Source organism: Choloepus didactylus, chromosome 11 (genome assembly GCF_015220235.1).
Source record: "Choloepus didactylus isolate mChoDid1 chromosome 11, mChoDid1.pri, whole genome shotgun sequence".
In the NCBI taxonomy this organism is placed as follows: domain Eukaryota; kingdom Metazoa; phylum Chordata; class Mammalia; order Pilosa; family Megalonychidae; genus Choloepus; species Choloepus didactylus.
Genome location: NC_051317.1, coordinates 12,256,790 through 12,372,127, shown reverse-complemented (window position 1 = coordinate 12,372,127; position 115,338 = coordinate 12,256,790). Strand labels below are relative to the sequence as shown.

The 115,338-nt window shown below is 39.6% G+C and overlaps 5 protein-coding genes across 9 annotated transcripts; 1 reads left to right on the top strand and 4 right to left on the bottom strand.

The window, feature by feature from the left end:
- Window positions 1–24,697: 24,697 nt before the first annotated feature.
- LOC119506201 (cell division cycle-associated protein 7) lies at window positions 24,698–27,343 on the bottom strand. The gene has a single exon (XM_037799180.1). It carries the CDS (start codon window positions 27,050–27,052, stop codon window positions 25,931–25,933), a length of 1,122 nt encoding a protein of 373 aa, XP_037655108.1. The 5' UTR covers window positions 27,053–27,343; the 3' UTR covers window positions 24,698–25,930.
- Window positions 27,344–42,970: 15,627 nt separating this feature from the next.
- C1QTNF2 (C1q and TNF related 2) lies at window positions 42,971–94,420 on the bottom strand. Of its 3 annotated transcripts, XM_037799477.1 has the most exons (4): window positions 94,408–94,420; window positions 93,516–93,593; window positions 48,404–48,656; window positions 43,141–43,754 (listed from the first exon to the last, which is right to left on the bottom strand). In XM_037799477.1, the coding sequence occupies exons 3-4, from the start codon at window positions 48,645–48,647 to the stop codon at window positions 43,141–43,143; spliced, it is 858 nt and encodes a 285-aa protein (XP_037655405.1). In that variant the 5' UTR covers window positions 48,648–48,656; window positions 93,516–93,593; window positions 94,408–94,420. The 3 variants fall into 3 exon arrangements, with proteins under 3 accessions (XP_037655407.1, XP_037655405.1, XP_037655406.1); XM_037799479.1 differs by lacking the exons at window positions 93,516–93,593; window positions 94,408–94,420 and adding an exon at window positions 63,087–63,316 and having other exon boundaries at window positions 42,971–43,754; XM_037799478.1 differs by lacking the exons at window positions 93,516–93,593; window positions 94,408–94,420 and adding an exon at window positions 62,640–62,776.
- ZBED8 (zinc finger BED-type containing 8) lies at window positions 89,085–94,524 on the bottom strand. 2 transcript variants are annotated; one of them, XM_037799475.1, is made up of 3 exons: window positions 94,408–94,469; window positions 93,516–93,593; window positions 89,085–91,499 (listed from the first exon to the last, which is right to left on the bottom strand). In XM_037799475.1, the coding sequence occupies exon 3, from the start codon at window positions 91,447–91,449 to the stop codon at window positions 89,665–89,667; it is 1,785 nt and encodes a 594-aa protein (XP_037655403.1). In that variant the 5' UTR covers window positions 91,450–91,499; window positions 93,516–93,593; window positions 94,408–94,469; the 3' UTR covers window positions 89,085–89,664. The 2 variants fall into 2 exon arrangements, with proteins under 2 accessions (XP_037655403.1, XP_037655404.1); XM_037799476.1 differs by lacking the exon at window positions 93,516–93,593 and having other exon boundaries at window positions 94,408–94,524.
- A 1,557-nt stretch (window positions 94,525–96,081) lies between these two features.
- SLU7 (SLU7 homolog, splicing factor) lies at window positions 96,082–111,737 on the bottom strand. 2 transcript variants are annotated; one of them, XM_037799329.1, is made up of 16 exons: window positions 111,649–111,737; window positions 108,786–108,971; window positions 107,966–108,119; window positions 107,541–107,621; window positions 107,111–107,275; window positions 106,170–106,238; window positions 103,412–103,459; window positions 103,094–103,225; window positions 102,742–102,839; window positions 102,510–102,577; window positions 102,240–102,379; window positions 101,220–101,381; window positions 98,917–99,021; window positions 98,676–98,747; window positions 98,468–98,578; window positions 96,082–97,801 (listed from the first exon to the last, which is right to left on the bottom strand). In XM_037799329.1, the coding sequence occupies exons 2-16, from the start codon at window positions 108,953–108,955 to the stop codon at window positions 97,622–97,624; spliced, it is 1,755 nt and encodes a 584-aa protein (XP_037655257.1). In that variant the 5' UTR covers window positions 108,956–108,971; window positions 111,649–111,737; the 3' UTR covers window positions 96,082–97,621. The 2 variants fall into 2 exon arrangements, with proteins under 2 accessions (XP_037655257.1, XP_037655256.1); XM_037799328.1 differs by lacking the exon at window positions 111,649–111,737 and adding an exon at window positions 109,580–110,251.
- A 1,271-nt stretch (window positions 111,738–113,008) lies between these two features.
- Window positions 113,009–114,982, top strand: LOC119506386 (cell cycle control protein 50A-like). The gene has a single exon (XM_037799419.1). The coding sequence runs from the start codon at window positions 113,242–113,244 to the stop codon at window positions 114,325–114,327; it is 1,086 nt and encodes a 361-aa protein (XP_037655347.1). The 5' UTR covers window positions 113,009–113,241; the 3' UTR covers window positions 114,328–114,982.
- The last annotated feature ends 356 nt before the right edge of the window (window positions 114,983–115,338 follow it).

The following is a 115,338-nucleotide window of genomic DNA, read 5'->3' as shown; positions in this document are numbered from 1 at the left end:
TGTGTTTACTGTGGGGCTTAAAATTAACCTCTTAAATACATATTAATCTTGTTTTTCTTTGATACCACCTTCACTTCAATAGGACACATAAACTATGTTCCTATACTCCTTCATTCCCCCACCTTTATATAGTTGTCTAAAATTACATATTTTACATTGAGTTCAAAACCACTGATTTGTCCTTAGACTTTGTGTATTTTACATCATGTAGGAAGTAAATAGTGGAATTACAGTTCAAAAATTATTGACTTCTATTTGTATTCCATTGTGGTTGGAGAATGTGCTTTGACTATATTCAATTTTTTTCTTTTTTTTCATTTCTTGAGGCTTGTTTTATGTCCCAGCTTATGGTCCCTTCTGGAGAAAGATCTGTGATCACTAGAGAAAAATGAGTGTCCTGGTGATTTGGGATATAAGGTACTATATATGTCTGTTAAAATTCTCTATATCTCTTTCTTCTTTCTTTGTTTCTCTGTTGTTAGGGCTCCCTTTAGAATCTGAAGTAGGGCAGGTCTTTTATTGGCAAACTCTCTCAGCATTTGTTTGTCTGTGAAAAATTTAAGCCCTCCCTCGAATTTGAAGGAGAGTTTTGCTGGATAAAGTATTCTTGGTTGGAAGTTTTTCTCTCTCAGAATTTTAAATATGTCATGCCACTGCCTTCTCGCCTCCATGGTGGCCGCTGAGTAGTCACAACTTAGTCTTATGTTGTTTCCTTTGTATGTGGTGAATTGCTTTTCTCTTCCTGCTTTCAGAACTTGCCCCTTCTCTTCAGTATTTGAGAGTCTGATCAGAATATGTCTTGGAGTGGGTTTATTTGGATTTATTCTATTTGGAGTTCGCTGGGCATTTATGCTTTGTGTATTTATATTGCGTAGAAGGTTGGGGAAGTTTTCCCCAACAATTCCTTTGAATACTCTTTCTAGACCTTTACCCTTCTCTTCCCCTTCTGGGACATCAATGAGTCTTAAGTTTGGATGTTTTATTTTATCTATCATATCCCTGAGATCCATTTTGATTTTTTTGATTTTTTTCTCCATTCTTTCTTTTGTTCTTTCATTTTCTGTTCTCTGGGCTTCTAGGACACTGAGATGTTGTTCAGCTTCCTCTAGTCTTGTACTGTGAATATCCAGAATCTTTTTAATTTGGCCAACAGTTTCTTTTATTTCCATAAGATCTTCTATTTTTTATTTACTCTTGCAATGTCTCTTTATGCTCTTCTAGGGTCTTCTTTATATCACTTTTATCCTGGGCCATGGTCTTCTTGATGTCCTTTAAATCCTTTGCCATGTTTTCATTCCTCAATTGTAGTTCTTTGATTAATTTTGCAAGGTTCAGTGTATCTTCTGATATTTTGATTTGTGTGTTTGGAGTTGGATTCTCCATATCTTCTAGTTTTATCTTATGCATTAAGATTTTCTGTTGTTTTTGGCCTCTTGGCATTTTTTTTTGCTTGATAGGGTTCTTTCAAGTTGTAAAGAAAAAGGGATATTGATCTAATTTTTCAGGAACACAGTCTGATGACGTACACTTTCTCTAACTAAACAGCAGATAGCGTCTGTGAGTCACTTATATCCCTCAAGTCAGTTTTCAACCTTGTTCCCATGGTGTGTGGGGAAATGATTCTTGTGGGTTCAGTTGGAGAACTCAGTTTGGGTGTGTTGCTGGAGCCATCCGCCCTGAATGTGGGGTGTGTGTATGGGTGGTCAGGGAGGAAGGGCAGTTTTAATGTTCAAATCCCCCAGGATCCCAGAGATTCAAGGCCACCACAAGAGTCTAAGCCTTCATTTCAGTTCAGCCCCAGACCCTCTCTCTTGCTGATCCACAAACCACCGGACTTGGTGTAGCATCCCTGGGTTCTCCGAGCGGATCCCCCCTCCCAGCCACGCTCCTCCAGGAGCTCAGCTGAGGGAATGCTGTGCTACATCACCAGTGCGCACCGTCCTTCAAGGGAAGCCCCAGGCTCCCAGGCCATGCAGGGGCGCTCTCAGCCTGAGGCAAAAACGGCCAAACGGGGCATCTCAGCACCCCCCTCCTCGCAACATTCCTCCTTCCCAGCTCCAGGACAACTGGCAGGGCTCTGGGCTGTGGGCACGGCCCCGGACAGGAATTTATCCAGCCCTCCAGGGGGCCAGCTGCTAGCTGCAGGGTTTCTTTCTGCTTCCAGCTCTCCCCTCCGTTCCCCTGGCCCCGAGGGTATCTGCAGTGGGCTATCTTCCCGGCCAGACACCGAGAGGCCGGCCCAGACCCCTCTTGCTGTGTTTTACTGCGTGGTTTCCACAATCACAGCTGGAGCCGCTCCTGGGTTTTTCCCTTTTTTTTTTTTTTAAAAGAGCCTGCCAGTCTCCAAACGCTGAACCCTGGCTTCCCCAGCCCACCGCGCGGCTGCGGGTCTTCCAGCCAGCTTACTCACTCATTTCAGAATGCCGATTCCCAGTTTCACCAAGTATACGGCCCCTCTGGAGCTAGGAGCCCTCGTCCAGCTGGCACATCGCTGTAACTGGTATTCTAGGTCACTTTCTGGTTTTTAGCTAGTGTTTTTCATGGAGGCATTTTTTTCGCCCTGTCTCAGCTAGCCGCCATCTTAGTTTCCTCTATTATTATTACTATTATTTTTATTCTTAAATATTTTTTTTCATTTTTATTGAGATTGTTCAGATACCATACAATTATCCAAAGATCCAAAGTGTACAATCACTTGCCCCTGGGTACCCTCATACAATTGTGCATCCATCACCACACTTAATTTTTGTTCCATTTTTAGAAACTTTTCATTACTCCAGACAAGAAATACAGTGAAAGATGAAAAAAGAAAAAAAGAAAAGGAAACTCTAATCCTCCCCTATCCCTAACCAACCCCCCTCAATTGTTGACTCGTAGTGTTGGTATAGTACATTTGTTACCGTTTATGAAAAACTGTTGAAATACTACTAACTGTAGTATATAGTTTGCAATAGGTATATATTTCTTCCCTATATGCCCCTCTATTATTAACTTCTAATTGTATTGCATACATTTGTTCTGGTTTGTGGAAGCGATTTCTAGTATTTGTACAGTTGATCATGGACATTGCCCACCATAGGATTCAGTTTTATACATTCCCATCTTTTGACCTCCAACTTTCCTTCTGGTGACATATATGACTCTGAGCTTCCCCTTTCCACCTCATTCACACACCATTCAGTGCTGTTAATTATTCTCACATCTTGCTACTGACACCCCTGTTCATTTCCAAACATTTAAGTTCATCCTTATTGAACATTCTGCTCATACTAAGCAACCACTCCCCATTCTTAAGCCTTGTCCTATATCTTGGTACCTTATATTTCATGTCTATGAGTTTACATATTATAATTAGTTCCTATCAGTGAGACCCTGCAATAATTGTCCTTATGTGTCTGGCTTATTTCACTCCATATATTGCCCTCGAGGTTTTGTCATCAACCCATTTTTTTTTTTTTTTAATATGGTTTTGTTCACTCACCATACATTCCATCCCAAGTAAATAATCGATGGTTCTCTGCATGGTCATACATTTATGTGTTCACCACCTTCACCACTATCTATATAAGGGCATCTACATTTCTTCCACAAGGCAGGAGGGAGAGTCAAAGAAGGTAGAGAGGCAAAAGAAAGAGGAAAAAAAAAGGAAAAATAACCCCAAATCAAAGTAGAATAAAGAATCACACAATACCACCAATGTCAAGTGTCCAACATGCCTCCCCTATCCCCCCCCTTATCTGCATTTACCTTGGTATATCACCTTTGTTACATTAAAGGAAGCATAATACAATGATTCTATTAGTTACAGTCTCTAGTTTATGCTGATTGCATCCCTCCCCCAATGCCTCCCCATTTTTAACACCTTGCAAGGTTGACATTTGCTTGTTCTCCCTCGTAAAAGAACATATTTGTACATTTTATCACAATTGTTGAATACTCTAGATTTCACCAAGTTACACAGTCCCAGTCTTTATCTTTCCTCCTTCCTTGTGGTGTCTCACATGCTCCCCACCTTCCTCTCTCAACCATATTCATAGTTATCTTTGTTCAGTGTACTTACATTGTTGTGCTACCATCTCCCAAAATTGCATTCCAAACCACTCACTCCTGTCTTCTATCACCCTGTAGTGCTCCCTTTAGTATTTCCTGTAGGGTGGGTGTCTTGTTCACAAAGTCTCTCATTGTCTGTTTGTCAGAAAATATTTTGAGCTCTCCCTCATATTTGAAGGACAGCTTTGCTGGATATAGGATTCTTGGTTGGTGGTTTTTCTCTTTCAGTATCTTAAATATATCACACCACTTCCTTCTTGCCTCCATGGTTTCTGCTGAGAGATCTGCACATAGTCTTATTAAGCTTCCTTTGTATGTAGTGGATTGCTTTTCTCTTGCTGCTTTCAGGATTCTCTCTTTGTCTTTGACATTTGATAATCTGATTATTAAGTGTCTTGGCGTAGGCCTATTCAGAGCTCTTCTGTTTGGAGTACGCTGTGCTTCTTGGATCTGTAATTTTATGTCTTTCATAAGGGATGGGAAATTTTCATTAATTATTTCCTCTGTTATTGCTTCTGTCCCTTTTCCCTTCTCTTCTCTTTCTGGGACACCAATGATACGTACATTATTGTACTTTGTTTCATCCTTGAGTTCCCAGAGACGTTGCTCATATTTTTTCATTCTTTTCTCCATCTGCTCCTTTGCATGTAGGCTTTCAGGTGTTTTGTTCTCCAGTTCCTGAGTGTTTTCTTCTGCCTCTTGAGATCTGCTGTTGTATGTTTCCATTGTGTCTTTCATCTCTTGTGTTGTGCCTTTCATTTCCATAGATTCTACTAGTTGTTTTTTTGAACTTTTGATTTCTGTCTTATACATGCCCAGTGATTCCTTTACAGCCTCTATCTCTTTTGCAATATCTTCTCTAAACTTTTTGAATTGATTTAGCATTAGTTGTTTAAATTCCTGTATCTCGGTTGAAGTGTATGTTTGTTCCTTTGGGCCATAACTTTGTTTTTCTTAGTGTAGGTTGTAATTTTCTGTTGTCTAGGCATGGTTTCCTTGGTTATCCAAATCAGGTTTTCCCAGACCAGAACAGGCTCAGGTCCCAGAGGGAAGAAATATTCAGTATCTGGTTTCCCTGTGGGGGTGTCTTAGAAAATTGCTCCACCCTGTGATGCCTCAGGTCACTGTGCTTTTCTTCCCAGCAGGTGATGCCTGTTAGCCTATAATTCTTGACTGGTGTGAGGAGGTATGGCCGTGTTCCCCCAGGCTCTGGGGTCTCTTTCTGAATGGAAAGGGCCCCACCCCTTTCCTCCTAGAGAAGACAGAGCCCCCAGGTGGAGGTCATTAGCATTTCAGTGGTCTCTCTCTCTGCTTGTGCTGTCTCCACCCTTCCCCGAGTCAAAGCCCTAGAAACTGAAAATGATTGGGGCTTTCTCCACTGAGCCAAAAAAGAAACAGATAGTCCCCTTCAGACCTGGTCCAAGGCAACCGTCCGGCTCTCCAAGGTCAGTCATCACCCAAAGCCTCTGTCAGTTTTTTGGGGATTCGTACCTGTAGTGAGCAGTTCACACTCGCTACTTAAAACCCCAGTTGGAGCTCAGCTGAGCTATATTCGCTTGCTGGGAGAAGGCTTCTCTCTGGCACCACGAGTCTTTGCAGCTCGGGCTATGGGGGAGGGGGTCTCACGACTTGGATCCTCAGGTTTTACTTACAGATTTTATGCTGTGTTCTCGGGCATTCCTCCCAATTCAGGTTGGTGTATGATGAGTGGATGGTCTCATTTGTCCCCCTGCAGTTATTCTGGATTATTTACTAGTTGTTTCTGGTTTTTTGTAGTTGTACCAGGGGGACTACTTAGCTTCCACTCCTCTCTATGCTGCCATCTTGCCCCTCCTCCTTCTCTATTATTTTTTAAATGTAGATTCATGAAGTTGCTCTGACATAGATCTAACAAGTGACCTTAAATTAATGGAGTAAGCAGAACATTTGTGAGAATCAAGTTGGTATCCAAAATAGTCCCTCCTCATGATCTTGTACATATTTATTACTCTCATATATACATGGCAAACAATAAAGTAAAATTTTGCAGATTGCCTTATATAGAGAAAGGGCTTATGATTATATTGATATTTTCTAAGGGGGCCTTAAAAAGCAGAGTTACTCAAATGAAATGGGTCAACTAGTTTCCAGACTCACTGGTTCTGCTTAGTTTACTAATCCCTCTTGCTCCTCTGCACAGAGGCTTTATGTATTTAACATGCCCCCAAAATAACACCTTGAATTTCATTTTTTTCTTAAAATATTTTACAATTTTCTTCTTTATCTTTATCATATTTTATTATGAGATGTATTTAATAAAGTTTCACTTTATGTCTTGATGAACAAAACTCCAGTATTAATGATGAACATTTTTGGCTGTAGGCAAAAGAAATTGCAACCCAAAGTGTCCTAAATTGCTAAGGACTTAGTTTTCTCAAGGAACAAGAGGTTTAGGGGTACAGTGGTCCAGGGCTGGAGAAGTGCCTCAGTGAAGCCAGAAGGAATATAGGCTTCAATTATCTTTTTTCTTTCTAATCCTTAGCTGTGGCTCTCAACCTCATGGACATTGTGATGGTTAGTATGAACTGTCAATTTGGCTAAGCTCTAATTTCCAGTTATTCAATCAAACACTAATCTAGGTGTTCTGGTGAAGGTATTTTGTAGGTGTGGCTAACATCTACCATCAGTTGGCTTTATGCAAATTACCTTCCATAATGTGGGTGGGCCCTGTCCAATAAGTTGAAACCCTAAAGAGCAAAAGCTAAAGTTTCCTGGAAAAGAAGAAATTCCACCTCAAGATTACAACATCAACAACTCCTACTGAGTCTCCAGGATTCACAGTCACACAAAGCAACACCTTAAAATGAATCACATATATGACAAATATATATATATATGTAATCTCCTATCGGTTCTTTTTCTCTGGAGAACCATGACTGATACAGGCATTATATCTTTCATATCTGGGTTCCAGTCAAGAAGGCAACAATTGGTCCAGAAGCCAAAAAGAGCATGCCACTTGAAAATGTCCTTTCTGCAAATATTTCCAAGTAGCCCTACTAGGTGACTTTTAGTCGAATTGGCCAGAATTGTGTGCCATGGCCACTCCTAGCTGCAGGAGAGTTAGGACAATGAACAGTTTTAGCTGGGCACATTTGCCTCCCCCACAACAAAACTGAGGTCAATAAGAAAGAAGATGAGAATGGGTAGTGGGTAGGCAATTAGAAACATCTACCACAGCACCTACTGCCAGTGCCAAGGAAGTTAGAGTATCTTACCCTCAAGGAAGGATTCCAGATATGGATTGGCTTGCCATGAATTACTGAAAGGGCAGATTCCCTCAAATTGGTGATTGTTTTCATTTGTGGTTTAATATTTCTTAATGCATGTGATAAGATTCTCCTCCACTGCCTTTTTTTTTTTTTTTTTTTTTTTTTTTTTTTTTTTTTTTTTTTTTTTTGTAAAGGAGGCTGAGAACTGTGATCTTTATTACATGACCATGTGCACAAGGAAAATTTGGATTGCTATTCCTGTGGAAGAAGAGGGGAATAGACGTTGAGAAACACATAGCAGTCTGCCATATCTCATGATTTGACTCATCAACTTTCTTGCCTCTTACTCCTCTTGCACACTCACTGACAAAACCCCAGCTCTGGATTAGTACATCTACCCACAATCTCAACTCTTTCATTTGTTCCTCTGGGAAAAGCCACAGAGTTAAGTGGCTTTTAGTGCCTACATTAGTTTCCTAGGGCTGTTGTAACAAAAGACTACAAACTGGGTGGCGTAAAGCAACAGAAACTTATCCCCTCATAGTTCTGGAGGTCAAAAGACTGAAATCCAGGTGTCAGTAGGGCCATGCTTCCTCTGAAACCTGTAGGGGAGAATCCTTCCTTGCCTATCCTAGCTTCTGGAGGTTTCCAGCAGTCCTTGGCATTCCTCGGCTTGTAGATGCAGCACTCCAATCTCTGCCTCCATCTTCACATGGCCTTCTCCTCTCTGCGGGTTAAGTCTTTGTGTCTTCATATGGCCGCCTTATAAGGACACCAGTCACTGAATGTAGGGCCCATTCTATTCCAGCATGACGTCCTTTGAACTTGATTTAATTTGCAAAGATCTTATTTCCAAATAAGGTCAGATTCACTGCTATCACGGGTTAGGACTTGAACATATCTTTTTTGGGGACACAGTTCAACCCAGAACAGTTCCCCTAAAAATTCATGATTTTTAACTCCAGCTGGGCTCTTGACTCAGCTGGGTGACAAAAATTTATTCAAAACAAACATTATATTCTTTGACCCATAGTATTTTTTTTTTTTTTTGGATATGAATGTTATTTTATTTCCATATGGAATTTAAAAAAATAAATTTAAGACTTTAGTTTTTGCATATAGACAATAAAATTAGAAAATACACATAAGCAAACATTATTAATAGATAATCAAGATCAGCCATTATCCTGCTATTCATCAATAACAATTGTTAACAATTCAGTGTGTATCAGGAGACAATGTGATTTAGTAGAATGAACTTGACTTAGACCCAGGCTGACTGCTTCCTGGAATTTGCTTCACCTCTGGGTACCTCAGCTTCCTCATCTGTAACATGGAGACAACAGTGATTCTCTCTTCATAGGTTTTTTTTTTTTTTTTTTAATCATCATTTTATTGAGATATATTCACATACCATGCAGTCATACAAAACAAATTGTACTTTCGATTGTTTACAGTACCATTACATAGTTGTACATTCATCACCTAAATCAATCCCTGACACCTTCATTAGCACACACACAAAAATAACAAGAATAATAATTAGAGTGAAAAAGAGCAATTGAAGTAAAAAAGAACACTAGGTACCTTTGTCTGTTTGTTTGCTTCCCCTACTTTTCTACACATCCATCCATAAACTAGACAAAGTGGAGTTTGGTCCTTATGGCATTCCCAATCCCACTGTCACCCCTCATAAGCTACATTTTTTTTTTTTAATCATCATTTTATTGAGATATATTCACATACCACGCAGTCATACAAAACAAATTGTACTTTCGATTGTTTACAGTACCATTACATAGTTGTACATTCATCACCTAAATCAATCCCTGACACCTTCATTAGCACACACACAAAAATAACAAGAATAATAATTAGAGTGAAAAAGAGCAATTGAAGTAAAAAAGAACACTGGGTACCTTTGTCTGTTTGTTTGCTTCCCCTACTTTTCTACACATCCATCCATAAACTAGACAAAGTGGAGTTTGGTCCTTATGGCATTCCCAATCCCACTGTCACCCCTCATAAGCTACATTTTTATACAACTGTCTTCGAGATTCATGGGTTCTGGGTTGTAGTTTAATAGTTTCAGGTATCCACCACCAGCTACCCCAATTCTTTAGAACCTAAAAAAGGTTGTCTAAAGTGTGCGTAAGAGTGCCCACCAGAGTGATCTCTCGGCTCGTTTTGGAATCTCTCTGCCACTGAAGCTTATTTCATTTCCTTTCACATCCCCCTTTTGGTCAAGAAGATGTTCTCCATCCCACGATGCCGGGTCTACATTCCTCCCCGGGAGTCATATTCCACGTTGCCAGGGAGATTCACTTCCCTGGGTGTCTGATCCCACGTAGGGGGGAGGGCAGTGATTTCACCTTTCAAGTTGGCTTAGCCAGAGAGAGAGGGCCACATCTGAGCAACAAAGAGGCATTCAGGAGGAGACTCTTAGGCACAAATACAGGGAGGCCTAGCCTCTCCTTTGCAGCAACCGTCTTCCCAAGGGTAAAACTTATGGTAGAGGGCTCAACCCATCAAACTACCAGTCCCCTATGTCTGTGGTCATGTTAGCAACCATGGAGGTGGGGTAGGCGAATACCCCTGCATTCTCCACAGGCTCCTCAAGGGGGCACTACATCTTTTTTTTTTTTCCTTGTTTGTCTTTTTTCTTTTTTTCTTTTTTTTTTAACTTTCCCTTCTTTTTTAAATCAACTGTATGAAAAAAAAAGTTAAAAAGAAAACAAACATACAATAAAAGAACATTTCAAAGAGACCATAACAAGGGAGTAAGAAAAAGACAACTAACCTAAGATAACTGCTTAACTTCCAACATGTTCCTACTTTACCCCAAGAGAGTTACATAATATAGCAACATTTCAGTGAACTTGTTCCTACTACATCCATCAGAAATTAACAGACCATAGTCATTTCTGGGCATCCCCAGAACGTTAAATAGCTTATCTGTTCTTCTTGGATTATTGTTCCCCCTTCCTTAATTGCTCTCTACTGCTAGTTCCCCTACATTCTACATTATAAACCATTTGTTTTACATCCACTGCCTTTTATGAGATGTGGGTTTTATGGTGAACAGAGAGGGATTAACTTAGAGGAATGGTGTGAGATATATATATAGAGAGAGAATGGAAATGGGCTTAATTATATAGACTTTTTGAGAAAGCTTATCACTCTGAACTGGATTTTCTTGCTTTCACGATGTGGCTAACGTCATAGACTTTGTAAAATTTTCCAGGATTTTGCCTAATTAGTTTTTGTCCACATGATGACTTGGCAACATATTCTGAGGCAAGTGTTATTAACCCTACTTTCCAGATGAGGAAACTGATGCTCAGAGAGGGTTGCCCAAGTAGATGGTCTTTTATTTATTGGTTATAAACAGTTGTATAATTTTGTATAAAATCATGTCAGAATTCCTTAAGGATTTAAAAATCTGCTTGTAAAATTAGGACTCTGTATTATAATCAGTTAGAGTAGATATGAAAACTATTATCAGACAGATGACCAATGGAGAAAGAATTAGTGACATGAGGGTTGAGAACTATGTCATTTCAGAACATAAACAACCATTACATAGGTCTGTTGTCTTTTAATATCTCATGTGTTATTAGAAAAAGAAAATTGCTATGTGGATAAATGATAATTGAATGACAAATTTAATAAAATACTGGGGTAAAATATTTATTTAAAGCTTGCTGGTTCAAACTAGAACTTCATTCCTTTTTTTAATTCATTAATAGCCCTGGTGATTTGGAAGTAATAATTAAAATAATTATAAGAAGAAAAAAATTTGTTGAACCTTTATATGAATCAGGGAACTCAGATCTTTTTGATGACAAATTCCTTATTCTTAATCTATGACAACCCTGCATGGTAACCATCGCTATTCCAATTTTAGGGTGAGAAGCCTGAGTAAGGGAGTGAATTCATTTTTCCTATGCCACACAAACATTAAGTTGCAGATTTGGGATTCTATCTCAAATCTATTAAAGGTCAGTCTCTGAGCTCTATCTATTATATTTTGTAGTTTCACTAAAATGTTACTGCTGCATTAATATTCAGCTATCATCATCATCATCATCATCATCTCTTCTACCTAGGCTTCTTTTCTTCCAGTTCCCACAATAAACTGCTATCATCTTGTCAGCCTCTCCTTCAACATGCCCTTATAGGAATTTAGCTGTTTTGGTTTGTCTCCTTCTAAATGCTTCTCTTTTTATTTGCAAACATCTGTCTCTTTTTGTTTCAGTCTTTTCTTTATGGACTTCTTTCTGAATACCTGTTACTGATATAAGGGAAACAAATTCTTCTAAGTTCATTCTCAGCACAGAGATGCTTGGCATTGTCTGGTACAGTCACCCCCTTTTCCCAAAGTATGCTTATACGTATCATTTAATGCATGCTTATAGTTTTGCCATATAAGAACACCTGTTTGAGGCAGAGATCATTTAGTTGGAAGAAATAGGAATCACTCATCCAAGTTTAAGTGAAAAGGGGACATTTTTGGTGAGCATATCTTTGTTCGAATTCACTGGTGAAGACAGATTCTAGCCAGGCTAACTACAAACTTTAATGGAAGTAGACTGGGAAAGTCAGGAAGCTGAGACACACACCTCAAGGTCTACACGACCTCTTTTTGCTCCACATTTCTTTTCCTCTTCCTCTTTTTGGTTGATTCTCTCTGCTAATGCATGGCTGGGTAAGTTTGCCTGCCCCAAATCTATAAGACCTCCTTGAGAATGTTTTCTGAATCTCTTCTTTCAAATTCCTAGAAGATGGAATGCCACAAATAAGACGATGTTCCATTTTCCCATAACATAATCAGCTGTCAACACCTGGCAGGTGGGGCAAATAGAGTCCTTTTAGTAGGGGCTGTTAATGAGGAGTAATTTCAGAGGAGTGTGAGTCTGGCAGGCATCCCAAAATTTAACTACTTTGACAAATCAGAATAGCAATAAAAGATAAAATTTCTACCAAGGGAAGTTGCCCTATTTATTCTAAACATGTTCTTTGTAGTAGTTAGAATTAACTTATATATTGCTTATTATTTACTAGTGCTTTACATTTAATGGTCCACACAATCTTGTGAGGTTGTTATTATTATTCCCATTTTACAGGGAAGGGAACTGAAGGAATTTTATTACTATCCCCATTTTACACAGAAGGACATTTACATAGAAGGAAACTGAAGAAAATGTACTGCTCAGAGAGATTAAATTATTTGCCCTGGGTTAAAAAGCTGGCAAGCAGAAGAAAGGGTTTAATCCTAAGCAGTTTGGCTCCATTGTCCACACACATAACCTTCCCATTGCATTGCCTTCTATAACTGTTTTTAAGGAAAGTAAGTCTTACTAAAGCTGCTACTCCAGACAAGTGAATCTTAACCTCTCTTACCTTCTGCTGACTTGCCTGTAAAATGGAAGCAAGAAATTCTGTTTGCCAGATGATAGAGCTTGGAGTAGATATCTGTTGACCTTACTCAATTTCAAAATATCTGGTAATTTATTTTAGCATTTTAGCATTTGTTCTTTGTATGCAGACATTAAAATGTGAAACAGTAAAATTCAGGCAGAAAGACAGAAATGCTTGTTAATACCAAGAAAAATATGTGAAAATAAATTTTCAGGGAGGTGAGGTTGATTGGGACTGAAAGCCACTTGAGTCTGATGTCTGTTTGGTTGTCTACATGATACATGATGGTGGTTTCTATCTTGTTACTTTGGACAAATGTTCAAACCACTAAAACCACTTACAAAATTGGCACTTGTAATAGGAAGAGTCAGTTCCTTATCATGGTAATCCTCTAACCTGGATAAGAATGATCTCAGAAAAGAGTTTGTGCCCACTGAAAAACCTAGGAGGGGGAAATCTGACCCACAAACATTCCCTCCTGTGGCATCACATCTCTTCTAATGAGATTTCCATTTTAGCTAGAAAATGGTCTAAAGTAAGATGATAGAGACTTACTACAAGGACAAACTAGCCGCTCCTTACCCTCCCTCCTTCCTCTCTTTCTCAAACTCTGAAAATTAACTCTGATTTTCAAGTTAACTTGCACATCTTTAGAACACTAATGCAGAATATCTTAGCTTATCATGGCTTATAAAATTTAAAATTAGAAGAAATTAAATTTACAATTGCTTGGGAAAAATTTGATAGGGGCCTATTTGTTTTAGAACACAATTGACTGAAGATTATTAGAATTAAAATTGAAAGCAAGTTGTCATCAAATTGATATAAGGGAAAATTGTAACTATTATACACTCAGTATTATACTATGGGCTATATGATTCTATGCTTGAAAAATCATAGGTTTTATCTGAGGAAGTGCAGAGTGATTCATATATGTTATTTCTTTATATATAATCTCCATAAGTTGAAAATCGATAGGGTACAGGTATTTCCCTCTATAATGACATTTAAGAATGTTAAATATTAAAACATTAAAAGAAAAACAAAAATTTAAAAAATGTTCCCCCATATCTGTACTCATAGTATATGCTCTTCCTCTTCTACTTTATAATCTTTATTTTTTATTGTTAAAACCTACAATATTAGTGGACCACTCCATTTGAGACAAATGGACCTTTTAATTTTTTGAAGGTTTTTCCTGGAGCACAATTCTGAAGCATTGAAGTGAACTTAAAGAAGTTATGAGTTTGTGCAAAACATTCAAAGACCACATATTTGGACTTTCTTGAACTATTTTATTTCTGACACTATTCAATTACAATTTTGTCCCTTTTAAGAATGGAAACAATTTTTCTTTTTCTAAAGAGACATAATGTACAAAGTGAATCATTACAAATATTAAAACAGCAGGAAAATCTGGAATTATTTAGAATACTCTCAAAGACTTTCTTCAGAATTTATACAAGGTGAAACATGGGTTTTATCATGCTTGTATTGTATTTAACATATACAAGAGGAAATAAGTTAAAATTAAAAATAGGGAAGGTATTATGTAAGTCCTCTTAGAATACTGTAAAGATCTGCATATAATAATTACTTTGATTTAACTTCTTTTATAAATTCTGCATGGATGCTGTTGGAAGCAATGTGAACATTTAAAAAATTGCACTTACATTTTCTCAGAACATACTTTAAAGAAACTTTACAAAAGAAATTATTTCTGGTAATTAAAAGAAATAATTTTATTTTAGACAACATAGAAACATAAAAAAGTAAAAAAATTAAAATAGCTCTAGGTTTTACAGAAAATATTCTTTCTTTTTTTTTCTTTGTGTGTGTGTATATATATATAACAAGAAAGGGAGATATAAATAAATAATATAGATGTATGTGTGTGTGTATTTGTTGCACTGTAATTAACATTATAAGGGGAACATGTTTCTGTCTTTAAATATTCTTTCAAAGTATAAATCTCAACTACTTAAATAGAAACCTTGGTATTGAAACCTTGGTTATCTGTAGTTTGAATTCTGCTATTGCTGGTGTATTTTGCTTTCTAATTCTGATAATAATTCTTGTCTTAGTTTGCTATGCTGCTGTGACAGATATCACACAATAGGTTGGCTTAAACAACAAGCATTTGTTAGCTCACAGTTTCAGAGGCTAGAAGTACAAATCAAGTGTCAGCAAAGCCATGCGTAAACCACTTTGTAGCATTCTCATGCTGGTTTGGCAATCCACGGGGTTCTTTCGCTTGCATCTTTGCCTCCATCACGTGACAATCTGTCTCTTCTTGTGTCTGCTCTTCTAGCTTTCCCTAACTTCCAGATCCTCCCTTCAGGAATGCAGATTGAGACCAAGAACATGTCTTTTGAAGGGGTACATAATCAAATCTACTACCGTTGGGTCATACCTTAATAATACATCTTCAAAGGGTCTTCTTTAAAAATAGATTCACACCCAAAGGAATGCAGATTAAAATTAGGAACATGTCTTTGTAGGGGACATAATTCAATCTATCACAATTCTGTTGACTTGTTTTTAGCTTTTTACAATTTTAATGGTTACCTATTTACCTTTCTATCTCTGCCTCCTCTTTATTTTTTTTATCTTCATTTTATTGAGATATATTCACATACCACACAGTCATACAAAACAAATCGTACATTCGATTGTTCACAGTACCATTACATAGTTGTACATTCATCACCTAAATCAATCCCTGACACCTTCATTACCACACACACAAAAATAACAAGAATAATAATTAAAGTGAAAAAGAGCAATTAAAGTAAAAAAGAACACTGGGTACCTTTGTCGGTTTGTTTGTTTCCTTCCCCTATTTTTCTACTCATCCATCCATAAACTAGACAAAGTGGAGTGTGGTCCTTATGGCTTTCCCAATCCCATTGTCACCCCTCATAAGCTACATTTTTATACAATTGTCTTTGAGATTCATGGGTTCTGGGTTGTAGTTTGATAGTTTCAGGTATCCACCACCAGCTACCCCAATTCTTTAGAACCTAAAAAGGGTTGTCTAAATTGTGCGTAAGAGTGCCCACCAGAGTGACCTCTAGGTTCCTTTTGGAATCTCTCTGCCACTGAAGCTTATTTCATTTCCTTTCACATCCCCCTTTTGGTCAAGAAGATGTTCTTCATCCCACGATGCCGGGTCTACATTCCTCCCCGGGAGTCATATTCCACGTTGCCAGGGAGATTCACTCCCCTGGGTGTCTGATCCCACGTAGGGGGGAGGGCAGTGATTTCACCTTTCAAGTTGGCTTAGCTAGAGAGAGAGGGCCACATCTGAGCAACAAAGATCTGCCTCCTCTTTAGAAAGCTAACTTTTAAATTTTATTCTACAGTCTATTATCTGCTTTCACTTTTCTGTTATTATTAGTTTCAAAGAAATCATATACTCTTTATTTTATGGTGCATAAATGCAGATGTTTCTAAAATTTGTTTCTATTTCCTTTTAATTGTTAAACATTGTTTAAACAATAATTTCCTCTGCATTTGTGGAAGCTGTTTTTTTCCCATTGTTAATGCAATTTCATGTTTACTCGTCCTTAAAAGATGAGTGTTTAGGAGATACCTGATGGGAGCATATTTTATTTTAGAATGCTATTGATTATAGTTTATTAAAATTAAACTTGAAAGCAAATTGTCATCAAATTAATGTAAAGAAAAATATTTAATTTTTTATACTCGGCATTGTACTATCGGTTATATGATTCTTGATATCTAGGTCCACAGTGCGTCTTATGCTTTTCTTACTCTCTAACCCTTGTTGCCACCTTCTGCAGAGGAGGAAACCTTTTTCCTGATTTTGAGATCCAACAATGGTGCTTATTCATGGTACTTTACAATTTGTGGTATTTTCCAATTTCTTTGATTGCCTCATGGCCCATCTTTGTTCCAAGAACTCTGACAATGTTAGAGTTTCTGCCAAAATATTTCCTACTTATTTGCCTAGACACTGCTGTATTTTCAGGGTTCAGAGCTGAAATTTACCATATATGCCTTCCTTGACTACAATCCATTCAACATAATTGATAGACTATGAATTCCTTTACATTTCTGGTTGCTGAGTAACAACCTTACTACAATAAAATCATATAAATTAGAAATGATCAGGGCCCTTCATAGCATTATTAAGAGACCTTGAATCTACAAAACAATGTTTTCTCTTCTTTCCAAGTTTTCCACATCTTGTGGCTTCTTGGGAGATTCCTACTTCATAACCATCTTGTATCTCATCTTCCCACTCTGTATTCCCCCAAATCTCTGGTCAAGGTCTCTTAATTACCATTCATAATTCCTCTCATCTCTCCAGGTTAGTATACTTGCTCTCCTGATTCTACTTAGCAAAAACCTGAGAACCAGAGGGACAGGATGAGAACAGGTCTGAGCAAGAAAGTACAGCTTCATTTGTTCTGAGTCTGTGTGCACAGGGGATGCATGGACATGTGTATATGAGAAAGGGAGGGCTGGTGGCAAGAAGAGCTTTGGATGGGGAACACATTAGCAGCAATAAATCCTTTCCCATCACATTGATATTCTTAATCTACATCCTTATTATATTTGTATTTTTATTGCTTAGTTGAATCTATGATAAGAATTCTGATTAACACCAGGGATAGTGAAAGGAATTTACAGATGACTTAGCATAGGCATATCATTTTAACTTCCTCTCTAGAATCCTCTGAGAAGTCTTTCTTGCTGCTTCCTCTTCTGCATATAGCAGTATTTTTCAATGCTTCATTTCAATTTGATGCTTAATACATAATGTGGTAGAACTTTTTTCATAAAATTTAATGCAAATATACACATTGTAATTTAAATATCACATAAATCTAAATTTACATAAGACATACATATACTTATATACATATACATGTTTTTAGATGATGAGGAGAAGGAAGGGTTCCTGGAAGTAGCAAGACCATGTCCATCACCTCTGTCATTCATGAGCCATATAAAAAATAAACATGTCACACACTGTGTTTAGTAGCTACGTTTGTAAAACGGGCTTGAAGGTCAGGTACTAGGTCAAATAGTCTCTCATACTATGATAATTTTGATACTTACATAGAAAAATCAATTTTAAAAGCTATATGGACTTGTTATTTTGATTTACTATAGCTATCCTTCTAAAAGGGAGATCAATTTTCTAACTTGCTTCTCATTTATAAAATGTAAAATCCTAACAAGCAGTCCCATTAAATGTTTTTCATATTTCTCCCTTTTCCTTATAGCAATAACTTCTACAATTTTACATGTTCAAAATATACAATAAACTTTGATAATAATAAATGCTACTATAATTTTTTTCTGACACAATATCATTGCACAAGAACAAAAGGTCAGGAATAAGTACCTGGAAAACATATTGTCCTTCACTAAAACAGAGGGAAATCTTACAAAGGTTCCAGAAAAGTTGACCCCTTATTATAAAAAAGAGGCAATATGTAGGTAGGATTGCCTTCCAATTTATGGCTTTGTATTATTTTTGTTTTCCTGATTGAAGGTAAGTGTGAGAAATAAATCAATGTGACTAGATAGGATCAATTATACAAAGGGAAAATTAGAAAATGTAATTAATTGTGGTAATAAAACAGTCTTTTAAATAATTTAGCTAGAAGAAAGTCATACATTTATTTTATCCTCTATAATTTTCTACTGTCATTATATATTGTGAAACACATAAAATGACTTACTATATGAAAAATAAACATGGAAAACAGTTCAAGGAAGTAAAATAAAAGGACTCTTATGAAATAGAATACTGCTTAGTCACAGAGACTCAGGAGCCAGACTGCTTGGGTATAAGTCTCCCATGTTCAATAGCTCCATGACCCTCCAATCAACCACTCCCGACCTCGGTTTTCTTAGGTTTTAAATGTAGGTGGCATTTTGTTTATACACTGCTGTACCTTGCACATAGTGGTACACATATGTGTGAGTGTGTGTGGTTGCTAATATCCTCATGCCTAATTTATAAAATGAAGTGAAAAATTACTCAGGCCTCAAAACAGCAAAATTTACAATGTCTTAAACAGTGATCTATAAGTAAAACCTTGCATTCAATCCCTTTTTATTAATATTTAAGGTCAAAAATAGATGCAAAACTCTTAGGAATTACTTTAGGAATCCCTTACCTTAGGAATTATCGGGTTCTTTCTCCAAAATTGTTTTTTTGTTTTTCTTAAAGAACTGGCCCTCACCATTGCCAATTTATATGATGTTATTTTTAAAATGCTAATTTAAAAGAACTTGGTGGATTGTGATCTTATTCATACCCAGTTGCATATATGGGTCAATTATTTTGCGGTTATCATTGGTGAAGTAGGTGGACTTTCCATATTCTCATTATTGTTTTCTTTTTTTCTATAATTAGAAGAACAGAGCCATACAGGAGACCTTGCTCATTTAGTTTTCTAAAATTCATGAAAATTACAGTGTCTTATAAAAACTGCTGTGCTTCATCAAATAATAAACACTGACCTTCAAAATGTGCCCATATTTTTATTATTATTGTCATTATTTTGCAGTCGGAACCATAAAATATCAAGATAAGCATTTAAGAAAAATGGAGATAGGTTTACAGGCTTGTTGATTCAAGCTTATTTAATACATAGAGTCATGGCACTTCTGTGGAAAATATTAATACATTGTTATTGTTTAACTACATAGATCAGCTGTACCATCAGATGTTTTGTTCTAGTATGTTACATTTATTATCATTTTGAATAATGTTTAAGTTTTGGCTATCCTTTATACATTAGACAACAGGTTTATTAAACCAAAGTAATTGAATAAGATGCTTCTTTACGTCTTTGAATATTCTGAATTTAAAGAACAAATTTACCAGTCAGGGTGCCAGAAAGAAGTACAAGACACAATCAGGAATGATTCTGAAAATCATTTTGATAAGAAATACTGTCCAGGGTGGCTGGTTTAGGGAAACTGATGGGGAATATTGTATGTCCTGAGATCTATCCATAGTGGAAAGCTGAAGTGGCAAGGAGTGAAATGGTGTATTAAAGGCAAATGAGAGTCAGTGTTATGGATAAGTTGTGGCAAGAATGAAATATATTCATGAAGAAATGCATTTACTGCCACAGAGAACCACAGTGCCAAGTTATAGGGCAAAAGGGGCATGAGCTACCCCCACCTTTCTCTTCCCCATTGACAAAACCTAACCAGAAGGCAGGGGGGAAGGAAATCAGGTTGACGCTTTTCAACCCTCAGTGCATGGAGAAAGGTAGAAGAAGGGTGGATATGGGGTTTGTTAGGGGTGGGAGTGGTGGGAATGGAAAATAATCAGCACAATAAATGAAAAAGAAAGACATTATAATCAAAATCCATCTTTCCATAGCATTTAAATTTTGGGTAACTTAGCATTAACCACATGATGATTTTGGTGGAATAAAATCTGAGCCTTGAAACCACAATCATCACAAATAGGACTCCATTTATTAAGACACCTTAATCTGGATGATTATACAGCCTAGTCATTTTTTCCAAAGTGCTGTAAGATTCCCTGAGCAGCCTTCTTGGTAGCAAATCATCTATAACATATTAGATAAATTAGACCCATTTAGTCAATTAGAACTCTGCCTTCATTGACCAAAATAAAAGCTGGAGAGTAGACGATTATCTTTGTCCCATATGAAGTAAGTACAAGCAGTGTGACCCATTAATTTCATAATTTTCTTATTTATTTTCAGTGACAAATTGTTCCTACTTGTAGTTTCTGCCAGTTGGATAACTGGAGAAGGAAAGGTGGAAAAAAGGGAGAATAAATTACATGTACACCATTACTGCAGACTGGAAAAACAAAAGATGATGAAGAGTGAGAGACTACTACTTACAAATCAAATCAGTCCATGGAGTTAGTGCAAAACACCTCCTAAAATCATTTTCTCCCTTAAACCGGTTGCTTGCTCTTCCTAGCCACCTTATTCTTCTGTTATCTATTTCTTTTCTCCCTTATTTTCAGGTCTACCACATGAAGTATTGTAGACTTAGGAATATTTCCCACAATGTTCTTAATAGGTCATTTAAAGGACATGGTAGAACAAGAAAGGATTGCTGTGGAGCTGCTATTGATGCACTTGTTCAGCCTAATTAGAATATGGAGTTGAAGTACTCATTACCCTAAAAAATCAAACATGCAAGTGGAAACTGGAGATTTCTTCTACATATATGGACTTTTAGAATCAAGTGTAAGCCTAAATATAGTAAGGTTAAAATAAGTTTCAGCTAAAACAGTAACTTGTAAAATAATGGGAACCTCCAAAGAGACTAATTTAGATGACCAATATTCAGAACATGCTTTTTTTTCCCCCTAGCCTACATTCCCTTTTTAAAATTTATTTCTAATTTCACATTTGCTGTGTTTTTTTTAAACACATGGTTCAATGACAGAAATAATTTAAAGAGATTACTGACTGTTACAAGAAAATACACAGCAATAATTAAATAAGACATTTCATGCTGTTTTGTTGTTGTTGTTTAAGAAGGAAAAAGAAGCGTCATATTACAGGAGATCCAGATGGGTAGATGAAATTTCTCTTAAATGTTCAGGCTTGGTGCAATCATCTTCAGGAAAGATATCTCAGTCCAATTCTAATGATGTAAATCAGCAATGAATTCTCTAACAATAAGCTAATCACAATTACCACCTGTGGAAGTATTAAGTGGGGAGGGTTGCTTGAGTGCAACTCTCATTCTTCTATTTTCTACAGTGTCCTGTATTCTTCCAGAGGGCACCTAAAGAGAGTTGTGTAGAAGCAAGAGTAAGTCAGCCCTAGGGAGCATTGTCTCTGAGATGCCAGCATCGGGCTGAAGTAGAGTTTCAAGCAGCTGAACACCCCCATACAGCAGTAAAAAGATGTAAGATATCAACATGCTCAGTTGCATCTTGTTAAAAGCTTCCTGCAGGTTGGCAGAATGAAATCTTTATTTAAAATACACAAACAATTGTCAAGGGAAAGATGGAAAAGAGAACACAGTAAGAGCACCAAATGCTTTGCTTAACCCATCAGAAGCAGCAGAAAGGGAGAAGTGGTCACGCTGTCTTTACAGCAACAACAGAAAAGGTGACTAACATGACCACATCAGCATCTATCTGCTCTTCCCATGGTGTCAGGATGCATTACTTCTTTTATTATTAATTATATGTGTTTCCGGGGGAGGGCAAATGTATTATTATGAATAGCAGGAGAGGAAATCGTTCTGCTGCCACTTGGAATTAAGTACAGTAGTGGATGTAATGAGTAAGTGATGATGGGAAACAGCAGCAGCATCGAGCCCCAGTATCCCCCCTACCATTCTGCTCCAACCTGCTCTCTGTAGTCAGAGGTTGCCTAACAGAAAGTTCATGTAAAACCCTTATTGAACACTGACAGGAAGGAACGGAGACAGGAGAGTGTGTGTGGGGAGAGGGAAACAGATTGAGGGAGAGGGAAAGGGAGAGAGAGGGTGAGGGCGAGAGCGAGAGCCAAGGAGAATGAATTAGTCATCGTCTTGGGCAGACACCACCATAAGAGTGGCAGGTGCTTTGTATAAATATAATTACAAAGAGAGACACTCACGTGCACACACACACACTAACACTAATAGTAAAAGCCTTTTTGGTTTATATCCGATCATTTCCAAGAACAGCTTTAAGTGATAATGACTGTTTGCAGATGAACCTTCTTTGGGTGGGTGAGCTCAGTGGGTCGAAGGAGGCTGAGTAAGGAGCCTGGCAGGGAATGGGTTCAGAAGAAGGGTCACTCCTGAAGAGCAAAAAGGGACATGGCAAGCAATGAAGCAGGCATAAAAAGAAAAAGGTGAAAGGACCCTGGGGAAAATGCCACCTATATTGATTAAGCTTTATTTCTCTTTAGGAGAAAGTGACATTTCTTCTATTAGATTATAGACACATAAGGAAAGTAGATGGTTCACTGCTTTTTGTTTTCCTCTACAGTGTTTACAGTATCCTTGACCAGACGGTACTTAGAATGCACTCAGTTGCATTATTCCAAACAGAATAATTATTTTGATTAAAACAAGATTTTTGTTTTTGTTTTTTCCTTTCCTTTTTAGCGCCAACATATAGTGGCATTGCTCTGTGTTTAGAATAGATAGCATTTGGCATATATAGCTCTGATCAGACATAAATGGTGGTAAAGCTATAAAAGCTCTCCGCTGGATTTCTCTCATTTTGCCCATCCCTATGGCCCCAGATCCAGTCCCCATTTTATCTTTGTTCAGGGGGTCGAAGTTCCATCTGTCTTTTCTCCAGAGTTTGTGCTTCACCACCTGCGATGCACTGACCACTCTACTCCACCCCCACCCTCTTCTGCTTAGTAGCAAGGCTGTTTTCCAGCCACTCTTCTACAGGTATTTTTCCCTTCTCGATTATCACCTTGTCAGATCCCTAGCTCTCCCTCAAGTCCAGCCCGGCTGCCATGCTCCCCAGCCGCAAACTATATCCAGTACCTGAGATGAAGTACGTCCCCTGCCCCAAACAGCCTCTATGCTCCCAGCCTCTGTGCTCCCTCTGCGTACAGCTCGCTAACGTCCACTCTTCATACGCAACGACTGTACTGCAAATTAAATCTGTGCTTTACGTTTTAAAGTCTGGCATCTCTAACCCTCACCGCCAGCCTCCCTTCAGAAAAAACCACAACATAACCGAAAGGACGCGAACACTTGAAGAAGCGCAACCGGAATCCACACATGCAGAAGTCCTCTGTGGTTTAGTGCTCTGGAAGAGCTGGTGTCTGACGAGTTCTGTCCCCGCGCGGGCCGCTTTACTCTGGAGACCTGGGATCATGGCGAGGCGCCCGGGTCGCGCGATCAGCCCTGTCCGCTCCCGGACTGTTCCCAGTCAGCGCCCGGTCCTCCCTCCTCCAGCTCGGGCTCGCGCGTCCGCAGCGCCGCCGCCTCCTCCCGGACTGTTTCCAGTCAGCATCCCGCGCCGCGTCCTCCCCGCCCCGGCCCCCGCCCGCCCGCCGGAGCCGGCCCAGCGCCGCTGGCAGCCACCAAGTGGCTCGTTAAGGAAATGCAGGTGAGTGCGTGCGGTGGAGCGGCTGCTGCTGGAGACGTGGGGCGTGTGCCTGTGTGTGCGAGCGGGAGGACACGAGAGCGCGAGCGCGCGAGTGCAGGAGCGGCCGGGAGACGCGCGGCGCCTCTGTTCCCCGCCCCGCCGCGCCCGCACCCAGCGGCCAGAGCGCGTGGGGCAGCGCCGAGTCCTGACTGCGGCCTTTCGTTCCTCCACAGTCTTACCGGCTGCTCCATGGAGCGGCTGACTGTCCTCCCGCACCCTGCGCTCCCCCGCCAGCCGGAGTCCTCCTGCTCCTCCCCCTCCTCCTCCACCTTCACCTCCTCCCCTCGCGCGCGGTGCTGAGAGCCAGCCTCAGCGTGTAGAGTGCAGGTACTTTGCCTTCAGAATAACTGAAGGACCCGAGCAAGCCTTCGGAGCACCTTTTTTTTTCCTCTGTTCTTTCTCCCCTGCCTCTCCCCGGAAAGAAGATCCCACTTCTGAAACAAACAGGACCCGAAGCATCCCACCAAAGCAAACCCCAACTGGCTGACGTGCATGTGCTGTCCTTCTTGCAGTTTATTCTGGGCTTGTGTGGACCTCTATCCCAGTCCATCACAATTCCTACCCTCTCTGGTTTAGACTGGTTGGTTGTTTTATTTTTAGCTCTGAAGAGATCTACAAAATACTTGGATCAAGGGAAAGTTAATAAAGATGGTTTGAAAGACTGGATGAAAATCTTGTTGAAGTTTCTTAATGCCTATAAGTAAATAAGATGTGGAGGAAAATCCTGGAACAAGCCTAGATGGAGAATTTTGATGAACTTAATCTGGAGAGGGAATGTGAAAAATGCCTTGAGAGAAGGAGCTAAGGCTGTGGTTTTTTTTTTTTTTTTTTTCAGAGCAAAACATTTTATTATTAAAATAAAAACTTTAGTATAAAAGTATTACAGATCAAAAGCTCTATTTACATGTATTGATTAAAGGTCCAATTATGCATCAAACACTGAACAGGCACAGCAACAAGTTGGATACACAAAGTAAAATGGACATACAAGCAGTTCGATTCCACCCCTACCAAATGATTTGATTAATGAAGGAAAAAAGAGGGGGTTGGGGGTTGGAGAACATGAGTCCTGCCCACAAAGTAAACTGGCAGAGTTAAGTTACGAACTTCTGAAAGTCACCCATCTCCAAAAAGGCATTTCTCGTTGTAAAAAGCACTTAAAAAACTGAACATGAACCCTGTGCCTACCTTATAATTTCTTCAAGAAAGCTAAATCTGCAAAGCATGGTAGATTAGTATTAGTATCAATTTTCTACATACAACGGTCCAAGAATTAACTTGAATTGCCTCCCATAAGAACTGAAATAAACTTGGCAAGAATTACAATGATATTTAAGTTTTAAACCAGGAATTTCCAATTAGCCTACTCCTGAAGTATCAACATCCTTATTTCCCAGGATGTGTTTCCTACAATGATTTTAAGTATAACATTGCCCACAAACCTCTGGATCATGGCTGTGTAAGCCAAATGCACAAATTAACCTCATGATGGAAGAAATTTGCAGCAACTAAGTTTCAACAAGCACAATCCGTGGAATGTTATCATGCTGCATCATAAATTCCACTTTGTGACAATTGCCTACTTTTTCCAAATGGTTTTAAGACTTTTGTATCTTGATCCTATTAAAAATGTCAATACATATGATTGCTAAATCACAAAAGTTTGTTTTCCCGTAACAAGTCGGAGGGCTGTTCTCTGGAATTCAACAGACCTAGTTAGTGAATGCTACTACTGGCTTCTAATTGCTTGGTTTTATCAGGGGAGTTGAGAGCGATTTCAGCACCAACGAAACAAAACACACTTTCATAAAACTGTCATCTGAAAAGAATTCAGGAAATAAGTAGTGGAGAGGACCGCTGGAAAGAGAGGAGGGTAAGCTGGGGGAGAAGCAGAGGAGAAACTGCAGGAGGGCAAAGTATAACTAGCAATACATCTCCATCATGCCCCAGAATGTATGTCTAATGAGATTAACTTGATTTGGGTCTCCTGTAAAACAGACTGATCATCAAAAGTGTTAACTGGGGTTTCAATCAACTGACAAAAGTGAAAAGTTTAACAAGAAAGATCTGAGAAGTGGAAGCCAAGTAGTGAATCTTCCAGGTATTATGCTTGCATTTCAAATTCCTGTTTCAGACTTTTCAAGTAGGCATGCACATTCCCAAAGCCATGGTATTTGGCTAAATACACAAGGACCCCAGTTGCACACCGTCCATCACACTGCCTACAGAAACTGCAGTTACAGATTCCACGACAAGGAGGACAATGCCAGCTTGGATCCAGAAGGGCGTCCTTGACTTCTTCACCGTAACGGTTTCGGAGGCAGGGGCCACAGAACTGGCCTCGAACACCCCAACAGTCTGGGTTTCTGCAGTTTGTTTTAGTATCGATAGTTTTCTGGCGACATTGATGACAGGTAGATCCCAATGAACGACTATATATCTTCTCTCGAGAGTTGCTGCAGATGTTCTCCAACTCTTCCTCTGTAATTTTGTCCACTGGGCGAATTGTATGCGGAAGGGACATGGATCCTGGGCGACGACTTCTGGGCGAGTCATCTTCATTCATGTAGCCATCCATGGTCTTCCTCTTTCTCACCAACATGTACTTATCTTCTTCTTCCTCCTCCTCCTCTTCCTCTGTGGGAAGAGCACTGAGGGACCCAAGAACCCGTGACCTTGACCTGGTAAGAGGGCGAGCTCTCCGCTCAGGGTTTCTCCTAGATGCAGTACCTGGGAACGTACGCCTTCGGGGTGTCTTGGATTGTGAACGGGGGCCTGGTAGAGAACGTCTTCCAGGGAATGAGCCAGGGAAGCTTTCTAATTCTGAAATGAGTTTTGCAAGCATTGCTTTGTTTTGCTTTATATTTAAAGCCCTTTTCTCCAAAAAATTCATGCCATTTTCTTCATCTGAATCAGAACTGGCATCAGTCACAGAGGTCCCTGAGGACTGAGGGGGGGTTGCTTTTTTGTTGGCTGACCCCTTGCTATTCCGTGCTGGAAACGTCATTGCCACCCGTAGAGTTCCAGAACGTCGGTGCTGACTGCGTGTTCTGCAGCCTTCGCTGGCTGACTGCAGTCTCGTGTTTGCAAAATTATCAGAAGCAAAGCTGTCACAACTGTCATCAGAGGATGACGAGGTTTCCATGGAAATCAACTTCATATATCTGAATTTCTTGAAGTTCTTCTTCACTCTGAGATCCTTTTGCGACACGCGGCAAATGTCCATGCTGGCAGCGGGCGCCCAGGCCGGCGCTCAGAACGTGGAGAGCCGAGCAGCCCCGCGCGCCGCGGTCCCACGCAGCCGGAGAAGCAGGAGTCCCACAGCGGGCCTAAGGCTGTGGTTTTGACACTGCAGGTTAGGAGTTGTGACAGGGGCTCAGCAATCAGTGACAGGTTTAAGGTGTCTCCTAAGGCTGAAAATCTCTGCATCAAAAACTTTTGCAAGCAGTATTCCTCTTGGGGCTAACCTAACCATGTCAGCAGCTGCAGCATTTCTTTTAAAACAAGTAGAACACTCTCCTTCTGTGAAGGGGTTAATGGTATCCTTAAATACAAAAAGATATACAGTCTAACATTTGCCAATATTTTGTAATATCTAAATAAAACCTTTGTGTTATGTCAGGAAAAATATAGTTGAGTCAGTTTGTTTTGCACAAGAGGAAGAGAATCAATAACATTTCAGCATTTTTTTTATCACTGCCAAATGGAATCTGAATCTAACTCTTCTTGCATTGTTACATATACAGTAGGTACAGTACGAATTGCAATTTAGAAAAAACAGCTAATTTTTAAAAGTCAAAGTTCTCTGATGCAATAGCACTCTCATTAACTAATGAAGAACAGTGATTAGAAAAAGTTTATCTGCTTTAACTTTCAATTTTTTTCTCAATATAAAACACATTTTTCTAATAAAAACCTTTTGAGAGTTATAAACCAGCTTAAAAATTAAAATGACTTACCTCACAAGAATTCCTTTTGAATGAAACAACTTATTATCAAATAATACTTAAGGGCTTTTGTACAGTTAATTGTTATTATGTAAAGTGAAAACATGTTACCTCTATATTTTCTCAAATAAGTATATAAAAGTACCTGTATTTATTGACTAAAAAAAACAAAACAAAACTGGAAGTGTAAACTTATGTATAGTCATTTTTTAAAAAAAAGCAAAGATCTTTGAGTTGTTATGGTTATTCAATGTCCAAATACCTGAATATTTTGGAACATAAGTTTTTAGGGTAATGAAAAAATAATAGGACAGTTGATGAATTTGTGGAAATGAAGTTATCATAGAAGGAAATCATTTGGGAAAAATGTGTCATTTTTTTCTTGAGTATTATTTTATTTCCTGTGCAAATGGGTGTTCTTTTTGGTATTAACTGCTTTCTGCTACCATTTCTATTATTAGTTTAAAAATGAGATTAAGTAATTTAAAATGAAGCCCTTGGTTGATTAGATTGTAATTATAGCATGAAACCTCTACTCCTTTGTGCCATCAAATATTTGAGAAGACAGGTGATATAGGAGAAATAAAATTTTTGAAAAGTATAAGGTAAAATTACCTAAGTAACCAAATTCAGCAGGCTCAAATATCATTACAAAAATTACTGTAGGACTTATTTTCCACAGTAGAAAAGACATGACAGAAATTTTCATCCTTTCTCTAAGCAAAGATTTACAATGAGCATGAAAATTAACCTGACACACATTCTGTCCCTGTTATACTTATGTCATAGTGCTGAGGCAACAGCTTAAATTAAAGACATTTCTGAAAACACTTGCACATATTGTGTTTGATCATTGTCCATATATAATAATAAACAAAAAAGTCAAAGCTGGATGGAGTGATTAAATTAGTTTTTTTGCCACTAGCTTTCTGTGCTGTACAGAGGTGGTTGCAACTTTCAAGTTGAAAGAAGAAAGTTGCTAGTGTCAGCAGTAATGTGTTTTATTATGCAGTTGTTCTTGCTATTCAGATCAGATAATGGCCAGATGAAATACATAAGCAGTCTGCAGGGAATGAATGATTAATTCCTCTAACGTGTGCTTACTAAAGGAGTTCTACTAATAAAGTACTATATACCTGCATTTGCTTACAGTTGCAGTTAGTGAAGGCAAACATACTTTTCCTTTAATATTAACATATAATTTGCAAGTCTTCTGTAAGTATAACAATGTAAAAATGATTTTGTAGGACACATAGTCTCATATTTTCTGCAAAGTTTTAGATGTGATTATTATTTACTTAAAACGTATTTAATTTAGAAAGTAAAGCAATGCTAATTTGATGTGATATTGGAATACTGAACTGTTAAAAATTATTTTACCCTCTATGGAGGGACACAGTTTCTTTTCTGTGTGTAACTAGTAGGATGCACTAATCTAAGTGTATGCAGATGCAGAGTTCTGAAAGTGCAAATGACATTTTATTTTAGTAATGTCAAGTGTAAGCGAAAAACTAAGATATTGCTGGTTATATCAAAGAATTAGTTACCTAGGATATTAAAATTTTAGAAATGGTTGATAGGGCACATGACAATTGCTGTTATTACCACTGGTGTAAATTGTTTTGAAGTTAAAGAAGTATCACTAATATAAGTTTAATATCTCTATATTTCTAAACTTGATCATGGGAGAAGGTGAGGTGTGGACAGATTTTGTGGGGTAATTTGAGAATAGGTGACCTAAAATGCAGACCACACATTTGTAATTTAACTAGCTGATTTCTTATTTATCCACATGTCTATATAACTGTTTATATCTCAAATTTATTACAAGTAACATTTACATGATTCTTTTGTTGTGCAGAGAAAATACCTTAATTTCAGCAACATCTATTTGCACTTACCTCTTTACTGAATTTAATAAACTTTAACAATGCAAATGATATGACAAATACATTTGGTGATGCTAATTTAAAAGTTATGCTGAACATTGAATGAATAGAAGGTTATAACAAGTTGAGTGCCATTTGAATTTGTTTACCTCCTTGTATATTTATATGTAAATTCTTTAGAACTACTGTCAGTTCATTGGATATTTATTAATCAGGTTGCTCAAAAGCTATTTGGCATCTATGAAGAATTATTGAATTCCCACCACTACAATTAAACTGTGTAGATACTAGCTGTACTTGCAACAATGATTATACTTTATCAACCTCTTTAAAATATATTTCTTAATGAGGAATCAAACAATAAACCTTACCCACCATGTTGGTGTGATTTTGTGTGGGTTTTCTGCCCATCATTGTTACTGGTTGTGTGACCCCAGGGAAGTAACTTACATCTGGGTTTTCTCCTCTGTCAAATAAATAAATTGACCTAGCAGTTTGAGAGTCTTCTAATTCGAGAATCTTATGAAACAAGCTAATTTAATTCTAGTAGTCTTACGCTAAAGCAGCTGCAGAATCCATATAGGCGTTAGGGGCAGCCATCTTGTTTGAAGGAGTCTGAGGAAATTGTCCTGAAGTTATGTTGGCAGTGCCTGCATACTGTTGTTATGTAGACTGAAAGTTTATTTGGGGTGGCTTTGGTGGAGGATGATGGAGATTATAGAAGGAAAGAAGTGGACTGAAGCTCTTCTAAACCACCTTTTACTCTTGCCATTGAGAGAATATTATATGGATAATTATTTTGGGATTTTTTTTTTTTTTTTTTTTTACTCTCTTCAAGACTAGAGTATATGAGAAGATAAAGAAAAATAAAAAGAAATAGTCTCTTTGGCCTTCCTTTTTTCCCACCCAATCACTAACTATATGCTCTTTTATAATATCACATTAAATAAATATGCACTATTTTAATAAATTCATATTTTTTCCCCAAGATACAAGTTATAGATGGTCAGAGGTAGAAGGAACCATAGGAAAATTTGTCAACCCCTGAATTTTAAAGAGAAAACTGAGGACTTCAAAGATTGGAAGGTGAGATGAATTTCTGGATTTCACAGTTAGGGAGGGAGGTTTTACATCACAGAACCATACTTTCAAAGATACAACATTGGCAAGTAAACACATAAAGAATAATACATACACCTCTTAGCACATTATCAATGAAATAATTCCATTGATGATGTGGGATACACTGCATTTTTTCTAAAAGGATTTTGCAATGACAAAAGTTGTAACCCTGGAAAATGAATGCAGAGAATGAGCATATACCATATCAATTTTAAATATTTGTTTTTCTTAAAGAAAACCAATAATTTATTCCAAGATATAATTGACATGATAGATTTGATAGGTTTGGAAACTTTTTAGCCCTCTAAGAAAATCAGTGTGGCATATCCTTTTCATTTTGTGTTATAAATATTTAGATCACAACAAGTGGACCTATTTCTCTATAAAATTCTTTATATTTTAAATAATTGGCAGCTGGGACATCATGCTATATTTAAAATTTATTTATCTCTGAATGCAAGATATAGCTGATTAATTATGTGGCTTTGTGTTTCATTTTGTGTGTGTTAGCACGTGAACATGTGTGTGTGCGTATATGTGTTTACACATATCTGTTCAAAACATAACTGAAAATAGCATGGTCCAAATTTTTAGGAATGTGTGTACTGTAATCAAAGAGACTATCAAACAGACATGACATAGATTAGTGTAAAATACCAAATTTCTCTTAGAAATGAAGTTCAAAAATATACCACATTACCAAGGCCTTGCTTTGATAAGTTCATATATTTTCTAGATTTCTTAAAATTCAGATATATAGAATTTCAGAGAACATTATAGCTGTTCTTTTGCACTGTTACCATGGACTTTGCTATCTTTGCTTAGTATGTCTACATATAGATGCTATAAAATGGAAGGAATAAATTAATAATTGATTTTGACATAGTTATTTGGAAGCAACCATCTTTAATCTCAATTTAACTTAAGTGTAATTAATTTCAACTGGGACACTTTCTTGTATGATCCATTGCATGTGTGATGCTGTCTGATTTACTTTGTAAGGAAAATAAAATATTACATTTAAACACAGGATTATATACTTGTAAAGAATTCATCTATACATGTGTATTGATACATTAGTTGTATTGAAACTACCGTGAATTATACTTTTTCAAAATTACCCAATGTAATATTCCCCCATTATAGTTTGTATTTAAAAGGAGACCCCTGAAACAGTTACATGGATGGAGAACAAAGACAGGAAAGCATTGCATGTATCTGCTCCTTTTTATTATTTGGGGCTTTGCCCTCTAAATGCATGGAACTTGGCTCATGAGATTTACTCTCATTCCCTTGGCCACATGGTTTTGGGAAGCTAAGAACAAAATTCTGGAACACAGCTTCCTTCCACCTCGGAGAAAATAACCTAAATCTCATCTTCCATCTCCAGTTCCAGTAAATGTTAACTTAGAGTAAAGAAGCAAGTACAATAAGCAAGGGTGATAGAGTGTTCCCTGTTTCTAAAACTGAACTGTTCTAGGCTACTTGTACAAGAGCTTTTTTTAGGTAGAGGGAAAATCCTCACATAAACGTGTATGTTTGCCCATTACAATGACCTGGAATCTTTATAAACAAGTTCAGAAACTCTACTCAGATGTTAAAGTAAAGGATGGAGAGAGGAGGAGATAAGGTGAGGACAGAATTGTTAACCTCCCACCAGAGACAGCAGGCTTCCACTCTTTATTTTTCTCACAGTGGGTTTCAAAATCAAATACATATCTTTTTACCTTCAGGCAAGTGATCGGCAGATTAACGCTGAAGTTCTACTCAACCTTCATTGCACTGAATTCTAGGTTTATAGAACCATTGAGAAGGATAGTTGATCACTTCATGATCTGCATTAATTCCTCTTTGATTTTGCCACTGTAATCAAGGACAGGACATCAGTTCAGGCACTGTAGCCACATGGTGCATTAGGCCTGGAGTTGTACCCTTCTCTACTTTTCAATTTGTCTATGTTGTCAAGTCAGAATTGCTAGCCAGGATTATGGAGTATGCACCACATAACACAAACAATATAGTACAATTTGGTTGGCAAATATTTGTTGAATTTCCTATGTACCAAGAGGTGCTTAGTAAGACACTCATATGCCAACAATTTAAAACTGTCCCCAAATTGAGATGGTTTTCTGTTGTTATGAAATGTTTCCCCATTATCAAGAAATTCTTTCATTTCAAAGAGAAAACATAACTCTCTCAAGGGAATCTCTCCCTTTTTCACAGAAAAATTTCAAGTTACATGCCCTTGTTTGCCTTATTTCCCCTTCTTGTTCACTGTCAGCCTGGGTCAGAGCCATCTCTTCTAGAGGGTGGTAGGAATCTGTGTTGCTTACTTAGCAGCTGCAGCTGCACTGTCTTCCACTGGAATTTGTTGATCTCCTTCAGCATCTTCCAAGCTTGATTACTCCAAAGCCTAATTCCTTGTGTGTCCCACTTCTCCAGAGTTCTAGAGAGGCATTAAAGCATAATGAGCATTATCACTTTACTGTTCTCGTATCTACAAGATTTAGAAAACACAAATAAAGCTTCGGGCCCCTTACAGTTTATAGTCTGTGTACTGGTCCCTTATAAAAGTGTGTTTCCTGGTTCATAGTCTTCCAAAAATGCTGCAGTCAAGAATCATGTTATTTTCAGTAATAACAAAAGCAGCAGAAAGGCAATGGTTTTCTCAGGAAAGAGGAAAGAGAAAAGAAAGGGGATTCTGCCTGTACATTTTGATGTGTGAGTTATTTTTATAAGAGGCCTTATAATATCTATTATGGATCAAATAATCAAAAAGGAAGATAAAGGTGTATTTTAGAAATATACTTGGGGATTGTCATATATCTCTAATATTAATAAATTATACTAATTTATAATTAGTATAATTTGAAGACATTATGGAATTTGAAGACATTATGGACACCTCCCTCATTTAGTTTTAAAATATTTGCCTTTTTATACTCTATAAATATTTTATCACAAATACATTGATGATACTACCCATCAGGTACCCATCAGGAACATGTGAAAAAAAGTGCCATAATTATATATTATTTCACCCTCAAAATATATACATATATTTAATGCTGGATTATGTATATCACAAAGAGGAAAAATATTTTCCCATCATTTGTAGCTTCCCATTGTTTTATATAGTATACTCAATTAGTTCTCAATTAATATTAATTTATGATATTTATTTCAGTGCACTGCTTCTTGCAATTTTAGTGTGTAAGGATGCCTAGTGGCTTCTCCTCTCAATGGATGTGTTCATTCTGTGTTATATATGCGATCCATTTGTTTCCTCCTAGGACACATGTGGTTAGCTCTGCAAGACACAGCCTATCTTCATCATTGATACCTGTGTGGTTGAATACAAAGGGGCTTTCTTGTGGTAGAATTGTGTGCTCTCAAGGATTGAATTTAGCACTTCAGTCTGCCATTCCACCACCCCTCAGGAGTAATACTTCCTTTTATTTTATTAGATGCTGGATCCTTTCCTACCTTCCCATGTCCCCCTCCCCTTTTGGGAACATGCCAGCATATAATAACATAAATTGCACATTTGCTAAGACACATTGCTACTTACTGATTTGTGGAAGCAGTGCATTGTAGACATGCTTTAATTGTTTAATTTTAAAAAGCTGTTTCCAAAAAAAAGGAATTTCAGGCAAAATCCAGGAATATTTTGGTGTGAAATTTTATGTATGCTGGTCCTGGAGATGAGCCAGTTTAGGGAGATAGGTTAGAAGAGATCTTTTCTCCCTTATCCAATAGGCCTACCTCTTCCTACTTCTCTTTTTACTGCCAAGTTTTCTCTTCTGGCTATTTCCTGTGATCTTTACGTTGACTTTATGTTACAGGCATACAGGGACAACTCTGTTGGCTGCACAATGGGAATAGCCTTTATAAAGGGGCACTTTATAATCTGTTGTTCAGATTAAAAAATAGATTATACACTTGTTTGTATTGTGATTTTCCCTTCCAGCTCAGTCAAACCCTCATAGATATAACAATCTATACTTTATAAATAGCCCATCATTTTTTTTTTGTGATGGCATTTAAAGAAGAAAACAATTGTACCACTCTTTCAAATGAGAGATGGTCTCAGGGTCACACATGTTTGTATTTTCTTCTTGGGGTTTTGGAAATTTGTGTCCCTCAATGCCTTCCCAAGAACTCTGTAGAAATTTTCCAACAGATAATGATAATAATAGCTAAAGTTTATTGACACCTAAATAAATGGCAGACACTAGCTTAGGTGCTTTACATACACTCATTTATTCTTACAGAAACACTGTGAAGTTGGTAAAATCATTATTTCCAATTTACAGGTGAGGAAACTGAAGTACAGAGAGGCTAAGTAATTTGCTGAAGGTAATGTAGCAGGTTAAGTACCTATGCATTCTGCCCGCAGATCCCACCTTTTAAACCACTTTGCTATATTGACATTTTGGCACAAAGTAGTTGTTTAGATTTATGTTGTTTTCCCAGGTGTACAACATTAGTATGTAAGAAAAACACCACAATTGCATAGGTTCCACATATCAAATAGGGAAAAAAATGAGGGGTCCTGGTTCTGCTTTTAAAAAAACATTCCTTTCAAATGAAGAGAAAATAAGTGATCATAAGCAAATGATAATGGTGTAAATGCAGAGTGCCAGAACGCTGGGAAAGAGCTGCTCGGGAACAACGAAGCAGGAGGCACATATCACATCCAGGCAGCCTGATTCCGGAGCTCTCCTCCCAAGGTTGGGTGATGTGTGTCCCAACTTCTTTTGAGTGTATTCGTTTTCTGCCTCAGAAAATTTTGATCCTGCAGAAAAAGTAGCTGATGTGCCTTCTGTTTCTCTCTGTGTTGCCCCTACCAGGCTCAGGTCCCTCACCTGATTGGTCAGGGTGGTTCCCGCCACTCAGACCTCCATAGCCTCTTGGCCTCCACTTGCTTTGCTGCATCAACACTTGGCACATAACTTGCTGTACTCAGTGACTAGTGACCAAGAGCCATAGCAATGTTTGAAAACTAATCGCAGGTTCTGAGTGAATTTTCTCTGTGTAACAGTCACGGTGGAATATAAAGGCAGAGGCAGGGAAGATGGGCTCATGAAGCAGTACGGAGTGAAGTTTAGGGTAAAGTGAATCCTAATTGCCAGGAAATGTAACTCAGACCAACTTAATGCACATGTAAAATGATAATGAAATGAGACTGACATAATTAACTGATGCAAAGTCTAATATAAGGGATGTTGTTCATAAGCAGTAAATAAATAAGAAAAGGAAGACCAAAAATGGTTTGGTTGCATGAGAGTCATTTTAATTACCGTTATTTCTGTGTACTCTTTACTATTTGTCTAATTACTATACAGTCTGACTGTTACACCATTGCATCACATTGGATTACATTTGTTGTGAGTTTTCTTTGAATTGCAATAGTACACTAGTTTTATTTGCTACTTTTTTTCTGGTATGTTTGAACACTGTTAACAAACTGTAGTATGACTGCTTAATTAAAATTTTAAAATAAATCGAAGGAATGTGTTACAAACTAATTCATGGCTTAATCTTTAGATTATACAGATGGAAAAGTTAAACTATTTTCCAAATTAACCAAAAAAATTGTTTTAAAGATTGGTGATTAAAGTAACTCTCAGTAAAGATTTTTTGGGTTTCTAAGATATGAGAAATACTCGATGCATATTGATGGAAATTTCATGCTCTAATTTTAAAGTGATATAAAAAATATCTTGTATACTTTGTAAAAATATCAGAAATGCTTGGTAACTTTTTAAAATTGAAAGGAAAAAAAAAGCTAGCTTTGCTCTTTCTCAACTTTTTGAATCAACACTTCTTATGTCTTAGGTATTTGTTTCTCAAGTTATAATTTAAATTATTACCACATGATGGTAAAAACATACAGAAAATTGCTTTTCCCTACATTTGCAGGGACATATAATATCAAAAATAGAAACTTAAAGTTGTTTTATGGCATATATTTTAATTGCTTCAAACCTCTTCCTTTCAGGTGTGAAAGATATGTAAACACTTAGTGAAAAGGGTAAATGTATTATCTTTTCCCACATGAGACATCTCCCTTATTCCCCAAGGTATTCTGCTTACTTGCTAAGAAAATCTGATGCATTTTCAGTTGTAAATTAGAATTGAAAAGTTGAAAAAGTGCCAGACAGGACAATCTTATGATGCAAACTTGCCCACTAGAGACCTTCAGAGAACTGCTAAACTGCTTATTACAAGCTAGAGTTTGGTCGTTTGTCGCTAAAGAGCTCCTAGGACGAGCAGTGGTCAGGAATAGAAAAGAAAGAAGCCATGGAATTTCTAACACATGGGAAATAATATCTTTTCATTTCTTTTTGATTTCCAAAGAAAGAAGAAATATCTTAAGTTGACAATGTAAAAAAAATTAGGCAGTCTTAATCATTCTTAAAATGTAACGTGATCATTATAAACAATAATTTGGTCACATAGAATATATATTACAAGATGTCTTAAATTAGGTGGCCACATGCAGACAGAGATAAAACATCCAGGCAATTAGCTGACGTCAGAAAAATTTGTAATTTTAAAATAGCATGCTTTTTTATAAGTCTGCATTGTCTTATAAAATTTGTGGCAGATCCACATTTAAGCTTTTATCATCAAATGATAAAATGATAAAAGTGATCCCTGATAGTGATACCTGTCAGGCTAATTTCTTATTTATTTATTTATTTATTTATTTATTTATTTATTTATTTATTTATATCAATTCCTTTCCCACTGCCATTACTTTAATTCTGTTCTTACCAAATCCTACCTGGGGATAGCTACCTCCTGTTCCCCTGCCTTTACCTTAACTCTTCTACTCTTTTCTCTGACACCAAAGGGATTTTTTCAAAATGCAAATCTCATCTGCTTCCAACTTTTGAATGACTCCTTATTGCTTAGAGAATAATTTTTAAAAATCTTGGTGTGACATAAAGGGAAATTTGTTAGTCACTTGCAAACTTTATTTTACCTCCTGCCATTTTTTTTCATGTGAATCCTTTAAAAATGCTGTATAAAATCAAGTTAAAATTGAATAATTTAGGTAGATTATGATGAAAATGACGATAATGACAATGAAGGTTTATAATTGCATTCTCCCTGTTGGAGTGGTTGTCTCAACATTTGAAATATTATTTATGTGTGTCCTTCAGACAATAATTTTGAATCTGATTTCAAAGTATCATTATGGATATTCTTTCCACCCATGACATATGTGTATCATCAACTGCCTAGGGTTGTTCTCAAGGCCAAATGATTTTAATTCATAAAAAGCACGTGGCACAAACATTGGGACTGGCGGTTTGATGTGCTGAGCCCTCGAGCATGGGACTTGCCCTTGTGAAGCTCATTACCACAAAGGAGAGTCTAAAGTTGTATGTAATGGTGCCTAAGAGTCTCCCCCTGAGTACCTCTTTGTTGCTCAGATGTGGCCCTCTGTCTCTAACTGAGCCATCTCGACAGGTGAACTCGCTGCCCTCCCCCCTACGTGGGACCCAACTCCCAGGGGTGTAAATCTTCCTGGCAACACAGAGTATGACTCCCGGGGATGAATGTGGACCCGGCATCGTGGGACTGAGAGTATCTTCTTGACCAAAAGGGGGATGCAAAATGAGACGAAATAGTTTCAGTGGCTGAGAGATTCCAAATGGAGTCGAGAGGTCACTCTGGTGGACATTCTTATGCACTATATAGATAACACCTCTTAGGCTTTAATGTATTGGAATAGCTAGAAGTAAATACCTGAAACTACCAAACTCCAACCCAGCAGTCTGGACTCCTGAAGACAATTATATAATAATGTAGATTACAAGGGGTGACAGTGTGATTGTGAAGACCTTGTGGATCACACCCCCTTTATCTAGTGTATGGATGAGTAGAAAAATGGGGATAAAAACTAAAGGACAAATGGGGTGTGATGGGGGATAATTTGGGTGTTTTTTTTCACTTGTATTTTTTATTCTTGTTCTGGTTCTTTCTGATGTAAGGAAAATGTTCAGAGATAGATTGTGGTGATGAACGCATAACTGTTATCATACTGTGGACGGTGGATTGTATATCATGGATGATCGTATGGTGTGTGAATGTATTTCAATAAAACTGAATTTAATAAAAAAAAAAAAGATTAAAAAAAAAAAAAAAGCACGTGGCACAGTGCCTCATTTCTAGTAAGTGCCCAATAAATGTTAGCTTTTATTGTCACTACTTTCCCAGGGTCGAGCATTCCATTAAAAGGGCATTTCCATTAGAACGTTGATATGTTCTTCCTTTGGCAGCCAAAGTGATTGCAAAACCCAAGTCTGTTCAGGTCACTCTCCCATTTAAAACCATTCCATGGTTTTCCATTTTTCTTGGGTCTGGAAGTCCTTAGTCTGACCTACCTGGTCTTCGAGATCTGGGCTCTGCCTCCTCATCTTCTCACCTTGCACCCTTTTCCTGTGATCAGGGGAGGGGACCTCCATTAACTCCTCCCATCTGCTATACTTTGTCCCACCACAGGGACTTTGTACATGATGCTCCGTCCCCTGGAATGCCTTCCCCACCCAGCTTCCCCTGGCTAACTCCGGCTCATCCTTTGGCTCTCAGCTCCATCATCACCTCACAAGGAAAGTTCTCCCTGACACTTCCCACCAGGACAAATCGTCACCTTGGGATTCTCACATGTTAAGCTGACATTGGACATTTATTTGTGTGGTCTGCCGAGGGTTCCAGACTTCAGGCTCCATGATGTCAGAGACCATGTCTGTGTTTTGCTCATCCCAATAGCCCCAATGCCTAACTCAGCACTTGGCATATCGCTAGGGTTCAGTAAATATTTGTTGAGTAAGTAAACAGGCCCAAATTAGCCTTTTGATAAAAATCCACCAATTGTTCAAGTTTTGCCCTCTGGAGTGCCTCAAAGCCATCTGCTCCCTTTCCCCCAGGACAAACCCTGTTTGCAGGTACCTGTGGCACCCCCTTTCTCTCATCAAGGCTGAACAGCCACTGCTCCTTATGGAGGGAGCTCTTCTGGCTCCTCTATGTCCCCCTCTGGACATGCTCCAGCTGTTTGGTGCCTGGAAAGAGACTCAACTCTAGGGGATGAGGAGCTTTTCAAAAAGGATTTGCCCAGAGCCATCTTTGGGCTTCTTCAGAGAAATTCCCTTTAGGCCTCTGTTTCTGGGGCAGGGAGAGGGCAGTGCCGGGATATTCACAGAGGTCATCGGGAGGAGTAAGCAGCCACCCTCCCTTCTCCTGCCCACCGAGTGGTGGACCTGCAAGGTGACCTTCAAATCACCCTCAGGGCCCCATTTACAAGGCCCCACCCCACCCCACTGCCCTGGGCCTGAGGGCAGCTGTGGAAGCCACACCCGGAAAGGGGAAGATGGAGAAAAAGGAGCAGAGTCGCCTCACCCCACATTCTAGAGCAGATGAGTCTTTCCATTTTAGTTTTCCCCTCATCCTGGCCCAGGGGCTGGCAAAGTTGGCTGTGCAGTTAGACAGGCCTGTTCAGGGGCCGGGCTCCCAAGTCCCACTGGGAAACTGAGGGACCAGAATCTGAATGAGCTCGGAATCTGAATGCCTGGCTAGGGTTGTGGAGAAGGACAGAATTCTGATTCCTCTGGTCCATTCCTGGTTGTTTCACAGCCATCTTATTCCTTTTCTTTTCCCCAGGGCAGGGCAATGGTCGCATAATACCATGGCTAGAATCAGTCTCTCTCACTCCCTTTTGTCTTTGGCTGGGAATCTAGAAAACAGCCTGGAGGAGAGAGCAGGGTGGGATCTCCCAGCCTGGAAGCCTCAGGGCAGGAGGTTTGTATGATAGATGTTCGCCCCCTAGTGGGATAAGTGAGGACGACAGGCCGAAAGTGAAGAGAAAGGGCTTCCACCCACAGGACTTGGCTTCCCCGGGATGGGACGCTGCTGAGCGACCACCATGTTCCCATCTGCACTGGCCCGACACGGCCTCACTCGACTCACACTAATTCTAGCCCAGTCAGGCCAGGCCATCTTTACTTAAAAGGCTGGTATTTTATTCATCATAGATTCGATTTGGCATTAATTTGATTTTTTAAAAAATATTACTTAAAATATTATTTCTATTGGTTAGAGTTTTTTTTTGGGCTCCCCTTAAAGTCTGCACCCAAGGCAAGTGCCTCATTCTTCTCCTCCCAGGGCCAGTCCTGATCCAGAGTCAGCACTGGAAGACCCCTTAGGAATAAGGAGGGCAACCCCCTCAATTCTCAGGTGAGTCATCTGAGGCCCAGCTAGAGGCCGTGGCTGGGCTGTTGCGGCAGTTGTCCAATGTTTGCACAGTAATAATGAGAACTGCAGGTGCTCCAGGCCTTCTCCAGAAGGGGATGGCTGCATCCTATAAGTGCATCAATGTGAAAAATGTCCCTGGTGTCGAGTGATTTCATTGCACAAAGATATCCTGGGTCCTTGGTCTTTGTCAATGCTTATAAATGTGAGCATTTAAAGATGGGCCCTGTTTGCTGAGGCCCAAATGCGTCTGGGAAAGCCACTTCCTGGGGACACTTTCCTGTCTGGGACTTTGCCCTGCCTCCAGGCATTATTTGCGCAAGGACCTCCAAGTATCCAACAAGGAGGCAGCCACTCTTGGAAGTGTTAGGAGAGAAACTAGCCCTCATCCTTGCTGTCAGCTGACTAGCTGAGACTCTTTTCAACTCTGTTGGCCACTTCTGTCCCACCAGCCACAAATCCAGACCTCCCACTCCCATTTCCAGCTAATCTGGACGACATCTGAGGAACACAAGACCCCAGCTCTTTTCTCCATTTCTTGCTTCGCGCTTCAAGTCTCAGTTTAAGAATTATCCTCTTTGGACAGCTACTTGTACCCCTATGTTCATAGTAGTGTATTCACAATAGCTAAAAGGTGGAAATAACCCAAGTGTCCATCAGCAGATAAGTGGATAAACAAAATGTGGTATACATATATACATATATATATATATGTTAGAATATTAGTCAGCCTTAAAAAGGAATGAAACTTGAAGACTTCATGTTGAATGAAATACGCTAGACCAAAATGACAGGGTATGATTCTACTTACACGAAATAGCTAGAATATGCACATTCACAGAGACAGAAACTAGAGTACAGGTTACAGGCAGGAGGTGGAGAATGGGAAGTTAATGCATAATGGGTATTGGGTTTCTGTTTGGGGTGATGGGAAAGTTCTGGTAATGGATAGTGGTGAGGGTACCGCAACATTGTGAATGTGATTATGCTTGGGAGTGGTTGAGATGGGAAATTTTATGTTATATGTATGTTTCCTCAATTAAAAAAAGAAAAAAACCTCAACAACTAAGGAGACAATGACTGTTAAATGTAATACATGATCTGGGACTGAATCTAAAAATAGGAAAGAATGCCCAAAAGGATATTACTAGAACATATGAAAAAACTGGAATATGGACAGTAAGCTTATTTCAATGAAAAATTTCTTTAACTTGATAACTGTACTTAAGGTGGTTACATTACATGAATATTCTTTTTCTTAGGAAATGTACATGAAAATATTGTGTTCAAGGAGCATGATTTATACAACCTACTCTCAAATGTTTAGAAAATAGACAGAATGATCGGCAAATGTGGCAAAACATTAGAAGTTGAGCATCTGGGTGGGGGGTATATTGGAGTTCTCTGTATGGGTTTGTATTATTTTTGCAACTGTCCTGTAAGTTTGAAACTATTTCAAACTAAAAAGTTTAATAAAAATTATTTTCTTTCTGGTTCTGACTGGGAGGGGCCTAAGAGACCCTTGGGGTCAGGGGAGGGCTGGAAATCTGAATCTTCATCTGTGTGGAGGTTGCACAGGCGTATACATATGTAAAATTTTATTGAGCTGTCCACTTAAGATTTGTAGACTTTACTGTACATAAGTAAACCTAAAAAGGTAAAAATTAAAAAAAAAAAAAGGCCTCTTCCCTGGCTTCTGAGATTCCTACCACTCTCGACCATGATAATATGTTTATTTCCATCCTGGCACTCCTCACAATCTGTAATAATAGAATTTGTTTGTTTACTTGTAAACTGCCTCTCCCCTAGCATGTGAGCCCAGTAAGGGCAGGAACTCTCTGTCTTGGTCACTGCCGTATCTCCCAGAGTGGAGCACAGTGTCTGTCACAGTAGGTGCTTAAATACCAAATGGATAGGTGAATGGACGAATAAAAAAGCTTGGATTTAATGATGGAAGGAAAAAGAGGCAGAGGAGGTTGGCCTGAAGCCAGAAGGTCCCCACCCCTGGCCCCCAGCAGCCAGTTTAGGGGTCTTGTTCCATAACCACAAGTCCAGAAGCTGTTCTCTCCCTGGGGTCCCAACCCCGTCCCTGTCTACACCTCGTTGGGGTCATCCTGGTCAGCGTAGATGAGAAAGCCCGTGAAGAGGCTGTCGGTCCAGTAAGGATCATAGAAGAGTCCATTCTGCTCTGAGTAGAAGATCTGCAGCCAGACCTCGTCACCCTGCTTGAGGGCCAGGATGGTGGAGCCCGAGGCCACGTCGTGGTTGCCCGTGTTGGCGTCGAAGGTCCGGATGCGGTACTGACCGTTGTGCACCAGCCCGATGGCCAGGTGCTTGTTGGCCAGCGTGATGTCGTAGGTGAAGTAGTAGATCCCTGGCACGCCGCAGACAAACTTGCCACTGGTTGTGTTGTAGTGGCCGCCCTCGTTCATCAGGATCTTGTCGAACTTGATGGGCAGCCGCTCCCGTGGGTAGCTCTTGGTCACCGCCACCGAGAAGGCCGACTTGGCGTGGCCACTGCCGCAGCTGCAGGGGCCTGGGAGGCCTGGCTCCCCCTTCTTGCCCTTGGGCCCTTTCTTGCCTGGTGTGCCGTGCTTCCCTGGGGCACCACTGACCCCTTTGGGGCCACGAGGACCGGCCCGCCCAATGGCCCCGGCTTTGCCCTTTGGTCCTGGCTTTCCCCGGTTACCTGTCCGGCCAGGGGCACCTAGAAGACAGAGCAGTCGGTGTTATGGAGGGGACCTCAGAGGCCTAGGCAGAGGCTGCAGGCCATGGATTTCCATCCTTGGAGCATGAGCCCTTGGAGAATGGAAAGAACAAGCATGCTTTGGAGTCATACAGATGGGTTCAGATCCTGATGGTGTAACCTAGGGCACTTGCTTCAGTCTTGTCTAGAAAGCGGGAATGGTGATACTTACCTCCCAGAATCACTGTGGACCAGGGCAAAAATAATAGCTTAGAACAATTCTTGGCCTTTACTTTTCCGGCCTTCTAAGGAAGAGTCTGGTTTTTCTGCCATCTTTCATTGGGTTGTGCTGGTAATGGGCGGAGAAGAGAACTGGAAGGAGCTTCTTGACTTCAAAACATTGATTTCAGTGAAATCCCTGCCTACGTGTATAAGGGTTTATTGCAGTACTGCTTTTAACAGCAAAAACTAGGAATTAAATGCTTACCCAACAGGAAACAACAAAAAACTTATGGTCCATCTATACTGAGGAATTCTATGCAACAGTTAAAAAAAATGAGGTAGACCTAAATGTGCTACATGAAACCATCTCTAAAATATACTATGGCAAGGAAAAAGCAGCAGCAGAACTCTTTACATTAAAAGGAAACCACAAAGTTAACATAATTCTAAACCTATTTAAGGACAGAGAAGAGTGCCTGTCCCATAATAAGCATTCCCCAAAACACTGGTTGGCTTATCTTGCAGGACGTTCCCCCCAGTGTTTTCCCACAGAACATTTCTTGGTTTTTAATACCCCGATTTAAAAAAAAAGTACATTTTTCTCAATAAAACATTTGTTTTGGCCAATTGGGAAACAGATTGGAAATTAGCACTTCTTCACTGTATATCTATTTTCCAGGAGCAGATTACTTATGTTAAGTGGCAATGCCTGGCATTATTATGGCACTTGGAAATATGTAGTAAAAGTTTAGGAAGGAGACACATCTAAGCATAATAGCGGTTACCTCGGGAAGATGAGGGGAGGACGAAAGAGGCAGCAATTAAGGAGGACTTCTGCTTTATTTGTATTGTTTGATTATGTTACAATGAGAATTCATTTGTGTATTACTTGTATAATTAAAAATAAATAGTATGTGATATATCTCAATAAAATGAATATTAAAAAAAAAAAAAAAAAGGAGATCAAGAAATGTTCCATCCATGTCCCTGGATGGAAAGTCCATCAATGTGATTCCCATCAAAGTCAAAATATGACTTCACGGGTAAATTTGATTGATTATAAAGATCATTTTCTGGAAGCCTAAGAAAATTTTGAAAATAAGTATAATAAAGACAGGTTTACCTTACCAGGTATTTAAGCATATTGCAAAGCTACGATATTTAAAACCAGGTGATAAGCGTACAAGACTCCGTGGTGAAGGAGCCCAGTAACAAATGCTGGTAAACTAGAGAATGTAATGTTATGTAGAACAAGAAACAGTGAAACCATGAGGGAAACTAGTTGTTCAGTGTGCAAAAAATCTATTAATATTTCGTACAGATTCTCATCCCCTATCAGATGCCAAAATAAAACCCAGATGCATTATAAAGAAAATGTAAGAGTAAAAACATTAAAAATTTGAAAATAAATAAATAAATAAATAAACAAAAACCTCAGAACACCACAGTCTTCAGGGAGAAAGCATCACCTTGATGATGCCTTGACTTGAACTTTCTTTTAGCCTCAAAACTGTAATCAAATAAATTCTCATTGTTTAACCTGAAAAATAAATAAATAAACAAACAAATAAATAAATAAAAAAGGGGGAGAAAAAAGAATAAGACTAAGAAAGGCCACAAAGCTGTTCCTTAATAAAACGAAAATAAAAGATGGAAGGGGCCAAGAGGGGAGGAGGAGGAAAGCATTATGTTGGATTGGAGTTTTGGAGGGTAGTTTTTTTTGGGGGGGGAGACAAACAGATAAGGAGGCTTATCAGGAAGTTCTACCATGTGCTATGTGATGTGTTTCCTTTTTGATTACTGTTTTGAGAGAATTCAGGAAAAGCTGGCTTTACTTTTCAGAACGTTTCTGGAGACGGATTTGTGGGGGGATATTTGGATGTTATGCTCTACTCTGACTGGTCCTGAGGTGACCCAGCTTCATCTGGGTTACACAAGTTAGGATTCTCTCCATCTCTCAGCAAGGCCTTCCCTGCGGTGTTGGCTTCTCAACAGAGACTCAATGCATGGCAGGAGAGACGGCAGATAGCTGCCTGAAGCCTACATCTTCATGGCTCTTGATCAAGGGGTAAAAAGTCAACAACAGAGATAGTCTCTTTCCCCCAAGATCCATCTAAGGGAGAGCTCTAGCTGGCCCTGCCTGGAAAACATGCCCACACCTGAACCTACCTCTGTGGTCAGGGGAATGGGCCACCAGGACATCCAATGCCTGGCACCCTGTAAGACTTCCTCCAGTCAGAGCCATTATTGTTATTTTTACAGTTATTCTTATGCAAGGAGATGCTTTTGGGGGAGTTAATTTGGTGTGTTGAAAACAGCCCTGGATTTGGGGTCTGCTACTAGCCTGTCCTGTGACTTCAGCAGGTCAGTTAAGGGCAGACTCACATTTATTGCATGGCTGTTCTGTGACTGGTGCTTTGCATGCTATTTCATTTCATCTTCACCACAGCCCTGTGAGGTAGCTGCTATTATTATCCCTATTTTAGAAATGAGGACACTGAGGTTGGGAGAGCAGTTCACTAATTTGCCAGAATTTGTATCCAGTTTTGTTCCCAAAGTTCAAGTTCTTGCAGCCATGGCATGCCATGCCCAACTGAATCACTCTGGCTCCCAGTTTCCTCCTCTGTAGCATGGGATATTAAGAATGCTTCTTTCACAGGATGGCATTGACGGCCAGATGAACAATGTACTCAGAAGTGCTATGTCAATATTCAAATGCCATATGAAACATTAAACTTCCCCACCTGGGGAATTCCTGATATTCTGGCAAGCACTGGGGACTACCACTGTAGTAGGTCAAGCCCTCTATCTTGGAGCTTGCGCTTATGAAGCTTGTTACTGCAAAGAGAGGCTAAGCTTACTTATTATGGTGCCTAAGAGTCTCCCCCAGAGAACCTCTTTTGTTGCTCAGATGTGGCCTCTCTCTCTCCAAGCCCACTCAGCAGGTGGACTCACTGCCCTCCCCACTACATGGGACATGACTCCCAGGAGTGTAAATCTCCTGGCAATGTGGGACATGACTCCCAGGCATGAGCCTGGACCTGGCATTGTGGGATTGAGAAAGCCTTCCTGACCAAAAAGGGAGGAGAAATGAAACAAAATAAAGTTTCAGTGTCTGAGAGATCTCAAATGGAGCCGAGAGGTCATTGTGGAGGTTATTCTTATGCATTATATAGATATGCCTTTTTAGGTTTTAGTATATTAGAATAGCTAGAAGGAAGCACCTGAAACTGTTGAACTGCAATCCAGTATCCCTGATTCTTGAAGATGATTGTATAACTATATAGCTTATATGGTGTGATTGTGTGATTGTGAAAACTTTGTGGCTCATACTCCCTTTATCCAGTGTATGGACAGACGAAGAGAAAAAAAGGGGAACAAAAATTAAATGAATAATAGGGGGGAAAAATGAGTGTGAGATGTTCTGGGTGTTCTTTTTTACCTGTATTTTTATTTTTATTCTTATTTTTAGTTTTATTTTTTGGAGTAATGAAAATATTCAAAAATTGTAGTGATGAATGCAGAACTATATGATGATACTGTGAACAACTGATTGTACACTTTGAATAATTACATGGTGTGTGAATCTATCTCAATAAAATTGCTTTTAAAAAAAAAGAAAAAATGCAAGGACAGAAATCATTAAAAAAAATGCCATACAAGTAAAAGTTGTTAGACGTTTCCTATTGCTTAAAAATAGACACCTAAAGAAAGTCAAAGCTGAAAGGGCCTGTAAAGAGCATCCAATCTGTTTGCTGCCTGCCTGGAATCACTTCCTTTGCGAAAATACCCTTCACTGCTTCACGTGGTCCTAGTGAGGCTGTCAATCACGGTGACTGACTGCCCTCACCACCCACTCACACACACCCAGGGGCGGGCACATAAGCCAGCCTTGGCAAATTGTGGAACCTCACTCTATTTTGTCAAAAGGATTGGTCCAGGGAGGATCAACCTACCCAAGATTTGCTGTATGGACCAAACAATGAGGATGTAGGCTTGAGCCCACTAGGAACCATTTCAGTACTTCCAGCCTTTGTGAGAATGAAACCAATGACAGACAGAAGAGCTCTGACAACAACAGTTGATCTCCTGGATCCTGCCATTCCTAAAGCTCAACTCTTAGATTTCCTAGTTACATGAGCCAATAAGTTCCATTTGGGGCTACAGATTGGGTTTCTGTCACTTGCAACCAAAAGAATTCCGAATAATATATAAGGAGACTTTCCTGAAGGCATCCATCAAATCAGTGGTGCAGCTGGGCAAGAACACAGGATTTGATACCCACTGTTCCTTTCAGTAGAATGTACTCCTCTGTTTATAAAGAGCCATTAATTTGATTTATAATTAAATGGGATAAATATTAGCTTTCAGAACCTCATACACCTTCTCTGTGCTGGATTCTGTCAAGCCCAGGTGGGCACAGGAGCAGCAGGTGCTGGGCCTCTTACCTTCCTCTCCGCTGTCCCCCCGGTCCCCGTCCGGGCCGTCCTGGCCATCTTTCCCAGGAAAGCCCATTCTGCCCACCATTCCAGAAGGCCCTGGGGCTCCTGGGGGGCCGGGTGGGCCCTGGGGGCCAGGCAGGCTGCAGATGAGTTGAGGGGAGCCCTTCTTAAAGTCCCTGCGGGCGAAGGCACCAAGCAGCGGGTCGGCAGCACAGGGGAGGGCACAGGCCAAGAGCACCCAGGGGATCATGGCGGTCACCTGTGGGAGGCAAGAGAGCGGTGAGCACCTGAGTGCAGCCACTGAGCTGATGTGGTGGTCAGTCAGAGGGGTCTGGAGGAGGAGGAGGGGCAGCCAGGATTATATTTCTGTCTCTTGCTCTCTCCTGCATCTCATTAGATGGACAGACTGTCATGCCATGCTGGGGACATATTTGGATGAACTGAGTCATGTTATAGGCTCAAAAGGTCCCCAGAATTCACTTTGGATGGTCTTGGGGTGGGACACTCAGCATCAGACAGTGTCCTCTGGAATGGCTGAAACAGACACAGGACTTACAGCCAAGAGACGGCCAAATGCGAGGAGCTGTGGATGGTTAATAAAACTATATTTCAGTGTAAATATGCAGCATAAATAGAAGGTACTTCAAACTGCAGGTGATGATTTGCAACAAGGCTGCTTCTAAATGAGGGGTAGCATAGTGGAGGGTGAGGAGAGGTGAGGGTTCAGTTACTTAGCAAAGGTGAATCACTATGTCTTTCGAGTGCTTTCTGTGAGACAGGCAAGAGCTTTCCATACATTACCTAGTCCTCATAACAACACCCTTATGAAATAGATGCAGATGAGAAAAGGAGGCTCAGAGGAGTTGACAGCCTGCCCAAGTGGTGTGATTAGCAGGTATCAGGGCTGGGATCTGAACCAGGCAGCGCAGACCCAGGCTACAGTGTATCCACAAGGCTGGTGGCAGCAATGTCACCATCATACCAGAGACCGGAGTGTTATGCTCTCAGAGATTGCCGACTCCCAGCAACTCTCCGTGCAGAGGCAGAAACCAAGGGCCAGAGCAGGAATAAGCGATTTGCCCAAGATCTCTCAACAAACTGGCTCATCCTTTGCTCCCCACACTCTCTCTCCCAACAGTGGAACCAGGAGGGGGAATATTCCAGGAATGACTTCTTGCTGTGAGAATGAGCTCAGAAGTGGTATCTTGCTATGTCACCTTAGGCAAGTCCCTTTCCCCCTCTGGGCCTCAGTTTCCCCACCTGAACAACGATAGGTTAGACTAGACCAGTCCCAAACTTGAATGTGCACTGGACTTGCCTGGAGGGCTTGTTACAACAACCCCACTCCCAGGATTTCTAACTCAATAGGTCAAGGGTGAGGCTAGAGAGCTTGCATTTCTCACAAGTTTCCAGGGGATGCTGCTGATGGTGGTCAGAGACCCATTTGGAGAACCACTAGGCTAGATGGTCTCTGAGGCTGAGACTTTCAGCCTCCAATCTGCCCTCTCTTTCTGACATGAAGTCTTACCCTCTTCACTGTTCCCACCCAGCCTCTGACTACCTAATCAGAGCCTTCAAGCCCTAATGCTGGCAGAGGGGCAGGGCCACTGCTCAGACCTCAGCCCTTGGAGCTGAATTTCCCTCCTGAGCCCTCTATCTCTCTTCAGACCATGCTTTGCCCCACTGGCCCTGGGATCCTGTACAGGCCTCTGCTGCCTCTGGCTGCTGCCTGGGGAATAGCTGACTCTACCTCTCCTCTCTTCCAAAATCTTTAACTCCAGAAATAGACGAAGGGGACAGGACACAGGCGTCTCCTGCAGGGAGAGGAAATGAGTACATAGCATTGCACTGTCCTGGGTTTCGGGGGGCCTAGTTTAAAGTCACACAGGAGACAGTTCAAGTCTCCTGTGTGACTTTGGGCAAGCCACCTTCCTTCTCTGGGCTGAGAGGGTTTCTCTAAACAAGTAACAAAGAGGTGCCACTGGCCAGGTGGAGATGAGTTAAGTGGTCCTAGACACTGCTGGATATAACATTACATCATCGAGTAACAAACTTTATTTTCAATTCCTTCAATCCTGATTAAGAAAAAAAGTCTCGGCATGGTGAAGGTGTATCTGTAACACCTCTCTGGCCCTTTCTAATATTCCTTTTTAACAAAAAGCAGTCTCATCTGTAGCAGTGTGTACCTGTTCTTAAAGAATCTTGGGCAGGCCCCATAAAATCCCCAGACAGAAATGTGGAGGGAGCCAGGAGCTCTGAGATGCAGCCTCTACTAGGATGCAGGGTGGCCTGTAGCCCTATTTAAAGAAACAGATTTGGACAGAGGTACATGTTAGTTTTGGGTTTGGGTCCTTTGGTGAGGGTGCAAAAGAATTACTTAGTGGGTGAGGAAAGAGGATAGAAAAATTGAAATTTCCACCTGGGCACCAAGACATATGGGATGCTACATGCCAAACTGAGAGTCAAGCCGAAGTATAGGTTCTATCAAGGAAAAGTTCGAGAGCCCATTCCATGGCTCTTGGCCCTTGTGTCAGATCAAGGTTTAAAAATGTGACCCATGTTGTTGGGAGGGGGGAGACCTGCTCAAAAGCCTGGTTCCCGCTGGGAAAGAGGAAGAGGAGGAGTGTACTGCTGCTGCTATGCAGGAAGGGGCCCGATGACTGTCCCGCCTTCCCGTCGAAGAATGAAGGAACAAGATATCCTGCAGGAGGCGTCAGCCTGGGCCAAAGAGGAGGAGCCCTAAGGGTGAGAGACAGGTTGGGTGGACACCATGAGACCAGAAGCTGGGGGTTGGGGGTGGGTGGTGGGTGAGGAGAAAGGTCTGGCCTTGCTAGCTGAAGGAAAACGGGCAGTGTCCACTGTGGTGGTTTGGAGCTGTATGTACCCCAGACAAACATGTTCTTAAACTTAATCCATTCCTGTGGGTGTGAACCCATTGTAAATAGGACCTTTTGATGACATTACTTCATTAAGGTGTGACCTACCTCATTCTGGATGGGTCTTAATCCTATTATTGGAGTCCTTTATAAGCAGAATGAAATTCAGGCAGAGAGAGAGAGAGAAAGTTACCAAGATGCTGAGATGCAACTGAATGTGGAAGAGAATGGAGAGGCCAGGAGAAGCAGCCATGTGCTTTGCCACGTGACAGAGGAGCCCAGGACCAAGGATCCCTGGCAGCCAACCCCAGAATGCCAGTCTTTGGGGAGAAAGCATTGCCTTGATGACACCTTGATTTGGACTTTTTCTTAGCCTTAAAGCCATGAGCTTTTTAAACTCCCATTATTTAAGGCAGCCCATTACATGGCATTTGCTTGAGCAGCCAAGGAAACTAAAATACCCACATCACGGGTGTTACAGTCAGACTGCTCAATGGGGGAACCCGCTGGAAGTTTATAAAAGGCCCCAGGGAAGAGGCGGTTTTAAAGGACTGCCAGGCCCAGAGATGCAGAGCAGTTTGTTTCCTGTCCGTAAATACATTTGCACCCTCCTACTGCCCGCTGACGCCTCCTTCCTCTCTTCCTCAGACCCTGGAAGGAGGTGAGGCTAGTAAGGAGGGAATGTCCTAAGTTCCTTCCCCAAGACTCTGCCAGCTTCAGGCCTTCACTGAGGGAGCAGGAGGATGTCTCCCCAGTGAATGAAGATGGAAACAGGGACTACCTTGGAGTGGACACTTCTCCCAGGGAAGTGGCTTCCCTTACTGACTAAATTATAAAGAGGCAAGAGGAGGCAAAAATAAAGCTGCCTTTGATTGTATCTCTGGATCACACTGGCTCAAAATGGATTAAATAAACAGCTGTAGAATTTGGAAGAAGAGATGGCAAACATCATGGAAGGGTGACAGTAAAACAGGTACATTTGGAAAACTGTGACCTAGATACTCCCTAGGCCCTGTGGTCTCCATCTCCTCCCCTTGTCGACCTGACGAGAGTCCTGAGAACTGGCTGGTGCTACTTGTGAGCTGCTGCAACGCACCTGGGCCTCCAGAAGAGAAACTAAACTCTCAAAGCAGGTTTGGGAAATGGTTTGGAAAATTGCAATCTGCAAACCTTTTTCAACTAGGGAGTGAGGGAGGAAGAAAACACTGCAAGTGAGTCTCTAGGCAAAAGAGAATCCTGAGAACAGCTAGATGGCAGGCTTGGCCAGGAGAGAGGGGAACCATCTGTTTCCGTTTACCTCTCCTCCTCTCTTCCGACCTCCATGCCCAGCCACACAGGTCTCCAAAGAGGGAAGGGGTTTGCTCCCCAGCCCACATCTGCCCTTCATCAGCCTCTCTGCATAAAGAGGGGTGCCCTCTCGGTGGCAGCTGCCTCAGGGCAGGCCCCGGTGCCTGGGGCGAATGAGGGGGGCTCTGGAACATGCTAGGAGGAAGGTTTTCTCACAGCTGGAGCCTGGAGGTTCCCTCAGCCCCAGAGGAGCCAGGGCCAGGAACTGTTTTGGAAATAAAGGCGGGGAAACTAGATTCTGGTTCCAAACCTAGAGGGAGGGAGAGGAGAATATCCTTGCCTCCAGGGCATCTCCAAGAAAAACAAGACTCTAAATAGCCCTGCTCCCTGCCTGTGCCCCCATCTTCCAGAGTCTGGCTCCCTTCCCACCTCTCCACTCCAGGTTTACTTTCCACACTGTGGTGGGGGTGGGGTGAGGGGTAGGGGGCCGTACTGGGAGGTGAGTCAAAGCCTCAAGGACCCCAGATGGGTTAACTCCTCTAGGGTCTTGGTTAACTCCTCTAGGGCCTTTTTAAAAAATTAAGAATCACAAACCTGGGAGGGCCCCAAGGGACCACCTAGTCCAACACCTTCTGTTACAGATGGGGAAACTGAGGCAGGGGCAAACTGACTTTCACACTTACAATGTGCCAGGTACTGTCCGAAGCACTTTACCCACATTATCTTATCTGACGTTTACTATAAACCCTATGAAGATGATACACTTGATGTCCCTTTTTTTCCAGGGGAAGAAATAGAGGCTTCTCCAAGAAGTGAAATGATTTACCCAAATTCACACAAGCAGTGAGCAATGGAGACAACATTCAAACCCATGTCCAAGCATCTCCCAAGCCTTCGCTTAATCCACAACTGCTCTCTACACAGCATTTTCTTCTTGTTTTATAGAAGGGGAAACTGAAGCTCAGAGAGGTTAAGTAATTTGTCCATGTTACACAACAAGTTAGTGACAGAAGTTATCTTTGAACTTGGTTTGGCTAACTTCAGTGTCCAAATGCTTTCCATTATGTCAGCGTTTCTTAGATTTTTCCTCCTAAATATCCTAAATTACAGAAAAGACCTTGGAGCATAAGCCAAAACCACACATAGCAACAGAGAAATTCCTTTGCTGTCTTGTACTTTATTTTACCATTTTATACGCCACACATGCACAGAGAGAGAGAGAGAGAGAGAGAGAGAGAGAGAGAGAGAGAGAGAGAGAGAGAACATGGGCTTTGGAAGTGTAAAAGTGATTGATGCTTTTTCTCTTTCCGGATACTTGAGTAAACTTCCTGCTGTTTGAGGCGCCAAGGCCCCAGAGGGAATAAAGTAGGGCCCAAACTCCTGGCCCGGACTCCCCACCTCAAGCCCTTTGGAGTGTTAATGGGGGGCTATCCCCGGAGCTAACTCAAAAGACCAGGGTGTGGCTTGGACCCTGCAACAGCCCCCTCCCTCATCTCTCGCTTCCCACCCAGCCCCCCTCCCCTGGGCACGCTCCACAAAGAAGCCAGAGGGATCATTTATAAACATAAACCAGCCAGATCCCTTCCGAAGATCCTCGTTGGCTGCAATTAGAAAACAGGGGGATCGCTGACATGGCCCACAGGGCCCAGCTGCCCAACCCCAGTTCCTCCACTCTCTCCCCGCTCACATCCTGGCCTCCTCCAAGCTCCTCTCGCCTGGGGCTCCATCCCCTCTGCCGGCAGTCCTCAGCATCCCGCCCGCTAGGCATGCTGGCTCTCTCTCCTTTATGTTTCAAAGATTAAATGTCACTTCCTTCAAGGCCTTCCCTGACTTCCCCTTGCAGGCAGGTCTCCAGTGTTACCCCGGCTCCTTGTTTGTTTCTTTCCCACTCCTGAGAACATCAGGCAGGTTTCATTCAATTTGCCTGCTTACCCGTTTAATGTCCCACAGTCTTTCCCGTGTCTCTCCCACTAAAATGGAAGCCCCATGAGGACAGGGGCTCCGGCTGGCCACCTGCTATATCCCCAGGGCTTCAAATATCCTCACACACAGCAGGTGTTCAAGAAATATTGCTAACTAGGGAGTGTTTGGGACCCAGACTCTGCCCTCAAGAAAATTCACAGCAAAGAGAAAACAAAGCAGCAGACTCAATCAAAAAGGGCACCCATACACCTACACTCAAATATGTTCTTTTTCCACCAGTTTTTCTAATCCAAGCTGGAATAATCACTCCTCCCTTTTGGACCTCCTGGAATACAGGGGCTGGATCTTTCATCTTGCAGAATACCTTGCCTATGGAGGGTGCTCAGTAAATATTTATTCAATTGATCAGGAAAAAAGTAAGCATCGCCCACCCCACCACCATTTTTTTTTTAACTGTCTTATTCGCTAAACTGTCCTTTTCGGGAACGGGAAGTAGAAAGTAATGAACATAATAGGGAAGGCTTCATTATATTCTTCCTGCTGAGGGGAAAAAATGTTACTTTGGTTAAACCCTGGAAATGGAATCATGAGATGCTAAACTTGGCATTCTTAAGTCTGGTTTTAATTTGCCCCGTCCTTGCACCTCATCTCTCAGTTAAGAAGCTAATGACCCATAAATACACATGTTCTAGGAAAAGCCCAGGAGCTAAAGTGGCCTGCCTGAAGTCCACTTCAGGGGAAAAATCCTTCCCTCTTCTCCCACAATCCCTAGCCCACTGGGCACGGGCCCTGTGGTTCAGTCCCCAGGTGCTCCACCCAGACTGGGATATGAGAAGGGCCAGAAGTGGGGACACTGGCTCTCCCTGCATGTTGTCTGGAAGCAGAAACTCTGGGGACACTTGCCTGGGCCTTGACTGAAACTGCTAAACCCCTTGGAGACTGGAAGATACAAATTATGTTCAAATAACTTTGAACTGCTGGTTATGACACACTGACAGGTAGGAGTGGTGTTTAACTCGGAGGTTAAGTGCCATGGACAACTCAGCCACTTAGTTTCCTTAACTACCCAGTGGAAATAATAGTATACCTAACTCATGGAGTTTGTGTGAGAAATCATGGGATAACGCACTTAAAGCTTCTCACTGAGTGCTTGACACCACGAATGTGCAACAGTTCGAGGCAACTCTGCCTAAAATGTTCCCTAGTTCTAACCCCTTCCTTGAAGCCCTGAGATGGCCTTCAAGTTTCAGGTCTAAGATCTTCTCAGAGAGGCTGTTCTGAACACATAATCCCAAGTAGCCCACCCACCCTGCTTGTTCACTCATATCACCCCGTTCTTCCCTTTCAAAGCACGAGCCTAATTTGTGATATTCTAATTTATTTGTTTCTTGACTTGCTGACTGTCTTTTCCCCCTGGAATGGAAGCTCCTGGAAAGCAGGGCCCCATCTATACTGCTGTTATTGTATTGCCCGAGTCACACGCAGTGATTGCACATAGTAGGAGCTCAATGCAGAGCTGCTGAACAGGCTTGAATGAAATGGTCACTCTTATAATTAACAAAATATCAACAGGATCAAAATGGTTTCAATAAATCTGCAGATGATAAAGCCACACTTGGCTACAAAAGGACACTCAGTGAGACGACTGGGACATCAGGATTCAGATGACAGAGGTCCCAGTCCTGGTTCTGGACCTGCTGGTCATGTGACTCTGGACAAGTCCTTTCATCTTACCTGGTTTTCCATTTCCTCACTTGTACAATGGTGATAAAAACACTCTGTCTGCCTTAGGTTTGTTCAGAGAATCAGACAAGAAAATGGACGTGAAAACAAAACACAATAAAGGAAAACAGTTCTGACCTCCCATTAGGAGCCCCCCGGAGCTCTTCAGGCGGAGGCCTAATCTTGGGTGGAAGGAGGATGCCTGCATCCGAGCCAGCAGGGCAATCCTCCCGGTGTTTGGAGTTAAAGCGATGGGGCCAGTGGATAGAATGGGTCGGGGCTTGCTTGCAGATGAAGCCCGCTAAAAATTTGCTTTGATGGAAGTGAGAATTCTGTAATGAAAAACACCCCAGGAAGCAAACTGGAAGCAGCCTTTTCTTGCTTCTCTAATAAACTGAGAGACACCTCCTGGAGGACAGAGGGGCTGGTTGAGGCTCCTCACACTGAGCTCATGAAATGGTCCTTCTCCTGGGATCTTAAGTTTATGCCCGTTTGGACACTCTCCAGAGTCCAAATACAGAGCATTAAGTCATGGGACCCACTTGCCAGGAGGCTCCAGAAAATACAAGATCTGCTGTTTCCTCTTTTTCTTTTTTTCCCCCTGATATTTCTGGCTCAGCCTAGAAAAAGAGATCCAAGGACAAACTGTAACCTAACAAGGTCTCAGAAGCCAGGATCTCATGGGGTTTGTCTCAGCAAGCAGGCACTCCTGAATATACACAGGAAGCCAGCCTGTTGATCACTTTATTAAAACGGAGAAATTATATCTTCTATGTAGCCCAAATCACCATGGAGGGCCATGGAGCCTGAAACTCTGGACCTAGCACCTGGCAGAGTGACCTCAGGTGAGCTGCTGTCTCCCCTGAACAGTGAGGACAAGAGCCAGGCTCTGCGGGGCCTGAGTGATAGACTGTAGGCCCAGCCTGTGGCTGTTTTTGCCGGTGTGGAGAACAAGGACTGCAATGAAAGAGAAGAAGGCAGTTGATGTGTGAGACGTGAAGGGGGTGAGGGAGAGGAGGCCTGATGGTGTTCAGATTTCTGGATCTAGAATATGACATGAGGCATATATTAAAATAGTCTAGTTGCCACATTAAAAAAAGGAAAAAAGAAGCAGGTGAAATTAATTTGAATAACATGCATTATTTAGCCCAATATAACCAAAATATTGATAATATTGATACAAATGTTTCAGCGTGTAATCAATGTAAAAATAATTAATGAGGTATTTTATGTTTTTGTATTTGTACTGTATTCCAAACCCAGTGTGTATTTTACATTAGCAGCACTTCTCAATTCAGACTAGCCACATTCTAAGTGTTCAGTAGCCAAATGTAGCCAGAAGTTACCACAGTAGACAGCATAGCTCTACAAACTAGTGGTGGGACATTTTACAAGTCGCTTATTCTCTCTCCTTCAGCCTCCTCCTCTCCAAACTGGAGAAGATAATAACAGTGCCTATCAGAGAAGGTTGTGGTGAACTAATAAAACTTAGAACAAGGCATGGCATATGGTAAGAAATACAAAAGCATTCTCTATTATTATTTTATTATTCCTTGTCCTTTTGAAAATCAAACAAGATGATGTTGATAGTAAAACATGATTAAAAAAAAAGTTACGATCTTGTTTAAAATTTTAAGTGTCACCAACCATAACTGCACTAATGGAAAACAGTCCTGAGTTCCCCTTGTGAGCCCTGTGGCATTTCAGGAGGAGGTCCCTGTGTCTTTCCAATAAATTTCCCTTTTTTACTTAAGCTGGTTTGAGTGGTATTTCCATCAGTTGCTACTGAAAGAGAGCCCTGACATCCCAATGTGGAAATATGTTTGACAAGAACACTAAATGAAAATGGTGGACATGAAAGTGAAATTTTTACCTGTGCATGGCAGAGGGAGGCTTTGCTCCTGCCCTGCAGTGCCCATTCTGGACGAAGCATGGGGGTGTCTGCCTTGGCCCTGTACCTCTGAGCCACCTAGCATGTTCGTGCTCCATGATACGAAAGTCAATGAATCGACGGGTTGGCGTCTATCTCGTCAAGTGACAGAGTTTGGGGAAGGTCAAATGGGCTAGCCTGTGTGCAAGTACTTGGTAAGTGGATGCCCAAAAAATGGCATTGCTTATTATTATTGCCTTTGAGACCAGGCCTTGGGGATCTGGAGGTGAATGAATGTGGTTCTTGCTGTGAGGTTGAGGGTCTGGAACACCTGTATGACTGAAGAGAAAGCAAGCCTTGCTGCTTCCTTCTCTCTATGAAAAGGGTCTCCTGAGGGGCCTCCACGACCACCCAGGAAGCCAGGAAAGAAAGGTTTGGGGATACATGACCCCTTGGAATGGTACAGAAGTGACCCTGCTTGAAGACCCAAGAGCTGAGTTAGAGGAACAGATTCTACGCTTTGAAGGGGTCAGGGAGAAGATAAGTTTTCCTTAACTTTTCTGGCCCAGTCCAAGTACTTGCCAGTGTCTGTGGAGTCTCTCCTGGACAGGCCCCTGTGGCAGTCAGGGTAACTCCAAAGACCTGACGCAGACCTGGCCTTCAAGAAGCACAGGGCCAGACAAGTCCTAAAACCCAGAGGCAACAGCCTCTTTAAGAACAACAGTCAGATGAAGTTCCCCTCCCCACACTGTCAACACCCCCTTTGAATGTGAACAACTTAGGGTGCTCACTGCCCAGACACCCCTGAAGATAAAGAGATTAAGTGAGAGGAAAGGGAAGCAACAAACAAGATAAGATTTAACAAAGGTTTATGAATACTGAAACTTTATATAAATATATACATATATATATTTTAGATGCTGGGGTGTTGGAATAGCTGGAAGGAGGTAAATGACATGGTGGAACTGTAACCTATAACATTCTTTGAAATTTGTTCCATAGCTACTCTGAATTCTGCTTTGAAAGTCTTCACTTTTCTGTATATATACCCTATATTGCATAATAAGGAAAGAACTGAAACTGTGGAACTGTAACCCATAATAATTTTTGAAATTACCTACATAACTGCTTGTTGAGCTCTACATCAAAAGTTAACACCTTTCTGTATGTATGTTATATTTTACAATAATGGAACTAGCTGAAGTTGTGGAACTGTGACCCATGACATTCTTTGAAAATTTGCTCTCTACTTGTTAAAGTGTACTTTGAAAGTTATCACTGTTATGTATATATGTTAAAGTTCACAATAAAAAAATGTGTTAAAAAATAGAAGCAGAGGGCTGGTCTGGTGGTTAAGAGTCATTGTCTAGCTGTTTGACCTTGGGCAAGTTTTTTAACCTTTCTGGACCTCAGTTTCCTTATCTATAAAACAGGACAAATAATAATACTTTATGATCTCATTTGAATTATTTGAATCTGAATATTCAAAACATAAAACCTATATTAAAATATATATAAATGTAAAATATTTATTAAGTTTACTTTATGTGTGAAATCTGAGATAACCCCAAATCTCCAAATTAAAAGTTGGTCAAGAATCTTGGCAAATGATGTGAACTGTAAATTGTAAACTGTGTTTATGTTAGAGCCACACAACTCTAACAGGTAAACTGACATATCTGGTATCCTTCAGCAGGTGAGTTTTGAATGACGCCAGTTTTGAATTACATGAGGTCTTCAGGAATGTCTCCTTTGAGCAAACTGGATTGCCCACACCTTCCTTATAGAGTGCAAGTATTAAGTGAGGTAATACAGTCACCGGCCCACAGTAAAGCACTCAGAATTAGTAGGTGTTATTTTGATATAATAAAAAATGTGAGAGAATAGAGAGAGAGATGATATCACAGGAGAAGGCTGCCACACACAGGTGGATGAACAAGCAGATCTGAGTCTGCTGTCTCTTCCTCTGGAAGATGGTGAGAATGGCAAGCCTGTGAGCTTTGACAAAAACAGAGCTGAAAGCAGTTCATGATGCTATCTTACAGCATGCCATGAATGCAAAGGGGCAGCATTTTTCTAGGAGTGTCCCACTTTACACAAGGTTGTAAAATTCTAATTCAGTAATTTGATGATCTGCTGTCTGCTCAGGTTGCAATGGGGAAGGATCTCTGGCTGAAGAGGGATTAGAAAAGCTGTGGAACACCGTCCTACCCCTGAGGAAATCACAATCTGGACAAAGGTGACAACTGGCCGATCAATGGCCTTATACAGAATGACCGACTGCATTATGTTTTGGAGATTGTTTTTTTAATTTGAAATTGTTGCCAATGAAACACTTGGGAGATTTTATATTAAAATCAAGATTTCCTGTTTTTCTTGAAAACCTGGAGGGTCTGATGACACTGGGCCTGCATTCTGCATCCACAGTCCTCACCGCTCTTAAATGTCATGCTTCCCCTTCCCTGTGTCAGCATCTGAGTTCGGAATCCCTGATCTAGAGGAAAAGAGTAACGATTCTTCAAGTATGTTGAGAGTTCTTATTTAGAAGCTTTAATGTTCATCATCTTTAATTCTCTCCACGATTCAGAGGCTGTTCCTATCATTTCCACTTGGCAGAAGGGAAAACAGAGCTCAGAAAAGTAGAATTATTTTTCCCCCATCAAAGCTGGAATGGAACCCAGGCCTCCTGATTCAGGGCCCAGGGCTCAGTCCCTCCACCACAGCCCCCCCTGGATGGGTGCAGGACATAGGCACATAAAGCCTGAACAAGCATGGTAGCTCTGGCTGTGAGCAGATAAATGTATGTGTCAGGAGTAAGACATTTATAGCAGTGCACAAATGCAGGGGAGGATGCCTTGAAAAAAAGATTTGGCATAGAATTCCTTTAAAAAGTAAACCTAGAATAGAAATTGATTAACAGAAATGTGATTTATGTAAGAGTTTATCTCATGGAGGCAAAGCAAGGTCTGCAAGCGTTTGATCTGGAGGAAGAGTGGGGGAAGCTGGGGCTGTGGAGAGGCACTCTGCTACCCAAGCTGAACCTTCTGGAGTAAGAAGTGAAAGAGACAGCAACTGTAGAAAAGAAGGTTCAATCATCTTTGTCCAAGCAGCAGGGTCAGATGAGCGAAGCAGTCCAAGAAAAGGAAGAATGTAGGGATTTTCAGAGAAAGAAGTAATATGTTGGGACCTTGACTGAGGATTTAATAGAGACAGAGTGGTTTCAAAGATGACCTCAGTCTTGTGAAATAAATTGCAATTCATCCATACTAGGACACCATATAGAGAACAGGGTAGATTCTTATATGTGGATATGGAAAGATGGCCACAACAGTGCTGAGTGGAAAAAATCAAGTTACCACATGAAACACAGAGTATGATTCTTGCTGAGTTAGAACAAAGATACACACATAAATATACAGATATGTGTACGTAGGTGTGGAAAATTTCTGAAAGGACACAAAATTTCGTTAAGGGGATTACCCCTCAGAATTGGAAAGGGATGTTTGGGCTGTCACTTTTCACTTTCTACTTGTTTTCTGCTGTCTGAAATTCAGCAACACATGAGCACGTGTTGTTTTTGTAACGTTTAAAACTGAAGGTTAAGTTGTGAAGTGAATGGACATTGAGGACAGTATGTTGAGTGAAATAAACCATAAATGAAAAGAAAAAAAAAAAACATGAAGGTAAAGCTGAGGTTTAAGGGTTGGAAGACAATCAAGGATGGTATCACTGTTGGTGGATGAGGAGAGGTCAGTCATTTGGGAAGAAACAAACTCTGTGGCAAGTCTGACGTATCAGAATAAGGGGTGACAGTGAGGTTCTGAAAAGTGTGGAGGGCCTGAGGAGTTGGCAGTTGAAAGTAGGAGTAATGGGCATGATAACCAGAGAACAGGATAAATGAGGGAGGATAGTGCGGATGGGAGAACAGAAATGGGGGATATGAAAGGACAGGTTTTTAACAATTTTAAAGGAGCATTAGCCTTGGATTGACATATAAAGGTTATTGGCATTGCTCTTGTGGGTGGTTCAGCATGGCAGGGAGCTGAGGTCTTGGGGAGACAGCCAGTGTAGACAGGGGTCCTCCTAAAGCAAGAAGAACCCTTGAGGGGCTCCAGGCAGGAGAGTTGTATGGTCAAAGAGCCCAGGAGGATCCCACTGAGGCCAGTGAGAAGGACTTGTGGGGTTACGGGGGGAGACTGATGCTGGGAGACCAGTAAGGGGGCCTTGGGGGCTTTGCAATAGTAGCTGAGAGATAAGATCCTGGAATGGGGGCAGTGGTAGTGGGGATGGTGAAAGAAGAACAGAGTAAATTAAGACAAGGCTGGGAGAGAAGCAGTTTGGAGGAGGAGGCAGAGTGAAGGGGGTTGTGAAGAATTAGGTGCAAAACCCAGCTTACCATTTCATCACCTCTTTGAACTCAGTTTGCCCGCCTGTATAATGTATTGAATTAAAGAAAGGTGTGAAGAGAAAATGAGATAACACATTCAAAGGATTTGGGCACAGTGCCTGGCTCTCAATAAATGTTAACTCTGATTATTCGCTTGGGTTTTGGATTCAGACCTACCAGGATTCAAGTCCCTTTACTGTCAGTTAGCAGCCGTGCAACCCCGGGAAAGTCGCTAAGGCCTCTGAGCCTGGTTCCTCTTTGGTAGATGGGAATAACCAGTTGTCATGAAGATGAAACAGCGCTCCTAAAGGTCTAGCAGGCTCTGGCACAGAGTAGGGGCTCAGTGGTAAACCTTTTACTACATAACCACGGAGCACAGGGCCGGCACACAGTAAGCAGTCGGTAAATGTTAATTAACGTCATAATTCATAAGCAGAGGTCGAAAGCCATGAATCGAGGGTTGCGGGGGCCACAACGACGGGGCGCTCGCAGTACCTCTCCTCTCCCCACCTGGGACTGCCGTTGCCCCGGCGCCGCGCAACCTCCCGCTGCGCGTCCACGGCTCCCGCCCCCGCCAGAAGGCGGTGGAAGTGCTGGTCCAGCGGGCACGCGCCGGCCACTCACCCTCGTCACCGCCGGCCACGTCCAGGGGCGTCCGGAGCAAGGGAGCTCCCAGTCGTGCTTCGCGTCCTAGCCTTCAGCGGCAGCAGCAACCAGGCCGGGCCCGGCCCCAGGCATAGTTTTCCCATCCGGTCATGGGCGGGGGCGCCTGCCTCCCGGTCACGTGGTCCGGCCTGCGGCGCCCCGGGCGCTCTCTCTTAAGCATCGCTTTGGAAAAACTCAGCGCTGGTGACAAGTTGGGTGTGTCGGTGCATCTCTCTGTATGTAGAACTTGTTCACGAGAGTAGTTGTATCCATGTTGTTGCTAGGGTTTTGGGTGCGTGTGTCTGAAGAGACATCTGTGCGTCTGCGCACATGTGAGCACTTATCTGTGGATCTGAGAGGGCTCTTGGGCATAATAGTATGTTTCCCTGTGTGAGAGTGATTAATCGTTGGGTATGTTTTTAGTTGTATGTGTGTGTGAGCATAAAATGCATGTGTCCAAACATTATCAGGGTTTGTGTATGCACACATAAATGCACATGTGCAAGTTAGCAGCTTGGTGTATAACTGGAGTGCACATCAGTCACTGGATGTACACCATAGTGGTTGGGTATCTCTGAGTTGGGTGTATGTTTTAATGTCTATGAATGTGCATAACCACTTATTAATGTGTATACACATGAAGTCTGTGTGTACCAGTGTTTATGCATTGTGCACCAGTGTTTATGCATGTTTAAGTGTGCAGTGGTTCATTCTTTGTGTGTTGTATGCATGTGTGCCTTGGTGTGGATTTTGTAGGGATGTGAGTGTGCACGCACATAATGGTGTGTCAGGTCCCCCTGGTCCCAGCCCTGATCTCCCTCTACCCAGAAGGAGAGGCTTCCCTGGCCTCACTTGCTCTCTGGCCAGGCCTCAAGTCATTCAGAGATGTGTGCCCTGCTCAAGAGCCCTAACTAGAACAGGCAGAGTGATCCTGGTTAGATAGCGAGCAGATGCCAAAGGAAAGAAAAATCATCAGAGGCCTGACATTTGCTTCTCTCTGTTCCTTCCACTGCTCTCTGCCACTAGCTATTAGCATTTTGCTTGGGTGCCAGAGCATTTGGTTAACAGCTGGTATGCGAGGCAAGGTTTGTAGTCAAAATTCAAATGTGGGTTTGCATTTGAATTCTAATGCTGGTTCCACCACCTTAGACAAGTAAATTAACCTTTCCTTTTCTGAAAAGTGGGGAAAATAGTAGTTATATTACCTATACTATCTTTTCTCCAAAGTTGAGACACTCACCCATAAAGATGTTTGGTAAACCATCATATTATGTAGACAGTTATTACTGATATTACCTAAATATTTGAGGATGAAAGAGCTCAACAAACATTCATTCAACAGATATTTACTAAGCATCTATCATATGTAATCCTGTGGTAGGTGCTGGGGATATAGAGGTAACCCAAACAGGCTTGATGCCTGCCCACATGGAACTTAGAGACAAGTGGGGATGACAGAAGTGGTTACAGGTGCAATGGATGTCACAGCAGAGGAAAAAAGTGACTATTTAAAACTGGGTGGTCTGGAGAAGGCCTGGGGAAGTGATATTTTGTGTGAGCCCTGAGGGATGACTGAGACTTGTCTGGGTGTAGAGGAAGTATGAGCTCTTAATATGAAATGAAAGATGACAAGTGAAATGGAGTTTAAGATGTTGAAACATAGGTGGCTGGAAAAAGAACATCCCTCCACTGCTCCATCTGGGGTATCCTGGTCTGTTCCTTAATGAGTCAGGAATGAGAAGGGTGAGGAAACCCTGCTTAGAATGCCTGTGGGTCATTCAAAATCTAAAGGGCCCAAAAATAAAATAAAATAAAATACCACACGCACAAAAAAAAAAAATCTAAAGTGCCCAGGAGATCCTAGGGTAGAGCAGGAATCTCTGGGTGTTACCCACATGACTCTGCTGTGACAGATGTTGAAACTACACACGGCCAGATTGGCATGCTCTTGTTGGTGAGGAAATGGTTAACAGAATGTATAGGAAAAGGCAGTGATGCCACACTTGGCACGCGGTAAGCCTTTAAAGTTTACTGAATGAATGAATGGGGATAGATGCTTTTCTGTCCCTTGGAGGAGACCTGGAACGTCCACTCTTCTAAGTCTAGCAGAGATAGTCCTTGTTCTTTGGGTCCTTGCAGTGTAGCAGGCAATTCACAATACTCATTAAAGGACTGTTCTAGGACCTGCAGGAGTTACTGAAGCTAGAATAGGGTTCAGAACGTCTGTCTTTTATCAGTCTACAAACATTTATTACCTATTTTGAGTATTGGAACAAGGAAATGAACTTCTGGTCCAAAAGAGAGAATGAATGAACACAAATTACTCTAACAGGCAAAATGTAAGGGCCACAGAGAGTTTCCATTCCAGTAGGGGCAGTAAAGTGCCAGATGTGGTAGTTGTTCCACAACTGTTCACAACCTCTCTTGAGAGTGAGTGCCTTCCTATACCACAGAGGTTGGAAATCTAAAAACTCATTTCAAGGCTCCTTGCCACTGGGATTTCCATTGAAATTTAGGTTTTGCAAGTTGTGTGTGCTTATGTAAGACTTGAATTTAGAATTAAGCTAGGCAGGGAGGAGGCAGCAGGCTGGAAGGAATCCATTTTGCAACTGCTGGCCTAGAACGTGCAGTATGGCTCTGGAATTTTGGCAGTAGCTTCCTGTTCCTCAAATTACACCTAAGATGGTGTGTTCTTGCAGCCAGAAACTGGGCCAGTGGCTTCCTGGTTGTGGCAGAAGTAGACATTCCTTTGGAGGGTAGTATTGGATATTTTTCTGGGAGTATTTGCTCTGTAATGTTTCTGCATGCACTTAATTCCCTTTATTAAATCCATGTCTGTTTAAAATACTAGAAGTGTTTTGGAATCTTCCCTTGAATGCTGATTGATAGTCATGTTACAAAGTACAGAGAGATGCTGTGACAGAGAGAAAAACCATGAATGTGGATCACAACAGGTTGGGAATACATCCTTTTCTAGCATTGTCTTTCTTTCCTCATTCTGTCCATCTCCTACCCCCTACTTCGATCCTGCAGTCAACCTTCAAACAAGTAAATCATTTGATTAAATATGAGCTACCATGCATAAGGCACCTTGTTTGATGTTGGGGTCACAGTGGTGAATAAACACAGTCCCCATCTTCATGAAGAGATGTTAAACTAGCACTCAATCATATAATTCAAAATTGTGGTAAGAGTTATGAAGGAAAATAAGAGGGAACAAATGGGAGAGAATTATGTTGTGGAGTATGTGGGAAAACTTACTTTATATAGGAGGTCTAGGAAGACCTCTTAATGAAACCATGGGCAGGCCAGTTTGGGGGTCTTGTCCTCTGTTCCTGTAACCTTTCCTTCTGAGTTTGTTTACCTGAGGATGCACAGAAAATACTGACTCTGGTTCGTTAGATGACCTTTGAGACACCAGGAACAAAGGTTACTGCCCTCAGAACCAGGATTATGAGGACAGGGAGACAATGGAAACAAATCAAATGCTTCAGTAAGCCTTCCTTCAATAAGGAAGATCTGGCCTAAAATCCACTCTACCATGTATGGACAACTCTATAATTAACCAATTGGACTATTCAAAGTCAAATCTCTCCACTTCTGTCCTCACGTCTCACCTCCCATTCCCATAAAATCTCCCTTAACTCTCAGATCAGGAAGATAGATTTGAGCCTTGCCTCTTGTCTCCTTGCCAGTCAACCTCACAATAAAACTCTTTTCTCAAAATTCCGATGTTATAGTATTGTCCTCTGTGCATGTCAGGCAGCGAGCCCTTGCTTGGTACCATTGAATGGGGAACATTTAAGCTGAGTCCCAAACCATTAAAAAAAGGGCTTAGCCATGCATAGAGTAGGAAAGGAGTAGAGTGTGTAAGAATCCGGTTAGCCATTCTAAACCTTTCTCGTGCTCCCCTATGTAATATTTATAGGATAAAACACAAACTCCTTGGCCTTTATATACCTCACTAACTTAAAGCCCTCTGATTTGATCTCTTTCCAGCCATGTCTCCTATTCTTCCTCATTGGCAGGGTTTCTCAGCCTCAGCACTCCTGACATTTAGTGATGGATAATTCTTTGTGTTGGGGTTTAACATCATCTCTAGCCTCTACCCGCTAGATGCTAGCAGCAGCCTCTCTTCTCCCAGTTTGACAACCAGAAATGCCTCCAGACATTGTCATATGTCCCCAGGGGAGCAAAATCACCCTTCATTAAGAACCACTGCCCTAAGAGTAGCCCTGCTGTAGCCATGTGGTTTTCTTGCTGGCTCCTTAATGTACTTTATTTTTTATGTTTCTGTACCTCCACTTATGCCATTCCCTCTGTATCTGCAATTCTGCTTCTCCACAAAGCTTTACCCATATATATACTAGAAAGTCATGGCTTTTATCTGCTCAGCATTCCTCCTTCCATTGGAGGAACTCTGTTCGCATGATCTCATGTGTTTTGGGTGTGTGCCAGTTTGGATGTATTAGGTCCTGCAAAACTCCATGTTCTTCCAATCTTGTAGGGGCAGACGTATTGGTGTTTAGGTTGGAAACTTCTGGTTCAGTGTTTGCATGGAGATGTGACTCAATCAACTATGGGCAAGAATTTCATTGGATTATTTCCATGGAGGTGTTGCCCCACCCATTCAGGGTGGGTCTTAATTGGATCACTGGAGTACTTTAAAAAGAACCACACAGGCCCAGATGCTTGCTGTAGATGAGACAGTTTGAAGACAGCTGTTGAAAGCAGAGTTTTGCTCTGGAGAAACTAAGAGAGGACAAATGCCCCAAGAGCAACTGAGAGTGACATTTTGAAGAGCAGCTGCAGCTAAGAGAGGACAAAATACCCCAAGAGCAACATTTTGGAGAATGCCATCTTGAAATGCAACCTGGGAGCAAGCAGACGCCAGCCACGTGCCTTCCGAGCTAACAGAGGTTTTCTGGATGCCAATGGCCATCCTTCAGGGAAGGTACCCTGTTGATGCCTTACCTTGGACACTTCATGGCCTTAAGACTGTAACTGTGTAACCAAATAAACCCCCTTTATAAAAGCCAATCCATTTCTGGTGTTTTGCAAAAGGGCAGCATTAGCAAACCAGAACAGAGTGATAGAGAAAAGAGTAGCCCATCCTAGTGCTCTGTCTGCCCTCTAGCTGCAGAAGCCTGTGGACCAGGTATCCATTCCTTTCTGTTATTAGCCAAAATGTGACTGGTAGGCATGTGACCCATACAGAGCCAATCAGAGGCTTTCCACGTGATCTCCATGGTGGGGAACTGCTTTCCTTCTGAATTGTTAATTATAATGATAGAGTCCTGGGTTGCCACTAGCACTATTACCTGCCACATGGAGAGAGCCTACCTATGGCAGGAGACAGTGACACCAATATACAGATAAAAGCAGATTCAAGCAGAACTAAAAGGTGGAGAGGACCATGACAACATTATTTGTTTCAGTTTGCTAATGCTGCTGGAACGCAAAACACCAGAGATGGACTGGCTTTTATAAAAGGGGGTTTATTTGGTTACACAGTTACAGTCTTAAGGCCATAAAGTGTACAAGGTATCACATGAGCAATCGGGTACCTTCACTGGAGGATGGCCAATGGTGTCCGGAGAACCTCTGTTAGCTGGGAAGGCACGTGGCTGGCATCTGCTCCAAAGTTCTGGTTTCAAAATGGCTTTCTCCTAGGATGTCCCTCTCTAGGCTTCAGCTTCTCTCCAAACTGTCACTCTCAGTTGCTCTTGGGGCGTTTGTCCTCTCTTAGCTTCTCCAGAGCAAAAGTCTGCTTTCAACAGCTGTCTTCCAACTGTCTCTCATCTGCAGCTCCTGTGCTTTCTTCAGTGTCCCTCTTGGCTGTAGCTAGCTCACTCCTTCTGTCTGATCTTATATAGTGCTCCAGTAATTTAATTCAGGCCCACCCTGAATGGGTGGGCCAATACGTCCATGGAAATCATCCAATCAGAGTCATCACCCACAGTTGGGTGGGGCACATCTCCATGGAAACACTCAAAGAACCACAATCCAGTTAACACTGACAGGTCTGCCCACACAAGACCACATCAAAGATAATGGCGTTTGGGGGGACATAATACATTCAAACTGGCACATTATTAGAGCCCTTTATTCAGATACTTGCACCAAAACATTCATATCCTTGTATTCTCTCTGTTTCCAAAGCTAGTTTGTTTTTGTCAGATGCCATAGAATTTTAAGGCAGTATCCTTCACTACCTAGTTCAAATCTCTCCTTTTTCATGAGGACCTCTCAACACACACTAGTCTGAATAAAATGCTTTGTTTGAATTCCTAACTAGTGGTTTGCTGGAGCCAGCAGCTGATTCAGCGCATCTCTTTCCAACTCTGAGTTCAGAAAATCATTCTGGGAGCTTAAAATCATCACAGTGGGAATAACTGCACCATGAATATTAGAAAACACTACAAATCAGGGCTCTTCTCCACCCCCTTCACCCCCAGCCTGTTTCCCATCACACCACTGTCTAAATCCCTTTTCTTCTGTAACACTCATTTGGATATTAATCACTTACTGATTTATGACATCTCTTGCTTTTTGAAATGGTAAAATTAGGAGGACAAGTACCCTCTGGCCTATATTGCATCTGAATCTTAAGAATCTCAAGAAGGAAAGATCCTAAGAAACAGTTTTGTCTCAGGTTCTCATTTCACACATGAGAACAAAGTGTGGCATGACAGTTGTGGAGCCAAGACAAAGAAAAGGTCCAAATCTTTTGACTTACATATGTTTTTAAAATGTAGGCTCTTCTTGCCCTCCTCTTTGTCTATTTTCAACCATTTCTCCTTTCCAGCTTTGCTGCAAAACAATGTTTAAAAACAACTGTCGAATCATTCCAAACAGCTCATAGCCAAGACCCAAGTTGTCAGATGCTTACTTTCAACAAGGGGCTTTGATGATATGGTATTCTCCAGAATGAGGTCATTCCAGATGTCGTCTCACTGATGTGGCAGCCCTGGAGAGACAGCTGTCCACAGCGAGGACTAATTGCCAATCCACAGACTTTTAAGCCAGCAAGGCTGGGGAACTCTACTCACTGGTGCAGTGTCATTTGAGGTTAAAGGATCAAACTGGCCCCAGGTTAAAAGATCACAATGTTGGAGTGAGTGTTGGCCTCTCTATGTATTATTTCACTTAGAATGAAACAAGATGGCAATTCAACTTCAAGGGGAGTTTAATGAGCTGGAAATTTGGCAATATATATAAAAATTAAAAATATATACTGTATTTTTTTAACATAACTTCTACTTCCAGGGACTTATCCTGGAAGTATGCATAAGGATATTCATTGCAACCTTGTTTGAATTTTTAAAAAGACTGGATTATGTCCATCAGTGGGGGACTGATTAAATAATTATACATGCATACATACATAAAGTTGGAACTCCATGTAATATTGTGGAATTATCTTCAAGATATATTGCTAAGTAGGAAAAATAATGAGCAGTATGGTGTGTATAGTTTGGTACCATTCAAGTTTAAAAAAAAGGAGGTGAGAAAAACACACACAAACACACATGCTTATATGGGCATAATCCATCTCTAGAAGGTTAAAGAAAAACTTGTACCACAAGAAGTTGTTTCTGGAGAGGCAAACTGGAAAACAGTGCTGAGGGAGACTTATTTTCACTGTATGTCTTTTGTAACTATTTGATTTTTAAAACCATGGGAATGTATTACTTATTCAACACTCTTGCTTTCCTCTCCCAACAGAATGAAAAATAAACTGCATACTGTGTTGCAATTCTTGGAAATTCTTGTTTTTTGCTCTTATAGATGAGCTGGAGCTGGCAATGTGGCAGAATTTAGAGTTAATAATAGTAAACTATGTAGAATTATATACTTTCTTTTTCAGAAACATTTTAAAATAACAGTTTGTTCCACCTTGCAAATTTGGGAACAAGAGTTTTCCCCATTACACAGTCAAAGGAACTGAGGCACAGAGGCAGGCTGTCTTCTCAGGGTTACACAGGGAGAGTGAGGGGTAGAGTTGGGATGCGATCTCAGATCTTAGTTCCTTCTCCTAGACCACATTTAGCAGGGCAGAGGGTGTCAACAAGTAAGAGTAGTTTTCATGGGAAGGAAAAGAACCAGTGAGGTCTGAGAGGCTCTTCTGGCCTGAGGTTCAGGAGAGTTAAAGACCTGAGTCAGCGGGAGTTCCAGTGCAAATGAAGTCAGACCAAAACAGACACCCTTATATTCAACAGGAAATGTCCTAGAAAAGGACCAACTGGTTTCCAGATGAACCTGAAGGGCCTCAGCTGGAAAGACTTCATTTTGGAATCTGATACAAACAGCTCTTGAGGGAATTTCTCAATTCAGTGTGTAGATCAGAAATGAACAGACATTTGATTTGAGGGAAATGCTCTCCTAGAAGTCTGGGGGCTTCTGCTTTGTGTAATCAAGCTTGTCCTTTGAAAAAGCAGCCCGGGAATGAGTCTAGAAACTGAGGCTTTGCCATGTTTTGCCAGCATAATTTTGGAAGGGAATATGAGAAATAAAGGGCCCATCTCTGCCTTTTGGCTGTGAAGAAAAGTAAAAAATCCAGATTGAGGAAATGAGACATTATGAAACTGTATGGAAGGAAATTTTTTATTTGTAACTGCTGTAAAGTGGAAGGAGACTAATTTCTCTAAATCTTAATTTCAAAAGATTTCTTTTAAAAAGACTCATAAGACACTTAACTCTACGTGTCCCACTCACCTAATTTATGATGGATGCAATAGAAAATTAAAAACCTTAAGGTGTACAAAAGTGTGTCTAGTGTATTACTACTAGTGTAAAAAAGTTTATACACACATACATATATACTTGTTTATATGTAACCATATTTTTTATGCAATTTTATTGAGATATATTCACATACCATACAATCATGCAAACTGTACAATCAGTTGTTCACAGTATTATCATATAGTTGTGCATTCTTTAACACAATAAGTTTTTGAAATTGTGATGGTTAGGTTCATGTGTCAACTTGGCCAGGTGATGGTGCCCAGTTAGCTGTCAAGCAAGCACTGGCATAACTGTTACTGCAAGTTCATTTGTGGCTGGTTATTAAATCATCAGTCATTTGATTGCATCTGTGGCTGATTACAACTACAGTCAACTAAGGGAGTGTCTTCCTCAATGAGAAAATCCAATCAGTTGGGTTTAATCCAATTAGTTGAAGACTTTTAAGGGAGAAGAGAGAACTTTCATTTTTTCTTTAGCCAGTCAGCCTCTCCTGTGGAGTTCATTGAAGACTTTCACTGGAGTTGCCAGCTCGAGGCCTGCCCTACGGAATTTGGACTCATGCCTTCCACCCTACAGAATTTAGACAAGTGCACCTCCATAGTTATGTGAGACACTTTTATAAATCTCATATTTACAGATCTCTCCTGTTGGTTCTGTTTCTCTAGAGAACCCTGACTAATACGGAAACTTTTTATTACTCCAAAAATAAAAATAAAAATAAAAGTAAAAAGAACATCCAAAACATCCCATCCCCCCATTTCCCCCTATTATTCACTTAATTTTTGTCCCCCTTTTCTACTTATCTGTCCATACACTGAATAAAGGGAGTATGAGCCATAAGGTTTTCACAATCACACAGTCACACGATGTAAGCTATATAATTATACAGTCGTCTTCAAGAATCAAGGCTACTGGATTGTAGTTCAACAGTTTCAGGTATTTCCTTCTAGCTATTCTAATACACTAAAAACTAAAAAGGCATATCTATATAATGCATAAGAATAACCTCCACAATGACCTCTTGACTCCATTTGAAATCTCTCAGCCACTGAAACTTTATTTTAATGTTTCATTTCTCTTCCCCCTTTTGGTCAAGAAGTTTTCTCAATCCCATGATGCTCGGTCCAGGCTCATCCCCAGGAGTCATGTCCCACACTGCCAGGGAGACTTAACACCCCTGGGAGTCATGTCCCACATAATGGGGAGGGCAGCAAGTCCACCTGCCAAGTTGGCTTAGAGAAAGAGGCCACATCTGAGCAACAAAAGAAGTTTCCTGGGGATGACCCTTAGGCACAATTATAAGTAGGCTTAGCCTCTCCTTAGCAGTGAAAAGCTTCGTAAGGGCAAGCCCCAAGATCGAGGGCTCAGCCTTCTACACTGGTAGCCCCCAGTGCTTGCAAGAATATCAGGAATTCCCTGGGTGGAGAAGTTTAATGTTTCCACATTTTCCCCCAGGCCCTCAAGGGGGCTTTGCAAATACTTTTTTATTCTCTGCCCAAATTACTCTGGGATGTATCGACGCTTCACACTAACCCTTACAAACCAAACAGATCTTACTCCCTATTCAAGGTTCCATGTAATTATGTAACCATCTCTTAAAGGATATATCACCTGGTAACAATGGTTACCTCTGGGGAGGGGAACTGTGGAATTTGGAGACGGATGGGAGGCATAGCTTTCACTGTCCTATTTCAGTTTACCATGTGCATATATTATGTATTAAAAACAAAACAAACTCTTTAAACAGGTTAAAGAGAAAAAATATATCTTTATAACGGAGAGATTTAGCGATCACCCAGTTAACCAAGTGAGCAAATTTAGCATGACTAAGACTACAACAACATGATATTATATACCTACTAATATGATGCATTACGGTTTTTAACCTGAATCTAACCAAGTCTTCAGACCTAACCTCTGATAAGCAGAAAGTATATGGAATAGAAGAAATAGTTAAATGACATACAAGGAAACAGTCAATTCAGAATTTGGAACATTTTGCAAAATGTTAGTGTCATGAAAGAATAAAAGTTGGTTCAAAGTGAGCAATAAAAGTTTTTTGGGGGTCACTGGAAGACTGAATATGGACTATTAGATAATATGGGATTATTGCTAATTATCTTAGATGTGATAATGGTTTTGGGGTTGTACAGGATAATGTCCTTATTTTTAGGACATGCATGCTTTAAGTATGTAGTGGTGAAGAGACATGACATTGGGAACTCATTTTAAAATGGTTCAGAAACAAACAGAGTTGTTTGGTTATTAAGCTGTAGTCCCTCAGCTTCAAACTCACCCTGCTATGCTCTGCTGTGTGATGCTGGGGCTGGAATTTTGCAAATCCTGTTTCTCCATTTCCTTTACCAACCAGCCTTATGTTAGTCTTTGCCAAAAGGTGGCAGTAGAAGGAGACTGGAGTTCTAGAGGAGTGGCAAGGAACTTTGCTCCTTTCTGTTTGCTTCTTGTTCGTGTCAGCATCAAGCCATCAACAGTTCTTCACTCTAGCAATAACAGTTATTTCCAGTAGAAGCAGCTGGCTCAAGTACAATTTTTCCACAATCCCAGAACTATCCTGTTTAAGCTTCTTCAGCCATACCCGTACCAGCTGGCAGATAACCCTCTCTGTCCCAACTGCACTCAGGCCCAAGAAACAAACCCTCAAAGATGGAATTTCTGAGATGTTGCAATTTATATTTAGACTTGAATGCAATGTTAAGTTCCTTGACATAAAAATAGGAATGCTAGTAATCCATGGCATGGAGTGGCGCTGATTAATCAAATTATTGGTTCTAGGTTATTGTGACAAAGAATAAGTGGGTGCCTTGGGAACCATGTGGCTGCTGGGAATAATGATGACTAAAGGACTGTGGGGTGGGATGCTTTATTCTGAGTGCACTGGGATGCTTACAGAAAGAAAATGGCAATCTCAGGTCTTTCAAATCCCAGTTCAAGTCCCAGTCAGAGAACCGAAGGGTTTCTTTTGCAATCTTAAAAGTATCTCAAATCTCTTGTAACTGCAAGAGCAATCTTGCTGAAATGAAGGCAATATTTAATTGTGAAGGTTGAAAAATTAAATGTAAGTTGAATTCACAGCATGCATCTCTCATATGAAAATCAGGGTAAAGGCTGGGAAAGAGTGTGTCTCCCAGGCTTGGAAGGAGGACATCTGTGTGGACTTGAATGAAGCTGAGAATCTAAATCCCTAAATAACTCTGAGTCTTCCTTGCCGTCACCTTCCATATCTGAGATTAGCCTTTTCTTGCTTGAAGACCCTGTAATAACCTCATCTGAGACAAGTGCCTTTCATGAAGACGCTCATCTTCCAAGACCTACTCTAACTACCCATGTTGCCACTAGATTGATAACTAGGTTCAAGATCTCAGCATATTTCAGAGGAACAAGTAAAAAGTCTGACCTTGAGGAAAGAGCTAATACTTCAAAATAATTGCAAGATTTTTCTAATTTATATAAGAATATATGGGAAATATGTGTGGGCATGGATTCTAAAAGTGTTAGACCAAGAAGACAGAATATAACAGAATATAACAGACTGAGTTGATTGATACATGTGTACTTACCATAGATTCTGGATTTAATGTGTTAGATTGTACAGCTGGAAATGACTGTAAGAAATTACTTACTTGGCCGATGAAAACTTGGACTCTACAGTGATCTACATTTACGTAGAGAAAGAAATCCAAAGACTAAGGGAGATAGAAATGTTAAGATAAATTTATCACATGTGAACTTCAAACCTCCTGCCCTGTCCCCATTACTATATCCTTCAAGAGGGCCCAGAGGACACTCCCTTTACTAAGGTATTGAAAAATAATTAATGAGGAGAGCACCAGTATCCCTGAAAATCTCTGTGGTGGTTTTCCTATGAAGGCTGGTACAAATGGTAGAAGATGCTGCCACTGAGATGGATTCACTGATTTTAGTGGGGAAGATGGGGATGATGGTATCCCAGAGTAGCAGAGGTCAAGTGGCAGTTCAAGATGAAAGACAAGTTCTTACACCTTGCCTCACCTACCACTACCACAGAGGCACAATGCTTGATGGGCTTTTTGGTTTTTGTAGGCAACCTGTACTGCTTCTGTGTGCTACTCTGACCAATTTACCAAGTAACCCAAAAGATTGAGTGGAAACCTGAACACAAAAAGGGTCTGTAGCAAATCCAGGCTGCAGTTCATCCATGTTGTTGTATGTATCTATACTTAATTTCTTGTTATAGTTAAATAATATTACATTGCATGGATGTACTACATCTTGTTTATCCATTCATCTGTTAATAGACATTTAGGTTGTTTCTACTTTTTTACTATTATGAATAATGCTGCTATGAACTTTTATGTACAGATTTTTGCATGAACATGTATTTATTTCTCTTGCATATATACCAAGGAGTATAATTGCTGGAGTAAATAGTAACTCTATGTTTAATTTTTTGAGGAAATGCCAAACTGTTTTTCACACCATTTTAAATTCCTGTCAGCTATGTATGAGGGTTCCAATTTTTCCACATCTTTGCCAAAAGTTTTTGTTGCCTGTCTTCATGTATATAGCTATCCTAGAGGGTATGAAGTGGCATTTCATGGTTTTGATTTGCATTTCCCTTATGGCTAATGATACTGAGCATATTTTTATGGGTGTATTGCCCATTTTATATTTTCTTTGGAGAAATATCTACTCAGATCATCTGCCCACTTTTAATTGGGTTATTTGTTTCTTAATAGCTTGTTATAAGTTTCATTATATATTCAAGATACTAGTCCCTTATACATATGATTTGCAAATATTTTCTCCTTTTTGTGGTTTCCTTTTCACTTTCTTGATACTGTCCTTTGAAGCACAAAAGTTTTTAATTTTGAGGAAGTCCAGTGTATCTTTTTTTTTTTTTTTTTTTGGTTGCTTGTGCTTTAGGTGTCATATCTAAGAAACCATTGCCTAATGCAACGGTTTATAGTTTCTTCTAAGAGTTTTATAGTTTTAATTCTTAAATTTAAATCTTTGATTCATTTTGAGTTAATTTTTGTGTTTGGTGTGGAGCAGGAGTACAACTTCATTGTTTTACATGTGAATATCCAGTGGCACCAGCATTATTTGTTGAAAAGATTATTCTTTCCCCACTCAATGTCTTTGGAAACTTGTAATATATCAATTGACCATAAATGTATGGGTTTATTTCTAGGTTCCTAGCTCTATCCCATTGGTCTATATGTCTACCCTTATACTAGTAGGTGATTTTAGTAATTTGAGTCTTCTCTTTTTTCCTTGGTCAGTCTAGCTAAAATTTTGTCAATTTTGTTAATCTTCTCAAAGAACCAACTTTTGGTTTTGTTGATTTTATTTACTGTTTTCTGTTCTCCATTTCATTTATTTCTGTTCAAACCTTTATTATTTCCTTCTTTTTGCTTTGTTGGGGTTTAGTTTGTTCTTCTTTTTCTATTTTCTTAAGGTGGAAGGTTGGGTTATTGATTTAAATTTTTCCTTCTTTTTTAATGTATATGTATATAGCTATTAAAAATCCTTCTGTGGTATGAACCCCAGGGAAGAGCCTGGCCCTGACATCATGGGATTGGCAATGCCTTCTTTACCAAAAGGGGGAAAAGAAATGAAACAAAATAAAGTTTCAGTGGCTATGAGATTTGAAATAGAGTCAAGAGGCTATTCTGGAGGTTACCAATATGCAAGCTCCAGCTAGATACTGCAAATTGCCCCAACCATCAAGTATTCCTGAAAACCCTAAAGAATACCCAGGGCTCTAACTGAGACTCTATAAGAAAGTTTCACTCACTAAGTTTATTTTTCAGAATTTAAAGCATCCAGCTTGTTCCTATGGCAGATAAGCCCAGAAACCTAGAGGTAGCAATCTTGCCAAGAACATCAACCAGTTGCATCCCCCTATCCCATAATGTTGACACCTCTTATCAGTGAAGTTAGAATGGTCATTGCCCAAATATCCCTGAAGCTGGAGAGAATGGTCAAATGAGAGAGAGGAGTTATAACAGAGGAGATAGGATTCAGCAATTGATTATGACTACTGAATCATTAGATAGATCTTTCTTTTTAGTCTCTAATGTTGGAACAGCTAGAAGGAAACACCTTCAGTTGTGGAACTGTAACCCATACCATACTTTGAAATTTTCTCTATGACTATTTGTTAAACTTTACTATGAAATTTATCACTTTTCTGCTTATATATTTCACAGTGTTTAAAAAATTCCCTCTGAGCACTGCTTCTGCTAAATCTTGTAAGTTTTGGTATGTTTTGCATTTTCATTTACCTCCAAGATTTTCTAATTTTCCTTGTGATTTCTTCTTTGACCCACTGATTATTTAGGAGTGTGCTATTAATATTTTATACAAAGATTATTGTTGGTGGTTAATTTCACAATTTAATCTTTAGGCAACAGAATAATCAGTGGGACTGCAACTAAATTAAGTGATTAACATGGCCCAGAGATGGATACTGTGATTATCTCTCAGAGATTGGTACAATACTGTTGAGACTTTGTGTCCTCCCAACCCCCCATTCTGGTGAACGGGAAGTGCATCTTTATTTGTATGAAGGCTAATTGCATCTTGACAGCTGTGTTTATTATATAGTAGTCCAGATATATATAGGAGAATATGAATGGATGCTGAGTAATCAATGGAGTGGAATGTGCTCATCATTAAGCTATGGACTTCAGCTTTCAACCCACTTCTTGGTACCTTCTATACTCTGGCTGGGACCCCACAAACTACATTTCTTTATCATGGAATATCCCATTAGGTCCATAAATAAGGAGTGTAAAAGAGAGAGGGGAAATCTGGAGGAGGGGCATCCTATGCCTGTCAGTATTGCCTCTGCAATGTGCCCTCTCAGACAGGGCTGGTTGGCATCTGTTCTTCAGACTTCTGAGCACCTACCACAGTATTACCAGTCAAGCAGGGCTCCCCCCTCAGTCTGAGCCCCACTTACAAAAGGACTCATGCAATAATCCCAACTTCTTTCCTTGTTCCTGCAGTTCTAGTGACGGTAGCTACTTCCTGCATTTACTATCTCTTTGATACCTCAGTATCCCCTTTTGCTTTTTCATTCTCCAATACCTGGTTAAAAATTATTTATAGTAGATTCTGTTAAAAAACTGGTATGGTTTCTGTGTCCTGACTGGCCTCTGTCTGGTACACAGATACATATACATTTATATAGATAGCGATGGCAAAATAGTAACAATTTTTGAATCTAGAAAATAGGCATATGGATGCTCACTGTACTATTCTTCCACCTTGTTAATATGTTGAAATCTTTCAAAATAAAAAATTGGGGATAAACATCTCCTGAAAAATTGGATAAATATTAGGTCCAGAATAAAAAAGACAAACCAAAGAAAGGATGAAAGTTGCTCAACTTATGGGTTGGGGCTGTTGTTAGTAGAAGGAAATGATAGAGAGTAATTATGATGTCCAGAAATCAAGCTCTTGCCACAACAATTCTAGTTTTCTCTTTATATCTAGGAAAAGTTCTTTATACCGATGTCAGCATCATCACAATTCCAAAATTAAACAAATAAAATATGGCCTCTCTGGAATAAAAATTAAAAGGCTCCCTAGGGGAGACCTGTTCCAACTGTTTCATCTTACAGGGGAGAAAACTGAGACCAGGACAGGTAAGAGCTGTTCAAAATCACATAATAAAATTAACAAAGTCAGAACTTTCCCATTAATGTTCTTTTTTAAAGTTCTCAAACATAACTTTAATTCTGAAAGCAGGATTTTAGGAAGTTTCAAAGATAGATTTTTTTTTTTTAATCTTCATTTTATTGAGATATATTCACATACCACGCAGTCAAACAAAACAAATCGTACTTTCGATTGTTTACAGTACCATTACATAGTTGTACATTCATCACCTAAATCAATCCCTGACGCCTTCATTAGCACACACACAAAAATAACAAGAATAATAATTAGAGTGAAAAAGAGCAATTGAAGTAAAAAAGAACACTGGGTACCTTTGTCTGTTTGTTTCCTTCCCCTATTTTTCTACTCATCCATCCATAAACTAGACAAAGTGGAGTGTGGTCCTTATGGCTTTCCCAATCCCATTGTCACCCCTCATAAGCTACATTTTTATACAACTGTCTTCGAGATTCACGGGTTCTGGGTTGTAGTTTGATAGTTTCAGGTATCCACCACCAGCTACCCCAATTCTTTAGAACCTAAAAAGGGTTGTCTAAAGTGTGCATAAGAGTGCCCACCAGAGTGACCTCTTGGCTCCTTTTGGATTCTCTCTGCCACTGAAGCTTATTTCATTTCCTTTCACATCCCCCTTTTGGTCAAGAAGATGTTCTCCGTCCCACGATGCCAGGTCTACATTCCTCCCCGGGAGTCATATTCCACGTTGCCAGGGAGATTCACTCTCCTGGGTGTCTGATCCCACGTAGGGGGGAGGGCAGTGATTTCACCTTTCAAGTTGGCTTAGCTAGAGAGACAGGGCCACATCTGAGCAACAAAGAGGCATTCGGGAGGAGGCTCTTAGGCACAACCATAGGGAGGCCTAGCCTCTCTCAAAGATAGATTTTTATTTTCTAAAATGTGTCAATAGAGTCATTATATGATATTTTTGTGCCAACATTTTACAGAGAAGCAAATGATCAGGACAACCTAATCTTCTAAAATATTAAAAAAATTTTTTTATTAATTCTCCCTTACTTGTCTCTCCCTCATTTTGCCCCTGTGGCGTCTACAGGATCCCTGTTCTAGCCTTTGCATTCTTTGTATTTGGGAGCACCCTGTTGCCCTCTCTGTGAAGCTGGTGTTGCTGGATCATGAGACAATCAACCCAGTCTTACAGAACATTTGCAGTCCCTGTGTACTCATGTTAATGACCAGACATGCATTCCGAAGTATGATGTGTCCTGGCAGGCTTGGGGCTCAAATGAAAAGCCATCTGGTCTCCTTATTTATGGAGCCTCTTCCTGCGCATTCTCCCTTTTTTTTTTCCTAATCTCTACCTCCACCTCCACTCCCACCCCACGTATGGTTTGGCTTTTTTTTCCCTTTCTTTCACTCATTCTTTTCTTTCTTTTTTTTTTTTGCTATTACTTGAGCAACCACTCTCCTTTTTCCTTCACCACTCTCCCTAGTAGCCTCTAATCTGCTTTCTGTCTCTGCGAATTTACTATTTCTATTCATCTCTTATAAGTGACTTAAATTTTTGTCCTTATGTACCTTACTTATTTCACCGAGCATAATGTTTTTAAGGTTCTTCCAAGTTGCAGCATGTCTCACAACTTTATTCGTTCTTACGACTGAATAATATTCCATTGTGTGTATGTACCACATTTAATTTAGCCATTCATTTGTTGATGGACACTTGGGTTGTTTCCACCTTTTGGCTATTGTGAATAATGCTGCTATGAACATTGGTGTACAAGTATCTGTTTGTGACTCTGTTTTCACTCTCTTTAGGTACACAGTACCTAAAAGTAGAACTGGCAGATAATATGGTAACTCTATATTTACCTTTTTGAAGACCCATATACTGCTTTCCACAATGGCTGAACCATTTTACATCCCTACCAACAATGGACTAGCATTCCAATTTCTCTGCATCCTCTCCAATGCTTATTTTCCATTTTTTAAAATAATACACATCCTTGTGGGTATGAAGCAGTATCTCATTGGGGGTTTTATTTGCATTTTTTAATGGCTAATGATGTTGAGCATCTTTTCATGTGTTTTATTGGCCATTTGCATATCTTCTTTGGAGAAAAGTCTATTTAATGTCCATTACTTATTCTTAACAACTGTGATTGCAAATCAAGTACGTAAGGCAGGCTTCTTAGTTGCATGTGACAGGAAGCAAATACACTGAAGCAAAGAGAATTTGTTAGCTTGTGTAACTGAAAGGAACAAATGTATGGCTGCACTTAGGTGCTGAAGCAATATCATGAAGAATTCGTCTCTTCCCTTTTCTTGGCTTTGTTGCTATTGGTTTACTCTCTGGCAGCCTCTCTGTATGAGGTGGCATCGTTGGCCATTGGAAGCTCCAGACTCATGTCCTGCTAGTTTAGCAAATGTAGCATCTTTCCCAGGAAAAGTATGGGGAAAAGTAGCCAGGATGGGGAAGGTTAGTTCCTCAAGGGAAAAGTCAAAGTGCTATTATTAAAATAAGTGAGTGAATGGACAAGATGCTATGTCTACCAGACCTCTTGATTCCTACATGAGGGCTACAGTGTTCACAAGGCTAGTAAGTAGTTGAGCCTTGACTGGAATCCATTTCTGTGTTAGGATAAGATTTAGAGCAAAACCGTAAAACACAAGGAAAATAATTTCAAGTCTCTCATTTTCAGAAGATAAAGTGCAAAATACACTGAATTAGACAATTACCTTATACTGCCTTTCCAATTAATGTAGATTGATGAAATCTTCAGATTTGAGTTTTCCAAATTCTTGGCAGGTATTAAAGCAAAGCTTACAATATTTTTACATAATCTAGTCCTGATAAAACTCTGTATGAATGACAATTGTTTAAAATGGAGTGAAAAGGATTGTACAACTAAGTGATGATAATGTGAGATAGGGATACATTATCATGGACAGAATATATGCTATGTGAACCTAGGAACCCCCAACTCTGTAAGTCAAGCCTCCATCTTGAGGCTTGCTCAGGTGAAACTTATGGCTGTAAAGGGGAGGCTGAGCCCACCTATAATTATGCCTAGGAGTCACCTTCAGAGAATTTCTTTTGTTGCTCAGAAGTGGATTTTCTCTCTCTAAGCCCAACTCTGCAAATAAATTCATCACCCTCCCCCCAACATGGGACAGGACCCCCCAAGTGAGTAAGTCTCCCTGGTGACATGGGACATGGATTCTGGGAATGAGCCTGATGCTGGCATCGAGGGATTGAGAATGCTTTTTGACAAAAAGGGGGAAAAGAAAGGCAACAAAATAAGGTTTCACTGGCTAAGAGATTTCAAATAGAGTCAAGAGGCTGTCCTGGAGGCTACTCCTATGCAAGCTTTACCTAGATATGCCCAATGGCCACAGTATGGTAAGCCCAAGTCAACAGTAGTCCCGAAAACCCTAAAGAATACCCGGATTCCTATCTGAGACTCCACAAAAGTTTCCCTCACCAAGTTTATGCTTCAGAAATGTAAATCCTCTAGAGCTCCTGAGCTGGTTTCACTGTATTATGTCCCCCAAAATGCCATTATCTTTGATGTAATCTTGTGTGGGCAGACATATAATTGTTAATTAGATTGTAATTCTTTGAGTGTTTCCATGGAGATGCGACCCACCAAACTATAGGTGATGACTCTAATTGGATAATTTCCATGGAGGTGTGGCCCCACCCAGACAGCATGGGCCTTGATGAGTTTACTAGAGCACTGTATGAGCTCAGACAGAAGGAGGGAGCTTGCTATAGCCAAGAGGGATACTTTAAAGAATGCACAGGAGCTGAGAAGAGTAGCTGCAGATGACAGACGGTTTGAATACAGCCGTTGAATGCAGACTTTTGCTCCAGAGAATCCAAGAGAGGAAAACGCCCCCATGAGCAGCTAAAAGAGACATTTTTGAGGAACTGCAGTCTAGAGAGGAATGTCCTGGGAGAAAGCCATTTTGAAGTGCAACCTGCAAGCAAACAGACACCAACCACGTGCCTTTCCAGCTAACAGAGGTTTTCCAGATGTCAATGGTGTTTTTCCAATGAAGGTACCCAATTGTTGATGTCTTACCTTGGACACTTTATGACCTTCAGACCGTAACTTTGGAACCAAGTAAATCCCCTGTTATAAAAGCCAATCCATTTCTGTTGTTTTGCATTCTGGCAGCATTAGCAAACTAGAACAGCTCCTATGCCAGTTAAGTCCCCAAACCCAGAGGCTATAGCCTCCTCAAGAACATCAACCAGATGTGTCCCCTTTTCCTATAATGTTGACATCCTTTTCAACATGAACAAGTTAGGGTGGGCACTCCTAGACATCCCTGAAGATCAGAAAAATTATTAAACTAGAGAAAGGGGTAGCAACAGACAAGATGGAATTTAACAAAGGATTATGAATACTGAATGTCTATATAATTTTCTTTTTCTTAGTTGCTGGGATATTGGAATAGTTAGAAGGAAAGAACTAAAATGGTGGAACTGTAACCCATAGCAGTTTTTGAAATTTGTTCTATAGCTACTTGTTAAATTGATTTGAAAGTTATCACCTTTTTTAATATATATTATATCTCACAATAAGAAAATAACTGAAACTGTGGTACTGTAACTCATAAATTTCCTATATAACTACTTGTTAAATTGTACTTTGAAAGTTATGACCTTTTTGAAATAATTGAAGCTGTAGAACTGTAAACATAACAGTCAAGTAAACATAACTAGTTAGAAATTTTCTAACTACTTGTTAAATTGCACTTAGAAAGTAATTACTTCTATGTATATATGTTATATTCCACAATAAAAAAATGAGTATTAAAAAAGTTTTAAAAAACCTCTATATGATAAATATTCAAAGCCTATTTGTTTTTGTTTTTACTATGATATAATTAACATATAAAATTTATCCTTTTAAAGTATACATCTACTTCTTAATCTAATTTTAATCTTTATACTTTTTTTGATTGCAAAAATAATGCATGTTTATGTGGAAAATTTTTTAAAGTTAGAAAAATAGGAGTGATAGAGAGAAAAAAAGAGAAAATAGCAACCACACATAATCTCAATACCCAGAAATCATCACCCTGAAGCTTTTGGTATGTTTCCTTTTAAACTGTATATCATGTATCATGCTAGACCCTGCTTCTTTCATTTAGTATTTTATTGTAAACTCTTCCCCATGTCATTAAGAGTTCTTTTAAAACATGTTTTTAATGGCAATATACTATTCTACCATATACACAATATATTTTTAAAAATTTTGAATGCAAAATAATTTGTTTTACTGAATATTAGACCAATTACCTTTTTCTTTTCCTTTTCTTCTTCTTTTTTCTATTTTAAATTGTGCTATGATTAATGTCTTTGTTCTTAAATCCTGAACCTTTTCTGATTTACTTAAAAAATAAAGTCTAAAGTCAGCAGCGCCACCTCCTGGACATAACTGGATGTGGCAGCAGCCACATCTGAATCTGACCATGTTTCCTGACCTCCACTGAGCCCCCCTTAGAACAAGTCAGCATCATCTCTCAGCAGGATTACTACAGCAGCCTCCTAACTGGTCTCCTGTTTCCTCCCTGGCCTTCACTCTCCTCCCCACTCACATCTAGCAGCCAAAATGAACCCATTAACATGGGGAAGTCAGGTGACATCTTGCCCCTGCTCAAACCCTGCAAATGAGCACCATGATGCAGACTAACAAGGACCTTCCAATGGCCCTCTATGATCTGGATCCTGGATACCTCTCTGATCTCATTTGCGATCAATCATTCTCTAGCTCACTCCATTCCAGCCACACTGTTCCTTGAACACACCATGAAGAACACTCCCGCCTCAGAGCTGTTGCCCTTGCTGTGCCCTCTCCCAGCATCCATGTGGCTTACTCATTTCATTCATATCTCTACTGAAATGTCACCTCAACAAAGGGGACCTCCCTGAACCCTTCTTCTAATACACCACAGCAGGACCTAACCTGGTGATTGTGTCTAAAACAACAACTCCTATCCCCCTCCTCCTTTATCATGCTTTATTTTTTTCATAGCCCTTAGTACCATTGCTTTTATTTGTTATCTTTTTAATTTATTGTCTTGCTCCTCCCACTCAAGTGTCAGTTCATAAAGGGAAAAATTGCATGTTTTGTTCACTGCTCTATGCCCAGTACCTAGAATAGTGCCTGACTTCTGTCATTTGATAAATATTTGCTGAATGACTGCATGAGGGCAATCTCCACTCTATACCACAAGGTAAGGTAAGGCTCAGATTTCTCAGGGAGATCAAGGAATGGCTTCTGGAGGGTGACTTCAGCTTGGGCAAAACCCCCTTGCTGTAAATCCCACAGCAGGGATAAATTCTGAAGCATCTTCATACACACCCAGTATTGCTGGGATGGTTTTAATAGGATGTCCATCCACAGATTCTTTGATATGCCTCCCTTCCTAGAAGTGCACCTTAATTCCTTTCCCCGAGTGTGGGCTGGACTTAGTGACTTCTTTCCAATCAACAGAAATGATGGTATGTCTGCTTCAAGGTAGATTTTAGAAAGACTGTGACTTCTATATTGGGCACACTCTCTGGTTCTCTCTTTCTTGGATCACTTGCTCTGGGGGAAGTGAGCTGACACATTGTGAGCAGGCCCATGGAGAGGAATTTAAGTCTCCATCCTTCTACATGCAGGGCAAATTCTGGGATGGTGAGTTCCTTAGGTGCCACCAGACAGACCGGGCCAGACATATGTGTTCTCAGTATGTGCACAAGGGTTACTCTGCTCCCTCTGGAACCGAGACCAGGGATCCACACTGGGAGTATGGGCCGGCTTCGCGTGCTGAGCAGATCAGGGATGAGGGAGGGACCAGCCAGAGTGCCACAAGATCCTACCACTTTTAGAGTCTTTTTTCTTTTTTTTAATTTGGTGCTTTCCATGTTACTGCAGTCCTTTAACTGTTTTCTGGGACTTTGAGAGGTATTTCTGCCAGTTCTTGCTGGTTGTTCAAAGCTTCTGAAGTGTCTCATTCCACCATCTTGATCAGGGTGGAGTATGGCAAAACAAAAGGGGTCCTGTCAGCTGTTCAATTAAAAAAACCATTTCTACTGGGACAGTGACAAGCCCAGGGTGAGGAACACACTGCAGAAGTGCTCTCCAGATTCCCAAGATGGCCAAACATCTCCTACCAGAAGCCCAGGCCTACAAACTTCCACTTGGAAATGCTTCACAATCGGGGATGAGGGATCCCTTCAAATCAAGGGCTAAATCAAGCCCAGGCCCAGTGGTCTCCCAGCTCTGCATCTCCCTCAGGGCCTGGGAGTTCAGCAGCAGCTGAGGTGAATGTATCTTTGCATTTATTGTTTATTTACTGTCCATCCCTCTTCATGCTCAGCATTCTCTCCTCAGCACCTGGCCCGCTGCCTGGTACTCTGTAGGTCAATAAATACTTGTTGAATGAATCAGAGGATGACTGCTCCCTTCAAGTGACCTTGGACAAGTTCAGGAACCTCATTTTCCTCATAAGTAAATCGCGATGGTAACAGCTGCCACCTCAGAGGCTGCTCCATCTATTTGGTTTTCATTCTCATTTGATAAATTCTGAAAACGCAGACCTATTCACTCACTTCAAATAGCTCTTGGTGGCTTAGAAAAACAGCTGATATGTCAAAAATCCACATGAAAGCCAGTTTTATAGAAAAAAAACCCAACTATATCCTCTTTTTCCCCAATGGTTTCTTCAAGTGTAGTGGTGACTGGCTTCACCAATTTTCTCTTCCAGTTTTGAGTCAACAGAGGTTCAGGTGGGGCATTTAAAATTTGAGCTACTAATACCTTTACTGGAGATATTCAAAATCAGATATTATCTGGCGAAATCTGTGCTGCAAATAAATTTGCTCTCAGCTAATCCTGCAGAGAGTGACATCTGCTGGTCATAAATATTACATTTTTATCTTGATGACTCCTTTTTGCAATTTATCAATGACCTTAATTATATAATGAAAATATAAGAAAAGCAACTACCTCCCTTGGGGGAAAAAAAAAGAAACCAATGCATATGATATATATGCCAATATATGGACCATTGTGGGAGACTTTTTAAACTAAAAAAAATCTAAGTTTCTTCATTTGAGCAGGTACTCAATGTCTTTCATGTGATTGGGGGGAAAACTGTTGTAGAGTTTGAAAAAGAATTAAAAACTCTAGTTAGCCATGACTTTTAAAAATGTCCTTTGGGTTTTTGTTTCAGAGCAGAAATTAATGAATTTGGTCAGAGAATTCTGGACTTAATGAAAGAATGGATATTAAATGTCATTTGCTTCTGGCTCTTCATCCTAGTCCCGCTATTATATTGTTAGTTTCCAGTCTTTAAACATGTCCTTGTTCCCATCCCTACTTTTTCCCTTCTTTGTATTTGCATATAAATGAAATTTTACACATACTTGCCCAGGTTTATTTCTGAGTTAACTTGAGAAATTTTCCCTACTGCTGTTGATGTTTGATCATAAGAGGAAGAATTAGTACTTAAATTCTGTAACTAATTTTTTTAATGAAAAAAGGCAAGAATTTATATTTTGCATTTTGATGGACTATTGATAAAGTTGAGTTTTGTATAGAAAATATAAACAGTACTCCAGTGGCATCTAAATCTTGGCATTCAAGTTCCATTTCCCTTCAGGTTGTTTTCAATTTTCACTATTATAAAAGTGCTTAATTACCTATCTTGTAAATAAAACTGGACATTCCTGATTCTTTCCATGTGATAAATTCCTGGAGGGAAAAATCCTCAGTCAAAGGGCTAAGAATCACCAATAGAGGAACTAACATTAGTGCTATAATAATTTTTTAAAATGCAGGAGCAATAAGAAAAGAGAAGAATGTGTTGTAGATAAATTAAAGCCTATCTATTATCTAGAGCAATCAATGAAAAACTTCTAAAGTTGATAAATCAAGACTGGCACATGTATTTGTTTTGAACATATTATTTAGAAATATGGGTAGAACCACAAGAAGTTAAAACAGAAATGGTTAAGGTAATTGGGTAGGAAAGAGACTGTAGCTTTTCATTATAGGACTCTCTATATCAATTTTTTACACATGAGCATGGAGAACTTTGATAAACTATTAATATTTTGAAATAAAAATGTCAATTTATTTAAATCTAAATATATATATTTTGTCAAATTAGCATCCAGAAAACAATGCATTTAGACTCCCATGGGGAACTTTTGGACAGCCCTCAATTACTCTAGTGATGACATGTCAATTTACTTATGATTTATACTCTGATCTTTCCAAAAGTTTTGAAGTATCTTAGGAAAATAATATACATATAGTATAAAATATAAAATAAGTGAGGAAATTGTAGTAAAGGGAAAATAGGTGTAGGAAAAATGATATGAGGCCAGAGGACCAAAGGATCCATTGGGATCATCTAAGATGACAGTTAAGAATGATGGTCTTTGCCCTTATCCCGGACCCACTAAATCAGAATCCCTGACCTCTGGAATCTCCTTTTCAGCAGGCTTGATGCCTTAGAGTTCTGAATAATTTAAAAAGAAGACAAAGAATGACTAATAGGATATCAAGATATTTATTTATGTCATGGTATTTAGGGGAGCTGGGGGAACAGACATTGTGAGACTAACTCCAAGGAGTACATTTAAAAAGAAATCTGATATAAGCCCAAATCACCCCATTCCTACTACAGTATTTCCCAATCCTCTTCTGATTTCATTAACCTCCCTATAACAGTCCTCACAGAGATGGAAGGACTCAGCCTGTCATTTTTTCTTTTTGACTTTTACTCTTAACTTGAAGCTGCTGGCTCTGGGAGGTCTTCTCTCTTCTCTTGGCTCAACTCCTAGCCTACTATACCATCTGGCTGGATGCATTCAGTCTTTTTTAGGTATCGCATCAATAGGTTAAACATACTCAGAACTAGAAATATCCTATGTGTCACCTAGGCTGGGCTATTTAATCTTTCTTGCTGCTTTTGTTCCTTTTGTTCTCAAAACATATTTTCACATGCCTCATTAAAAATTGAAGTTGCTTAATTTTTTTAAACTTAGGATTCAGCACACCATGAATATAAAAGAAAAATGACAGAATTCCAGCTTAATTTTATAATAGTATTAAGACTATATTAAAAATTATACATTAAAAAGTATTTCAGCTTACATAGACTTTTGCTGTAGCTGTAGCTTCTGTTCAATTATGTCTGAGAAACGAGGAACCTTTTTTGAAATAGCCACACGAATGTCATCACTTATATTAAAGCAGCTTCTGGACTTTGCTTTAAAATGTAAAAGTGAGGAAAATCCCAACTCACAAAGGTATGTAGTTGCAAACGGCACAAGGATTTCTAGAGCTGTCTTTGCCAGGTTTGGAAACACTGTGAATTGAGCACACCAGAAATCCTCAAGCTTCATTGTCTCGAATTCCATTAGGATTTGGCCACTAGCGCGTAATTCAGCAAGATCATTTTTCATTAAATAGCCATCATCAACAAAATCCAGGTTAAAAAGAAATGGATCCAGTATCCATTTACTTGCCTCATCAAGATCTCCAACAGAAAAATATCCATGGAGGAAGTTGCTCAACTGTTGTAGATGCAGTGTTATTTTGTCTGCAATGTGTTCACCTTCGTTATCTGACACAACTATTTCTTCAAGAAAAGGAAAGTTGGTAAAATTTCTTTTCTCAATTCGCTTTAGCCAAAATGGAAACTTCCTGACAAAAGCAGATAACTTCTCTCTAGACGACACTGTGTTCATCCCAGTCCTTTGCATAGATGCACTAAGTTCGTTTAGGTGTTTGAATAAATCTGCAAGGTATGCTAGGTGAATTTTAAACTCTTTATTTTCAAAGCCATCAACTAAATTACTGCTTTGGTGGTGAAGAAATTGATTTATTTCTTCATACATTTCAAAAATATGAGTTAGTATCCGGCCTCGGGAAAGCCACCTCATTTCAGTATGGAAAAGGAGGACACTGTATTCTATACCAATTTCTTCAAAAAAAGCCTGAAAGAGGCGATGATTTGGAGCCCGCCCTTTGATGAAATTTATTACCCTTACCACAGTAAACAGGGCATCCTTCAGTTTTGAAGGCAAAGTCTTTGTAACAAGTGCATGAGGGTTCAACATACAATGTGTGATCACAATATGAGGAACCTCTTCCTTTACACAGGCGACAAATTCTGAATTTTCTCCCAGCATAGAAGAGGCACCATCAGTACAAATGGAGCCACATACATCAAGTGCTATCTTATGCTTCAAAAAGAAGTCTCTGAAGAGATTGAACAAATCTATTCCTTTCATGGTTAACTGCAATGGTTCGCAGAATAGGAATTCTTCTACGATTTCTTTTTCTTTTATATAGCGTACAAATGCCATTAGCTGATTGCAGTCATCCATGTCAGTTGTCTCAGCAAGCTGGATACCCACTTTAAGAGGACTGGCTTTGATATCTTCTAGAACTTGCTGTAAGATATCCTGGCTCATTTCATCAATTCTAGAATGGATCACATCATCTGATAAGGGAACCTGCTGAAGCTTCTTTTGTGCATCTGGTCCCAAAACTATTTGTGCTATTTCCAATGCACAAGGTTTCACTAATTTTTCAGCTATTGTATGAGGATTCTTCTCCTTGGCACACAAATATGCAAACTGGTAAGATGCTTGTAATAAAGCATCGTCGTGAGATGCAACTCCAAATGCTTTTGAGGTTTCACTCTGATCAGATGGCGCTGGTATATGCTTCATACTATTGAGATCATGCCCAGCTACACCACCATGTTGTCTGTTAAAATGGTCAGACAGTTTTGATGGTCTGAGATCAGCATTTGAAAATACTGTGTTACACAATACACATTGTGGATGTTGAGTTCCGTCAACTTCTGTCATACAGGTGAACCAGTAACGAACATAGTCATCATCCCATTTGCGTTTCTTGGACATGGCACACAAAAATTATCAGGTAGTACTCCAGAGACGCTGCAGATATTTTGCTTTGGAAGTAAAATATAAGCCACACATTAAAAATCAGTGGCTAACCAAATCAAAACAAAGCCTTATCCCATGCCATCCTGTCACCTGTGCATATGTCAAAAAATATCCTGCAACATGTCAGTTCAAAGTAAGCCATAACACCATGACAGTCTAATTTAAAACTAGCAACTCACATCTAATTCCCTGGAATGAATGACTTGCCAGCAAGTTATATATGGAAGATTTGGGCTTAAGCAAGTTGTAGCATAAGTCCTCTATTGGTGAGTTGCACAGATATGGCTCAATTTGTTTTCAAGGGAGCATGTTTCAAACAACTCTGGCACATATTGAATCCCCAGAAAAAGTACCTCTCCTTCCATCCTGCCCCACGGATGTATGCATTCCCAGTTAAGAACCACTGAATGGAGATGGTGAATATTCTGCAGAAGGGTAGATTATGTCATGGTGGCTAGTTCTTTCTAATAGTTAAGAATTAAACAGGTCTATAAAACTATTTAATTTTCGAGCAGCTCTGATTACACCAAAGCTGAGAATTCCAAACAGGTCTTTAAGTCTGATTAAATCAGTCTTGACACAGAGGCAGACTACAAATTTGGCTCAGAGCTTCTTTGTTGCTAAAGTATAGCACACTATCAGTTCATGATTCAAACAGTCCATATAATAAAAGCAAAACAAATTGCTCAACTATTCTTGTTACTGAGACTTCAGAAAAATTTCTCTTTACAAAGACATCCTTAACTACAGTAAAGATACATTTTCATATAACTATTTCTCAATAAAAGCAGTCAAGAAAGAAACCAAAACAATGGAATGGAAATAAGCAGCCCTCTTAAGGTTTGGCTAAACCCAAGGACAGGATGGAAAAGGCAGTGGTTTTCCAAAGACTCTGATTCCCTAGCTCTAGAGAAGGGTCTTAAAATCTGTATTATAAATAAGCATTTTAGTAATTCTTATGGCTAGTAACTAGGACAATGATCATTAACTACAGATGCCCATCACAATCACTGGGAACTTGTTTTGAAAGTATAGATGTCCCTGTACTACTTCAGAATTAATAAATCACCTTACTCAGAAGTAAGAAAAAAGAATCTGAAATAAAGTTGTCCAGGTAATTCTAATGATTTAGAGGAATGAAAACATATCCTTCAGGCCAATCCCTACCTTGCAGATACTCTACATTGCCATGTGAACAATCCAAATGCTTTAATAATAGGCATTTACGTTTTGTGAGTTGAAGACAATCTCCTATGAAAGTTGAAGGACCTAAACAGAAAGTCATACCTTTTCTCTTTTATTCCCTCTTTAGCAAAGGTATAACCATTGGTAGCTTGAATATACCTTAGAAAACTTCTATCTCAAAGATAAATAAGTGATCCTCAAAGATTTCAAAGTTCTATGCCACAGAATGTGGCTGAAATAATTTAACAGGGCCATAAAAAAAAAAAAGTAACAATAAAGTAAGTAAAAAATATTCACTTTAAGCACTAGTTTTCCAGAGGATCTGCCAAGATAAATTAGTTGCAGAATCTACTTTGATGTAACTAATAAGTTGACCTGCTATATGGTTGGTTGCAATGAATCAATGAAATATTGGAAGATATTTGCCATTAATAAAGATGATCTTAAGTTTAAATCAGTTTGTCTTAAGAATTCTTTTGTAAAATAATGAGGGTATAGGGCCAATTGTGTTTAGAATCACTCCTAATTGATGATACTACAATTATGATGTTAGCATAAAATTGCTTATCTTTCTGTATTCTGTTACATATATTTACTGAGTATATTTTTTGGAGAGAGAAGTAAAGGAAAAAGCTTTCATTAAAAATCAGTACAGGATCTGTTAAAAGTCCATTCCTATCCACTGTATACACTAATGAAGTATATAATTTGGATTTAAGGTTATCTATCTTGAACAAAAAATTTTTTCGAAAAATCCATTTAAAGTATTCTTCTCCATCTTCCTCAAAAAGGGAATAGGTAACAAGACTTTTCAAGATCCTCGAAGAGGAACTTACCTCACAAGAGGCTTTCTTGTGTTTTAGAACCTCACAATTTTCACATGCTCCTTCCGGGCATTTAGGAATTACAATATCCTAAAAATGTAAACAATAAAAAAGCACAATCACATGAAGGAATTATTGTTAATTTAGACAGGTGTGATAATGGCTATGCAGCTGTGTTAAAAAAAAAAAAGTACTTACCTACTACAGATATAGACCTAATTATTTACAAGTGAAATAAAATGTCTGGGATTTCCTTTGAAATATGCACATCAGCAAACAACACACAAAGTGGGGTGAAGATAGATGCAACAAGATTGGCGTTGAAATTAGCTGTTGAAGCTGGATGAGGGATACACATCCTCTATCCTTCTATAATAAGAAGTAAAATAAACAAAAACCTAGAGAAAATGTTTCAAAGATGGTTCTTTTGAGGGAGTCTTTTGGACATATCTTAAGATGCTAAAATGAAAGATGTGATATAACAAAATGTTTTTGGAAATTTATGAAGGGTAGATATGAAAAAGTATCACAATTGAGAGAAGAGTAAATCAGAAAAACATCCTAACATTCAAACAATAGAAATATTTAGGGAATGCTAAAATATATATTTCAAAAGTGAAAATACCTAAGTGCAGATGTAAACCTAAAATTCCGAAACAAACACAACTCAACATATATCTAGCCACTGCCTATGCAAGTATATAGTATGTGCGGGTGTTTGGAGAGAAGGATTCAATCATTACATTTTACAGTTAGAATCAATTATTAGGAAAAAGGAGGCGGGAATGTAGTAGTTGAGCATGCATTCTAGAGTAAGACACCTGGGATCTTCTTGGGATCTTCTTTACAGATTGAAACCTTTCCATGCCCCAATTCCTCAAGTGGGAATAATAATAATACCTACCTTATATGGTTGTTTTGAGGTTTAATTATGAGAATGCATGTAAACAACACACAGCTCTTAACTGGTAGGAACTGTTGGTAGTGTTTTTAAGGAGGCGGAGCGTTTTAGAGCTGGCCGGGGTTAGCTAAAGGTGCCAGCGGTGAGAAAGCAGAGCTCCGCTCAGTTTCCACCCGCCAGTCTCGGAGCGTGAGCCGCAGGCCCAGGTGATGCTCGGGCTCCTTTTAGGCACAGAGACTAAGAGTCAGGCGGGGCCTGTTGGAGGCTCCAGTTCAACTCTCCGGCTGCAGACTGGCCTCCGGAGCATCGGAATGTCGAAGCAGCGGTTCCTCAGGTCGGACGCCCCAGAAGAGCAATCCGTGCGGAGCCAGGTCAGGCAGAACAGCCTGCTACAACCTTAGGCTCCGCCTAGCCGGGCTTCCATCCGGGTTCTCCCGGTTGCTTCCCGCCCGCAGGCAGGGCGAGGGTTCTCTTCGCACGCAGGCGCACTAGTAAACCGGCATAGGAGCCGGCTAGGTTGAGTACCGAGCATGCGTGCTGATCTTTTCCAGGTTTTTTTTTTTTGTTTTTTTTAGGTTGTGTACGTGGAGTTGGACGTTTTTCAGTTTGTATCTGCCAGAAGGGACGAATCATAAAATCTCAGGAATGGAAGGAATGGAATCTCAGGAAATGTTAAGTTCACATAGTTCTTTTAGTATTCAGCTTAAGTGGGAGTAAAATTTTGCATTGTTTCAGGCTTTAAACTTGGAGATTATAAAACTCCAATAATTACCGTGATCTTTGAGGAACAGAGAGAGAGGAGTAAGTGGAAGTTCATTGTACTCCCAAATTACATTCAAGCAAATGGGACAGGCTCTAATTCTGTTTACATACTCAGAATGAATGACGAGCTTCTAGATCTTGCGTTACTTTTGCCCTTGCAGGTCGCCCCTCTTCACATAAATTAGAGCATATGTATGAATTTCCTAAGAATCACCATTCATTTCAGGAAAAAGATTTTGAACTTCATCTTAAAAATTATTTTTACCAACAGGATTTTAAAGAAATAAACCATACTACAGAGATTTTAGAGAAAAATCCCAAATAGGATGTAGAAAACAGACTGTTGAAAGAAACAAACCCAAATCCCTTTCCTATTTCTGGAGTAGTTTTTCCCTCAAAATTCTTACAGACTCAATGAAATGAGTTTATTCATTTTTGTATGGCCAAGTCTTGCTAGAAGCATCCCTCAAGGCTGCTGCTTGGTGGTGGCGTGTGTTATGTGTCTATGTCAAAGAATCTGGGTCAGACCCGTCATTTTTAGATGTTAAAAGGTGAATGTAGTAAAGATTTAGGGCCTGCTTAAGGTTTCTGCCTATAGAAGAAATTGCAGAAAAAAAACTAGCCACCCTGGTCCAGAAACCAGGTCCTTAATTAGAAGAAAGGGTTAGGCTTTATAGTCACAGAGATCTGGTTTCATGTCCTGGCCACACCACTTTCAGCTGTTAACAGTTTGAGCAAGCTATGTGGACTCATTAAGCCTTTTTTGCATATTATAAAATAGGGATATCATCTATTATTCACCCCTCTGAAGATCTTTTGAATTGTGAGATAACATTTGAAATTTATGGTGCATCGTTCAAGCACATTAAAGGCAGCAATCATTATTAAAGAGACAATAAAATCAAAGACCGTATCTGAGATATTCTAGATGTTACCTTTATTCCAAAATGAACATAAATAAGACATAATTTTTGGATACTATAGAATTTTCTAAAATTAGAGTAAATCAGTCCTCACAGAAGAGGGAACTGAGGCCCAGAGAGGTTAGGTGACACATTTTTTGAGTTAAAAGGATCCTGAAATTATCAAATTCAAACTCATAGAAGCTTACCCAGGCTCCCTGCCAGTCCTATGACTCACTCTTCCACCAAATATTTGAAATGAGGCTACACACCATTCAAAGTATTCTCAGATATATATCTTTACTAACATTACATTGCTGTTTTACTTTCAAACTAGTCTGAATACAGATACCATATAAATTGATAGTACTTGAAAAGGTGATGCAGTTACTCTGCTGCCAGCATTATTTCTGAGATGCCAACAATGCGGTAGTTTTCGGTAGCTTAGAAAAGTCAGTGAGTTGTTAAAAGTCAATGTGCTCATGCCAGGGGTTTTTAACAGAGTGTTTTTTATTGATCCTGCTCTTACTGTCAATATTATCTGCTCTTAGCAGAGGCTTGAAGATCATGGCAATCTCAGTAACTAATATCCTTACAAGCTATCTTTATAGTTCTTTGAAGAAACCTTACACTTCAGGTTTTGCTTTTTACAAATTTATACATAAAGCAACACCTGCTGGCTATAGAGATTAGGACAACAGTTTTTCTATAGTCTTTTATATCTAATTTAATATTCATGATGGTTACATAAAGATAATCACAATTAAAACAACAAATAGTATTACAAACTATATCCTCTATAACAAAGAATTTCTATCTCTAAAGACTGATGTCTAGAATGGTAAAAGACATAGTGCTGATAGGTCAACACTGACTCAAGGATGAAGAAATAGCTGTTTTTCCATTCAAAAGCTAACATATTTAGTTCTGCATGTAAGGTACAAGGAAATGTATGAAAAATCAAACTTACAAATATTTAAAAAAAATAATGCTATTCAGGTTGACATGGGAGAAAAAGTGATTCACACGCTATACAGATTTCCTTTCAGGGATGAAAAGCCCAAGGTAGAATAATTTTTTTAGCTTCAGACCTTACAGGAAAACCTTAGAAGGCAAAGACAAATAACTATAAAATAACTGAAATTATAGTTACTTGTAATTTAAAAAAATGTAGCCCCATTTTGAGAAAAAGTAACGTATCTATCTTAAAAATGTGTTTGGTGGTAAGTCTAGTTAAAGGGCCACAAAAATGGAGGAAGTAAAGCTTGAGACCTAAGAATTGTTGAGTAGAAGACACTTTGATAGGTAGAGACCCAAGGTCTCTTTGCACATTACTAATATAAAATCAAATCTTAATTTCCACATAATGTGCTTCCTCTCTATTTTGTTTCTTCAGTGGAAAGCAGTAAATTTACCATGAGACTTCTGGAAGTTTTATTAAATTCAGGCAGTGAGAAGAGCAGATAAGGATTTTTCCATCTATGAGCATCATTAAGAAACTAAGAAGTACGTATCAGTTGTGTCTCTCTTGGATGGACTTCTGTGACTAGTTACTACTGTCCAAGGAAAGAGGCCATGGGGTCATCTGGCCTCTGACGTTTCATTCTATAGGCTTCCATTTCTTCTTCAGTGGGTTCCCGGGTTTCATATATGCTATTATAAGGCCGCTTCCTCTCATCGATCTGCATGATCTCTTTGACATGAAGAAGGCGGGCCTCCTCTGCATTCAGTGCCTATAGTGAGAGGGAAAGAATGAGTGTCATGGCCCTATAGCAGATCTCTTTGCTTTAAAATGGCAGAATGCCAAAAGACATCACTGAATATGAACTGCTACATCAAAAACCTGGATTGCCTGAAAAAGCTTGGGAGTCAGCCCTTCCACTGTCAAGCTAGAGCCAACAACTACTAGGGTGGTACAGTATTTTCATTTTCACTGAGTACATTTTCAATCAATGTTAAAGGAAATTTATTTAATAAGAAAAACTGAATGAGGTTCATTTTACTGATACAAGACCAGACTGATGCTACTAGTGGAGAAATGCAATTCTGACTTTTTCCCAAAGTCTTGCTGAAAGTTAAATTATGGAGCTATGGAGTCATTTTTTTTTCTGGGCAACACATCAGTAACTCCAGAGTAACAGCTTTATAAAGCACATTTCTATGTGTATTCATGATGTTTATAAAATGCTCCCCAAAGAACTCAATATCCACACTCACAAAATCTAAATCACCATGCTCATTCAATACCTGCTACAATGTGACCCAGGTAAATCACCCATACTCTAGGCTAGTTTCCTCACTTAAAATAAGAGAAATAAGATGAGATCATCCCCTAAAGTCCCTTCAAAATATAGAAGACTGTTATTTGTCACTTTTACTATTTACACTTCATAAAATACCTTCTTCAATTTTTCAATTTTCTTTTCTTCACCCTCACTATCTGAACTGCTCTTTCGATGCTTCTTCTTCTTTTTCTTCTTTTTCTCTTCTTTTAACTTTACCTGATGCATCTGAGAGGGAGGATTGAAATATAGGGTTATCAATGTGGAAGTATTGAAGACTTCCCTCCAGGACTTAAAAATTCAGGACAAATGATTGTAGATTTACCTCCATGAGGGTTTGAGGTTTCTTCAAGGACTCTTCTCCAGATACATCATTTGCAATACATCCTTCTGCATTCTGTGTAGCAAGCAATACATGAGAAAATACATGTAATTTGACTTGAGTGTCATACTTACCAATCATCAAAGTTAAAATTTGAAACATGAAAAGGTATGTTTCATATAGAGCTTGACTTAAGAGTTTTAGTCTGTTTTTCACATTTAAGAACCAGATGACAACGGCTTACAGCAATCTCCTTCCCAGTTTCTCCAGTACAATAGGAATACTTGACAAAAGAGTGACAGCATTTGTATCCCCATCGGCCTTCTTTCCAGAAAGATCCCCAGATATGCTGCAGAGAGAAGAGAGAGAGGTTTCTTAAAAAGGAACTGAAACAAGGTACTTTCATATACTATTGGTAGGAGTATAAAATAATATAGCCCCATTAGGGGAAAAGAATGGTAACAAAATAAAGTTACAGTGACTAAGAGATTTCAAATAGAGTCGAGGGACTATCCTGGAGGTTTCTCTTATGCAAGCTCCAGCTACATATCCCAAATGGCCACAGTATGCCATCCCCTAACCAACAGTAGTCCCGAAATACCTAGCTCTCTGAGATTCTATAAAAGTTTCACTCATTAAGTTTATCTCTTGGAAACTTAAATCCACCAGAGTGTTCCTATGCGAGACAAGGCCTAAAACCCAGCGGTGATAGCCTTTTTAAGAACAACAATCAGATTCAGCCTCCTTCCCCATAATGTTGACACCCTTTTTCTATATGAACAAGTTAGGGTGGTCTCTGTCTAGACACCCCTGAAGATCAAGAAAGTGATTAAATGAGAAGGGGTAGCAAGAAACAAGATAGGATTTAATGAAGGATTACGAATTTTGAATCTTTATATGAATTATTTTTTTAGATGCTAGGGTATTAGAATAGATAGAAGGAAATAACTGAAAAGGTGGAACATAATATTCTTTGAAATTTGCTCTATAGCTACTCCTTAAATTGTACTTGCAAGTTATCACCTTTCTGTATATATCTCATATTTTACAATAAGGAAAGAATTGAAACTGTGAAACTGTAACCCACAACATTCTTTGAAGTTACCTATATAACTACTTGTTAAATTGTACTTTGAAAGTTATCACCTTTCTGTATATATGTTATGTATTACACTAAAGAAATAACTGAAATTGTGGAACTGTAACCCATAACATTCTTTGAAATTTGCTAACTACTTGTTAAATCATACTTTTAAAATTATTACTGTTATGTATATGTGTTAAATTTCACAATAAAAAATGTATAAAAAATATAGCCCCTTTAAAAGGTAATTTGGGGGGCAAATGATGAGAATTCTAAGGTTGACTAACAGAGAGAGGGTAGCTGGCCCTCAGGTGTGAGAAGCAGGCATGATGATTACAATGCTCTTACATTCTATTTCCAAAAATCTATTTATAAAAACTTTAAGATATCTGACTTCTCTCAAAAAATTCAGAAGGGCTAGGAAATCCTGGCCCTGAATTCTCACATGGCATTAACTGGCTGTTGCTTAATAGTGGATACCGTTATTAGACAGAGCTTGCATTCTCCAGTTTGTACAATTTGCCAGGCCTCCTCACTCATGTATGATTTCTGACTTGGTTCCTATGGGTAGTTGAGTTTTTGACCCCTGACTTAAAGACAATTTAGTTTGAAGACTTCAAGAGTAGAGCAAGTGAGAGTACATGCTTTCTGATGTGATGCAATATAAGTATACTGCTCGCCTATGAGGTATTCTTGTCAAAAAATGTTTAACTTATATCTAATCCAGCTTTTAGACCAAAATTCCCATTTACAGGAATTACAAAGGATAAACGAATAAGTAATATGATACCACAAGGAAACAGTCAAATACAGAGCAAGACACGTCAAAATAATTGGCCTGATCTCTTCAATCATCAATGTCTTGAAAAAGGGGAGAAATGTTCTAGAAAAAAAGAGGCTAGAGAGAAATAATAACCAATCCAAATAAACTTTGATTGGATCATGGCTTGAAAAAAACCAGCTATTAAAGATGTTTTGGGTTTATTTTGGAAAATGTGATTATGGACTACTAGATGATATTAAAGTGTGATAATGACATTATAGTCATGTAGGAGAATATCCTTATTTTTAGAAATATATGACATAGTGTTTTCTCCCAAATGTTTTCCACCAAAAATGAAACCCCATAAAACATATAAACAGAAAAAAAATGTGTACGTACATCTATCTATAGCTACATCTATGTCTTTAGTGCTATCTCAGGGTGCGTACACACATATACCCATACATCTAGACAAAGCATATATGGCAGTGTTAACATTTTTTTTAATCTAGGCAATAGGTAAATAAGTGAACATTGCAGTATTCTTTCACATTTTTCCTGTTTTTGTAAAAATTTCAAAATACAAAGTTAAAATATTTAAAAATGCATAGCAATGATTAGCTAACAAAGTTATAATAAAAAATGCAATCCAGAGAAAAGTGCTAATATGGACATAAAATGGTTTTGGTTTAATACTTACCGTGTGATTGTTGATCTTCACGTCCTCTTCATATTTAGAGCAGGCAACAGCTCGCTCCTGTCCTTTGATCACTGTTCCATGTCTTGAGTACTCCACATAGTCTTCTGTCTGAGCTAAAAGTAATTCAGCTGGAGGGGCATCCAGGTGTTCTTGGCCACCATACTAAAGGGACATTGGACATTATTAGGTAAGTTCTAACAAAGATTTACATTCAAGTCTCCACCAAGGGGTTTACTTCCAATCAGAAAGATTAAAGGAATATTCTTTCTTGGGCTGTATCATACATAACACAGTGAAGGAAAAAATACTAATATGCCACCAACTTTTCATAGGTAAATTTAAAAAGTCTGAGGTGTTATTCATCTTATCAAGTGTGGCAGGCTGCAACATGGCCAGAAACTCCTCTTATCCCTGTCCTGTATGCATCCCTTTTGACACATGACTTTGCTGCTCCTCCCATCAATAGATGGAGTCTATTTCTCTACCCTTTGATCTAGGCTTGGCAATGTCACTTACTGTGGTCGATGGAAAATTGTCAGATGTGATGCAAGCAAAGGCCTGAAAAACACTTGTTCATTGGGGCATGCTCTCTGCTGCTACCCTGTGGAACCTCAAGACTCTCATGTAAAAGGAGCAGCAGGAGTGGGCTAGCCTACTGGAGGAGAGACACCATGTGGAATAGAGATGAGCTGTCCCAAACGAGGCCTCCTTAGGGCAATTAGCCTAACTTCTACATAACAGAGTGAGTCTATCCTAGACCACTGCTCAGCCTCAGCCAAGAGGCCCAGATCAGGAGACCCAGATGACATACAGCTACTAAGGTTTGGAGTGGTTTGTTTTGCTGCAAAGCTGATTAAAAAAAAAGTGTATAGCAACTGATTAAGTCGACGGAAGGAAAGGAACATTGTTCATGGATTAACTGCAACTCTCTGTTTTGCATTCCGAATGTAAAACAAATGCTTGTTATTTAGTAATTTCTCTTAAAGTAACATTATTCTGTAGCATTTTGGTCAAAATTACCTTTTCCAGGATGCCTTCCTTCTGCTGTTCTTTGAAATCTTCTTTCTTCACTTTGAATGACTTATATAGCAATTCTAGTTTTGTAGGATCTGCCTGTAGATGCACTTCAGAGCCCTTGTCATAGGCTTCCCAAGCAAACACTAGAGTAATTAAAAACATCTCAATGAGTTGCCACCTACATATATTGCAAGCTTTTTGAAAACAAGCTTTAAAAAATGCTCCCAAATTTCTCATGAGCAGATATAAAATGCCTTAAGAGCAAATACTCACACTGAGTCTGAGCCATTGAAATGGTGTCTCCTGTGTATCGAACAAAGTTATCTCCTGCATAACTTACTCTGCAAATACAAATTGAAAAAAAATTGTTTTACAGTGATTGATTTCTTTGAGGAAAGTTAATTCTTTTTTGACCCAACCACAGAAGGTGTTCATTAAAATTGAGATTCAGTTTTATGCTTAAAATTTCTTTCCCTCATTTTGAAATTTGTACATTTATACTTACTCATCTGGATTCTTTCCAGCATTGGCATAGGGATTCTCTCTCATCGCTCTAGTTTTTGGGTCATAATAAGCAGAATTTGGATCTAAATTCCTCAAATACTAGAAGAAAAAAAATTTAAGATTACATTAGTGTTTACTTACAGCAAAAAAGATTTCAGTGGACTGGGAGGAGGAGTTGATCATGATAAATTAAAGGAGTGTGTATTTATCTTGGGTACAGGTGAAGAAAAAAACAGAATAACTAATCTTTGAATGATTCAAACTATACTACCTATATATTATATGAGTAGACAAAATTTAGTTTGGGACGACAAATATTTTTCAAATGCATATGTTAACTTGGCAAGGCTTACTTTTGCAATATCTTCTCGAATTCTGAGATTCCGGACAGTAATCCGTCTCTTAGAGTCAAAATTCTGTCCAGGCATGTCAATATCATCTGCATATTTATCTTCATCCTCATCTTCACTATTGTGGTCTTTTTCCTGAAAGAGGAAAAGAGGGAGAAAAACAAAAGCTTTAAGAAAAAGAGCTCAGCATCCTGTTCCTGTTTTCCTTTAATAAGCCCTTATTCACTTAGTTCTTTAAAAGCTGGGTTAAGCATTTATTAAAATTACCTGTCAGAAATTGGAAATTTTAATGTATAGGTATACACAGCAAATATTTATTACCGTCTGAGAATTTGGTTCCTCTTCTCCCCACTGGTGTTTTGGAGAATTCTGCATCATAAAAGACAGAAAGGAATTTTTAATTTTATATCTACTGATTGTAACACTTTAAAAACACAGCTAAGATAATATAATTTAATTCTATTGAACAAATTCTATTTTCTCACTTGTAATGAGAACAACATAAGTTTTGAATACAAGTATACCATTGTGAATGGTTAATTTTATTAGATGTTTACAAAGCCAGAAAATTCCTACAGAATTTTCATTGACTTAGGATTATAATCACACAAAGGTGATAGGAAGATTAAGATGCCTAAAGTACCCAATGGATATTTATTTCAAAATGTGTTAGTCTTCAGACACACCATGTTCATTAAAGTTCACTAATAGTTTTATCAAGTCCAAAATAAAGAAAAAAGTTACTTGGATCATTTAATAAATATCTTCGGAGCCTAAAAAACCTTTGTAAAATATGGGCAGTGAAGAAACATACTCAGGTGGTGCTATACCATGATTTAAGGAGAATCAGAAATCCTTAACACAAAAACACTCTTCTCTTCAGTAGCGTTTGTTCAGGACAGTCCCTTAGTCTACAAAATGCCTAATGCAAAGTGCTTACCATGTTATCATGTCCCTTTAAAAAGGCTTCAGAGATTAAAAAGAATGCCTTATTGTATGAGTGGGGGTATGTAGAAATAGGTGCATAAATATGCTGGTAGAAGCACAAAGTGGTATAGCCTTTCTGGCCAAGTGTTATGTCATCAAAATTTAAAATCTACATATTCATTACCTTAGCAACTAGACTTCTATGAATTTATCCTAAAGAAAAACTAGGTCAACTATATAAAGAAGATACAGGTACAAGAGTGTGATTTACAATATTACAATAGTGAAACATTGGGGAAAAATCAAATTCACAAAAGAAGATAAGTTATATAAATTATACATAATTTATATATATAATAATCTCAACGGAACACCAAGCAACCATTAAAAATGATTCTATCTGCAGGGGTATTGGCCTGCCCCACTGCGATGGTTGCTAACATGCCCACAGACATAGGGGACTGGTGGTTTGATGATGGGTTGAGCCCTCTACCACAGGATTTGCTCTTGGGAAGACTGTTGCTGCAAAGAAGAGGCTAGGCCTCCCTATAATTGTGCCTAAGAGCCTCCTCACGAATGGCTCTTTGTTGCTCAGGTGTGGCCCTCTCTCTCTAGCTAAGCCTACTTGGCAGGTGAAATCACTGCCCTCCCTCCTACGTGGGATCAGACACCCAGGGGAGTGAATCTCCCTGGCAACGTGGAATATGACTCCCGGGGAGGAATGTAGACCCGGCATCGTGGGACAGAGAACATCTTCTTGACCAAAAGGGGGATGTGAATGGAAATGAAATAAACTTCAGCAGCAGAGAGATTCCAAAAGGAGCCGAGAGATCACTCTGGTGGGCACTCTTACGCACAATGCAGACAACCCTTTTTAGGTTCTAATGAATTGGGGTAGCTGGTGGTGGATACCTGAAACGATCAAACTGCAACCCAGAACCCATGAATCTTGAAGACAATTGTATAAAAATGTAGCTTATGAGGGGTGACAATGGGATTGGGAAAGCCATAATGACCACACTCCCCTTTGTCTAGTTTATGGATGGATGAGTAGAATAGGGGAAACAAACAAACAAACAAACAGACAAACGCACCCAGTGTTATTTTTCACTTTAATTGCTCTTTTTCACTTTAATTATTATTCTTGTTATTTTTGTGTGTGTGGTAATGAAGGTGTCAGGGATTGATTTTGGTGAAGAATGTACAACTATGTAATGGTACTGTGAACAATCGAATGTATGATTTGTTTTGTATGACTGCGTGGTATGTGAATATATCTCAATAAAATGAATATAAAAAATGATTCTATCTAAGGTGCTAGAGAATATGTATACTATGCTACCTTTTTCGGTAAAATAACATGGGAGTGGGAATAGTTTGTGTTATGAATTTGTTAAAAAGAAACTTTTAAAACTCTAATAAGCATAATGTATTTAGTCTGAATATTAAGTTGATATAAATAGTGCCTTACCTTCAGATAACAATTATATGGCAACCTGTAGTGCTATTGAGCACTCAAGTTAAAAAAGAAAAATGGCTAAAATATACCTATTTTTTAATATGAAAAAATTTTTTGCCCAATTATAGAATTAATGCATGTCCATTATTGAAAAGGTAGAAAATATTTTTAAAAAAGAGAATAAGGAAAAAGTCACCAATTCTACATTAAATGAGAATTTGTACTCTGCATGTTCTGTAATAATATAATTAATATTTTACCATGTATCATAATATGAGTGTTTTCCAGTGTTGACGAAGTATTGATAACTGTCATGTTAAGAAATATTCAAGATTCAAATATTGTGCTGATGCAAAATAACTTACTTAACTAATTCCCTATTCCTAGACATTAAAGTCATTTTAAATTTCTTGCTATTGTAAAAAATGCTTCAATGAACATCTTTATGTATAACAACTTTTCTGAATAGTTGAATATTCTTTAGGATGGATGGATCTAGTAAAAAAATTCCAGAAAAAGCATATAAATATTTTATGTTCAAAAACCTCTCCAAAATGACTGCCATCAAGTCATATTCCCAAGAACAGAATAAAACATATCAGTTTTATTCTTCCCCCTCAACAGCACTTCTTGCTTTCATTTCTTTGATTACTAAGAGTTTGACATTTTTAACTGATCACTTTTATTACTTACAGCCTGTTCTACTAATTTTCCTGAGGCTAATTCTTCTTGGAGTTTTTGTGCTTTCAGTGTTCGTTTTGCCTAAAAAACAGAAACATTTAAAATTTACTTAACAACATACAAATGGCCATTTAATTTTCATATATTTAAAATGAATAATTTTGTTATTTTCAGAAAATGACACTGGACAAGATAATCTCTTTAAGCTTCCTTCTAGCTCTAAGATCTATGACTTTTCGAGACAAACTCAAAAGTTGGACATGGCAAATAATGCAGATTGGGCCAAATAGAATCAGTGGTAAATTGCCGAGCAAGCCCACTCTAAAAGCAACAGCTGCCAGCTGACTACAGATGAGCCTCCTGCCAGGCTGGTTGAGTGATCAGGTATTTCAGAGTTCGAGAAAAGACAAAATCCAGATTTTTATATGACATCTCATAATTGTAAATATTAATTCTAATTTAAAAATAACATGGCAAAAAAACATAACATGGCACAACTGTGATTTTTAAGTAACGGGGGTGAACAGTGAAATCCTAACAGAAAAGAGGTTGCATTAAAATAAATTTTAATTCTCTAAAACCAGTTTTCCTATTTCCCTTTCACTACCTCCAAATACTATGTGAGACAAATAAAATAGGTTCATGGGTAAGTACGAGAGCCAAGAGTTTACAACCTCAGAAAGCCAAAAGTTTTGGACACTAAGCCACTCTCATGCTTCCAGTATCTTTTACTACTAACTGAGAGAGTAAGAATAATAAAAAGAATTAAAAAAAAAGAGAAGTTGTTGCCAAATAGGGGTAGTACACTGCTTACTTTCCCTATTCAATTATGTTTGCTGGTATTGTTACTATAAAAATACCACCAAAGACTCAAAAAACAGAGCTGCTAAATTAGGAATACAGCAAGAATGTATTTTCTTTAAGGATAGAAGAAAAGCAGGGATTTTGCTTACCAGATCAACTTTAGCATATTCTTCTACAATTTTCATGTGTTCTTCTGGATTGTAGCCATTCCACCTATCCCTCTTTCCATCATAGTCAAACATGAGCTGAGGTTGGACATGTTCATCTGGAGCTATGTTAGTACCTGTAAATTTTGCTCCAACTCGCCTAGGTCTCTGGAAAACAGACCAAGATTGAATCTTTTCGTAAGTACTGGAACCCATAGGAAAATGTCATAAAACTTGTACAGAGCGGGAATTAAAATACCATGAGACTTTATGGTCTACTCAATTATCACTTAATCTTGCAGCAAAAGTTTTTGTTTAACTTGTACCTAGATATGGGTAATTTTAGGAAAACAGAATTAAGCTTTATGACAAGGAAAAAAAGAAAGAAAGACTCTCTAGCAGCAATTTCCAAAATTCTCAAAGGCAAGCTTACCTCAAAGCAGTCCTTCTTTTTGTGTGTCATGGCCCCACAATTTTCACATGCTCCTTTGCGGTACTTGGTAGTTATAGAATTCTATAAATGGATACAGGATTTAAAGAAAAACAAACAAAATGTTTTATTTATCTGAATAAGTCAGAAATACCTTTGGCTCTCATTACCATATTGTCTAGTGAAATGATTTATTCCTTCAGAGGAAACCAATTAGAAGCCCCAACACATTTTAGGAATGAGAAAGTTTAAGAACTTAAGCAATATAGAACTTATAAAAGAAAATCCAAAAGCTAAAGTAGTATGCATTGTGAATTTCAATACCAGATACAGGGTTATATAATGTTTCTACTTTATATAATATTACATTAAAGGTTCTTATATTAAATTCAAAATAAAATCTCCGTATCTACAGGCTGCCTACATACCTCCTTTACACCCCTCTTGTACCATTCTCCAGATGAGCTGAACTGCTTTTGTTTCTCTGGTTGTGGTCTCTGGTGCTTTAATGTAGGTCTTTTTGATGGATCAATATACCATGGCACTGAAGAAATATACTGAGGAATATGAGGGTTGATATCTCTGTAATAATGTAAAAAAAAAAAAATTTAAGAGTAAAATTTGAAAATAAATGATATTACAATTATAAAGGTTGCCCATAAAGAGAAGAATAGAGATATAACTGTAGTGGAAGAAGGAAGAGGGAATACAATTAATATCTCTATAACAAAATAAAAGAACAATTAAGAATAAAGAAAGTAATTTATACTACAAATTAAAATTTTCCAACAAAGAAACTAAGACTAGTGATATAATTGAAGGGGGAGAAGTGGTGGAAAAAGATAGGGATGTATGTTAGAGCTAAATCTTCTATTATAGCAAGAAGTTAACAGATAATGGCTAGAACTGAGTGACTAAAATAATGGTGTAAGTATGTTATTTAGAGATGTGGAGGTATTAACCAGAACAACTCAAAATAGAAAGATTTAAAAGTAGTCACTTCTGTAGAGTGGGACAGGGAATGGGAAGGGCGGAATGGAAGTATTGCTGTTCACTATAAGTCCTTCAGTATGAATTCATCATTAAACTTTATGTATATTAGTCTGATAAAATAAATAATAAAAACAAAAGGATGTAAATGGTAAAGGTAGTTTCCTACCAAAGCAAGGAATGAGAAATTGATAAAGTAAGTGGACATGAATTTGAATTATGAATAAACAGAACATGTGGTAAAAACAGAATACTTACTTTCCTTCTTCATCAACTTCTGCAGGAGCATTACCCAGTTTTCGCTGTTCTTCTAGTTCTTTCTTCTTTCTCCAGTCCTCTCTGGTCATCTTTTTTGGTTCCTCCAAACTCATTTCTTTGGACCCGGAGAGGGGGGCAGCATTAACTGCTTCCACAGCTGCAGCCGACATGGTTACCTGGCCTCCTCTAAGAGAAAGAAGAAGTAAGTCAAGTTTACAGTATAAACTAGGCCTTAATGAATTAATCACTGAAATACTGTACCAAACATGCATCCTAATAACATGTACTGTGGGTTATACATTATGTTTCACAGTTCTTGCTCTTTCATAGTATCTGTAAGAGAAGGGTCTCTTTCTCATCCTCAAAAAGGTCTCTATATACTCTTAAAACTGTTCCTTACCCCTGATTTACAAATGGAGACATATACACATGTACATAAAATTTCACAGAACTCTTTCTCTAATATATATTCTCTCCTTCTACATATTACATCTCAAGCTTTTCTGCTACGCTAACTCTTAATGAGGGTAAACAGGGTCCCATCTCTTTTTCCCTTCAAGGCCAAGTGCCTTAAGAGTTATCAACATTCATTGTTTCTGTTTTTCTCATCTTCCACCTCCCTCCTCAATCCCTCTAATTTAGCTTCCATCCACTACCACTCCAAAGAGTTACCACTAAATTACCAATGACCAATGTGCTAAATCCATCGGACATTTTTCAGTTCTGTTTCCTCCCTTTATGATGTATTATCCCTTGGCCTATGTGACACCACACTCTCTCGATTTTTCTCTTACCTCTCTCTCTGCTCCTCCTGTCTTCTTTGCAGGTTCATCCATTTCTGTCCAGTTTTTAATGTTGGATTCCTCAAGGCTCAATACTAGGGCTTCATTCCTTACCCTAAGCTCCACCAATGGGCAAGCTCACCTGCATCCAAGGCTTCAATAGCTACCAATACACTACTGACTAATTTCTTTACTCCAGACCTCTCCTAGGAGCTTCAGATTCAAATATCCAATTTCTTACTGGACATCTCCACTTAGAGATCTCAGAGACATCTAAACTCAACACATCTTTGTTCTAGCTCACACCCTATATAGATTTGTTCACTAAGAATTATTATTTTCACCTCCTGAAACCATTTAAATTCATCTACTTCTCTCCAATCTTGATGCTACCATCTTAGTGAAAGTATCACCTTTTCCTACTTACTGGTCTTCTCTGATTCCCATCCAATCCATTTTCTACACCACAGACAGGATTATCTTTTCAAAACACAAATTTGATCATGTCATGTCCCACTACCCATGCTTAAAACCCTCCGATACAGCACTGTCCAGGAGAAATATAATGCAAGCCCCATATGTAATTTCAAGTTTTCTAGTAAGTCATGTTAAAAAAGTAATAACATGTAAAACAAATTTTATAATATTTTATTTATGATATATTATTCAATAATTTATGATATATTATTTATGATTAATGATATATATCCAACACTTTATCATTTCAACATGCAACATTAAAAAAACAATTAAGTCTTTAAAATCCGATGTGTATTTTACAGTTATTTGGACTAGCCACATTTCAAGTGCACAGCAGTTACCAGCAGCTAGTAGCTATCATATTGGACAATGCAGCCCCAATGGCTTCTTATAATACTTATTCTAAAACACAACACCTTTAATACTACTAGATGGTCCATCACGGTTTTGCCCCTGCATACCTTCCAACCTCACCATCACAACTAACCTGTTCCTTTTCTAAAAACTACACTAACCTTCTCATAGTTCCTCTAATACACCATGCTCCCTCCACCCATATGGTCTTTACACAGTCTCTTTCTCAGTGGGACCTGCTCAGTGGCTGGAAGTCTATGATGCTTCTCAAAGGTGTTCTTTTGATTCTGAACTACAGAAAAACCTCCATAAATGTTTCTGGAATAAATGAACGAATGATGGCCTAAGTATAATGTGAGGTGGAGGGGGATAATGGAAGATTTAATCATCTTCATTACAACTGCTACCAGTTGAGTTTACCATGCATTATCTCACCTAATCTTTACAAAATTTCAATTAAGTAGGTATGATCAATGCCGTCTTACAGGTGAAGAAACAGGATTTGAGAGGTTAACATATGCTTTCACATGCTAGTAAGACACAGAGAAGTCAAACCTAAGTCCAACTGACTCCAAAGTCTTTAAACCATTATGCCATACTCTCTACAAAGGACACTGATATCTGGATCTGTCATATTAAAAATTAAAACTGAACAAAGAATGGTAGTCATCACGTTATAGTCATTTGATTCTCATGTTGTGGAAGAAAGGATCTAGAAATTGCTTTCTCCAATTAATAATAATAACAGCTCCCATTTACTGTGTGCTTACTGTAACACACTGTTTAGCGCTATACATATATTATCTCATTTAATCCTTGTACTAGACCAGTGTAGTAGGTACTATTACTATCCCTACTTAATGGACGAGAAAACTAAAGCTCAAACAAAATCTTCTGAAGAAGAACCAAAGCCTGTCAATTTAAGTACTCGAAGAGGCCGTTCCCCCGTCTCTCCCCTGGCAGTACTGGGAACTGCACCAATGCTGTCCCCACCACCAGCAGCGACAAAGCAGAGACTCTCCCACAGTTATCCCGGCTATTTCAAAGAGGGCGCAGGACTGGTCGGCTGGGAACAAGAATCACAGAAAAGACCTAAGGCAGCAACTTCCTTTTCAATCTGCGGCCCTCGCTCGCCCCTCAACCTGGCGTTCATCCTTCATCACGAGAATATACCTAAGAATTAAAAGCGTTCGACCCATTTTCCGAGATGCCACAGCCTGGGACCCCAAAGTTCTCAAAATACTTACTTAATTAGTCCCCCAGCAGCAGATGACCCCCAAAACACACGACAGAAACGAAGCCAATTGCACAATGTTTACTTCCGGGCTTCCCGCCCCCTCCCAGCAGCCCCTGCGGCATCTTCCGGGACGACCAACACATGCGCACTAACAAAGCTTTGGTTCTCAGGCTACCTTATGTCGAAATTGTCGCGATATCTTGCTTGCCGCTATTTCGCTGTTTACCCTTTCAAGCATTTCTGTAGCTTCTCTTCGGCTGCTGCTGCCTTGCCAAGACTTGTTCTGTTTATAATTGCGCGATTTTAGGGTTGATAGGGAGGCAAAAAGAAACTTGTTTAATATAGAGAGCATTGAAATGAATGGCGTATTAAGTGAAACAAGCAGTTAAAGTTAGTATTAATTAGTTGTTAGGTGCCGAATTAAGATGCTGAAGAGGTGGTGAAAACTGTCCTTTTTTTTCTTGAGAATACATCATACCAAGTAAGAAAGACACTAAAAAAACTTTAAATACTGTATTACATTTGTAAAAAGTCGGTATTAAAGGAATACCGGGCGCTATGAGAACACAAGGTACATTTCGGAAATCGTGGTTTCCCATCCCGAGGTGATTTTTTCATTTTATGATTAGAAAAAATTACTATAAAACAATTTCCATTTTGGAAAGAAAAATAGTATGGTATAAATATGAAATAAAATGCTAGAAAATAAACAGTTGTTTTGGTAGTAGAATTTCTGGTAATTTTATTTTTATTTGTGCTTTATATTCGAGGCATTTTTCTTCTAAATTAAACATGTATTCCTTTTAATATGTAAGAGTGAAAATGAAAAAGCTAAATCCCTTCCTTAGTTAAAAAACTGCAAAATAATAGAATCTATTTTTTTCTTATTAAAAATTTGCAGTGCCTGGAATGTAGGAAAGTAAATAATTTTTATTTCACAGAGTAGTAGATGAGAAATAGGAAGTGTTAAGAGACCATTGAATGTGATTAGTCTTTGAATCACCCAGACTTTGTTTTGTTGCCTTAAAAAAAGTCCTGGAATTTTCTTGGGGGCATTGAAGTCTAATTAGCCCAAACTACCAGGCACAAGCCACCCCCCAGAGGAATCATATCGTTCCCAGGAGTTGTGGAATGTGCTGGAGAAGAGAAGTCCTTTGGAAGGGTGGGGTTCCCTAGAAGGTTCTAGGGAAGTGGTTATCAGTTCTGGATTGATTGTTTTAAAGTGGGATTTAGAGAAACAGATCAACTAGTGTTTTAATTTACCAGACTGCTATAAAAGTACTACACAGCCCTCACTTTGTCGTCACAGGGCAGATGATCAGGGTGCGACCGCCTTTTCCCTCCCCCTTCTACCTTCCTCCCCATCCCCTCCCCTTGTCCCTCACTCTTCTCCCTCCTTCCTCTCACCCACCCCCTGGCATCCTCAGCCGACTCTCACTTCCGGTCAACGGCCGCCTGCGGAAGGGTGTCCCGCGTCTTCCGCCTCTTCAGCGGAGGTGGAGGTGGGAGGCGGCGGCGGCAACTGCGCGTCTGTTGTCAGGATTGGCAGGCGCGTGCCCTAGGCGATCCACCTGCGCGTCGCGGAGCTGCTCTCTGGGGGTCGATGGCGATGAACTGTAACCCTAAGGATGAAGTGGACGGTGGGCCCCCGGGTGCTCCCGGGGTCACGGCTAAGAACCGGAGACCGGATAACACGGCCTTCAAACAGGAACGGTTGCCCGCCTGGCAGCCCATCCTTACAGCGGGCACGGTGCTACCTACGTTCTTCATCATCGGCCTCATCTTCATCCCCATTGGTATCGGCATCTTCGTTACCTCCAACAACATCCGCGAGATCGAGATTGATTATACCGGAACAGAGCCTTCCAGTCCCTGCAATAAATGTTTGTCTCCGGATATCACACCTTGTATTTGTGCCATTAACTTCACACTGGAACACCCATTTGAGGGCAATGTGTTTATGTATTATGGACTGTCTAATTTCTACCAAAACCATCGTCGTTATGTGAAATCTCGAGATGATAGTCAACTAAATGGAGATTCTAGTGCTTTACTTAATCCCAGTAAGGAATGTGAGCCTTACCGAAGAAATGAAGACAAACCAATTGGTCCTTGTGGAGCTATTGCCAACAGCATGTTTAATGATACATTAGAATTGTTTCTGGTTGGCAATGAATCTGAACCTAAGCCTATTCTTTTGAAAAAGAAAGGTATTGCTTGGTGGACAGATAAAAATGTGAAATTCAGAAATCCTCCTGGAAGAGAAAGCCTAGAAGAACGATTTAAAGGTACAACAAAGCCAGTAAACTGGCTTAAACCAGTATATATGCTGGATTCTGACTCAGATAATAATGGGTTTATAAATGAGGATTTTATTGTTTGGATGCGTACTGCAGCGTTACCTACTTTTCGTAAGTTATATCGTCTTATAGAACGGGATAGTGATTTACATCCAACTTTACCAGCTGGACGATACTATTTGAATATCACATACAATTACCCTGTACATTCTTTTGATGGACGAAAACGGATGATCTTGAGCACTATTTCATGGATGGGAGGAAAAAATCCGTTTTTGGGGATTGCTTACATCACTGTTGGATCCATCTCTTTCCTTATGGGAGTTGTACTACTAGTAATTAATCATAAATATAGAAACAGTAGTAATACTGCTGACATTACCATTTAATTTTATATTCTGAAAACGAATCTTCTGCATGTGCATCAAGGCCAGTCCTATTCAACCTAGCTTTTGAATGCTAATGTCTGGTTAGTATGTCATTTTTGAAGTTGGCATGTAACATTTTTTTTTTAAAACAATCTTTGTCCTTTGCTTCTTCCTATGGATGACTTATGAAAATACATGACAGGTATAAAACAAATTAGCTATATTGATCATATCAACATTGTAACTGCTGAAATGGCATTCTAATGTTTGCTTTTATTGGGATAGGCCACATGATGCATAGAACCTCTTTTCATGTGAAATGCATCCACTGCTTAAATGTTTATGCTGTGTTGATATTATATTGATGCTGTATATGTTTGCCTATTGTGTGAAGAAAGGGATTGCAAGATGTATGAGTAAAATGACTTTCTAACCTTTCAGGTTTCAGAGTTACAGAAAGATGAAGAATGACCAAATTTAAATAAAACACTTCATCATTTTCATGTGTCACGTGTAAAGGCTTAAAGTACCATCTTTGTAGAGGTGGTTCATATATTCAGTTTATACAGTATAGTTCTTTGTCAAGCTTAGCTTTGATTTCAAAGGACATGTTTACCATGTCTGGCATAGGAATTAATGGGTCATGTCTGAGAGATCAGGTAGAGGTCCCAGGTAGGAGAATGTTTTAGTTTGCTAATGCTGCGGAATGCAAAACACCAGAGATGGACTGGCTTTTATAAAAAGGAGGTTTATTTGGCTATACAGTTACAGTCTTAAGGCCATAAAGTGTCCAAGGTAACACATCAGTAATCAGGTACCTTCACTGGAGGATGGCAAATGGCATCCGGAAAACCTCTGTTAGCTGGGAAGGCACGTGGCTGGCGTCTGCTCCAAAGTTCTGGTTTCAAAATGGCTTCTCCCAGGACATTCCTCTCTAGCAAGCTTGCTCCTCTTCAAATAACATCACTCACAGCTGCACTGCATTCAGTCTCTTTGAGTCAGCATGTTTTATATGGCTCCACTGATCAAGGC

Bases quoted from the DNA above. Each gene is read 5' to 3' on its own strand.
- LOC119506386 (XM_037799419.1), top strand. From the start codon at position 113,242: ATGGCGATGAACTGTAACCCTAAGGATGAAGTGGACGGTGGGCCCCCG.
- C1QTNF2 (XM_037799477.1), bottom strand. From the start codon at position 48,647: ATGATCCCCTGGGTGCTCTTGGCCTGTGCCCTCCCCTGTGCTGCCGAC. The intron at 43,755-48,403 runs GTAAGAGGCCCA...TCTGTCTTCTAG, and splicing joins GGGGGACAGCGGAGAGGAAG to GTGCCCCTGGCCGGACAGGT.
- ZBED8 (XM_037799476.1), bottom strand. From the start codon at position 91,449: ATGTCCAAGAAACGCAAATGGGATGATGACTATGTTCGTTACTGGTTC.
- LOC119506201 (XM_037799180.1), bottom strand. From the start codon at position 27,052: ATGGACATTTGCCGCGTGTCGCAAAAGGATCTCAGAGTGAAGAAGAAC.
- SLU7 (XM_037799328.1), bottom strand. From the start codon at position 109,617: ATGAACCTGCAAAGAAGACAGGAGGAGCAGAGAGAGAG. The intron at 107,276-107,540 runs GTAAGCTTGCCT...TCTGTTTTCCAG, and splicing joins AAAAGAAGGACTGCTTTGAG to AGACCTAGGCGAGTTGGAGC. The intron at 103,460-106,169 runs GTAAGTAATAAA...TTTATGATGCAG, and splicing joins GAAAATTAGTAGAACAGGCT to AATTCTCCAAAACACCAGTG.